The sequence below is a fragment of the Lolium rigidum genome, chromosome 5 (assembly GCF_022539505.1).
Source record: "Lolium rigidum isolate FL_2022 chromosome 5, APGP_CSIRO_Lrig_0.1, whole genome shotgun sequence".
In the NCBI taxonomy this organism is placed as follows: domain Eukaryota; kingdom Viridiplantae; phylum Streptophyta; class Magnoliopsida; order Poales; family Poaceae; genus Lolium; species Lolium rigidum.
In genome coordinates, this window is record NC_061512.1 from 222,850,199 (window position 1) to 222,985,047 (window position 134,849).

Here is a 134,849-nt window from a genome sequence, read left to right on the forward strand (position 1 = left end):
TCCTGTTGTAAGTTTGCTTTATACTTCCTAAACTTTAGTTCTCATACTGTTGTAGGTTTGCTTTACTTCCTAAACTTTAGTTCTCATTCTGTTGTAAGTTTGCTTTACTTCCTGAGTCTTAGTTGACTTCCTTTTCTTTGATCTAATGTGTCAAATTCTTTGATCGGGTAATCAATAAACTTACTTTACTGTTGATAACGTTCCACTTGAACTCATTCCCAATTCCCGATTGTCAACCAATGTCCTTGTTAACTAGGGTAATGCACCTATGGGCAGTTCAATGTACTTGCTATGTCTGACGATTCTTAACAGCATAACATAGAATATTGGTAGAAAATATGTTTTGTAAACTGTACTATGTTTTCTTCTTTGCAGTGGATGGTGAGAAGATGGATCCGATTTCTTGGAAAAGAAGAAGCTCTAAAATTGATGGATTGGAATAACAGTGACCCTTATTTTAGTTTAAGGTTTTAACTTATGCTCTTCTGCAAACTGCAAACTACCTGCCATGTTCATGCATGTGTTCTTGGTTGACTGATCTTTGTTCCACAGGGTGAACACAACAAATGGCTATACAAGGGATGACCTTATTAACCGATTGGACGATTTGCAGGTACTTCTGTTATGTTTTTAGTACCTTAGTTCAATCCTATTCATTTGTAAGGTTTGAGTATACTGTCTTGGGAACCATGCTCCATGATGTATATTGATGATAAAGACATGCTGGTTGCGATGCATTTGTTTGGGTGTGTTGGTATGGTCTGCAATTACAATCGGTAGAGCCCTTGTGGACTGAGATGACATAAGTATTATATCCATGAATGCCAGAATGAGTAATATAAATCCATGCTATTTAGCTACATAGGAATTATCCATGTTGGGGTCGTACTCTGACTTGAGTATTTGCATTGAGTTCCATCCCTCGATTTTCTTTTGTGTAGGTTCATTACGAAAAGTCAATTATGGATGAATTTGTCCGCATTCGTGAGGGCATGCAGGTGAGGAAACTGAATAGCTCCGCGTTCACTGCTTAACTGGTGTTTGCCAGACCAATGTGCTCTATTCATATCCTCTTAATTTCTCTTGAAACACCTTGTTTAGTATGCTTACAAAAGGGCACTGTTTTGAAGCCTACTAAACTGAACATGGACAACAAGATACCAAGCTTACTTTCAAGGAAGTGAGACACTAATAGCTAGTAAAAAATGGATGTTTAAGAAACAAACCTGAAATACTGCAGTTTGATGTTATTACTGTAGTAAGCAAGGAAAAGATAACTCTGCATTTCTCATATCTTTAGATATTAATTTGATGCTATTACTATGGAGCACTATTACCCACCATGCATTTCATTTTAGACAATTTAGCTGTATATCATACAAGTTCGTTTATAATCAAGAAGTACCCTGTGCAGCACTTGTGGGTCTGCTGATTTCCCATTTTGCCTTCTAGCCATAAGAAACTCTGACTTTTTTAATTGCATTAAGTGTACACTTCTTTTAATGCTTCTCGAGATACTGGCTGGTATCTTGATATCTTAATTTCTTCCATGCAGGCGGTCTTACAAGCGGGATTACTGAAAGAAGGCATGTGTGCTGTGCAGGATGAGAGCGCAGGCAAGTTACGAACGTTATTGCCACCAAACATATACTTTTATTTGTTATAAATGGGATCATGACACCGAAATAGTTTTCACTGCAACTGCATGCTGTTGGCTCTCTTATGCTTTACACTCCATAAAGTTAAATATTAACCCTTTCCTTATATGGTTCCAAGTCTTGGTAACAAGGGAAGTTTCATTGAAGAAAGTTTTTGCCAGCTCTTACTAAGATTCACAGAACTTAGTGCAGGTCTTGTTGTGTCTGTGGTCGATCCACAACCTGGCGAAACAATCATGGATTGTTGTGCTGCACCTGGCGGGAAAACTTTGTTCATGGCATCCCGACTGGCAGGACAAGGTGAGCGAATGAGGGGGTTTGATTTTCTTTTGATATTGCAACTGGAGAACTGTAGGAGCTTCTTGTGCTAGTGTCTTATCTTTTCCTTTCTGGCCATGCATCTATCTTCTATAATGTGTTTTGTTAGCATGTTATGATTCTTATAAAAACATGTGAGCAAATGCTAATGAATCACCTTTCACATGTTATTCTTAACAGCCTTATTGGGGTGCTGGGCTGCTGGCAAACATTGTTTGTTATGACCTAGTACCAGTGGCTCTCATGGTCATCACTAACTTTATTTGTCAGATATAGATCAGCCAATGTAGTATATCCATGTCCTTCAAATGTAGTATCTGATGGCTATTTAACAGTTATTTGGTTAGAAGAAATTCTTCATTCTTTCATCCCCATTTGAAGCTAGCATTTGTGAAGGCATATATTCAACACTGACAAGCAAATAATGCTCACATGTCCAAAATAGTTAAGTTTTACCAGATCTGATATTATTAACACTATTAGACTTGACATTATGATATACTCCGATACAGGGAAGATATGGGCTCTTGACATAAACAAAGGTCGCTTGAGAATTCTCATGGAGGCAGCAAAGTGCCACAACCTTGATGATATAATCACTGATGTCCACGGTGATCTTCGACTATATGCTGTAAGATTTTAAGAAAGTTCATAGTTCCTAATCGCTAAAAAGGTTGGAGAAGTAAGAGAAAGTCCCATATATCCAAGAATAATGCACCTCCAGTGGAAATATTTGATAGAAATACGGCTATGGGCTGTTATGGACTCATGTGTAATGATTTATCTACACATGATAAGGATGCTTACGCGCATATAGAATTATATTTCAGAAGGAAAGCACTGCCAAATATGACAAGGTATTATTGGATGCTCCATGCTCTGGGCTGGGCGTCCTTTCCAAGGTAGCTCTCTTTATTAAGTTCACTTTTTCCGAAAATTTCAATGCCACTGAGCAATGTACTAATCCGAATCTGGAATTACAAGTCGACACATTTTGTGATGAACTAAAGTCACCCTTTTCTGCTCCCAGAGGGCAGACTTGCGTTGGAATCGACAATTTGAAGATCTGGAGGAGTTGATATGTTTGCAAGATGAGCTCCTTGATTCAGCATCACTGTGAGATTCGTTCTGTTACAAGTTTAAAACTTTACGAAATCAAATTCATCTTGACGGCATCTAAGATTACTTTCTATGACTTCACTTACAGGTTGGTAAAGCCTGGTGGTGTACTAATCTACAGTACATGTTCCATTGATCATGAAGAAAACGAGAACCGGATTACTGCTTTTGTTCAGAGACATCCGGTACTAGTTCATCTTTAAACTAAGAATTGATCCTCATGAGATACAAACGCAATGTTCAGTTCATCTAGGCAATATGTCTGCCCTTACAATTCGAGGCCCTGTTGGCACTTTACTGTTAAGCATATACATTTTACCCCCAAATATTATTATCACCAAACTTCCCGTCTTCTTTTAGTCTTATGATGAACTGAATATCAGTCCTCTTTATCCAGCAATTGCAAGTGAGATGTCATTCCCTCTATATGTTAGCCTACTAGTGCAGGTTTAACAAATTGTATAGCTTTTCATGCACATCGAACTCTCCAAAAACTTTACACATTTCACTCTCACATTGACCTCTCTAAAAAGTTCACATTTCAATCTCTGTAGCACTCATTTTATCTTTGACTGAACAGCATGTATCATTTCTGCAACCTTGCCAGTTGGTTATGTTCACTGATCTTCAGATCAGTTATACAAATGTACAATCAGAAGAATCACAATGAAACGTTTTTGTTTATATTCTGTTGTTACTAAGCGATTATTGCATTTTAGACAACATTCGCAGACAGCTAATCATGTTGTATATTCATTCTACTGTGATATGCTACAGGAGTTTACCCCGCAGAGTGTACATGGATATGTTCCTGCAGAATTTATCACAGATGAAGGTTTCTATTCCTCAAGTCCAACTAAACACTCTCTGGATGGGGCATTTGCTGCTCGTCTTGTCCGGTCATTGCACTAGGACTCCCAGAACTAGGTGAGCATGTGATAAGCAGAACTAAAAGAACAAATACGTTCCTAACTTTTATATGAACTGAATTGCCCCTTCAAGATGTTTACCTGACTCATGCTTTATAATTTCTCTTGCCTCCTACAGTCTCTTAGAGGAGGATAGCTTTATGCGCTCTGCGGTGCATATTGCTTCTTGGACTGCATTCAGTAAGTTGTATCGTAGACAGTATAATGCTGAGGCCGTCCTTATAGGCACACTGTCATTTTGAAGTTGGGTGCCACAGTAATATGTGTTGCGAGCTAGATGTACCTGGAGTTGAGCCTGCCGGATACCTGAGCTTGTCTATTAGTTAGGCCCTGTAAAATTATCTGATAAAGTACGTTTGTTATGCATTATGTCTCTTCTTGTGCAGTAACAAGCAATAATCTCAAGGTAGATGATCATACATAGACGTACGTCTAGAAATTTATCAGATGAAGTGTATTTCAAGAGAAACACAATTTTATAAATATACTGCTTCGTTAGACACCGATGCCTCTTGTGGGACCTTAAACTATTGGTATCAGGAGGACCAACGCCGCAAAGCCAATAGAAGCTAATGTAATTGAGAATGGTATTCTGCCTTTGTCCTTCCTCATGAACATTGCTTCATAGAATGGAATATTGGTGATCACTAGCATTCCACAGAGAATAAGCTGGGGGAAGAAGACATTCAAGAGTATATTCCAGCCACCTGTGATGATTTGACTAAGCCCTCCGACCAGACAAATGAGGTTGAGTAATGCGGCAGTTGCAATGATCACATATTCTTGACTTGCTGACCCAAATTCCATGATTTCTTGCTCGTACTTTTTAGATTCATCTTCTTCACTTACCTTTGACGTAACTGCAAATGCCATCTTCGACAGTCCTAGTAACTTCCGGGCAGTGTCAATGAGGCCATAGAGATATGAGGTTATTCTCCTAACCATCCACATTCTTTGTTCATTCCACCATCCCTTTAATGTGTCTCCACATGATAATGCCTCATATAGGCTGTACATGTTCTTCACACAGAAGACATACATGAAGGGCGTGATCCATGGACTCGTAATCTGAATGACACAGGATCATCATGTTAGCTTTAATACAAAGCATATTAAACTAAAATGAGGCTTTTCTTACTAGTATGAATCATTTTACCTCTGGGAACAAGGAGGTGCCTTTGAGGAGAGCTAGTGAAGGGATGATAACATAATATAGTGTAGGGAGCGAATTGGGTGCCCATAATCCATAGATTGAGTAGCCCATTTGATGTAGTAACTTGATTTTTCCATGCCCAAACAAGAAGGGGCAGTAATTTGAAAGAAAAATCGAGAAAGCACCATCACTCCATCGTTTGTGTTGTAGTAGAGTTTGAGCAAGTGTTGTTGGAGCTACACCCAGAAATGCTGGCCTTGGAGGATTGTTATGGACTGACATCCATCCTCTGCAATGTATTGCCAATCCGGTGATTATATCCTCTGCTGGGTAACCATATTTTAACCCAATCTCATCTCCCCACAGCGTTCCATGTTCATACATGCAGGCTGCTAAAGACTTCGCTTTCTCTTCAATCTCATCTGTGCTCTCTTGTGTTTTGTCCATTATTCCTCTCTTCCAGTCTTCTTGGTAGTCTTCGGTGAACCTCCTTCCACAAAGGATCTCCCTTCTGTGGAAACATCCAGTGCCAACATACATAGGGCCACCCACACTATCCATACCACCCATCAACACCTTAAGATTGAGTAGTTATGTTAGTGTCAGAACATGCACAATGAACAAGCTGGATAATGGTTACTTATATCATGGAGAACAGAACTCGGAGCTACAATTTAATACCACTGACCTGATTGGTGACTTGGTGGGAATTCCCGTATATGTTATTCTTGGTCAAATTGTTATAGTTCTGAGGGTATTGCACAAATCCAACCTTGTGACCCATTTCTTCGTCAAGGAAGAAGCACAGTGCATCTCTGATCGTATTGCAATTGTTGGAATACATATCACAGTCCACATTCATGATGATAGGGCTGTTGCTTATCATCGATGATACTCTTATCTCGCATTTCAATAATTTTTTTGTACACATTTTAGAAATATTCATTGAAGATTTTTAATTTAACCTTTCATGGAAGATTTTTAATTTAACTGGTGTGATGTTGATAATGTTAGGAGTACCATAAAGACAGACGTGGTAGTTGGTACTAGACTACTAGTGTCTAGCTGTGGTGAATAAATATTTATATGCAAAACCAACATTTTTAAGCGTACATTCATTGCATCTGTTCACAACATGCTGGAGAAGGGGGATTTTGTATTTCCTCTACTCTGTTAACTGATAATCCAATGACATGAAATGAATTATAAGGGAGTCAACTCTATGCTACGATTTTCTCAAAGGACAAGAAAGCACATTACATCATTTGTGTAGTTTGGTAACTCTTGTCTAACATAGCTCTTTACTAGAAATAAATTATGACTTCGAATATGGTGCAACCAGTACATTGCTAAGAATCAGTATAAGAAAATAGGCATTTACTAATCAAAACTACGAGGTTAACAGTAAATTGTATACTTAGTATGAAGGGGCAAGGTTAGTGAGTGCACCAAAGCATTCATTGCCCCAGCTTTGAAGTTATGGGGGTACTGAGGTCGCTTCTCGCGGGACATGTACACAAGTGTTGGTAGCACATCTCCTTCACTATCAACTGCATTTCCGTTTTTTCCATCTATCAGAAGCTAGCAAGAGAAAGAAGTTTAGAACTTAAAACTCCCAAACAGCATCTAAGTTATTTACTCCAATATCATGAAACCTTTACTCAGATTTAGAGGGCAGGAAAGGTACCTGAACAATTGGCTGGTGATTTTTGGAGGTAGTTTCTTGATTCCATTCGTGAAATCCTTTATGATTTGCTTTGATTTCTTCAGGAATTTTACCTGACATGGCAGCTGTATTTATTCGCTCAGTCATTTCTTCATACATGTTCTGTCCAAAATATGAAAAAAGTATTTAATCTAGTTACATGTTTGCACCATGCCAAAAGTTGAAAACTATGGATAGGCTGTATACCCTCCATAATATCAATACCTAATCTAGTTACCTGTGTGCGTCATGTTATTCCCTGTTAAATAGGCATTCGATTGCACATGTTTGAAATAAGAGGATGTTTGGGAAATCTGCTTACCCTGATAAATGACCATTCTTTTGGGGTGCACAAATCTTGATGCCTATCTCGACTCGAAAAGTAAGCAGCTGGTGACCTTGGCTCAATGTTATATCTCTTGCAGAATGGTAGCCAATGCTTTGCAAACAAGGATGCCTCCCAGAGGGCATAGAAAGTGAGAACCGAACCTCCGTCGTCGGAAAGATACACACTTATTTTCTCGGCTGGGTAATTATATGCCATGACCGATAGGATGGTGGAGATGACAAGACTCGGTGGCTCTGATTCTGGGTCTGCGGTGCATACAAAGATATCCACACAAGGTAGCCTTTCTCTGTACCTTCCTCAAATGACATAGTAAGTGTGTTAATGCTCAGCTAGGGGGAATGCATGCTTGAATGCATGCGTATATGTCCGGAAACAGTAGAACCATACACTTGACAACACCCTTCAACTATCAAAGCAGACCCCTACTCTCTGTTTTCCGGCAGGTAGGACTGTGAACTGCCTGGTTTATCAGTTGAAGATTTATTCCAGAAGAGTTGAGGTGTTAAAATGGACCTTTTCTTACAAGAAACCACCTCGCGATCTAGTCCCTACTTCTATCATCCATATACCTTCTTTTGTTAGATATAAAAGGCCTCTTGGACCGGCTTATTTAGTTATGTTCTAGGTTACTGACCTCCGACCATTTTGAATTTATGACCTTTAGCCTTGATATTGCCTTATATTCTAGGTTAGTGACCTCCCACCATTTTGAATTTTTCCTTTGGCATTAGTATTGCCTTCTATCTTTGACAGTCACTATTCGAACCAAAATCTGACCATTTTATTTTGACGGTTGCACCACATAATAGAAACCCTTGTACAGTTGTACTGGACTCAAAGCTCAAAAGCATCGAACTTTTCGTTTAAACTGTTAACAGGAGATAGTTCTCGTTTTTGGCCCGCGCCACTTCAAAGGTAGCCTAAAATGTAGATTATTGGGGTTCGAAACTCATTGGCTACCATCTTGTTGAAGTACAATATGAATAAAACTGACGGTAATTAGAAGTATATAGTACATCATTCAGAAAATTAGAATAGAAAAACACCTATCTATGCAAATAACTCCTTAGACTGCTTCTTTTGTTGGATCTAACAATTTTTTTTCTTGAATGTGTGGTTCATTATTGTGTCGATGGGCTCATGTACCAAATCCGAGTCACATTCCTGACTTGCTAATTGCATTTGCTCTACTTCAAGATATCTCGTTGAATATATAACAGGACAAATATGCATCACCATCAGCTCCATCTTTTTCACATGACTAACTTTGCATTAAACGAAGATAAATTTAATTAATGCCACTTGTACAAAGTTTCCGGCTTTTAAAACTACGAAGCTCTGCAGTGGCAGCAGCTGCCACGAACGTCACCCAGTAGCAGAGCACCAGGAGTATCCCCCATATATAGTGGCAAGACGTACCGAGACTGGCGTCCAGATCGGCTCGTGTTCAGCACCGTGGAAGGTCAAGAAACCTGGCCTCCCTAGCTATGTAGCATCATGATATATGATACCATCTCTCATGCAGCAGCCGTACGTGGGACGTCGGTAAACTACTAAACTTAAGCATCAGATATGTGGACAAACCTGGCGGCGAGCCTGTCCCTGAAGGGGTGGCGGCGGACGGGGCTCCAGCGCACGGACTGCGTGATGACCCAGTAAGCTGAGTACCAGAGCTCTGCCACGAGCATCCCCAACCACGCCGCCCTCCCCTCACCAGCGGCTGGTACGTGCGTGGCCCTGTAGTAGAGCACCAGGAGTATCCCAACGGCCACCGTGACGGCGTGGAGCCTGTACACCGCCCTGCCGCCCACCCTCTCTGTCGCGAAGAGCTGCCTTCTCTCCATCGTCTCTCTCAAACTTCCCCGGCCTGGAGCCGCTGAACAAAAGCACACACATTTTTCTGGAAGGCTCCCAGCCCTCGCTATGGTGATGCTCTACCAGATTCCCCTTGGAAATAAAAATTCTGCGAAAGCAGGTGGAGCTCTCTCAAACGGCTCAACTCCGAGAGAGTTGACAAAACAATACACATTTCCCTTCCTAAAAGCACGTACTGCTTTGTCTTTGCCAAATTTTTTATTGACGGAAGGCAGCGATGCTTCTTTCATTGCGATTAGAGTACAAAAGAATAGAGTTACAGCAGGATGGACAGAGCGTGTCCCTAGAAAAAGACAGTTAAAAAAAACAAAACGAAAACTACAGGCGTGAGGCTTTGATCACGTCAACAACACATCAGAGGTGGATTCTAGCCGTGAAGCGCCAGGCCAATCTTTTGAAGAAGGCTTGACCAGCCGTGAAGAGGTGGATTCCAGCAAATCTGCTAAGGATGTTGTAGAGGCATCAGGTGCAAACGAGCAGGGCAGTTCAATTCTGTCCAGCACTCGTAGCCAAAGCTACATGTTGGGATGGAGGGAGTAATTTGTAGCAACCGAGGCCGCGTTTGGAACGCATGATAGGAAAAATGTAGGTATAGGAAATATCCAGGAATTGAGATGTCATACCTCTCAAATCCTACAGGAACTCAAAGCAGAAGAAAGATGCAAAGTAGCTGTTTGAATTGCAGGATAGGCATAGGAAAGCTTTTGAATTTCAAACCAATAATTGTTGATTCTTTTTTTGGTGAGGTATTGTACTCAGGCCGAGCAAGTGTAGCATAGGCCATTCTGTTGCTCAGCAGGCAGGGCAGGCATGTAGATCTTTTTAGCGCTGTGTAGAGCGAAATAAGCAGCCCTAGTAGGGGCTCGAAGTTCCAGTCTGTGCAGGAATTTTTCCATTGAGTCGGACTGGATGTTATTTTTCCTACGAAACCGTGAAGTGCAGGAAGTCTATCCCATGGGAATCCTTTTCCTGTTCCTGCGTTCCAAAGGGCTCAAAGGAAAACTTTCTCCAAAGTTTCTATTGTGTGAAATTCCTATAAAATTCCCGTGTTCCAATGAGCCCCGGAGAAGATTGGAGAGAAGAGGAATAGTATGAATGAAAAATATTTCAACCGTAAGGGCTAAGCCACAATCTTCTTCATTGTTCCTTGTTTGAGAGTGGGACACCCAAGTGAGCAAGGAAAGATGTGTGTGTTTTCTCCTGAAGAGGTTGACAGAAACAGTGGACTCGCGCCTATGGGGTCGCGGCCCTAACATTTAATCTATTTCATGTTCGAGAAATTCCCTTTCCTCTATCAGTCTCTTAGAGGAGTTTGGTATTTGCGTTCTGCGATCTCTCGTATTGCTTCTTACACCGCATGCAGTAAGCTGTATCATAGACAATGGTGCTGAGGTCGTCTTTGTGGGTAGACTACACCATAAAGATGCGGAGTAGCACAATATTATATGGCTGCTTGACAACTCAGTGTGTCTGTTCTTAGCTGTATCCTAATGAATAGCTTGATAAAGTGTGATTCTTCTGCACTATGCGCTCTTTTCTCGAACTGCCACATGATCATCTCAAGGTAGATTATACATACATGTACACATGAAATTTATCGGATTAAGTATTTCTCAAGAGAACCATGGATTATACCTAATACTTTATTAGAGATCAATGCCTCTTGCAGGACCCTAAACTATTGGTACCAGAATCTCTACCAGACAGACCAACACCACAAAGCCAATAGAAGCTAATGTTACTGAGAATGGTATTCGGCCCTTGTCCTTCCTTAGGAACATTGCTTCATAGAATGGGATATTGGTGATCACTAGCATCTCACAGAGAAAGATCTGGGCGGGAAGTACATTAAAGAGTACATTCCAGCCACCTGTCATGATGTGACGAAGCCCTCCCACCAGGCAAACGAGGTTGAGTAACGCGATAGTAGCAATGATCACATATTCTGGAGTTGGTGACCCGAATTCCATAATTTCCTGCTCATACCTTTTGGATACATCTTCATCACTTACCTTTGATGATACCGCAAATGTCATCTCGTGACGGACCTAGTAACTTTCGGAGAGTGTCAATGACTCCATAGAGATACGAGCTTATTCTTTTGACTAACCACATTCTTTGTCCATTCCACCATCCTTTCAACGTTTCTCCACATGATAATGCCTCATATAGGCTGTACATGTTCTTCACGAAGAAGACATATAAGAAGGGTGCGATCCATGGACTTGTAATCTGAACGATAAATGAATACTTGTATTAGTTCTAATACAAATCATATTTAACCTGTTCTTGAGCCTCACAAAACATAGTTAACTCAGGTGTGGGTTTTCCACAGTATTATGAATCATTACCTGTGGGAAAAGAGGGGTGCCTTTGAGGAGGGCTAGTGAAGGGATGGTAACATAATATAGCGTAGCGAGTGAATTGGGTGCCCATAGTCCATAGATACAGTAGGCCATTTGATGACGTAACTTGATTTTCCCATGCCCAAACAAGAAGGGGCAGTACTTTGAAAGAAAAATCGAGAAATTACCCTCGCTCCATCTCTTGTGTTGCAGAAGTGTCCGTGCAAGTGTTGATGGACCAACACCCATAAATGCTGGTCTTGTAGGACTGTTCAAGACTGACTCCCATCCTCGGCAATGTATTGCTAGTCCGGTGATTACATCCTCCACTGGGCAGCCATATTTTAGCCCAATCTCATCTCCCCACTGTGTGTCCTGTTCATATGTGCAGGTTGCTAATGACTTCGCTTTCTCCTCAATGTCATATATGTTTTCTTGTATTTTGTCCTTGATTCCTCGGTACCAGTCTTCCTTGTAGTCTTCTGTGAACCTCCTTCCGCAAAGGATCTCCCTTCTGTGGAAACATCCAGTGCCAATATACAGAGGGCCACCTACACTGTCGAAACCACGCAGCTCCACCTTTAGATTGAGTAGCTATGTTAGTTCCAGAACATGCATAATGATTGTCCATATTATAGAAAACATGAGAGTGGTACTGAAGGTACAATTTGATGACGCAGACCTTACTGATGACCAGCATGGAGTTCCCATATGTATCATTCTTGGTCATATTGTTATAGCTCTGAGGGTACTGCACAAATCCGATCTTGTGGCCCATTTCTTCGTCAAGGAAGAAGCACAGTGCATCTCTGATCGTATCTTTGTTGTTGGAATACATGTCACAATCCACATTCATGATGATTGGGCTGTTGCTTATTACTGATGATACTCTTATCTGCATTTCAATAGAAAAATTAACACACTTGGTAGAATTCTATTATGATGAAAGAATTCTAACCTTTCATGGAATAAACTTTATTTGGTTAGCAAGATGCTATTGGGAATTTCCAGACTATGCTGTACAAACAGAGCAAGTAAATGGTACCAGTATCTGACAGTCATGAATAAGTTATTGTCTATATGTAAAACTGATGTATTTTAAATATGATTTTACCACATTTCTTTCACAAAAGACTGGGTAAATGGAAATTCATACATTTTCTTAACTGTCAGAGAATTAGAAATTTCTGATGTGAACTGATGATATAATGACGTGAAATGGATCATTAGGGTGTCAATCTGTATACAATGATTTTCTCAAAAGAAAATAAAGCACATCATAAAATTTTGGTTAGATTTTCCATCAATGTTGTTTATTGGTGGGAAAATTTTGTTTTTAGCACACTAGTTTTTGGCCATTTTGCTTTTTCCACTCTAAATCTTGTCATTTTGCTTTTGCACTGCAGTTCTTTGTAAAAGCAAAATGGCAAGGTTTAGAGTGGCAAGAGCAAAAATGGCAAAAACTACAGTGGCGGAAACAAAAAAATCCTTCATTAGAAACTTCAAAATTATGGATTAGAATATGGTGTAACTAGTATGTCACGAAGAATCAGAATAAGGAAATGAGTATATTGTTAATGGAAACAATGATTATTTATAATAAATTGTCTACTTTGTATTATGGGGCAAGGTTAGTGAGTGCACCAGAGCATTCATCGCCCCAGCTTTAAAGTTGTGGTGGTGCTGAGGCCTCTTCTCACGCGCCATGTACACAAGTGTTGGTAGCACATTTCCTTCATTATCAACTCGCATTCTGATCTTTGCCATCTATCAGAATCTAGCAAAAGAAATAACTTCAGAACTTCAAACTTCCAAATAACATGCAGTGTTTTACTCCAGAATCATGCAAACCTTTACTCCAATTTAGAGGACAAGAAAGATACCTGAACAATTGGCTGGTGATTTCTGGAGGTAATTTCTGGATTCCATTCACAAAATCCTTTATGATTTGCTTTGATTTCCTCAGGAATTTTGTCCGACATGACAGCTGTATCGATTCGCTCAGTCATTTCATCATACATGTCCTGCCCAAAAGATGGAACACCATTTTTTATTGCAATGCTAAATTTTGAGCACTTTGGATAGGTTGCACATTCTTAATATTGAATTATCAATATCTAATCTAGCCACATATGTGCCAATCCATTCCCTGTTCAATAGCCATTTGATTACAGGTGTTCAAAACATATATTTGGACTATCTGCTTACCTTGATAAGTGACCATTCTTTTGGGGTGCACAAATCTTGACGCCCATCTGACTCTGAGAAGTAAGCAGCTGGTGACCTTGGATCAATGTTATATCTCTTGCAGAATGGTATCCAGTGCTTTGCAAATGAGGAGGCCTCCCACATAGCATAGAAAGTGAGAACCGATCCTCCGTCGTCAGAAAGATAAACACTTAATTTTTCAGCTGGGTAATCATATGCCATGAGCGATAGGATGGTGGAGATAACAAGACTTGGTGGCTCTGATTGTGGGTCTGCAGTGCATACGAAGATATCCACGCAAGGTAGCCTTTCCCCGTACCTTGCAAATGACATACTAGCCGTGTTAATGCTCGGTGTGTGAAATATATGTTTGAATATTTGCATATATGTCCAAAAATAAAAGAAACTCTTAAAAAAATAGAAGCTGGCATTATACACTCTTCAGTTCTAAAATTTAGGTCCCTGGTTTCTTATTCAGTTTTGACCGTTACAGTAAAGTTTACCGGTGTAGGGTTGATTCCAGAGTCAGGCAAGGCTTGAGGTGTTAAAATGGAGTTGTTACAACAAACGATCACGTGATTTAGTCTAACTGAACTGGGTCCACTTTTCTTGTTTGTTTACCTTCTAAGTTAGCGACCGCCTATCATTTTGGAATCAATGCCCTTTGGCCTTTCATATTATCTTCAAGGCAATCCTCATTCCTAACAATCTGACTATTTTTCTTTGAGTAGTATTTTAGAGAAGAGGAGCTTTTTTTGCTGTATTCTAAGTTCAAAAGCATCAAAGTTGTGTGAAATGTGCGGAAAGTAAGATAGTTCTTTCTTTGGTCCGCTCCACTCGTGCTGGATCTTGTTGTTTATGTAGATTCTGAGGTCAGTAGCACCAAATATCTCTGTTAAAAGAGAGATAGCTCTCTTAACCTTATGACAGGTCAACAGTATGTGGTTCACTTTTTTGACGATGGGATCAATCAACCTACTGAAATATAAATTCTGCTAGTTGATGTTGATCTGCTGGGTTGGTGTGCGCCATATAGTCATACTCCAGACTTGTTAAATGCATTTCTCTATAATACTACTTGCTCCGATAATTAAATAGGAAGATAGCCAGTGTAGAACATCGGTATCAGCAGACACCAACGCTGTCTTCGATGAGCACATTATGGTGAGATTACTGGTACTGCGTTTTGTGATGCATGATGACACCACTGATCATTATAGTGGACGTTTCTCATGATTGATTATATGTTTGAGGCAACCTTTGTCACCAATGAATACACACACGTGGATCCGAAAAATTGGGAATAACCAGAAGGAAATTGCCGCCGTGTTGATATTGTGTGTTTGTGCAGGATCACACAGCAGAGGGAGTACTTGTGCTGCTAGGCCAGGGGTTATCATTTATTTTTCGTCTATACAGTATATATCTTCCATGTTACTAATTAAGGTTTGTTTCTTCCTTGGCGGCTGGAAGCTATATATCCAGCACAAGCAAGCACTGCTGGTGTTGGTAGCAACAAAGACGAGTGCTTGTTGGCCACCATAGCTGTACGTGATTAATTTTGTTTGGCTGTTGCTGCTGCTGCAGATTTTGAATAGGTCGCTGGACTTACAAGCTGACCGCTGCCATGCACGTGGCTAAGGTTTGTTTCTTTCTTCCTCGGCTGATCTTCTTATACAGTACTAGTACTGTACTATAGAACTCGTTTATGCTAATAAAAGAGTAAAAATAGATCTTGAAAAGAATGAAAGGAAGGATATGAAAAAAGGTTGATCACGGGCAAACGCTGTGGGGACTTGGTGAGACCGAGAGAGGTTTCTTCTTCCTGTGCCGCTGCACAAAAGAAGCAGTACGTACGTGCAACACCGAGCTATATATGTACGGCACGGCGGCGGCAGGCCATGGGAAAGAGGCAAGAAACGTACCTGGCGGCGAGCCTGTCGCGGAAGGGGTGGCGGCGGACGGGGTTCCACCGCACCGACTGCGTGATGACCCAGTACGCCGAGTACCATAGCTCCGCCGCGAGCATGCCCAGCCACGCCGCCCTGCCCTCGCCGGCGGCCGGCACGTGCGTGGCCCGGTAGTAGAGCACCAGGAGTATCCCGGCGGCGACCGTGACGGCGTGGAGCCTGTACACCGCCCTGCCCCCGAGGGTCTCCGTCGCGAACAGCCGCCTCTCCGTCTCGGTCTCCATCTCGCTAGCCTATGCTTCTTCTCGCTTGTGTAGCTACCTCAAACTTTCCTGGAGGCTGGACAGGGCAGTGCTCGCGTATATAGTGGTGAGGCAGGCAAGATGGAGACACTCGAGTCAGCTAGCTACAGTCCAGCTCCAGTGCTGCTAGGCCGGCTGCTACCTCGCGTCGTCTTGCCTTGCCCAGCCCGGAACTCCGGATACTGCCTAGCTACCTCTCGTAGGATTGGCTCGCCGGTCTGCCATCTATCTAGCTAGAGCCTGGAGCCGCATGCAGTGATTCATTTGGTTCGATCGATTCGAGCCAATCATATACAGGTGCACTGTGTGGATGATGCATTATTGACCTGTGCATGTCAGCATGCAGTACGCCGCACACCAAGCACGCGCGCGTGGTCGAAGCGGGAGTACGATTTTCCTGTCGGACATCCATGTAAACGGAGAAAAAACAGGGATATATACGTACGTATCACGTAGCACGGGTGCTACTAATGGTCAAGCGGTTGGGTCCGCCCACGCAAGATGGATGCGTCGATCGTCGCCTATCGGTGGACGAACGGGAGCAAACCATATCGTTTCCTTCGCGTGACGCATGCGCCGCCGTCACGGCCGGGCCGATAATTGAGTGACCACGTAGTCATCTCGCCGGGGCCAACACGACACTCCCTCCCTCTGCGTCAATTTTTGTGAGTTCACTACCGTCTCAGGTCCTGACTTCTGCATCGCGCGCGGCTGGCCGGGCAACGTGATTAAGCAGGTGTTGTTAGCAGCCGTGGGGCCGGCCTGGAGACTTGAGTAGCGTCGTATAATCTAATTGGTCTGAGCATAGTTTCTTTTGAAATGGTATAATAAGCATGCGTATCAAGCTTCTCTGTCGCCTTAAACGATCGAGATAGAGATTAGATGCTTGATTGCCACGATCCCGGAAGCACTAGTCAAAGTAATCAACTGCTCTTGGTAGATAGGATAATATATACTACCAGTACGGTGGAAACGAATATTAGGAAAAAGAACCCCAGCTTGCCCATCTGATACCACCTCTCCAGGTGTTGCTAGCAGCCACGGGGCCGGCATGGAGAGTTGCGTATCCATGAAAGCTGTCTAAGATTTGTTAAAATTTAGATATATTTACACGTAACGGAGAGCGTATAATGTTTTCAAAAAATGGTAAGTAGGAGTATCAAATTGTTTGCCGCATTGATGATCGAGATGTATTAGATGCTCAACGGCTATTGGTAGGCTATATAATTAACTATAGTACGGTGGAAGACGTAGAAAAGAGACCCACACTGCCAATTTGCTTCACTTGTTATTACCAACCTGTTTGAGAAACTCAAACTTGAGAGGAATCAAGTGTTTGTATTGATGGTTGAGTTCGGCATTTATGTCTTCCACCAGATGTATACATAGCTTTGACGCGTTGGGTAACTAATGATAAGGCTCTGTGCGGATGCGGGATGACCAAACGATCATGTACGTTGTTAAGAGACCAATGGATGAGACCGGGAAACAAATAAGGGAGGGGGCGGGGGGGGGGGGGTGGCAAATCGAACAAAGCTATAGGGGAACAAAATTGGGGGAAAGCCTCGATGGTAAAATACATAGTTTTCAAGGCGTTTCAGCTTTAAAAAGCAGGCGTATAAATCAAAAAATTAGTAACACGAACTTCTTTTCAAGCCCAGGTATGACGCTAACCATTCATCTGACACCCCTCCATGTACAACTGTTCCATTTGTTGAATTCATCATCTTGAAGTTTTTCGGGTAATTTTGAGTCCCGGAGAGTGCTTGTATGATCTTGCTAGTCTTTGATCTTGATACCTTGAGAAGCTTGATGTAAAAATAACGAGAAAACCCTCACAAATAAGTTTAGATAAAAAGAAATACGGCACTATAAAATGTCATTAAACGATGTCGCAATAAATGCTGTGGACTCCATCCCCGGGGGGATGGATGATGTTACGTTCACCGCCAAAACATAAATATGTACCTTGAATTGTTCCGCATGGAGAATTGAGCGTTTCTTATTTTTAGGTGTTGTCTGATGAATTGTGCGCCTTTTTTGTGAGTTGCCACATGGTCATCTTAATGTAAACTATGCAACCTTTCTTTGAAAGAAATGTAGATTCTTTTTTGAGAGTACGCCGAAGGCGTACCATATCTTTGTAGAAGGCAGAATTTTGAATACAAGATGACTACAACTTGCTGCAGACAACAAGCGTAGTTCGAACTCCACTCCACACCGGGCTAAGTTTCATACACTCAATCCACGTGTAAGTTTCTCTCAAAGGGGAGAAAAAACCATGAATTGTACATACTACTTATATTAGACATCAACACCTCTTGAAGAGTCCTAAACTATTGGTACCAGAATCTCTACCAGAAAGGCCAACACCACAAAGCCAATAGAAGCTAATGTTACCGAGGATGGTATTCGGCCATTGTCCTTCCTGAAGAACATTGCTTCATAGAATGGGATATTGGTGATCACTAGCATCTCACAGAGAAACATTTGGATGGGAAGTACACTAAAGAGTACATTCCACCCACCTGTGATGATGTGACGAAGCCCTCCCACAAGGCAAACAAGGTTGAGTAACGCGATAGTTGCAATGATCACATATTCTGGAGTCGGCGACCCGAATTCCATAATTTCTTGCTCATACCTCTTGGATGCATCTTCATCGCTTACTTTAGATGAAATTACAAACGTCATTTGTGAGAGTCCTAGCACCTTCCGGAGGGTGTCAATGACTCCAAATAGGTACGAGGTTATTCTTTTGACGAACCACATTCTTTGTCCATTCCACCATCCTTTCAAAGTGTCTCCACATGATAATGCCTCGTATAGGCTGTACATGTTCTTCACACAGAAGACATATATGAAGGGTGCGATCCATGGACTAGTAATCTGAACGACACGTGAATATTTGCATTAGTTTTAATACAGAATATACCTAGCGGAGGCGAGGGTTCGCCATATAGTATTATGTATCATTACCTCTGGGAAAAGTGGGGTGCCTTTGAGGAGGGCTAGTGAAGGGATGGTAACATAATATAGTGTTGCAAGTGAATTGGGCGCCCATAGTCCGTATATACAGTATCCCATTTGATGTCGTAATCCTATTTTTCCATGCCCAAACAAGAAGGTACAGTACTTTGAAAGAAAAATCGAGAAATTACCCTCGCTCCATCTCTTGTGTTGCAGGAGTGTCTGAGCAAGTGTTGTTGGACCTAGGCCCAAAAACGCTGGTCTTGTAGGACTGTTGCACACTGACTCCCATCCTCTACAATGTATTGCCAATCCGGTGATTACATCCTCCACTGGGCAACCATATTTTACCCCAATCTCATCTCCCCACTGTGTGTCATTTTCATATGTGCAGGTTGCTAACGACTTTGCTTTCTCTTCAATTTCATATATGTTTTCTTGTATTTTGTCCTTGATTCCCCCATTCCAGTCTTCCTTGTAGTCTATTGTGAATCTCCTGCCGCAAAGGATCTCCCTTCTGTGAAAACACCCAGTGCCAATATATAGAGGACCACCCACACTATCCAAACCGCGCAGCTCCACCTTTAGATTGAGTAGCTATGTTAGTTCCAGAACATGCATAATGATTGCTTATATTATAGAGAACATGAGAGCAGTACTGACCTTATTAAGGACTTCGAGGGAGTTCCCGTATATATTGTTCTTGGTCATGTTGTTGTAATTCTGAGGGTACTGTACAAATCCGATCTTGTGACCCATTTCTTCGTCAAGGAAGAAGCACAGTGAATCTCTGATCGTATCTTTGTTGTTGGAATACATGTCGCAGTCCACATTCATGATGATAGGGCTGTTGCTTATCACTGATGATACCCTTATCTGCATTTTAATAGAACATTCAACACACATTAGAGAAGTCCATTCTGATGAAAGCATTACAACCTTTAGTGAGATATATTTTTAATTTAGTTTGCAAGATGTTATTGGGAATTTCCAGACTGTTATAGAGACATACCTGATAAACAGTACCAGTATCTAACAGTCGGGAATAGAACAGATATATTTTAAACAAAAGTTTTTGGCATTTCTTTCAGAAGGCTGTACAAATAGAAATTCATACATTTTCTCAACTCTTAAATAATTGAGGAATTCTAATTTGGGCTGATTAAGTAATGACGTGAAATGGATTATTAGGGAATGCTATGATTTACATGAAGGGAAATAAAGCACAGTGTAATGTTTTGGTTACTCTTGGGATGCTATGATTTACATGAAGGAAAAGAAAGCACATAGTAAAATTATGAAAAGAATAGTGTAAATAGTATGTCGCTAAGAATCAGTATGATAAAATATGAATATTTGCTAATGAAAACTATGAAGTTGATAATAACTTGTCTAATTAGTATATATGATGGGGCAAGGTTAGTGAGTGCACCAGAGCATTCATTGCCCCAGCTTTGAAATTATGGTGGTGTTGAGGCCTCTTCTCGCGCGCCATGTACACAAGTGTTGGTAGCACATTTCCTTCATTATCAACTGCATTTTGATCCTTGCCATCTATCAGTATCTAGAAAGAGAAAGAAGTTTAGAACTTCATACACCCAAGTATCATGCAAGCATTTACTCCAGTTTGAATGTTAGGAAAGTTGCCTGAACAATTGGCTGGTGATCTTTTGAGCTAATTTCTAAATTCCATTCATCAAATCCCTTATGATTTTCTTTGATTTCTTCAGGAATTTTGCCTGACATAACAGCTGTATCAATTCGCACAGTCATTTCGTCATACATGTCCTGCCGAAAAAATGGAACCACGTCATCAGTTGCAATGCCACATCTTGAGCACTTTGGATAGGTTGTGCACCCTAAATATTGGATTATTAATATATAATTTAGCCATGTGTTCCCAATCCATGCCTGTTCAGTAGCCATTTGATTACATATGTTAACAAAAAGATGTTTGGAATACATGTTTACCTTGATAAATGACCATTCTTTTGGAGTGCACAAATCCTGAAGGCTGAAGCCCATCCGAATGTGAGAAGTAAGCAGCTGGTGACCTAGGCTCAATGTTATATCTCTTGCAAAATGGTATCCAATGCTTTGCAAATGACGAGGCCTCCCACATAGCATAGAAAGTGAGTATTGAGCCTCCGTCGTCAGAAAGGTACACACTTAATTTTTCAGCTGGGTAATCGTAAGCCATGAGCGATAGGGTGGTGGAGATGACAAGACTTGGTGGCTCTGAGTGTGGATCAGCAGTGCATACGAAGATATCCACGCAAGGTAGCTTTTCTCCGTACCTTCCAAATGACATAATAACTGTGTTAATGTTCAATATATGTTTGAATGTTATGTTAGTGCATATGTATAAACATAAGACAATCTCTTAAAAAAGAATAGAAGTTGGCATTCTACAATTCAAACTCTGCAACTGTAAAAACTTGTTCCCTGTTGTTTTATTCAGTTTTGACAGTTAGATGTAAAGTGCCTGGTTTGTGGGTTGAGGGTTCGTTCCAGTCAGCAAGGGTTGAGGTTGTAAAATGGGCTTACTCTTTAAAAGAGCGATCCTTAGATTTAGACTGGTTCACAAGAAAACATCCATCAGAAACTGCCCTTCTCCAAGTTGGATCTGATAGACTGGTTCATTTATAATCCTATTACAGGTCGACAATGCGTGTTTCACTATTTTGACGATGGGATCATGTGCATCTGTGTAAGTCCCTGAGCTTCTACAAAATCAATCGACATACTGAAATATAAATTCTTCGTCGCGCTCTTCGTTGATGTTGACCTGCTGGGTAGTATGCGCCATATAGTCATACTCCTGACTTGCTAACATTGACATTGCACTCTAACAGGAAGATAATTATGCAGGTTAAATAGGTCATGGCGGAGCCAGGGTAGAACCATCGGTGTCAGCTGACACCAAAGCTTTCTTCCGGTGCTCTTAGAAATGTCCATGGGTGACGACATGATGTCAATTTTTTCTTGTGATGTATGATGACCCCACTCATATTTTTAACTTACTCTAGGCGTCACTATCCACTCCATCGTTTTTACATGATTGATTTTGTGTTTAAGAACATCTTCGTCACCAACAAATACACATAGCGCCCCCTAACCTAGCACACCCTAACCTAGCACACCCTAACCTAGCACCCCCAAGGACCCCCCTCCCCCTCCCCCGCATCGCCGCCGCCGGAGGGGGCGCCGGCGAAGCCGGGCGCGCCTCAAGGATGGTGGCGGCGGGGCGGGTTCTTCCCCGGCTCCAAGATCTTCCCCTCGCGTTTCCCAGCGCGCAGGGCGCTGCAGGCGGCAAGGGCGGGCGGGCGCGCCGCCAAGCCCAAGGCTTGACCCGGCGAAGATGCCTCGGGTGGCCGTGGCGGTGGAGACTGTCAGGGGCGTGGCGGCTGTCGGCGCCGGGGCGGGTCCTGCCCTGCATCGTCTTGGCGTAGGGGCGCACGGGGCTGGCCTTGGTGCTGGATGCCGGCGGTTGGACGACGGTGGCACGGCGAACTGGCGGTGGCACGGGTCCAGTCTGGGTCCGATCTGGGGCTACAGACCTGGTCGCTGCTTTGCCTTCTATGGCCTGCTGCGAGGACGGCCTTGGTCGTGTCGTTCGGGTGACCATGGGTAGCGCCGCCGGATTCCTGGCCGGGGTATGCAACTGTTGCCGAGTCTTCTTCTCTGCGGCCGCCATGGGCTTGGCGGTGACGACTTAGCGAGGCGATGATCGATTTCTGAACCTCCTTCATCATCGTCGGGTGGCAGATGGCGACGTGGGGGCCGTTTCGTCCGCATCGAAGAATAAAGGTGGTGGTTCTAGGATTCTTCTCGCACCAAGTTTGAAGATCTGTTGGATGCTTGTTCCCACCAGTCTGGGTGAATTGTCGGGTTCTGGAAGACCCTGCCGGCGAAATTCATTGAGCGATAAATGCCTGAAGATTGCTCGATTGGGTGGTTTCGGTCGAGCGCACCCATGTTTTTTTATCTGACCGTTTGGTTTCAGAGGGAGCGCTTCGAAGCTCTACTGGCTGTTAATATCATGGAGTTCGTTTTCTTTCCATGGTGCTAGCGGAGAAGGTCATCAAGCCAAGATCGGTGGAATAGCTATGATGGTCGGATCTTGGTGGTGAGGTGGAATTGACTTGGTGCTTCATGACTTGAAACATCAGCTGGTATGTGGGGGCGAGGAGAAGTTCAGAGTCTTATCTTTCAGGGTGAAAGCCCAAGGTCTGGCCTTAATTGGTTGTACCTGGCAATGTTCTTGTTGAAGGCATTGTTTTGAGAGACATGATTTTCTTCAGGGTGAAACCTAAGATATATGATCGGACAACGACAACGTTTGTGCACTGTTTCCTTCTTGGAGGCGTCGCTTATGGCGAAGCTGATCTTCTGGTGTTGTCTTGGTGGTGTTAGTGTTGCTGTTTCAAGTTATGGATCTCTATAGCGGGACCTTTTTTTTAATTATTTTTTCTTTTTTGCTGTGTGCATGCTTTATGCCATTAGGGTATGATGTTGTTGCAGAGCTGGGTGTAATTGGTATCTCCGCGATATTAATATATGCTCTTTATCGAAAAACAAATACACATAGAAATAATCAAAAGGAAATTTGCCGTGTGGAAATTTTCAGTTTGCTTGTACCATATGCGCCAGTGTGTTTCTCTTCTTGTGCTACTAGCCAGGAGTTATAATCTTTTTTTTTGTCTATCTACGTGGAAAGCAAGTCCCCTACGTACCTAGCTATCTCACCAACTGTACCCTCGTGCATGATTTGTAAAATGCTTCTAATCTAAATCCATCCAAATTAGGTCCCCACCAATTAAACCAACTATATTCTTGAATCGTGATCCCACATATACTAGAAAATGGAGGACATGTCATATTCAGGTGGATGTCGTGTCGGTATATATAATTATGTTGGATTTGGATGTGTCCGGCTATACGGGCCGTGCGCAACTGGTGAACTCGCAGTGCCATGGACCATGGTGGCACAACAGCCTGCATATTCCTGGATAGAAAATCACTATAGAGCTCGGGCAAATCGTCCGCTACATGTAACGCTTTATGTTGAACTTTTGAAAAGCTCATCTTGAAGTTTCAAGGGTGTAGCCAATGATCTATATTACAAGCATGTAAAAATCTTTGTATTCTATAGACTACACAAAAATAATAAAATCTAACAAACTTTAGAGTTTTGAAAACATGCACTGCTGAAATCCATATTTTCATTATTTTTGTGTATCCTGCAATACAAAGAAATCCCGCGCTGAGATTTTCGGCGCTTGTAGTTTACTTTGGTGGCTACATCCAGGAGTTTTTCATGATTTTTAGAATTTTCGAAATGTGATTTTTAAAATTTTCAAAATAAAGGGCTTTGCTATGACAGATGTTGAAAAAAATAGGACGAGAGGCAAAGGGAGGGTGCCGTATTGGCAGCTGACCGCTGCCGTGTTGCTAACTATGTTGCCGGTTAAAGACATGGACGACAGGCAAAGGGAGGGTGCAGGTGATCTCTCCAGGCGAAGGATGGGTGAGAAGGGTTCTGAGACGCATGGAAGGTCAAGTAACTCTGGCTCCCTAGCTGGCTAGCAAGGTAGCTGCATGGTACTATCTCATACAGCAGCCGTACGTCGCAATCGCACGTCGGTTAACCTAAGCATGAAGATGGACAAACGTACCTGGCGGCGGGACTGGGATTCAGTAACATTAAGCTAGCAGGGCACGGCGTGCCATCACCCCTTCCATCCACCTTCCAATCTGCATCTAACAGCTCACAGCAGGCACAGGCAAAATGAGAAGGACACGCACAGACTTGTACAATGCTTGTCCAGTCTGAATCAAAATTCAGTACTTGCCCAGTCTGAATCAAAAGTGAACTTATAAACTGTACCTTGCACTATTTTAAGTATGCCCAGACTGCAGTTTAATGAACATATATGGAACAAAATGAAGCCAAGAAAAAAATAGTGCATCTGGACTGATATTATACAAAGGACAATTTATCAATATTTGCGACTGAACACTGGAATTCTACACTTAACAGTGAGCATACTTAGCAATCTGTAGCAATTAGGCCATTTTCACTTGTACACTTTGGCCTATAAAGACTATAGTTAGCCTCCAAAATACAAAAGTTAACACCAAAATCCTATATAACCGATTTCTAGAAACTAGAATATATTTTCATCATAGAGACTATCATCATCACAAGTAGGAGCACTCAAGAGCTGAGTAAAACTGCCAATGACATTATATTCTTCATGCAGTACATGTGCTTCTTTCTTGTTGCCATCATTTTGCACTTCGACTTGAGGTTGTACAACAACATCCTTCTTTGGTTGCTGCCAATGAAACATCAGAATATTAGTAGATGCATGACAAGATCATATAGGAATTTCTATATTGCAATATACCTTTGCTCCTTTTGTCGTTGATGGGGCAGATTTAGTTGGCTTGCGCTTTCCCTTGCGCAATTTCTCCATAAAAGTTCTGGTCCTCTTAATATTTTTGGATTGTACCTCTTTTTTCTTCAATTGTGCGGCATTTAGAAAGTTGGCTGTTTGTTGCACATTTGGATCAATATTTTCTTGTTCCTTGCTTGTTTCCTTGCTTGGTTCATTCGTAGCACTAGCAGATGCATTCAGTTTATCCTCCAACTTTGGACCAATGGATTCAATCGCATCTTCTAACATCAAACAACACTCCTCAGAGTTGGCTATTTTTTTGGCTAAGGTGAGAAATTTATATGACAGATTCTTCACTCGAAGCGAAGCTTCTAGTTGTGGATCAGCTACCACGTTTCTTCCTTGTCTGTCCAATATAATTCCTTTCTGTGCATCTCTAGTCCATCTCTTCAACACATAGTGGGCTGGCAATATCTTTATATTCATCAAGTCAAGAACTTTCAGACCATGTGCACACATTATTCCTACCCGGTTGAAGATTCCACAAGTACATGAAACTGTTTGGGTCAAAGGATCACCGGTCACTATGCGCTCCTCCTCAAAAGTTCCATCCAACCTCCCAATAGAAACAACATATATGTTATTTCCATCCAATGCTTTGGCGCATGCACCCATTGATCTTTCATATTCACCTAGTATCAAATGTCACAACATCACCAAAGTGTGCATAGTCAATGATCATTTTAGCATCAAGCCAGAATATGTTGCTTATATGCTCTTCACAATCATATTGCAATTCATAGTGGAATGATGGGTTCTCAACTATTTTGTCTTGAAAATACTTCAACATACTGCCGGCTTGTCCAAAAGCCAACTCTCTTTGCCGCTTGCTTCGTAGATGATTCTTTTGGTCACGACAAGTGTAGCTAAGATTATGTGTCCCACCAACTCGACGACAAGCCAACTCATGTGCTTGTTTTGGCCTAATTCCAGTATCATCGGCTGTTTCAATGTCAAAAGCTTGAATTTCAGAAATTTTCCTTTGTGACGCCATCAAATGCCGGGTCTGTGGTAGATGAAGCAAGTGATTATGTTGTAGCACAACTTGGATGACTTCATAATTTCCAGTCAACCGATTCAATGAAAGAACCAACCGAGCCTCACAATTAGTCCTCGTTTCAGCTCTAAAAAGCTTCGCCACATGATCAGTTTGCCCTTTCCTTCGAACACCCTCATTGGAACAAACAAATCTGCATGAAGTTGCTTTACGGTCAATTTTGCTGATATTGCTGCCTCTCTTCCTAACATCAAAGCCTGTTCGACCGCCATATGCTAGCCAAAATTGCCAAGCATCATCTAGATTTTTGAAGTTCGGACCAGCTCTAGGTACCCACTTCTCAATTCCTGCCATTGCACCTCATCACCGCCACAACAATTTCAGTCAAATTGGAGAAAACAGAGAACACCCAACTGTACACCTCCTCACTCAAATCTGCGAAATTTCAGATAAACATACTAAGTAATCGTTTATAATACCGAGATTTAAAAAATTGCCCAGCAAACACACACATCCATCAACAACAATTTCAGAAACAGATAGGTTTTTACCAAATCTTCATCCAAGTCAGGTACTGCTCGGTGTGGTCGGCGAAGGACGCAGGGCCAGGCGAGGGCGATGGCGCGCGGTGACGGCGCACGGCGGCGGCGGCGGCGCTCGGCGGCCGCGACGCGGCGCGGGGTGGGTCGGCGGTCGGCGGCTCCGGTGGTGCGGCGGCACGGGACGGGTCGAGGCTTGCCTGGTGCGGCGGCGCGGGGCGGGCGGCGCTCGTCGGCGGCGCGGGACGGTTCGGGGCTTGGGCGTGCGGCGGCGCGGGGTGGGGGCGACGCTCGGCGGCGGCGCTCGGCGGCTGCGGCGCGCGAGCTCGTCTCCGCTCAACGGCGCCGCGCGGAAGCTGTCGCGACCGCCCGCGAAAGCCTCTGGTCGTGCCCGCGTTGGTGAAAAGTCTGTGCGTGTCCTTCTCATTTTGCCTTTGCCTGCTGTGAGCTGTTAGATGCAGATTGGAAGGTGGATGGAAGGGGTGATGGCACGCCGTGCCCTGCTAGTGTAATGTTACTGAATCCCAGTCCCTGGCGGCGAGCCTGTCCCTGAAGGGGCGGCGGCTGACGGGGCTCCAACGCACGGACTGCGTGATGACCCAGTACGCCGAGTACCAGAGCTCGGCCGCGAGCATGCCCAGCCACGCCGCCCTGCCCTCGCCGGCGGCCGGCACGTGGGTGGCCCGGTAGTAGAGCACCAGGAGTATACCGGCGGCCACCGTGACGGCGTGGAGCCGGTACACCGCCCTGCCCCCGATACTCTCCGTCGCGAACAGCCGCCTATCCGTCTCCATCTCGCTGCCGGGCCTCTGTTTCTCCCTTGCGAGTCTCAAATTTCCCTGGAGACACTGACAGGGCAGTGCTCAACCCCGGTGCTCACATATATAGTGGCAACTGGCAAGGCGGAAAATGCAGTTCTAGTGGCGCTCACTAGCTTACCGTTTAAAACATCGGTTTTGCTATGTCTCAGTCAACTGAGATTTTCTTTAGTCTAAGTCACCCGCAAAAAAGTTCTTGAGTTGCACTTTTCTGTTAAAAAAGTGCAATTGCACTTTTCTGCCAGAAATGTACATCTGAACCGAGTTGCACTTTTCTTTAAACTGCAGTCGCACTTTTCTGAGGTGACTGAGACTTAAAAAAATATCAGTCAACTTAGATATAGACACACCCTTAAAACATACATTCTCGAAAAACGATGTGATGCATGCAGTCTATGTAGGCACTAGTTCTCGAAAAACTCTCGGAGTAAGTTACAAAGTTTTTTTTATAAAAGACACAAATATTCATATATTTAAGTTTCATACTTTGTACCCACACGTGGCTGCTGCATCAATTGCATGCATGCACAGAAAAATATATTTTTTAAAATTCTAATTATACAATTTTCATGTGCCGTAAACTAACGCACCTTTTCCTGTGGTGCGAATTACGAAAAAAAATACTCCCTATGTTCATGAAAGGTGATACATCCTTTTAGAAACAAAGGGAGGAGATGATAAGGCTAATTAAGGTCACCGGCTCAGACCCTCCAGCTCCCCGTTGCCCGCTAGGGTGTCAAGGTGGGATTTCATTTATAGTGTATTTTAATTTTTCTAGTTTAAATTCTAGTGTCAAAATTTAAACTATTATAAAAAATAAAATGCATTACAAGTGAGACTTAAGTGGAATCCCACTTAATTAACACCCTAAATGCCCGTCAGCTACTAGACCTAGCTACCTTGTCGTTTGGATTGATCGGTCGAGCCGTGTTGCAAGCCCCGAGCCGGATGTGTGGGCGTTTGGCGATAGAATATGTGCGGCACGTATGTAGTCGCGCTACAGCCACTACACAAGTCCTCTACTACCAGCTCATCCATCCGTGTCCAAATCGAGACAAACAAACAAACAAATAAAATGATACGTATCACGTAGCACAAGACCTGATCGTCAAGCGCTAGCTTGGCTCCGTCCACGTACGGTGCGCGTGCTGTCGTCTGGCGGTGGACGAAGCCAGCATACTATATGGGCCGTCCCTTTTTCTTTTGTTCCTTATAATATCTATGCATGTAGGCATACATTACTTGTTTTCATAAAAATAGCATACAAAGTTGATACCCAGGCAAGTAAAAGAAAATAAGGATGATATAAGCGGAAAACTGTTGCAAACCACTGGTGCCGCAGCTATCAAGTACCCCTGTCCTTTGCGATCGTTGCAGAAGAAGAGTACCAGCAGCTGGTCCAACTTTGGTGTTGGCTATGAAGCGTTAACGGGTCGCCACTAGCTCCGTAAGATCGAAGGTCAGGAGCAGCTTAAATCCTGTTCGGCGAACGTGAGGAATCGGATCTATCCCTGGATGAATCCAGGACGGATGATATTCCTCAGGTGACTCTAGAAGAAAATGTTATTCTAATCGCTTCTTATTCCGAGGAGGAGATTAGGAAGACGGTCTTTTGATGGAGCATAATAAGGCACCAGGATCGGATGGTTTTCCAGCCGAATTCTATTAGTCTTTCTGGGATATTGTGAAGACTGATTTATTGGAATTGTTTACGGAGCTTCATGCGGGACAATTGGATCTATTCCGTATCAATTTTGGTGAAATCATTCTTTTACCGAAAGTTACTATTGCGCAACGGATCCAACAATTCAGACCCATATGCCATTTTAAATATTTGTTTTAAAATTTTCACAGAAGTAGCTACTATTTGACTGAATTCAGTGGAAGATCATGTGGTGCGATCTTCTCAGACGGCTTTCATGCAAGGCAGATACATCCTAGATGGAATTCTCACTTTGCATGAAACAGTTCATGAGATGCACCGCAAAAACTTGAACGGGATCATACTCAAAATCGACTTTGAAAAAGCCTATAATAAAGTTAAATGGTCCTTTCTTCAACAAATACTTCAGATGAAAGGATTTTCTGATGAGTGGTGCGCTCTAATTAATAATGCCATTTTGGTGGTAGTGTTGCCATAAAAGTCAATGATGACATTGGAAAATACTTCCAGACAAAAAAATGTCTCAGGCAAGGCGATCCATTGTCCCCGATGCTCTCTAACATTATGGCGGATATGCTTGCAATTACGCTAAGTTCGATGGCTAAATTGAAGGTGCGGTTCCACATTTGGTTGATGGGGGCCTATCAATTCTTTAGTATGCGGACGATATAATTCTATTTATGGATCATGATTTGGCAAAGGCTCGTAATCTGAAGTTAATTCTTTCAGCATTCGAGCAATTGTCAGGTTTTAAGATCGACTTCCATAAAAGTGAGTTATTTTGTTTTGGCGAAGCCATAGATGATGCCAATCTTTATGCCGAGTTATTCGGTTGTGGGCTTGATTATTTTCCAATTAGCTATCTTGGTATTCCGATTCATCATCGGAAACTAACTCTGGCTGAATGGAAAATCATGAAAAAACGACTTCAGAAACGCCTTACTAGTTGGAAAGGAAAGGTTCTATTCCTTGGGGGGGAGATTAGTCTTCATAAATTCAGTACTTACAAATATGGTACTGTATATGATCTCTTTCTTCCAGCTGCCCAAAGGAGTCTTGCATCGATTAGATTACTTTCGATCAAGATTTTTCTGGCAAGGGGATAGTGAAAAGAAAAAATATCGGTTGACAAAATGAAGTGTTGTATGCCGTTCAAAAGATCAAGGTGGACTTTGTGTTCATGATCTAGAAGTTTAAAACAGGGCCTTGCTAGGAAAATGGTTGGCCATGTTATTAACGGAGAACGGTTTATGGAAACAACTGCTGCGGAAAAAGTATGTAGCCTCAAAGGCGATATCCCAGGTTATTTGAAAACCGGGGGATTCACACTTCTAGGTTGGTATCATGGCACTAAAGAAGTACTTTTTTCCGTTTGGCTCCTTCTCCATTAGAAATGGGGCGGAGATACGTTTTTGGGAAGATCAATGGTTGGGAACAACCACTCTCCACGAACAGTATCCGACCTTGTACAATATTGTTCGTTATAAAGGGGACACCTTGCAGAAGGTGATGGAATCTTCTCCACCCTCGGTAACGTTTAGACGTGATCTTATTGGTCCCCGTCTTGACTCTTGGAACGAACTGCTTCAACGGTTAGATTCAATACAATTATCTACGGGGTCTGATGAATTCCGTTGGAGTCTTACGAAGAATGGTGTTTTCTCAGTAGCCTCAGTGTATAAAGCACTTCGCATTCCTACCCAACCGATTTTAAATAATAAGTCCATCGGAAGATGAAGATACCATTAAAAATGAAGATCTTCGCATGGTATCTTTGTCGAGGTGTGATTCTTACTAAAGATAACCTTGTAAAATGCAACTGGCAGGATAGCAAGAAATGTATGTTCTGTCACGAAGATGAGACAATAAAACACATTTTCTTTAACTGTCGGATTGCTAGATCTATATGGTAAATCATTCAGATAGGTTCTACCATGTACCAATCCCGTAGTATAACCAATATATTTGGTAATTGGTTAAATTGGGTGGATTCAAGGTATAAAACGATTGTCCGAGTGGGAGCAATTGCAGTTGTATGGTCGCTTTGGCTGTGTAGAAACGATAAGGTTTTTAATGACAGAAATTCCTCTATCATGCAGGTTATCTACAGATGTACAACTATGCTTCGTTCATGGTCACCGCTCCAACGCTCCATGGACCGAGACCTATTTGTGGAGGTCTCTACACGTTTGGAGAATACGGCCAAGGACTTTATTACCCAACATGGGTGGCAGCATAGTCGTAGGATAGAAGCCAATGAAGTCGTTGACTAGTTGGTTTTTTTCCTTTATCCTTTATGTAATCATTTCTCTTGGATACTGGATTCATAAACGACGTGTGCATCTTAGCTATGCAGAGGCTGGGTGTAATGCCTGATACTTCGAGTAATAAAGCGCCCTTTATCGAAGAAAAAAATAACACCGTAAGACTAGGTCTAGCCTGATAAAGAACATCGATCGAAGGAGCATCCTGCGCCTCTTATGTTGGATCCACGGCCAGCGACACGCCGACACCCCGCCCTTCATCAGGCGTTGGAATCCCCACCGTCTTCCGCAAACCAGCAAGAGTTAACACCACTGTACTGCAAGTGTAGCCCATCTCCGCCGCCACGCCAAAACATGTTATTGTGATCCAACTTCATATAAACGCTAACTTCTGACAAGAGGAAATAAACCCGTCGCCGAGAGGCGTGGGCCGAGTGTGGATCGTAAAACCTAAGCCGCCACCTGGGATAAGTTGAATCGGTGAAGTTTCCCGACGTTGTGTAAACTCTCTCCACGATAGTAAAGTTTTGTTGGGTGGTGCTTATAATTTTTTCGTCTCACTGTTGGAGGGATTTTCCAAGTTAAAATCCATGTGCTATGTTGGTTTGATTTATCTTCTGTCTCTATTGCTTGTGGTGATTGTAACAAGACGCGACACTAGATAAAAGCACTCCAGCAGTTTAGACTCTACAAGCCTTTCTCCGATTACAGTAACACCTTTGACGCGTAGGAGCATAGGCTGAAAGACCATTATTCCTGGCACCTTTCACATCGGCCCCATCATGACGCCGACTAAGGAAACTCAAAAACTTAGAACATTAGGACTAAAACACACGCACAAACGAGAACTGTAGCTCCCCTCTCTCTTGTGACGCCAAAGCGGTGATCGGAGGAGAAGTGGAGGGGCAGACTCACCGGCGGGCAAACACCATATCATTTCCCTGCCTGACGCACACGCCACCGTCACGGGTGGGCCGATAATTGAGTCATCGCCGCCTCGCCGGGGTCAACACGACTCCCTCTGCATCGATCCAAAGCCGCGAGAAACTTGTATCGGTCGACGTTGAGTGAACACCTGGGGCCATGTTATGTTAGACAATGCGCTGTCCACTGTCAGGGTTCCGACTTTTGCAGCGCGGCTGGCTAGGCACGTGATTAAGCAACGGGAGATCGACTTGATAGCAGCCGTGGGGCTGCCCTGCAGGAGATCGACTTGATTAAGCACCAGAAAGTTTTGAATTGGTAAGCAGGAGTATCGAATTGCTTGTCGCCTTGACGATCGAGATCGGGAGATAGCGATTACTAGATGCTTGTTTGCCACGACCCCGGCCGGACTGCTGTTCGTACTAGGATGATACCACTGCTTTTTAATACTCGTACGGTGGAACATAAACAGGAAAGAGACCTTGTCTTCTCCTTGGCTCGGTCCATGGTTGGAGTAATTAATACCGAGGGAGATCGCTTAGCAGCCTACAGTGTCTGTCTGTTCGTGGGTACCAATAGATTCTCGTGGCACTTCTTTAAAAATCGGGCTACTCTCCTTTTCATTACTTGCATAGCAAAAGAAAACATTATTAGTCACAAAGTTTTAGAAATGCAAACAAGTGTTCAGCATCGAACTCCCACTACGAGTATCGGCATGTACGAGGAAAGTATCATGTTACAAAAACACACAAAAGAAAAGATCCTAGGATATACATGGGACAAATCCAACACGAATACTTGATCACCAAAATACTACAAAGCCATCATCATCCAAAGAGCCGGTCTTTGATCGTGGACCAACAGTTTGGAGAGAAGATGCCACGATGTTCGCAGTCATCAGCATCACTTGCTGCGCTCCATATTCTTGAGCTGCTCGCTATCGTGGCCCTTGTGCAATCTGGTGGCGCTTAGAGAAAAGAAAAAGGGCTCGTACGTCAAGATCTCCTGCCTCATCCTTTCAATCGCCAGTCGTATCCTGCTCCATATATTTGTTTCCAGTCCACGTCCAGCGAATAAGAGGCCAGACAGGGGTGACGGAGATGCAGAAAAACACAGATAGACAGCCAGAGATATCTCGAGAACACGAGACTTGTCTGCTCGACAATAGGACGAGGACAAGGGTGGGAGCAAGACTTGATTGATCGACTGGCTTCTCCGAGTTGGCGACGCAACCGGGGAAGGACACCAATTTGGAGCAAGCAGCCGGGTCAGTCGGTCGTCGTCACGTGAAGCAGGCCGGGTTGGCGAGCAAGATTCACGCTCACGTATCAATGGCAATCACTGGAGCTGGGTGGACTCACCAGTCACCATAGTAGTAGTATCCTTGTTCATGCTGAATTTGGTTTCAACCAAAATATTCTCTTGCAGCAAAGAACTCCCAGCAGTGGAACACAAAAGGCAAAAAAAAAAAAGCATTTCAGATCCACCCTCAGTTAGGCATGTGACAGTTACAATGACCAAGGACTTCCAATTAAGTATCTAGTGGTTACTGCATTTTAAGATGCCAAGACCTCCCAAACGAAGGCATGCCTGGGATTTAGTTGAAACTATAGAGCCCAGTTTAATTGGAATTCACTGAACTGGAGTCATCAAGTTGAACGGTGCAGGCTTCAGTACTTATTACCAGCGAGGTAATGCTATTCTAGCTAACGTAATTCGTCGCAGATTTGCAGGAGTTGGCATTTACAGGGACTCAGGAACTCAGACTTCAAAACAGAACATGAAATGTGGGTTCAAGAGAACCCCCAGGTGATTCGTCCAAACAAAACTTCAAACTGGATGTGAACGTTTCTTCCGAATCACTTCCGCTTAGCGCTCTCTTCCGCTCGAGTAAAGGCATCCGTGAGCACATCAATAGCCCAGTCCTTGGCATCCTCCTACAAGGGAAAGATGTGAGGATAACTCTTAGCGAAAGCGAAGATAGATCAAGCCTTAAAAAGTATGAGGATTCCTGCAGCCTAACCTATCAACACTGAAGCATGAAAAGAGGTGTGGGTAAGGAGAACAAGACAAATTGATCACACATGCATACATATATGGAAAAGTGATAAAATATGCATGCGCCTTGCTTTAACTGAAGGTATGTTTGAGTGACTAATGCCTTGAGAATTACTACATTCAGTGAAAAGATATGCTGAAAACAGCAAGCGTGTTTCCCTATGCCAAACATATTGTTGAATACTCCCTCCGGTCCTAAATATAAGCCATATAATTTCTGGCACGGAAATTAAGAAACGCATATTTAGGAAAAATTACACCATGTTTGGCTAGGGTTAACCGTAAGTAATTGCCGTGAGCTAATAGAGGACTTTGCATAAGATAAGTAAACCTAATCAAATCTCCAAAAATATTGCCCGTACAAGTAGGCCAACGCAATAAACCTTATATTGTGGATTTTTTCTCAAAAAATTATATGGCTTATATATAGGAACGGAGGGAGTATAGAACAGTAAAAGAATCATCAATATAAGGCAGAGATGACGGGATAAGTCTTGCAATAAGCTCTAAATCAAAAGTTAGCATCAGGCCTCAAAAAGGTATGGAGCTAGCAGCTACTGAATTAGCTGAGGATGCAGGTAAGATTCACATATGAGGAAAGAAGTGCCTTCCGGCCTAACCTATCCACAATGAAGCATGAACCGAGGTGCGGGTAAAGGAGAACGAGTCAAATTGATCACATATACATACATATATATATAAGTGATACAATGTGTATAGATTTGCTTTAAACTAATGGCATGTTTGAGTGGCTAATGCCTTGAGAACTACATACATTCGATGAAAAGATATACTGAAAACAGAAAGGATGTTTCCTTGAGATATCTTTTAAGCTACAGATTCTATTATACTACTTTAGAGGAATGCCTATCAATCGAATCATGAAGTATATAACCAAATAACGGACAAGGACACGAGGTATGCCAAATATGTGCACGACATGCAACAAATATAACCGCATAAATATAGTATATTGTTGAATATAGAACAGTAAAAGAATCATCAATATAAGGCAGAGATGACACGACAAGTCTCGGCACAAGCTCTAAAGGAAAAGTTAGTTCCAGACCTTAAAAATATATCGAGATAGCAGCTACTGAATTGGCTGACGATGCAGGTAAGCATATTAGAAAAGAGGTGCATTGCGACTAACATATCAACAATGAAGAATTAAAAGAGGTGTTGGTAAAGGAGAACAAGTAAAATTGATCACACATACATAAATAATATATATGGAAAAGTGATCCAATATGTATAGCCTTGCATTAAACTAACAGCATGTCTAAGTGACCAATGCCTTGAGAATTACATTTAATGAAAAGATATACTGAAAATGGAAACCATGTTTCCTTGAGATATCTTTTAATCTACAGGTTCTATTATACTACTTTAAAGTAATGCCTATCAGGCTATAACTCGAATCATGAAGTATATAACCAAATAACTGACAAGGACAAGAGGTATACCGCACATGAGTAAAACATGTAACAAGCCTGGCCACGGAAATGCACAAGTGACCATGCTAGTTATAAACAACTATAGCAGTAAATTGTTGTAACATAGAAAAGTGCAATCTACGGTGAATCATCAATAAATCTCTTTTCAGCATGGAAGTAAGACAGTGGATCAAGTAAACTAACTCTGCAAAGATATAAAACACCATAAATTATCACATAATTAGTGTATGAAAACGCATTGATGAGCTGATAATGAAGTTCTGTCAAACACTAACCAGACGCATTGGTTCCCCTGTTCTTAAGCGGGCTTGCGGACGGGCTAACTTTGATTCAAAGGGAGTCCTTGGCCTGACTTCTTGGATTTCATCCCATTCTTCACGTGAAAGCATCCGCACTGTTCCCTGCTCAGGGTGACTATTCTTTATCTTGCGCTCTCTCCTTTCTTGATCTGTAGCTTCATGTTCCTACCCAGAAAACATGCAACTAAGATTCAGAACTACCAATTCTGAACACAAACAAGATTTTGCTTGAAATATACAAGCAAATATTGTTGACTAAGTTATTTGATTGGCATACAAAATATGCAGTAGGTACATAATCTGGCCTCAAACAGCAAGTTTGATGATTACAAGACAAGGATGCACATATCTTATGATATCATGAAAGGTGATCATAAGGCTGCTAATGGCCTCGAAACCAAATTGAATCCAGCCCAGATCAATCGAAAGAGAATGGATGACCAACCCTAAGTCCCTAACCAATCCACCAAATTTACCCTGTAAGGCAAACTAAACCAACCTAACTATAACAGTCACAATTTTTCTAGAACAATCCCAAGTACTAGTTCGGACATTCAAGGAAACAGTTCTCTTTGAAGCTCTACAAACTGACGATACGTTCTCTCAAGCACAACACAATTTACCACATGAGTTACCATAACACGGTTTAAGTAGCATTGCTTGCGAGTCAAATCGGGTGGTCGCAGAGTTGACTCAAACCGGCAGCGGAGGAGGCTCAAAACCGGCAGCAGTGGCTACAATTGGGACTTGGCGAGCAGCGATGTCTTTTGCTTGCGGGGTAACGGGCGAGGAGAGACAGTCGGCATAGGGGGCGGAGGAAGCTCTGGCCAGTGGCAGCGGATGAATCTCTGGCCAAAGGTGGTGGTACAGGCCCTAAACCAAGTAGTTGACCCGTAATGATTCGTGACCCTCAAGACCTTTCAGCTCTCGGGTGCCATTTTTTCAGCAATGGGATAGATCTCAGACTGTGGATCCAGTCCATGGTTTGAAACAATCTATGACCGCAGAGCTGCAGGCCAAACCAAACTAATCCAACCCAGACCGAACCACTCCACCAGCTCAATCCATTCTGACCAATCCGAGACAAACTAAATAGAAAACCAAATGGAAAACCTAGTCTCAGCCCAAACCATTTCCAGTCTTACGATTAGTTAGTGAAATAACTAACATTAAACCTTACAGTATATTTTTGAAATAATCCACTAGCGGGGGGATAGTCAGATTGTAATATCAAAGAAAAATAACTGCACCTGCATAACCAAAAACTAGACATGCTCTGTTCACTATTCTACCTAAAATAGAAGAGCATTTCACCGACTGAAATCCTGGAATATCTCTTCGATGAATGTATTTGATGCACCGTTGACAGCACTAGCATGAATGGACACCTCTAATACACTGCTCGTTCCTAGAGGTTACATTTCTACAGGCTCATATCTTGCAATCCAAAATATCTGCTAACGCGCCATGATTCAGCTTAAGGTTTCACGTATACACAGTACTCTGATAAAATTATTAGCTATGTGTTCAATCTTAAACGAAATAAACTTTATGTTCAGTCAAATGCACAGCAGTTGCATCTGTAAAATAACCCTAGGCAACACCGTCATGGGGGTGGGGGATACCATCATGAGGAGCTTGGTGAAGAGGGCCACGGCGGCGGCGGTGAGGATCATGGGCAAGGTAACGGAGTCGAGCCAGGCAAGCGACTCCGGCGTCGGCACGAAAAACTCGTCGCGCGCCGGGTCGCGCCGACGCCGCCGAGAGCGCTCCCGTTCCGCCACGCTCAGCCGGAGAAGATTCCCCGTAGATCCCTCGGCCAACGCGGCCTGCCTCATGGCCGCTCCTCCCCGGCGCAGCACTGTCCGCAGCATCGCCGCCTCCACGCCCGCCGGCGACTCAGACAAGACGACGGGGGCAGTGTTTTTTTTTTGGGGTTGCTCGTTAGAAATGAGCCAATGTGATAGCTGATAAGGCCCAGCTAAATATCAGGCACATTGAGGCCTACAGTTTTAGCCCAGGTTTGAGATTTGGTTTTCTTTCTTATTTTCATTTTCCATTCTTATAAAAACATTTTAAAGTAAACAAGTTCGAATTTATTTTAAATATAGGACAGAGTAAAAAAGAGACAATCATGACCCTTTTTTCAAATAACTCTAGTATCCTAGCCCTTTGATTCAAATGACCTTATGGAGGATTGGAATGCGTACAGATTTTTTGTTTGTGGGATGTTTGAATTGAAGGGTTTTCAACCCGCTATGGGCGTTACCTAAGGATTCCATCATATATATGCTAGATAAAAAGTATCTGTCATCTCAAACATATTGGAATGATTTATATTTTGTCCTATTATGTAATTAAACATCCCTTAAAAAATATCCCTTCAGTCTTGTAAAAGTCAAAGTGGCATGGCGCTATGAGTTTACCACCTATGTTTTCACATATAAATCTCGTTTTCTGGTGGCAAGTGCTAGCAACCAGCCGGTGTAGACGGCTTGAAATTTTTCCATACATGGTTTTTCCTAGGATTCCGTTGATAAAATCATGCCACTGGCAAAAAAAAAAAAAAATGAACGTGGCATACATTTTCAAAAGTGCAACATCTTTTTGCAATTTTTTTTTTTGAGAATCTACATGTAGCAAAAAAATACTTTTGCAATATTTCGACTTTTCGAACATGCCTATGTGATTTTTTTGTGTGTAACCAATCCTCATTTGTTTGGAACTAAATACAGGAATCATATCGCATCTCCAACAATATTTTTGTCTAACTCATCCAACATTACAGAAACATGTATGCCACATTAGAGCAATGTCTTTGTATCATATGCAATATTTCGACTTTTCGAACATGCATGTAGCAAACTGCAACACCGTATGTAACATCAACACATCACTAACCTTGACCATCACGAGCTCGTTATCCCCGAGATAGCCAAAGACAAATTAGGCTCGTCGAACCTCATCACCACCAGATCCGATGACCCTTAGCTCATCCGCTCGGTCACGTACCTTCCCTGAACACGTAGCATGCATACAACTCCGGATTGGAACTTCCTCCACGGCATCCATGGCGTGGGTGCTCAGCCAATCACTAGCAGTGGCATGCGCTAGCGGTATCACGGACAACGAGCAGACCTTAGGAGCTCGTTGATGTCTACTTTGACCGGCGCCGCGGTGGGATATATCGTCCATAGCTATCACGGAAAACTCGCATTCAGGCATCAGGCGTGGGTGACACCCTCGCCGTCGACCTGGTGCAAGGGGGGGCAGGGAAGAAGTTGTGCCCTCACCGCCAGCATGGTTAGGGAGTGAGGTGCAAGAGGGATAGAGATGCAAGCAAAGCGAAATAGTCACGTGACAGATAGACCCGGTTGTAGCTATAAACGGTTGACAACAAAAGTTTTTTCCTTCCCTTACGTGTGAACTAAAAAAAAATACATTGATCGACCTCTCTATCTCAACTACCTCCTCCACCTCGGCATCCTCCATACGTTGGTCCCCCCTCCGTTCGGCCTCGCTGGCAACAGAAAGGTGGGGGACCCGATCTATTGATTTTAAAAAAAGTAGTGGTTTCAATAGATTAGGTTAGGGTTATGGTAGATATCTTTTTTTTTTTTGCCTCTGCACCAATGGAGATGGCCTTGTCTACAATAAATGAGCTTTGACTGTTCATTGATCTCCTTTCCTACTTCAATGGTGATGTTGGAATATTAAAATTCTATATGTATGGGCCATCCACCATATTGATTTTGGATTTTTTTTCATGGTTGTCCCGAGGAGGATTGTCCTCTCAATATTTGTTCGGGGTGCTACGTTCTCGGCAGTGGTGATTAGTACTTTCAACTCCCGAGCAATGTGGGCCAGGTTGTTCGGTTGCTTTACCTGAGATATCGGTGTTTGTACTTCTTTTTTTGATGTTGTTGATTACTTTAATGGATGTGCGCATGCACATAGTGTTGGCACTACAACCCAAATTAAATTTTCATTTGTTGGTATTAATATGTATGTGATTTTTTATCTATGTTATTGTTCTCCGGCTGCCTTCAGAAAATTATGAGATTGTGTAATGGAAGAATAAATAGTTTAAAGAGCTCGAAGATTTGCTCGTTTCTTTTAGACTTTATTTTGCTAACTATAAATAAACCATGGTATTCATTAACAAAAGAAAACCTTGTGAAAAGCTTATGTACTTCTACCATTTACAATAGGAAGAAAACCATTTGTGGGACATCCTTATAGATTACGATCCTAAGGGGTCTGAAATGAATCGATCAAGGGCCATCAAAAGTCGTGAATTTTACTAAGTTGATGACTTACTCGTTGCCTATGTGGCCGTGTGAGTTAGCACAATACATCTAAGCCCTTTCTCTTTCTCTCCGCTCGCTTTCCTCCAGAGCCATGAGAGTCGCCGACCTTTGACCGGGCCATCCGACGGCCTCTCCGCCAGATTAGCTGGTTCTGGAGCGGCGCCGGAGTAGCTAGGTAGTAGATCTTGTAGGTTTTTCTCTGTTTTGGCGTTTTGCCGTGTTTGGGCGACTGCCCTGTAGTTTGGAGCGGTAACATCGATTTCTCCTACCGAATCCATGGTGTAGGGTCTCTCCTTTCTCTGTTGATGCTCCTCTGGTTGGAGAGTAGCTGGGATAGGAGCGACGTCGTCTCCCTCAATAAATCGGTGGATGCAGGTCTTCTCCACGTGCAAGATAGCAGCAAGGTTGTGGTACTCCTGTCCAGCCGTGGAGGTGAGGGGGATTACCATGGCGGCGTTGCGAGAAGTGCTTCATTTCAGCTCCTAGCCGGCCTGGGTGGCGAGGGGGAGCGGCGGCGCAGCATCTGGAGCTGGATTGGAGTTCCTATTTTGTTTGCCGATGTCGACTACAGCGGAGAAGCAAAGTGCTGCAGTCAACTCTGGCCTGACGTGGTGGCGAGGGGAGGGGTTGCGGTGGTGATGTTGCTTTCTGCGGCTGTCTTCATCGGATCTTGCCGAAGTGGTGCTATGAAGCTGTGTTGTTCAGCTTTCCTCGTGCGAAACACATGGCGTCCGAGATTGACGTTGTGACCTTTGGCCGAGACGGCGGCCCGAATTCTACCTCCATGGTGGAGGCCCTGTCTGAATCCAGTTGTTGGAGCTCGACGCTGCATCGCTTCCAAGTGGTTCATCCCCGGTGGTGCTGTGGTAGCTGGCGGCTTCGATTCTTCATCGGCAACGATATCTATTCGAGCTTCTTCTTCTCTGACCTCGGCGGTGGCTACGCCTTGAGGTCACCGACGAGCGGCGGTGGGGTTGGTTCCCAGGCACCTAATTGCTTTGTTATTTTTTGGTGTCAGGGTCCTTTATGTAAAATTGGAGGCCTTTTCTTCAAATTCTAGGTTTTGTTGTGCAATAGACGCCAAAGAGCCTCCTTTTAAAATTCGGTACCCACCGTTTGTATAAGCAGCTTCTAGGCCTCTCGAGGCCGTTCTTTGTTCAAAAAAAAGAGTTAGCACTTAGCACAATACATGATTTGGCAGAATTTAGGTTGAAGAATAAATAAGAATAATTTGTCGTAGGGGAAACAAAAGAAACAGAAGGAACAAGATTCGCTCATAAAACTAACAAAACTAACAAGTTTATCTACTATCATGGGAATACCTTTCGGGTATCCATTATTACCATATCCGGCTCCATCCAATATGGAGAAGGTCCAAGAAAGCAACCCGAAGAAGTAGTCGACTAGGACTCTTGTAAAACCCTAGACTGGTTACATATATAAGCCAGCCAGAACACCCATATGGGGGAGAGCAATAGAGACAACATAGACAACATAGTTCCGTCTATGATGGCCCCCTGTAAACATACGTGTGATCATATACTGGATTGCTAGCAGCACGTAGGGATCCTCTACTGAGGGGACCCGAAGCTGGGTATATCGTGTGCCCAATCTCTCTCCCGAAATCTCCATCGTTGCTCTTCCCCGAAACCAAAGTCTACAATCTGTAGGCATTGATCGAGGTGATCCATCGTCACCTACTGTTCAATAATGGTGGGAACGTATAAATGCGATGAGAAGTATGAGTAACATAAGCAAGGTAGATAAAGAGATTATTACTCAAGACATTTGCATCTTCTAAGGTTTGGTTTTGCGGTTCTTGAACTATGTGATGTTGCATTTTATTTTATAACATGCTCTTGAAAACTTACAAATAAGTAAGCATAACTAATTAAACATAAATTAGAATTAGAAAAATAAAGTAGACAATAAGGATCATCAGAATCCACCGCAATGGCCCTATGTAAGCATATCGTACATAACCAAAAGAAAAATATAGAAACTTGACGAAAATAAATGAAAGACACACAAAGAGAACAATACCGAACAAATTGTCTTTTCTAGGAAATTCTAGTGCGGAGCAACCCTTATGGTTGGGACGAGGCTAGCGGGCGGCTACGTTTTCTCTCTATCTAAAGTCTAAACTAGTCCCATTGTTGTGTGAGTTTCAAAAGAACATTTCCATCTAGTTTTTCACCATGTTGCACAAGGGTGTGGAATCGGAACATATACCAACTTGGTCTCCTTCTTTCCTCCTAGAATTCCTTTACCTTGGATTTCCACCGGCCTTATATCGGTCAATTACAAATTGTATGGACAACGGGAGAAGATTGAAAAACAAAGAGAAGAATGAACGCACACATGGATAAGGATATACAAGTTTTGTGAGGCATTCAACAATTGCATATTTTATCTTTCTGTTTATTCTTATTAGCCAAACCCACAAACAAACCATGAAAAAACACATGAACCATGGTCCAAACATCATGCGCCACATCCCACATATTAAGATCGTAGGAACAAATAATTACGAAGAAAATGGACCAAACTGCTTCAACATAGATTTTGGTTAGATACAGTTTTATATGCATAAAACAAAAATAGTATGTATTTAACTTTTTTTTACTCGAATGCAACGGGGAAGGCTCCCAATCTGTAATTTTTCATTTGTTAATCCACCAAAAATAGGATGAATATTTACAAAGGAGGAGGATAAGATGTAAATAAGGAATTACAATATGTCTAACCAATCTTACATACCCTCCTTAAGGATGGGTTTTATTCTATGCCTAATCTCATGCACTAAAATTATAAAGAAGTCATAACATGACTCAAGATCTCTCTGCCCATTATCGAAGATGATTTTATTCATGTGGTTCCATATACTCCAGCACGCAGCAATCATTGCAATATTGAAGGAAGGACTAAGTGATATATTCTTTGCTTCCACTAGCATATCAATAAACTGCACATATGTATTCCATTCCTCTCCCATTTTCCACCAAATATTTTGGTTGAATTCATACGAGAAGAACATATGTAACATGGTTTCATTGACAAGTTCATCACACATGACAGATTCATTCTATTCCAAATGAAAACTCTTTCTCTCCATTGGATCTCTAGTATTCAGCCTATCTTAGATCATCAACCAAAAACAATTTATACTTTGGGAGACGAGGCGATTTCCAGATCCATTTAAAGAGACCTGGAGCAACATGTGATTTAGTGAGAACCATATATACCTATTTCGTGGAAGTTTTATCAGTGTTTCAAGGTAAAGTACATATTTAACTGACGAAACAAACGTTGTAGCTAGCGATTTGAACAATTACTATTTACAATCAACTTTTATGTTATCAAAAGACCCTTTCTATATAGTTTTCAGTCATACTACAAGATATGGCGCCCAAAAAACTCCAAATCTTCCTCCAACGACTGAGCTCTACGGCACAGTTGCTAGTTGATGAAGGTTGCGCGGAGGCTAGCACTGACCGCACCATTGTCGATTTTTTTTCACTTTTGCATTACCTTCATCTAGTTTACATCAAATAATACCATATTAATTATATAGTAAATATGTTGCAAGCAGGCTTGGTACAAGCTAATTTCTGATTTACACTGTTACAGTAAATATATTTTACAATAAACTTTCTTACTTCTTAATAAGTTATTTTCATCGGATACATTTTACCCAATATCTTCTTAGATAGTTAGCATTAAAAAACAACACCCTCCATTCAATAATACAAGACATTTTGCAAGCTAATTTAGCTAGCCAATAAATTATTATATTATTGAATGGAGGAAGTACATAACATGTTTCGAAGTACTAATTTAGTGTTTTCGTTTTAGTGTTGTCTAATTGGAAAAAAAGATGTGCTTGGTTGTGCTAAACATAAGCTGCGGTTTGGTTAAAGTTACTATTTCAACGTTTGAAGACATTGTGCATTAACCGGACCTTGAAAATAAATCCTTTTCAATGTGAGAAAATAAGATAGGATAAAATTGTATGTATCTTTAAATTAATTGTATGAAATGCAAAATGCGATGAATTACAAAGTTTATGTGTATATATATGTCAGTGTATATGTTTATTTGATTTAAATATCTTGGTAGAGGTCTCTAAACTGGAAGGTCTATCCAATGTCTTAATAGCAGCTTCTAATGTAGTATTAGGCAAGAGGTTTTACAAAAACTTCTAGACGATAAATCAAACTATCAAAATTATTTTAAATGGCTTTTAATGGTTAGATGTGCCGTACAAGTTGCACTAGAGGAAAAGTAAAGGATTCTAAAAGGGAGGTGCGGGTGTATGTTAGATTTCCTAAAAAAAATATAGTGCGAATGACTCCTTAGAAAATAATTACTATGAAAATCAATCCTACAAACCAAACGACCAACATATAAAATTTTCTTATTTAATCCTACAAATTTCCAATGCAAATCCTTCAAATCAAAATGCCCTTATATTTTTGTTCACCAAAACAACGCTTGTAAATTTCTTAGTAGGCAATGCGGTGCGAAACAACCCTTATGACAAGGGCTTGAGTGATGTGGCTAGAGCGCTTCTCTGTGTCTGAAGTCTAAATCAGTCCCGTTGCTGTTCGAGGAACATCAGTAGTTTTTCCCAGGGTTTGCGCTCGGGCGTGGAACCGGAAACAGATACACCAACTTGGTCCTTCTTTCCTCCGCCCACAGCCTGCACCAAATATCTCGCTCGCTTTCCCGAGTGAAAGCGCTTTACAGAACGAGATGGGATTATCCAGCCTTTCGTGACAGCCAGCATTAGCCATGAATGTGCCAAACAAATGGAAGCCCCAAAGCAGCTCGTAATTAGCCTGTCTTTCCAAAAGCAAGCACAACCAGCAAATGCAATGCAAGCCGCCAAGCTTGCCAGCCGCATCCGCATGTGACGCGTATCGGCGAAACCTTGGGGATCGATCGACCGGGAGACATCATCGCCGGCCGGTCGACCGGCCCATGTCGACGGCCGGCAGCGCGCGACAGGGGCGCCGTGTCCGTCGGCCAGCTACACGTCCGTCACCTGATTGTTTTCAGTTTTGGGGTGTCAGCTGATTGCCTTCTGCAACTGCCCAACTCTCCTGCCTCCTTGGATTGGATCCACCTGCACACGGTCGCTGTTCCGTGGAGAATTGGAGATCCATAACCGATTCTGGGCACAGATAACGCGCCTATTTGCCTCCTTGGGCAGATGGTGGAGCGGAGGTAATGTGCGCCACCGTTGAGACTATATGACTGCGATTGAGCTGAGATCGATCTGACTGTGACGTTCTACATCATTGGTGGATCTGTTAAAAAATACTTAGTCAGCTTAATAATCACTCCATTTGTCGTCAGATTAACTCGTACACCGTCTCTCTCATATGCAACCTCACCAAAGTATTGCTTTCAACATATACTCCCTCGGTTCTAAAATAAGTGTTGTTCACTTTGTTTAAATATGGATGTATCTACGCACTGAAATTTACCTTGATACATCCATCTTTAGATAAACTTATTTTCCACGGAAGCGCGAGTCTAGACCTAAGCATACAAGAAAAAGCTACAATCCAAATCAACATCCATCTATAGGTAAAGTAGGAAAACTTATTCTGAAACGAAGGTGTAGACATTTTGGATCGGAGATGCTTCATCCCTCCCGTAATATGTAACATTTTATTACAACATGCTAACTTGGTTGGGCATATTTTCTATCTTATATTATAGGATGAAGGAGTAAGACATATGTGGCAGTTGTTTGTCTTTCCTTTTTTTTTTTAACAGAGGGCATAGCCCCCAACTTTCAGTAAAGAAAGCCACATAGCAGTGGAGTATCACAAATTCAAACATATTAGGGATAGGGGCAAAACTTCCTATCTCAAGGAGAAAGCAAAGTTCAGACGACCAAAACACTAAAGCAAGTCCAGACCTAAGCATAAAAGAAAAACCTACAAACCAAATCAACATATTTCATTTAACTTTTCCAATCTCAGAAGGTAAACCAAAATTTTCTTAACAACCAATGCTCTTGACACAGATTCCAACCATTACCCTTGTTGAAGATCCCCAACGCCACTTTCACCAGCCTATTTGCCTACTCTTTCTTTTTTACTTCAAAGACTTATCTTCTGCAGCTTAGACCAAGAATGGAAAACATTCGAAATGTGAGGAATCAAACCAACAACATTAGAAGGATACGAATTCTTAAAGCATACCCCATTTCTAGAGTTCCAAATTACTCACACAATAGCAAACACCCCAGTAACTAATAGAATATGTTCCATTTTATACTCTTAAAGGACATAACCTAGCTGCAAATACTATCCATACTAGAAAGGATAGTGCCCAGGAAATCCCTTTTGGCTCATAGGTGTAGATACACCCATTATCTAAAAAATATATTTTAAAATGTCAAAAAATCTAAAAATAAAATATAGGTGTACATCAGTACATTTTATGTTTTTGAGACTTGTGTAAAAACGACAATTTTTGGTGCTCCTACTTAGCTTCCGATGAGACATTTTTTTTGTCTTTCTTATACAGCCCACAAAAACCTTTTCTCATAATTTATTATGTGTGAACACATAATATCTAGATGTACAGTCAGAACTTTTTTCATATTTGTTTTTCTATTTAAAATGCATTTTTGGTAATAGGTGCATTTGGGCCTATGAGTCAAAACACCAAAATCCAACGAAAATACACCTACTATCTAAAAAATATATTTCAAAATGTCAAAAAAAAATCTGGTTAAAGCACAATCAAAGAATAGATGATCTATAGTCGCTTTAAGGCAACAAAACCTACAAGTCTCATCTCCTATCCAGCCTCTCTTAGTCAAATTATCTTTAGTCAGAATACTATTCCTAAAAGTCAACCAAAGGAAAATTTTAACACTTAATGGGATTTTAGTTTTCCAGAAATTTTTGTAAGGAACATTCTGATGAGTTTTTTTTTTTTGAGGAATATATATTTCTATATATTAAGGTAGAGTTGCCTCTACCTTTTTTACAACCAGAGGAGTTACAAGGGGGTGGGGGTGAAATTACAAACCAGGGGAAGCCCGGGGGGGGTGATGACCCACAAGTATAGGGGATCGCAACAGTCTTCGAGGGAAGTATTACCCAATTTATTGATTCGACACAAGGGGAGACAAAGAATACTTGAAAGCCTTAACAGCGGAGTTGTCAATTCAGCTGCACCTGGAAACGGACTTGCTCGCAAGAGTTTATCGATAGTAACAGTTTTATAGTAGTAGCAGTAGTGAAATAACGACGAGCAGAGTAACAAAGACAGCAGTAGTGATTTTAGTAAACAACGAGGATTAAAATATCGTAGGCACGGGGACGGATGACGGGCGTTGCATGGATGAGAGAAACTCATGTAACAATCATAGCAGGGCATTTGCAGATAATAATAAAACGGTATCCAAGTACTAATCAATCAATAGGCATGTGTTCCAATTATAGTCGTACGTGCTCGCAATGAGAAACTTGCACAACATCTTTTGTCCTACCAGCCGGTGGCAGCCGGGCCTCAAGGGAAACTACTTGGATATTAAGGTACTCCTTTTAATAGAGTACCGGAGCAAAGCATTAACACTCCGTGAACACATGTGATCCTCACATCACTGCCATCCCCTCCGGTTGTCCCGATTTCGTCACTTCGGGGCCATTGGTTCCGGACGACGACATGTGTATACAACTTGCAGGTAAGATCATAAACAACGAATATCATGATGAAATAATAACATGTTCAGATCCGAGATCATGGCACTCGGGCCCTAGTGACAAGCATTAAGCATAACAAGTTGCAACAATATCATAAAAGTACCATCTACGGACACTAGGCACTATGCCCTAACAATCTTATGCTATTACATGACCAATCTCATCCAATCCCTACCATCCCCTTCGGCCTACAGCGGGGGAATTACTCACACATGGATGGGGGAAACATTGCTGGTTGATGGAGAGGTGTTGGCGGTGATGGCCGTGATGATCTCCTCCAATTCCCCGTCCCGGCGGAGTGCCAGAACGGAGACTTCTAGCTCCCGCGACGGAGTTTCGCGATGTGGCGGCGTTCTGGAGGGTTTCTGGCGACTTCGACTTCTCCCCGTGCGTTTTTAGGTCGAGGCGAATAAGTAGTCCGAAAGGGGGCGTCGGAGGCCAGCCGAGGGGCCACACCACATGGCCGCGCGGCCCCCCGGGCCGCGCCGCCATGTGGTGTGGGGCCCTCGGGACTCCACTTCAATTGTCCTTCCGGCTCCGTCGGTATTCCGGGAAAATAGGCCCTTTCGTCAAAATCCCGAGGTTTTTCCCGAAAGTTGGATTTCTGCACAAAAACGAGACACTGAATCGCTTCTGCTCGAAAACAGCGTTAGTCCGTGTTAGTTGCATCCAAAATACACAAATTAGAGGCAAAACAATAGCAAAAGTGTTCGGGAAAGTAGATACGTTTTGGACGTATCAACTCCCCCCAAGCTTAGCTTATTGCTTGTCCTCAAGCAATTCAGTTAACAACTGAGCGATAAAAGGACTTTCACGAACACATTTGCTCATATGATGTATATATTCTCATGATATGGCTAATACTTGAGCAGTTCATAATAAGGTACATGCAAATAAGATCATCTAACAGCTATGTCAATCATGAAGAGGTACCAACAATTAATAATAAGCATCATGAATCATGTATATAAGCAGGATTGCAATGTTCATAAGAGAGTATGATAAAGTGGTATCTCGCTTGCTCGTATTTGATTGGCAAAACATAAATGCCCGGGCACCTCCGGAGTTCATAGAAAGACTAGAAGTAGTGATTGTCAAAGATAAAAGCATCAAAGTTATACCACAATCAATCATATTTTGAGACAAGCATATTATACTAAGAATGACAGTTGTGCTCTCAAGAAAGTGCTCAAAGAAATAATGGAGACACAACATAAAAGTAAAAGATTGACCCTTCGCAGAGGGAAGCGAGGGATTAACATGCGCTAGAGCTTTTCATTTGTAAAGCAGGAGTAAAATTATTTTGAGAGGTGTTTGTTGTTGTCAACGAATGGTAATGGGTACACCAACTACCTCGCCAACCGGACTTTCAAGAGCGGCTCCCATGAATTATTTGCATTTTTATGTGGCACTCCTTCCAACCTTTCTTACACAAACCATGGCTAACCGAATCCTCGGGTGCCTGCCAACAATCACATACCATGAAGGAGTGCCTTTTTAATTTAGTTTTATTATGACGAGGACACTCCCCCCAACCTTTGCTTACACAAGCCATGGCTAACCGAATCCTTCGGGTGCCGTCCAACAATCACAAACCATGGAGGAGTGTCTATTTAAGTTAATTAATTCGGGACTCGGGAATCCCATTGCCGACTCTTTTTGCAAAATTATTGGATAAGCGGATGTGCCACTATTCCATATGAGAGTCCATCAAAAGTAAATGACAAGGTTGAAAGCTAAACACCACATACTTCCTCATGAGCTATGAAACATTAACACAAATTAAGAAGCATTTTGAAGGTTTTAAAGGTAGCGCATGAGAATTTACTTGGAATGGTTTGAAATGCCATGCATAGGTATTTATGGTGGACACTCTGGAATAACTTGGTTTTCATGTGTTTGGAGGCACGAGCAGCGTTCCCGCTCGAGTACGAGTGAAGGCTAGCAAAAAGACTAGGGAGCGACAAATCAAGAGAGCAAGAATCGTCATAATCATGCTTGCGGCAAAATAAGTTAACTGGGGCATAAAAGTGATACAAGAACTCTGAAGCAATGTAAATCATTGAGGCTTAATTGACTCTTGTTCAGTCATATGCATGCGTGAACATGTGCCAAGTCGATATAAATGAATTATTCAGAGGAGGATACCACCATGCCATACTTACTTATGAATAAAACAATGCAAGCAAACATACATGACATGCTACTCATATTAATAAATTGGAGCTAATCATGAGAGATCATGAACTACTAGACTTTCTTAAATGACATATACCTCCCATGAACCAACTAAGCATGCTCACATGGATGAGTATATGTACAAAAATGAAAACAAATAGAGTTCATACCAGCCTCTCACCACAATCAGATTGTCGTAGATCGTCATTATTGCCTTTTCACTTGTGTAGCTTGGATAATATGAAATGAAAACCACGCTCCAGCCACCGAAGACCATTGAACTCAAGATGAACTTTACAAACCAAAGAAGAACAGCAAATATTTTTGGTGTTTTTCGAATTTGAGAACAAAAACAAAAGGAAACAAGCAAACAAAGCAAAATCTTTTTGGGTTTTCTTATAGCAAACTAGCAATAGCAAATAAAGCGAAACAAATGCAAGAAACCAAGATAAACAAATGATGAAGAGAAACAAAAGAAATATTTTTGGTCTTTTTGTGTTTTGGAAAAGAAACAAAGTGGAAACAAGAAATAGCAAACTAAAAGAAACACAGAAAAGCGAAATGGCAGAAATCTGCCAAAACATGACAGCAGTACAGAAATCGATTTTTACAAAAATCTTACGTTGCTCAGTTCAAAAAGTGTTCAACTAATGAAAGTTAGAAAACAACCTGGGGAACATGCACAAAAATTTGCAACTCAAAATAACGTTCTGACTGTGCGCACGAATTTTTACGGTAACAGCCCAGAATCTGTTTTCAGGCAGCTCTTCCCCAAATATCATCTTCCTCTCATTAGAAAACCACTCAAAGAGACTAAACAAGTATATACAAGTATCCAGCAATCATAATATGCAAAGAATGAGTGATGCCGGTATACCTCCCCAAGCTTAGGCTTTTGGCCTAAGTGGAGTTCAACCCCATCGAGGGCCTGGGTTCCACGCCGGTGGATCATATGTGGAGTAGTCATAATAAGATGCCGATGCAGAAGAAAAGCGTGGGGGCTCCTCATACCCAGCTTGTGGATGCGAAGAGCTTGCTGCATCGGATGACGAGTCGAGGTGTTCCTCGACCTCATTTGTGTTGTCACGTGCACGATGGCTTCCTCCCTCGATGTATGCGTTAACCGCACTTTCCGTGACCGACCAATCCTCCCCGGAATCAAAGTTAAACGAGAGAAGGTGCAGGCAATCCTACTAATTTTTCAACTTTCTTAGTCCTTGTCCAAGATTTCTTGTAAAATGTTATTCTATAAGACAGGTTCCCAAAATTAGACGAATTAGAAAGAAATTCATGCTTAATCATGGAAGCTATGTCAAGTTTCTCCATAGGGAGCGGAATATCAAGACTCGTGAGGTCTCACATTATGCATAGCTAATAAACGAGAGGCGATGAGACCCCCACAAATTCCTCCCTTCTCACGGTTAGTGGCAAGTATGTTGGCTATCAAAGCTCCCAAGTTATAAGTCTTATTACCTTGTAATGCAGCAGCTAGAAAGGCTAGATCCGGGATAGTTATTTTACCTCCATTCTTTCTTGCCGGAACGCACTTGGTAATGAAATAGGCGAAGTAACGAATAGCTGGGAAATGAATACTACTGATTTTACCATCATCCTCTCGAGAAACTCCTTCCATGACAAATCATCTTGAAGAGGTCCAAGAGCTCTTGCGGCGATCCCTTTATCTTCTCGCATGATCCCCATTGCGGCACTTTGATTGCTCGCACAAAAATCACCGAATGGCAAGTTGACGAGTTTTATTATAAATTTTGTACTTGAACCATGGGGTTAGATTGTGACCAATTGAATTTAAAATCTTGCACTACTGACATAGTCAGCTTCACATATTGGCATGGTTCCCCATCAACAAAATCATCCAATCCTGCACGAGAGATTAAATTTTGGACGTCCTGCAAAATCCCCGCACTTCTCATGAAATCCGCACACGGATAGTAAGTGGGATATACTCCTTCTTCCCGGTGAACTCTCATAACCTGTGGCACCTCCAACTCATGTTGGTTGAGTTGGTGCCTACCTCCTTCCATTTTCTGAAATTTTCAACAAACAATATAAAACTTGATTTGGTGACATATAATTGAGGGAAACTACCATAGGAACTTGCTAGAGTACTAATCATGCATCAAAACTAGTTTCTACCACTTAGAACAAGCATGCAAGTTCACTAAACATGTTACCTACAGCAGCAAAATATTCAAGATATACTCAACCAAACAAAATTCTATTTGGATAATCGAAGGAGTCACATACCGGAGAGCAAATGTGCCAAATTTCAGCAGGAAATCTGAGCTGAGCAAAGAGATCGAGAAATCTGGAGTTCTTGAGCAAAAACGCGAGTGAGAGGAACTTGGTACGAGTTTTTTCGGGAGAGAGAAGGTGCTGGGAGAAAGAGATGAGATAGTGGGGCAAGGAGGGGCCCACACCACATGGTGGCGCGGCCACCTCCTTGGCCGCGCCGGCCTGTGGTGTGGCACCCTGTGGTGCCCCACAGGTCATCCTCTGGTGCTCCCAGGTGCCTCGTCGAAAAATAGGACCAACGGTATAATTTTCGCGACTTTTTGAAAACTTTAAAAAATGCACATTTCTGGGTATTAAGTTTATTATTACCGGCCAGGAAAATTTTTGAAATCTCAAATCAACTAAGAAACTTTGCAAATTAAAAATGCTACAGCAACTTAAGCAAGTGGAGGAAGAAAGAGATGTTGTTTACCTCCTCTATGCATATAAAAGGTATTTGTTAACAAGGTTGATCAAGTCTTGCCACCAAATAAATTTTATATAGCATATGAAGAAATAAACCTCAAATCAATCATGTTACCTTGAATTGTATTGATATGGATCCAATCACAAGAGTTTGATATTCTTCTTTAGGCTCATATATAGGACAATCGATGGTTCCCACTTTGATAGTTCTCACATGAGAGATAGTATTAACTCCGCACGCTTTTTCAATCCTCTTGGGGAAATAGACGGTGTGTTCCTTATCATCAACATTGAAAGTAACCTTTCCTTTATTGCAATCGATAACAGCCCCTGCGGTGTTAAGAAAAGGTCTCCCAAGAATAATAGACATATTATCATCTTCAGGCATTTCCAACACAACAAAATCAGTTAATATCAAGCAGTTATTAGTAACTTGAACAGGAACATCCTCACATATACCAACAGGAATAGCAGTAGATTTATCAGCCATTTGCAAAGATATATCAGTAGGTATCAACTTATCTAAGTAAAGTCTCTTATAAAGAGAAAAAGGCATAACACTAACACCGGCTCCCAAGTCACATAGAGCAGTTTTAACATAATTATTCTTAATAGAACAAGGAATAGTAGGTATACCTGGGTCGCCCAACTTCTTTGGAACTTTGCCATTGAAAGAGTAATTAGCAAGCATAGTAGAAATTTCCTCATTGGGGATTTTCCTTTTGTTAGTAACAATATCTTTCATATACTTTGAATAAGGAGGCAATTTAATAGCATCAGTCAAAGGAATTTGCAAGAATAAAGGTTTCATCCAATCACAGAATTTATTATAGTGTTCTTCTTCCTTTGATTTTAGTTTCTTAGCAGGAAAAGGCATTTGCTTTTTCACCCAAGGTTCTCTTTCATTACCATGTTTCTCAGCAATAAAATCTTCTTTAGTATACTTTTTATTTTTAGCATGCTTTTCAGGTTCTTTTTCAACCTCTTCTTTATTAGGAGTATCATTCTTATCATTATCTTTATCATGTTCATTACCACTTTCGGTTTCAGCATCGAAATAGAAATACTATTAGGATCATTAGCGGGTTCGGAGGATTCTACAACATTTTTATGTTTCTTCTTCTTTTTCTTAGATGGAGCTCTAGGTTCAATGCGTTGAGAATCTTGTTCAATTCTTTTGGGATGCCCTTCGGGATATAGAGGATCCTGGGTAGAGACACCACCTCTAGTTGTTACTTCATAAGCATGTTTTTCTTTAGCATTATTTCCTAACAAGTCATTTTGCACTTTAGTGAGTTGATCAATTTGAGTTTGAACCATATGAAAATGTTTAACAAGCATCTTAACATCATTGGAGGTTCTCTCCACAATATCATGCAATTCACTAATAGCTTGAGAATTTTCCATTAGATGATTCTCTACTCTCATATTAAAATTTTCTTGCTTAACAATATAATTATCAAACTCATCTAAGCATTGCGCAAGAGGTTTTGAATACGGAATATCTTCCCTAGTAAAGCGTTGAAGGGAATTTACCTCAATCATGGATGAAGGGGGAATTATCTCACATATATCTTCTATTGGAGGTAGATTCTTCACATCTTCAGATTTAATACCTTTCTCCTTGAGAGACTTCTTGGCTTCCCTCATATCTTCATCATTCAATTTAATTAAACCCCTCTTCTTCACTATTGGCGTTGGAGTTGGTTCGAGCGTATTCCAATCATCATAATTCCGGCCTATTTTAGCCAATAATTCTTCGAGCGTCGTCCGGAGTTCTTTTCCCGAAAACACAACCAAGCACAACTATCCAGGTATGCCCTAGACTCAATGGTTAGTCCACTATAAAATATATCAAGTAAATCATGCTTTTCCAAATCATGGTCGGCAGAGCTCTAATAAGAGAGCAAAATCTCGCCCAAGCCTCAGGCAATTTCTCTTCATCTCCCTGATCAAAATTATAAACTCTCTGCAAAGCAGCATGTTGAGCACTAGCAGGAAAGTATTTCCGAAAGAAAACAGCAAGTAACTCTTTTGGAATTTTAATAGAGCTAGGTGGCAAACTATTATACCAAGTTTTAGCGTCATCCTTTAATGAGAATGGAAAGATTTTAGCAACAAAGTAAGTACGCTTCTTAACATCATCAGAAAACAAGCTACTCAAAGTAGATAACTCAGTCATGTGTTCAACAACACTTTCTTTTTCAGTACCACAAAAGGGTGTTTTCTCAACAATAGCTATATGAGATAGATCAAGAGAAAAATCATAATCTTTATCCTTAATGTTTATGGGAGATGTGGCAAATTTAGGATCAGGAGACAGTTTATATCTAACAGTATGTTCCGCAAGCAACTTTTTAATTTTTCTTGCATCAGTAGTAGCATGGCATTTTTCAATAAAATCATCATCAAGTTCCACATAATCTTCATCAAGATCATCACTAGAGTATTCAAGTTCAGGTGAATTAACGGGTGTAGTAACATCGGGAGTTTCAAGCATTTTCAATTTGTCTAGACCTAGCAATTTTAGCATCTAGAAAAGTTCCCAATGAACCACTATCATCAAGCACAACAGAAATATTATCAATATTATGAGAGTTTTCAGATTCAGCGAAGTACCGAGCATTTGAAGCATGTGGTGGTGAAACAAGTTTATCAATCACAGATGGTGAATCAAGAGCAACGGAGGTACTCAGAGTTGTACCTTTTCTTGTAGTGGATGGTAATATGGCGACCTTAGTATCGCGAGGTTTACCCATGATGGAGAGTTTGCAGCGAACAATATCAATCCAAGTGAACTTCCAAATAAAGCTATGCTCCCCGGCAACGGCGCCAGAAAATAGTCTTGATGACCCACAAGTATAGGGGATCGCAACGAGTCTTCGAGGGAAGTATTACCCAATTTATTGATTCGACACAAGGGGAGACAAAGAATACTTGAAAGCCTTAACAGCGGAGTTGTCAATTCAAGCTGCACTGAAACAGACTTGCTCGCAAGAGTTTATCGGTAGTAACAGTTTTATAGTAGTAGCGATGAGTGAAATAACAGCAGCAGAGTAACAAAGACAGCAGTAGTGATTTTAGTAAACAGCGAGGATTAAAATACCGTAGGCACGGGGACGGATGACGGGCGTTGCATGGATGAGAGAAACTCATGTAACAATCATAGCAGGGCATTTGCGGATAATAATAAAACGGTATCCAAGTACTAATCAATCAATAGGCATGTGTTCCAATTATAGTCGTACGTGCTCGCAATGAGAAACTTGCACAACATCTTTTGTCCTACCAGCCGGTGGCAGCCGGGCCTCAAGGGAAACTACTCGGATATTAAGGTACTCCTTTTAATAGAGTACCGGAGCAAAGCATTAACACTCCGTGAACACATGTGATCCTCACATCATTGCCATCCCCTCCGGTTGTCCCGATTTCGTCACTTCGGGGCCATTGGTTCCGGACAGCGACATGTGTATACAACTTGCAGGTAAGATCATAAACAACGAATATCATGATGAAATAATAACATGTTCAGATCTGAGATCATGGCACTCGGGCCCTAGTGATAAGCATTAAGCATAACAAGTTGCAACAATATCATAAAAGTACCATCTACGGACACTAGGCACTATGCCCTAACAATCTTATGCTATTACATGACCAATCTCATCCAATCCCTACCATCCCCTTCGGCCTACAGCGGGGAATTACTCACACATGGATGGGGGAAACATTGCTGGTTGATGGAGAGGTGTTGGCGGTGATGGCGGTGATGATCTCCTCCAATTCCCCGTCCCGGCGGAGTGCCAGAACGAAGACTTCTGGCTCCCGCGACGGAGTTTCGCGACGTGGCGGCGTTCTGGAGGGTTTCTGGCGACTTCGACTTCTCCCCGTGCGTTTTTAGGTCGAGGCGAATAAGTAGTCCGAAAGGGGGCGTCGGAGGCCAGCCGAGGGGGCCACACCACATGGCCGCGCGGGCCCCCCCTGGGCCGCGCCGCCATGTGGTGTGGGGCCCTCGGGCCTCCACTTCAATTGTCCTTCTGGCTCCGTCAGTATTCAGGGAAAATAGGCCCTTTCGTCAAAATCCCGAGGTTTTTCCTGAAAGTTGGATTTCGCAAAAAAAACGAGACACTGAATCGGTTCTGCCGAAAACAGCGTTAGTCCGTGTTAGTTGCATCCAAAATACACAAATTAGAGGCAAAACAATAGCAAAAGTGTTCGGGAAAGTAGATACGTTTTGGACGTATCAGGGGGGGGGGAAGAAGAAAAAACTACCCGGTAGCCATGATATCAACTGTGGTTGGGTTCTTGGCGATCGGTTACTCCACAGTCTGAGCTCATTTGCAATCTGATTTAGTACAGCATGTCTCCCAATATATTTGCAGTTAAACACCCTATCGTTTCTGGCCTTCCATAGGCCAAGCAGACATGCAGCAACACAAACAGTCCAGGTTTTGGAAGCTACGGTTTCGTCAAAAAAGAACTTCATTTTTCCTCATTTCACATAAAAGAACTTCATTTTTCCTCAACAACCAACTACACCGATCTTGTTCATCATTTAGAACCACAGAATCACATAAGTCCTTCAACTCATACCAAAGCTTAGCAGTTTCTCCAAATAAAGCTCTACGAAAACGAATAACACCCCAACCTTCAGTAAAACTTCTATTACTGTAATATTGACACTAAAGGCTAGCAAATCGCCTGGGGAAAATCTCCCGGAGAGGTTTCTGACCAAACCAAACATCTTCCTAGAACATGGTGTGTTCCTCCATTACCAATAGTTTTCCTACAAAATCTTTTTTTTTTCAAGAACACGCGCGAGCGCCGCATGTCTTCATTCATTAAGGAAGAAAGAGGTTCATTACAAGCAAGGGTAACAGGTCAAATCTGCCACGATTCGACCCCTCCCCAACACCCACACAGCACTAGGTTGTGATTCTCGCTACCCTAGAGTCCACTCCACCGCCGGCATCCCAAAGCCCAGCTCTACCCCATTGTGCAAATTCTCCTTTAATCCGCTTGCAGAGTTCCATCGGCATGGTGGCACTCTTGTCGAAAACACGGGCGTTTCGCTCAAGCCATAGCTCCCTGGATATCAGGACAATGAGGCCATTGAGCTCCTTCCTCTGCTTGCGAGGCACCCCCGCAGAAACCACCGGCCACCACAGCTTAATTTCCGCCGCCGCCGAAGGAGTGAAACGATGCAGCCGTCTTGGCAGGAGCATGTGATACCAAACCTCCCTGGAGTATGAGCATTGCACCGTAATGTGCTCGATCGTTTCTGCTTCTTGGCAGCACAGCGGGCACAGGGGGTTGTGCTGCATCCCTCGCCTCGCCAATCTGTCCGCGGTCCATAGACGATCTCTGAGAACCAGCCACATGTGTAGCTTGTGCTTAAGTGGCGCCCCAGCCGCCCACAGCTCCCGTGCACCGGCTAGAGCAGTCCTGCCGACGAAGAATAGCTCATAAGCCGATTTCGCCGTGTAAGATCCGCTCGGTGTTTGCCTCCAAGTGACCTTGTCCTTCACCAGCTCGTCAAGGGCGAATTCCTGTACCAGATCCCAGAGCGAGTAAAACTCCACGATCGCCTGAACCGAGGGAGTGCCGCGGAAGGCCTGCGCCCACCTGTTTTGAACGAGGTAATCAGCGACACAGTCGGTCAGCCTAGCAGGCTTGACAAAGCGAAGAAGATTGGGTGCGATCTGCTGAACATTGCGTCCCCCGATCCATCTGTCGGTCCAGAATTTGAGCCTTTGTCCGTCCCCAAGCCTGCACTCCACCGCTGTCTGAAAGAGCTCCTGGAAACATTCATCGAACCCAAAAATAAACTGGAAACATTCATCGAACCTTGCCAGAAATGAGACTGATTAGGACAACGAACCATTACTTAAGCATTAAATTCTTTTATCAAATGCTGCCACACTTCTTCAATATTCTCTACTTCCACAGCCACGTTGTCTGTTTGCCAATGTACTTGTCACAATCCGGCCTCTTCTCTTTCCTTTTTTTGCGAAATTGTCAATCCGGCCTTGAATTGCAGTCAATGGCCCGATCTGATCTGTCCCCATCGTTATCTGAATTCCATAGTGATGTTCTGCTACTGCACATGCACGCTGCAGTGACCTTCGGTTTTAAACACTGCTACTGCTAGCATGAGACCAGTCTTAGCTGGGTTGTTAGCTGATACTAGCTTTTGGCCGCGAGGGGCTCCATGTGCCACCGCTCATGGCTCCAAACCTAGGCTTTGTTGTACATTCATATTAAACCTTTCTCGAGAACAGTACTGATATTAAACTAAGCGTCAACATTTGTTTTTGCCGGTGGCTATCTCACCGTTGTCGAGTGACGATGGTGCTGCGCCACTCTTGTACAGTGTACGTATCAGTTCTTGTATCTTTTCACAAATTTCTGTTTCGTACTCGTATTTGACGCTCCCCCCCTTTCGACACATGCAACAACAAAGTTCATTATAATATTTGTGCCAGTAAATTGAGGATTTCGTTTTCTGGAAATACTTTTGTACATCCACGCATGTGTGTGGGTGTTTCGTTCATTTATTTCTCGATATTCGTGTCCATTATGGTAGATGGAAAAATTCATTTCTCCCTCCTCTTTTTATTCGAATCTCAAAGCACAATGTACAGTGATGGAAACGCCCACATTCATGCGTGGGTGTACAAAGTCCACTCTCTTTGCTTTTCGCAAAACAAAAAAGTTTTATTTCTTTGGACATTTTTCAATCCTTGCTGTAAATCTTTTTTGCATTTACAATCTACCCATTAGCTTTAATAAAAAAATATTTGTTCTTCTTGATGTGCAGTGTCAAACAGTGGCATATATCAAAATCATTTGATGGGACAGTCGACAACAAACAAGCTAGTGCATACATCATTTCATTTAGTCTATATGGGACTACCTAGTAAAGGTGAACTATGAATAACAACACAACACCAAAAGAGCTCTCGCAAAATACACGGTCAAAAGGCACAGCCGCAAACAAGATAGATGGTGCAAAAGATTTTTGTAAAATAAATACTATATCCATAGTATCTCCTTGGCTACACAAGTTTTTAGTTGCTTTTCTTCTCAAATGTAGCAACCGAATTGGCGACTTCTCTTGTCACAACTTCAGGCTATTGTTTAGATGCGTTAACAAGCCCAAAAACTACCAATCAGATATGACATCTTTTAAAGTGGTGTTATCCTACGCATGTGTAAGCAATGTCGTGTGAGGCCGATGTACCATGACCAAGGGGAACCAGCTGGTCTCGTCACATGGCTCGAGTACCTATTGAGTTCCACAAATGCTGTTTAGATCTCATGTGCTTCCAGTTTGATGCTACAAAAATATGTGAACACTTGAAGGTGAATAAAATAGACACATGGGGAAATATACCTTGCAGTTAGGCAATACAACTTCATAAGAACTTAGACATCTAATACAGATGATCACATAGGGCGTCAGGGGTATAATTGGTGCTTGCCACATTCATGGCCTAACACAAATAACATCAAATAACGTAATACACAAAAATTATAGCCTGATTGGTCCAACCGTGAATAGAATGATGCATTCATGACAGAAACGTGAAGTCTACAATGCTTGGATACTATTTTGGTGAAGAAATAATGCAACATATATGTCCACTTTAACAAAAAAAATAGAAATCTTCCTTAGCTTTTTTCAATCATGTAGCTTGGTACTTGGTTAGTAATAGTACCAAATCGGAACACATTGTTGTATGTAATGTCAACTTTTCTGCAAATATCCCAATCTCTCAATCAGATATCCTATGAGAATATTGGTAACCGTATACTTTTTACATTCATTTTGGCTATCTATTTTTATAATTTCTGAAGAACAAAGTTTAGCCTTTGAAATTATGTTGTCCTCTATTTTCTATGCAAAAAAATATACATCAACGAGGTAGGTCTTTTAGAATTCTAAAAACTTGAGAAGTTTTTTGTAGTATTAGAGATTAAACGACACCAACAATTGCACAAGAAGGCGCCAACAGTTTCCGACGAGTACAGGCTACCTATCTCGATTTAATTAAAATACATATAATTTATACTAAACTTTTCTATTTTTTGTACTAATATGTTAATGAATATTTCTTCTGTTACTTAGTAGTATATTTAACCATACATTGTTAGAAAAAATAGTGTATTTTTTATGAAGTTGTATTATGTACCATTGATAAGTTTTTATTGTTTTTAATTTAAGTTTTATTTTTTAGAGAAATTTAAGTTGTATTTTTAGAGAAATTTAAGTTGTATTTGACAACAAAAGTTACTAGTGTTCTGCTTTGCAAGAAAATTTTCCTTAATAAGATCTTGAAGCCAAATCCCCTACATGTGAATAGAATACATATACTTTTATGTCTCTTTGAATTAATTATTGGCAATTGGATTGATTACTTAGTGTATATGTATGCATCGTGAACCTACCTTCCCTTAGAGCATGGGTAGTCACAAAGCCTTGCCGATGTGTAAAGCCTTGTATTCTATAACTTTGTAAATCAACTTAATTCCAAAAAAAATAGTGTACATATTTGCTCGGGCTTCCGCCACTTGTGTGTGTGTGTGTGTGTGTGTGTGTGTGTGTGTGTGTGTGTGTGTGTGTGTGTGTGTGTGTGTGTGTGTGTGAGGTCTCTGAATATATGATCTATCAAATATCAAAATAATGATATTCTTGTATCTAAATATCTAAATATATGATCAGTCGAATATCTAAATAGTGATATCTAAATAGGAATAGTTTTTCTCCTCCAATAAAACAATGCCTAGATCTCGCTGCAAAACATAGTTAACCCTATAAACCGAGACTGAGGGAATAGGAGGAATAGATACAATGTGGCATGTTTATTAGGCCATTGACTCATTGCCACGAACGCAATGCCAATCGGCTCGATCACCAAGCACACCGTGGTGACCTTAATTGAATGGTGTCTCTTGACAACAAAACATGCAAGCCTGATTACATTCCGATTTGGTTCGGCAAAATCGTCGCTAGCTAAGATTACTCCACGACTTAACCCTGATTCACTGACCTAACCCTATGTTTTCTTGTAAAACACCTAACCCATCCAAGATTCCACGATACGGTGTCATGTGTGCGTGGATCCATTGTCTAAAACCGTGTGAGTAGAGTAGATCCACGGGCCACACGTAGGTAGGCCAGCCGGAAAGGGACACCAGCGTTCGGTGACATGGGAAAGAAATAATTTAAAGAAGCGGCAGAAAAGAGATTGAGGGGGCGCATTATGCACTCCCTAATTAACAACTAATTTTCATGTCGCGCTAGTGCTCGTCGATCGGCAGTTTTCAGGTTGCTGTCTGCTGCCCAAAAGGTGCCAAATTAAACCGATCATCGGCACTACTCTTTGCTCATTGGCAACGCTCAGGATCGCAACGATCGATCGGTTGATGGAGATCACATCAGCAAAGATAATAATTTTAACCTGCATCTCCATTTGGCAGCGCGGCAGAGGCAAATTTCTCGATGGTGGCAACTGTGGTTTCAAATTAGTTTCCGGTTTCTTGGTTCTAGCTTTGTGCGCCCCAATCAACATCAGCAGCATCCCATCAGATAAGGGTAATCAGTTGGGTCACTGTGCTTGAGGAATTTAGATGCGTCATTCCAAGGCTGCTTTGGGCGTTGGAGATTAACTAGTAAGCGTGCACGTGCAACGCACGTCTTATACAGTGTCATAAATGCGTATACTGTCAATCACATTTCTATCCAAAGTTACTTAAAAGTGTCTCGTTCCAAAGAAAATGAAAACACAAAATGAAATGAAAAAGCGTGGCTTACTCGGTGAAGGGACAACATCAACTATACAGATGTATAAGGAAAGTTCATCTATTAATTCGTCCTCTCTTGGATTGGGATTGGAAGAGGGTGAAAAATGTGAAGACTGCGATCTTTGAGCTCATTTTGTAATGAGTTGTTCGACGTTTTGATGTTTTCAGAGGGTCCTTCCACAATCACAAAATCTATCGGATGTGTCCCTATTATTATTTTCCATGTCTCGATTTCTTATATTACCATCACTTAGTTTCGAGTCTACTAAAATCGATAGCTAGTTTGCTTCTAAATTTTTTCATATGAACCTATCATCAATAAAATAGTAATCAAAGTTAGTTTTCAAATAATGATACAACGTGAAATAAGTATGTGATACATAGCGAAATATACTTATTCAAGAATGTCGGATAAAATATCCCCGTGAAATATTCTATAAAATTTAACATCCACAAAGCACATGATGCACATGATGATGACCTGCAAGATTACAAAAAATGTACCATATAAAATTTACTACGGAAGTATCTATAACTACATTTAGATTATATAACCTCGAATCATTGAATGATCGTGAACCGTAAAAAAGAACCTACAGAAGTATCTATAACTACGAAAGCATTACTCAGCAAGTCAGCCCCATCTCACAGGCTCACACCCGCTTGTCCTCACTGCATCCCTCCTCCCAGCCGCATCTCCTTCCCCTCACTCCTCACCGTTATGAACCTTGTCCTCTCCATGTCCTCCGTCGCCGTGTCGGCCGAGGGCATCGACTTCCGCCGCCTCAACCTCTCGTGTCCACGCTCATCCTTCCCCATCCCCGTCCCTCCTCCCATGCGACACCGGCTCCAGCTCTCCCCCATGTCGCCTCCTCTGTGACCAACGCCTCCACATCGACCTCCAGCGACCACTGACCCATGACCAGGTCGACGATTCCACCAACGACCACCTCAGGCCGGAACCCCTGCGCCACGCCTCCACTCAAGCCTGTTCATCCTCTTTGTTTTTTTTTTCTTTTTTTTTCTTGCATTAGGAGTATTTTATGATTCAGCTTAGGCTAAAGATTCAAGAATCAAGATATGCCATGTGCTTATTCTGTAGACATAATGGTTGTTTTTCTATTTACTGAGATGCATGATCCATGGGACAAAACGGCCTGAAATTTTAAGGTTTTGTTGAACAAATATTGATCCATGCCATGGATGCAATGAACTGGGTAGAAAAATACACGCTGTGATTTTTCTGATTCTAGTGTAGTGAAATTTCTGTGCAGTTTATCTATAAGAAATATTCATAAATTTTCGTGGTTGCATCAAATTCTGAGATGTCATCTTGCTCTTTGGTAATTCAGGCCCTGGGAATATCTAGTAATGTTCCTAGAATATATTCTGCCTAGATTCCTTTACAGTTTGTAATTTCTAGCGATATGATATTATTCAGGTGAGGAATTTGCACCTCTATTTGTGACTTTTCTTCTAGGCTAATAGGGACATCACTAATTAATGGTGAATATAGGATGCAATTGCTCAGGGCTTGAATTTGTCATGTTTTCTTGTCCACATAGTCTTGTGCCGAATATCCTTGCTTCCTCATCAAGATCACCGTCTGCTGGAGTTTCATCATTACCTTCTGTACCCAAGAATTCTAGCATGTAAAATTAAGAGCTTTGAGCCACAATGAAAGGAAATGATAGACACGGAATTTCAGTTGCATATATGAATTACCAGGTGAGTTAGGATGGTGGTCGGATTTATCAAATAATCCTGGATCTGCGACCATTGTGTCAGTTTGAATATCACCCATTGTGTGAGTCTGAATATGTTGATCATTATTCACACTACATGTTCCGCGCCATTGATTGGAGCAATCTCCTTATGTGGAGCAGTAGTAGAGTAGAGATTATTAATAACAAAAAACTGAAACTACAAACTACGATTATTAACATGTACATAATAATTTCAAATATACCATTGTTTGAATGAATAAATTTCTCGCTTGGAGTTGAGCCTACATCAGCAATACCCATTAGTGAGCCACATTTTAAGACTGCCAGCAGCCACAGCTTTTTTTTAGGTAGTAATTTGTCTTATTTTCACGGAGAGTCTCCACTTGTTCGGGTCTCATAGAGCATTATCAAGCCCTATGACTTTTTTTCGGGATCTTTCATCTACATAGAACCTGTTTTTTCAACATTTTCAGGAGAAGGGTGGGTTGACAACATGCAAAAAATATATATAAGAATTATGATCTCATAAAATATTATAGATAGAATAAAATTAACGGAAAACCAGCAGCAGTGTTTACCAGGGTTGCTCATAACATCCAGGAAACTTGTAAGCAAATTTCGTCCATACATAGGATACTGAAACATATGGTTACTATCTTTTTGAGAAAAGTACATAGATGCAAACACATTAAAGATCCAATAGTAAGAATATGTGGATAGGAAATCTATTTCAGAATAATGTTTTCGTCTTTACCTAGTGTTGAATCAGAACGACAAGTACGTTTGTAATGTCCCCTAAATCAGGCTGAACCATTACTCCTGACACAATGTTTTCATGGAAAATGTTACATCATTTGCAGGAGAAGTATACATAAAACTTCTGACAGATATATTTTGGTCTAACTACTACTGTTTATGGTATGCTACAGGCTAGTGTGGACTGGAAATTGGTACTGTTGGTGTAGCGATGATAATTGATAAGAACTGAAAGGTATGGTGGTCCATCTCACAGAAATGCAGTATGACGTATATAATTATGTCTGTTTTCATATATCTTATTGGCAAGATGTTATATATCATGTCTAACTTTTCATGAACTGGGGCATGCAGTTTGATCTGATCGATACCATATCTGTTGTTTATTCTAGAATATACAAAATTGCAAGCCACAGATCCAAGAAAAATAGCCGATCAGTTAAAGTGAAAACTGTGATTACCTATTGGTAATAACATGTCGAAAAGCAGCACGCCCAGGATTGGTATCTCCAGGATCTAAAAACCACAGATTGGACATGTAAATGAGGAAACTGAAGTTGTACATAGGCGTAATGTTTGTTTGGATTAGTAGGAAACCTGAATTTTCGTTTTTCGGCGGTGGCTTTTGGGACATGATGGTTGCCCTCCCCTGGATCTGCTGCTCGTCTTTGCGTGGATTTCCTTGCTGGATGTGCCGTCGCGGTTTGGACCTGGGCGATGCAGGGTTAGAGGCTGACGATCTTCGGCAGGGAAGCTGGGTGTACCGTCACGATCTGGGTGACCTGATGATCTGCAGCACTGAGGCGTCGAGGTATGAAGGCTGGGCGTCCGGCCGGGAGGCTGGGTGTGCCGTCGTGGTCTGGGCGTCCTGAGGATCTGCAGGGAGCCATAGGAGGCGTTGAGGTGTGGAGGCTGGGATGAGGATCTGTGGCAGGTAGGCGTCGAGTTATGGAGGCTGATTTGACGATCTGCTGAAGTTACGGGGTGGGAGGCATCTAGGCGCGGAAATTACTCGTACGGGGTGGGGAGAACAAATCAATTTGGATTGTTAGATAAATTTGGATGGATGGTTGAGATCTAATTTTCCTACGGCACTTCGTGCCTTTATAAGTAGTAGTAGATAAGTAGTAGTAGATTAGGGAACGCTGATATTAGCTAGCACTTCTTTTTTATGCTCCGTTACCGAAGCTGCCGGCCATGCCACCAGAGGCGGCAGACCAATTCTCAGGATCCATGGCAATCACGTGAAAGGGTAGAGTAGAGTTTCTCGTTTTTGTTTTGAGATGAGGTCACTAGTGCTGTTGAGAAATGGAGAATGTTTGGCTTGTCTATAAATAACTCAATCAGTTTTTTTTTTGTCGTGATCAAAATTCTAGATCGTGTTTGAATGACCATAGTCTTTTTTTTTTTTCTTGCCAAACTCACCAAAAATCAGTCGCAATGGTCATTTTGACCAAAATTCTCCTAGAGTACACTTGGACTTGGGTAAACACACATAATACTAACGAAAACTACGGCAAATTCAAATGTTTTCATTCACGCATGTGTGAGGCCTCTAAAGTAGATTCCTTTAGGAGACCTCATTAATGGCTATAAAATTATTTTCTACCTTGTTAGGTTACATGCATTTTGGATCTATGGACCCTTTGTCGACACATCCTTTTTGATCTTGCTAAATTCACAAAAAATCAGTTGCAAGGAACGTTTCCAAAATTTCACTAGAATACACTTGGACTCGGTAAACACACGTAATACTAAAGGGAAGTAGGACAAATTCAAATGTTTGATTCACACATGTGAGGGGACTCCAAAGTAGATTCCTTTACGAGACCTCATGAATGACTATAAAATTCTTTCCCACCTTTAAAAAATCTATGCATTTTGGATCTACGCACTTGCATCCTCTCTCATCGGACCAACATGTCAGTGACACATGCATATTGTATTCTAGCGACGAAAAGTAACTGCAAGTAGGCTGGTTCCTATTGTTAATTTTTTTTATCTAGATGATGTTGTTGTTGCGATGACTACAAATTCAATATTTACAAAGGCATTTTAGGAGTTGCCATTTGTGATCTGATGGAGTGTGGTGGGCGTCTAGTTGACACATGGGTTTACCAAGCCACGCGAGAGCAACTCAAGGGATCGCGAAATCTAAAATATCATGTTGGAGAAACAAGTGGTCATCTCTGTGAAAAATCATAACGGCTTGTTAAAACAAGGACAATTGTTTTGTAAACCTTTAAAGATGTCATTTTCCTCGCAACTTAGAAAGAGGTAGATACCTCTCGCAAGATATATGGGTGCGAGTTTGGTTGGATGACCATCCTATTACTTTGGGAGTGTTAAGATCGATGATGTAGCGTATTATGCTCTAGCTCATGGTTGACTAGACTCTCGAATTCGGGTTGAAGATGATGGCATGCTGTTCTGCAATTTGGCTGATCAAGAGATGGTAAAAGGCCGACGCCTCGCATTCTCTTAATCAAACATGAAATCGAGGTTTTCGGTGGAACGTAATAAACTTGAAATGGAGTTGCCCAGAAAATGTAACCTTGTGCATAAAAATGTGCACCTGGATCACACACGTTCCAAAAGGGAGGTGCTTAGCGGAGGAGCCAGATACACAAGCTTTTGCACGGCTACCTGAAAACCGTAGAACAAAACCTTTGGGCTCTGTTCGGATGTTGATATTGGGGCGTGGCATTGGACATTCGGGCCTTTCAAGGTCCGAATACCTCAAATCAGAGCGTTTGGCTGGTCATGGCATTGGGCCACTGTATTCGGGCTCGATATCAAGGAGGAGGCCGAACGGCAAAAAGGAGAGGCCTCCAAAGTCGAGGTGTTAGCCTGGAGATTGGGTGATATTCGCGAGCGTACCTCTTCGCTCGTCTCTTCCCGAAGCTCGAGCAACCAGGCGTTCGGGCGGAACCCTAGCGACGCTGGCGCCGGCGCAGGTACGTCCCACCCCCGGTCTCCCTCCCTCCATCGCTCAGCACGCACGGCGCCGCCGGCCTCCGCCGCACCTTCTCATCCCCACAGTTTTCCCCCTCCTTTCGTGACTCAGTCCTGCCCCTCTCATCTCTGCCTCCACCTCCATGTGCAGGAATCGAACGGGCATCAGCAGCCGGCGCACGTATCCCCGAGGTCCGGAGACCTTCGTCCGGCGCAGGTGTGTGCCACAGGACCCCGTCCCCCCCTTCCCTGAGCTAGGATTCGACCTCTGCCTTCTCTGTCTATATTTTCTTTAGGTCAATCTGCCCCCTTTTATGATTTGTTGTTACTTGTGTGCTACGATTTGATTGGATTTGATGATGATATGATACTACCATGAATAGATTGATATCGTGTGTTATTTGCTTGCTGTCTAAAAAATTTACTACTACAAATTGCATGCCATGCTAATTAAAACTGATATGTACATTGTAGTTGCAAAATGTCGGACGACTTAGCCATGGTTTCTTACATTACTGAAGAAAACAAAAGAAGAAAGAAGAGAAGGATTGTGTTCATGAAACATTTCTTTGAATCCACTCTTCTTGCCTTGTATTATGTTAGTACACAAAGGGTACCGAGGGATTTAGGGAGCTTTACCGACGATGAGCATAGACACTCGCTTAGAAAGTACTTGCTCAAAGACATGTATGATGGGTCCGAAGTTGCATGCTATGATCAGCTCCGTCTAACAAAAAGAAATTTCCATGACTTGTGCACTATGCTGCGTGAGAAGTGTGGCTTGCGTGAGAGCGTGTATGTAGCTGTGGAAGAAAAGGTTGCAATGTTCTTGCTTGTAGTTGGACATGGTTTGAAAATGAGGTTGTTGCGTGGGCAGTACAAGAGGTCATTGGGGACTATCAGTGCACACTTTTCTGAGGTTTTAACTGCTATACTATCTCTCCATAAGGAGTTCATTAAGCTGCCAGATCCTTCTTCCACACCTCCGGATGATTACAAATGGAAGTGGTTCCCCAATGCACTTGGAGCAATAGATGGATGCCATGTTGATGTTTGTGTTCATGTGTCTGACCAAGGGCGTTATAGAAATAGAAAACAAGACATCACCACTAACATGCTCGGTGTAGTTGACTGGAACATGAAATTTCTGTATGCCATGCCTGGCTGGGAGGGTTCAGCTTCTGACTCACGAGTCCTAAAAGATGCAATGAGAACAAGTCGCCAAGATGCATTTGCTGTACCTAATGGTACTACTCTTTAGCTTGCCTATTTGTTTGTATTTGCTTTGGTTCTTAACTAACTTGTGTGGCTGATTGACCATAGGAAAATATTACTTAGCTGATGCTGGCTACACCAATGGACCTGGCTTCCTTACACCATTCAGATCAACTAGGTACCATTTGAAAGAATGGGCAGCAAGTGCACAACAGCCCAAAACAGCCCACGAGCTGTATAACTTGCGGCACTCTCGTGCTAGAAATGTAGTAGAGAGAACATTTGGGTTGTGGAAGAAAAAGTGGGCTATCTTACGGTGTCCATGTTTCTTTCGCATAGAGGACCAGGTGTGTTGCAAATGCTAACTAATATTTTGCAACTGAAAGATAGGCATATGCTGACTATGAACAAATATTTTGCAGATTCGAATTATTAATGCTTGCTGTGTCTTGCACAACTATACAAGGGATAGGCAGTACATGATGGATGATTTATTACTGGAGGAAGTGGACGCAGAACTAGCGGCTCAGCCAATTGAGGCTGAAGATCATGCTGGTTACATTACAAGTGTTAGAGTTACTACTGCTTGGAAGAACTTTAGGAAGCAACTCGCTAATGACATGTTTGCGGATTACCTTGTTGCCCATGCAGAACTAGAGGTTTAGTAGGATGTATGAGTTAGCTAGTTGATGGTATTTTGGTGGTTGCCTTGGACGTGGTGTTTTGATATAGATAGCTAGCACCTTGGTTGGGTATTATGTATGCTGTGACCAGATTATATATATAATATAACACTGATCTTTCTTTGGTTATTGATACATTCTGCTTGTATACTATTTGCATCTTTTTTGGTTGTGTAGGTCCATGGAGGAAGTACCAGGAAAGAAGTTCAGTAGGAATTACACACAATGGACTCAGGAGATGGACAGCGCCTTGCTAGATGTATTTGTTGAGCATCACAACAATGGTGATCGTGCCCAGAACGGATGGAAGTCACATGTGTACCGTGCTGCTATCAAAGCTGTTCGCGAAAAGTGTGGGGTCGATGTCACAAAGGAGAAAATTGTATCAAGGTTGAAAACTTTTGACAAGCACTATGAGATAGTTAGCAAAATTCTTTCTCAAAGTGGATTTGGTTGGGACTGGGAAAAGAATGTCTTACAACTTGAGAGTGATGAAGTGTGGGAAAGATATGTGGAGGTATGCGACATGTCATAACTAATTCTACTTCTATTTTGCTTGGGATTTGTTTCTAACTTCAGATTGTATGTGTTTACAGGCTAATGAAAAAGCAGCTCCATACAAGAACAAAGTAATCCGCAATTGGAATGAGATATGTACAATTTACTCAAAAGACCATGCGACCGGGCTAGGTGCTCGGACAGGAGCTGAGTCGACGGATCCAGAGGTGATACAACCAGCTGTAGAAGCCAATGATACATCTCCTGAAGCAGTTGGTCCATCACCAAAGAGGCCACGTACTGGTGAAGCAATTATGTGCATGCTTGGAAGTTTGAAGACATCTTTTGATGATGCCATGAAGTCAACCGAGCCACTACAGCAGCCGCAGGTTACTCCTCCTTCCGTCATGCTTGCTACAATTGAAGCCGTACCTGATATGTCCAGAACTGAACAGCTGCGAGCTTATGCGAAGCTAACTGTCAGTGAGCGTTTATTCCATTCACTTCTTGAGCTCCCACTGGATGCTAGAAAGGAATGGCTGCTTATGTTACCTTGAATAACTTGTAACCGTATCGGAATTTCTATGAACCACCGTTTCTAGACTATGTTTGTATGATTTTCGACAGTGATGTATCTCATCTTATGTGCTTGCTTTTGATGGATTATGAATGGAACTATATATTATGTTGTCAAACTTATGTACAAATTTATTGTTATTCATATATTCTTTGCTTGTTAATGAGACAACAAAAATATTGTGCATGTTCTGTACATAATATAGTGTATATGATCGAATTCTCCTAGGACTGAAATACATCACTTTGAGCATCCGAACAACATTTGGCATTCAACTTCAATATCTACTCTAGTTCCGAATATCTAGCACATCCAAACAGAAAATATTGACATTCACTCTCAATATCAATATCCTGGGTATTGGACATTCGGGTCAATACAATGTCTAGCCCCCCAATATCAACATCCGAACAGAGCATTGTTGTTCCACCCTGAAACCCTAGATGAGAAGAGAAAGGGACGGTCAGGATGGCCCCTCCACCATCCAGATCTCGCGCTGGCAGCAAAGCACCATAGGGTGCAGAAAAGTGGACGTTGGGCACGGGAGTCTCGGTCGCTGGGAAAGAGAGAGGAGACCACGCCCTGCACGCTGTACCTGGGTGGTCAGCCACCCTAAGCCAGGACGGGAGGTTAATTAATCGTGGAGAGGCCATGATGAATCAACCGCCCTAGTTTATGCGCCCCGAAAGCCCAGCTTTTCACCACCACCACCATCATCTTTGACCCGTCCCGTCTCCACAAACACTTGTCTCTTTGCTCATCCCTCCATGGATCCCCACACCAATTAGTACTCACCACTCCTACTCCTACTCCTCCCAGCCAGCCCCCACCTCCATCCACTTCCGCTGCCATTGCCCCATGCCCCGGCAGCCGGCTGGACAATATCCCGCCGCCGCAACCGCCATGACGGCCGCCTCCTCCCGGTCCTCCTAGCAACGCAAAGGTACCGCCTTTCCCGGCCCGGCCCTGATTCTTCGACCGATTCTAGCCTAGCGCCGGTGGTGGGCGTCATTTTCCTCAGGTGGGGGGATGGGGGGTGCGCGTTCGATCTGTTGCGTCTGCGGCTTCCACGCCGCCGCCCATCACTCTCTAGATCCAATCCGCCTCCCCCTCCCTCGTCTTCTTCCTTTATTAAATAATCATAAAAACATTTTCTTTCTTTCTTTCTGTTGCTCGCTTGCTTGCATTCAATGGCTACTGGAGTTAGTGCCGCCCCATGCCGCCTTGCCCTTGCGCTTGTGGGTGGTGGTGGGGGGCGGACCGGACGGACACCGCATGTGTACTTGCCGCGCTGTTGCTCATATGATCCATGGCGCGCTCCATCATGCCTGCCGGCCCGCGTCTTCCTTTGAGGTGGGGGCCTGCAGGCAAAGGGGGATGCGCCTTGTGAGCTCGCGGGCAAGGCAGCTAGCTGTGCCAGGTTGCAATGCTCCCCCCTTCCCTTCTTCCTCCCTCTTTCCTCCCCTCCTCTTCCTCCTTTGGGGATATCTTAAAGATTCCCTTTTGTTATTAATCTCCGCGCTTCTGGCCCACCCCGCCCTATTTTTGTGGGTGATGCTGCCGGGTGGGGGGCTTGTGATCTCTAGGCCGGCCCTCTTTCTCCTTCTTCTTCTTCTCTCGGTGGGGGAGCCTTTTGGGGCGGCGGCGTAGCAGGGGCGGCCGGATGGGTGGATCTGCCCACCAGAGCGTAGTTGTAGCTCTTGCTGTGTGAGTCTGCAGCAGCCTGCAGGTGATTTCTTGGTCCCAGGAAGGATTCCTGAAGAGATTTCGCCCCTTTTGATTTGCGCGTGGGGATTTTTCTTGTCTGCGGTGCTTGTTTTCTCCTCGTCTTAGTTCGCTTTGTTGTCGCGGCAGTTGAGCTGTCCATCTTACCTGGTCCGGTCGTTTAGATTTCTTGGAATGTTTCCGATCCTTTTGCGTGTTTTGGTTGGTGAGAGAGACTAGGCTGTTGGGCGATTTGTGTGGGTATATTGTATAGCAGCATGTGACGAACAAACCCTAATTATTATTCTGTTGTTTGGTTTGCAGGTTAGGCCGTTGGGAATTGCTCGGTCAGTCCTACACTGGGTACTGAGTTGTTTGTTCGCTGATCAGCTGTCCAGTTCATGTCTTCTGAATCTGCTCCCAAAAGCATGCACGAGCAAGCGGCAAAGCCCAAGGAGATGGGGGAAGATGGCAGGCAACGGTCTGCTGCTGCTGAGGAGATCTCGGTGGAGTCGCACGAGCAGCTGGAATCTCCAGCTTCTGTGTTGGAGAAGGATACCTCGGGCCTCTCCTCGGATTCCGGGGATGTGCCACTAGCCCCGGACGGAGATTCTGGCGAGCTAAAGGAGAAGAAAGACTCCGATTCTAATGAGAATCCGGAAAAGAAGTCATCGCAAAAGAGTAGCATGAGTGATAGCTTTGCTTCTGCTAAAGTGAGTGATGGGACAAATAGTTTGGGTAAGACCAGTGGTAGTGCCAAGACGAGTGGACGGGATTTCACCGAGAGTGGCAAGAGCAGCATGTGCCGTGTGAGTGCCAGCAGTGACTTGAGTGACGAGAGCTCCTGCAGCAGCATGAGCAGTGCCACCACTAAGCCGCACAAAGGGAATGATTCGAGGTGGGAGGCCATCCAAGTGGTCAAATCCAGGGAAGGTGTTCTTGGTCTGAACCAGTTTAGGCTGCTCAAGAAGCTGGGCTCTGGTGATATTGGCAGTGTGTACCTCTCTGAACTGAGTGGAACAAAGAGCCACTTTGCGATGAAGGTGATGGACAAAACGTCTTTGGCGAGTCGGAAGAAGCTGCTTCGGGCGCAGACTGAGCGGGAGATACTGCAGTCCCTGGATCATCCATTTCTACCAACCCTATATACTCATTTTGAGACGGACAAGTTCTCGTGTCTGGTGATGGAGTTTTGCCCTGGAGGCGACTTGCACACCCTTCGACAAAGGCAGGCTGGAAAACATTTTTCAGAGCAAGCAGCAAAGTATGCACTCCTTCCTGCTATCTATGAGTTCATTGTGAATGATTTGTTGATTACATGGGCCTTTTTTATTAGACGGTTTATTATGTGTCTTGCCTACTGCTTAACATTATTTCACTATCTTTTGTGATTATATTGACTTGTCAGGTTGTACTTGACATATGTAAGTAGTTTTACACTCTAATTAATACTTAACAAGTTTATTGTGCATGTACTAATCAGGAAAGGGCAGTATGTCCTAGATAACTAATATGTTCCATGCCATGATATAGTGTATAGTTTAAATTGCTATGATTAAGAAGTGGATCATTATTAGATTTCACGGGTTATGATAGGCATGTGTTCTTTTGAGCAAATTTTGATTTGCATAACAAAGATGTGCTGACCAGCCTTTGCTAAAGAATTTACCTCAAATCTGCACTTGATGTTTCAGGTTCTATGTTGCAGAGGTGCTCCTTGCATTGGAGTACCTGCATATGCTTGGGATTATTTACCGTGATCTGAAGCCTGAAAATGTCCTGGTTCGGGAGGATGGCCACATCATGCTGACAGATTTTGACCTCTCTCTTCGTTGTTCAACGAGCCCAACCGTGATCAGGGGAGCAAACCCTGCCCTGGATGCTCTGCAGAGGAACAATGCAGCATACTGTGTGCAGCCTGCTTGCATTCAGCCATCGTGTGTTGTTCCAACCACATGCTTTGGTCCTCGATTCTTCTCCAAGTCCAAGTCCAAGTCTAAATCCAAGAAGGAGAAATCAAAGCCTGAAGTCGCAAACCAAGTGAACCTATTCCCTGAGATGATCGCTGAGCCAACTGATGCCCGGTCCATGTCCTTTGTGGGCACCCACGAGTACTTGGCCCCAGAGATAGTGAAAGGAGAAGGCCATGGCAGCGCGGTGGATTGGTGGACCTTTGGCATATTCTTGTATGAGCTACTCTTTGGCAAGACCCCTTTCAAGGGTTCAGGCAACCGGGCTACGCTTTTCAACGTTGTCGGTCAGCCCTTGCGGTTCCCAGAGTCCCCGCTAGTGAGCTTCTCAGCAAGGGACATGATAAGGGGACTACTGGTCAAGGACCCGCAGCACCGGCTCGGGCACAAGCGTGGAGCTACAGAGATAAAGCAACACCCCTTCTTCGAGGGTGTGAACTGGGCTCTCATAAGATGCGCGAGCCCTCCGGACATACCGAAGCCTGTAGAGCTGGACTGCCGCCCGAAGCAAGCCCCATCAGCCAATGGAAAGGTCGCACCGGCTTCTAACCAGAAGGGCTCAGATAACTACCTAGAGTTTGAGTTCTTCTAGGCCTTTTTCGTGGCACATGGAATCGGACGCAGCGCATTTGAGCTGGCTGGCGCGGCGCAGAAAGAGAAGAAAGATGTAGAGCTCCTCTTGGCTGGGAAGGTACACTCGTTTGTTGTAGATTGTAAGAGCTCGTTTCTGGAGCCCCTGCCCTGCCCCAAGTTTCTTTTTTCTTCCATTGAACTTGTTAGCTCTAGTCAAATACTCTCTTATGCATGTTAATTGTGATTTTTCGGAAAACCGCGTATGGTACTCTTTGAAGGATTTGATGAGTACTTGTTCAAGCTGTCAATGTAACCGCTATTTGTACCTTGTAACTGATGTTTCTTCTTCATTGATCGCTCATCGCTGTCTGTTCCTGAGTGTTGCTGAATGATGTACCGTCATAACTGACAATGCAGTTACTTGTTAGTTGTTACCATCTCACCATCGGCCCTGTTGTATGATTGCCGATTGTGACTTGTTGAGAGTAGAAAACGTGCACATCTACGAGTTGCTGATTGTGACATACTGATGCTGATCGATCCGAGAAACTGTCCGTTCTTGCCTGGTTTTATTGTCTCCGGACGTATAATGCCAGTTCTCCCCATACTCCCATGTCGTATGCTCTACGTCCTGCATACTTCAACATTATGTATGTAACTTCCTTGCAGAAGGAGAGATCTGGAAGCGATCTGGATTTGCTTCAACGAGAAGCACGAGTTGGTTGCTGCAATTAGCCAATTACGGCGTATCACCACTGTAGTACTGCCAGTTATTCCCGCACTCCTTAGAGCATCTCCACCAGAGGCCCTAAATAGGCGCCCCAAACGGGGGCGCCTGCACAGCATCCTTCATTTGGGGGAGCTGCTTCCACACCGGAGCCCCCAAACAGACGGCCTCGATAGGTAATTTGAATTTGAAATCTCAAACATAACCATAAAAACTCGAATAAGTCTATGAATAAGAAGTTTGGGCCAACACACGGCCACCAAATTCGAATAAATCTACGAATAAGAAGTTCGGGCCAACACACGGCCATCAGATCGCCGTTTCCGGCGCAAAAAGGGTCACATGATCACACGAAGGAGGTCACGGGCGGCGCAACCTCGACGGCTTCCTCATCGGCGGCCGGCGGCAGCTCCGTCGTCGCAACAGGATCCACGGTCGCCGGTGGGGGCATGAACGTGGAGGGTGCCGGCGTACATGAACGGGGACGGTGCCGGGGGAGACATGAACAGAGACGGTGCTGGGGTAGACATTGACGTGGACGGTGCCGGGGGAGACGCCGACGCAGCTCGCGCCGCCATCACCTCTTGACCGATGCGCTCGCGGTACATCTCGTGCCACGTCCGCGCCAAGGGGTCCATCTTCTCCATGTCGGCCATCAAGATCTTCGATTCTTGAGACATTTTGGCCAACGAGAGCTGCGTCGCTTCGTTGGTGGCCTTCATGGCAGCGGCGGGAGCTTCCATCTTCGCCGCCTCCACCCTCTCCCTCTCCAACTCGATCTTGGCGTCTTGCTTGTCGAGGATGGCCTTCCACACGACGGCGGCTCTATCGGCAGCTTTCCTTGTTCTCCACCGAGAAGGAGGTGATCATCTTCTCGATGGAGGCGTCCATGGCTACCAAAACCGGCGCCGCATTCTCCGTCGGCCTTGGCCTTCTTGTTGCCAATGGGGGCCCGGTGGAGGCGCCGGCTGGATCGACCGGCCCATCTTCCCCGTCCTTCAAGAGAGTGGATAGGAGGTCGTCCCGTTTCTTGCAACCTTGGAGCTTGTTGTAGCAATGCATAAACGGGAAGTCCTTGTCGTCGTTCATGTGCTTGTACATATCGAGGGCATCGCGCATCTAACAACATATGATGCAAAACAATGAAACAACACTGATCATCAATTCATATACATCATCAATTCATATGCAACAACATTGATCAACAATTCATATGCACCAACATTGATCATCAATTCATATACATCATCAATTCATATGCAACAACATTGATCAACAATTCATATGCAAATAAGATAGAGATCATACCCAATCGACCATCGTCTTGCTGCTCTCCTTCCGTGCCTTGATCTTCTCGTAAAAGCCATGGAGCTTGCTACACGCCGCCTTGATCAAGTTCCAACGGTGAGAGAGGGCACCCTTGTTTCGGTTCATCTCCATGGTGGCGTAATCACCATAGTTCTTCTTCTATTTGAAACAATCGAGAATGCGCTTGTAGTACTTGCCTCCGGTTTGGTTTGCGCCGGTGATGGGGCAAAAACTCACTTGCTTCCACGTCTCGATGAGGCATTCATCCTCCAAGGACCTCCACCTGGTACCACGAGTGCCGGTGGACCGTCCACGCGTCCTCCTCACGCTGGCGCCGGTCTCGGCGTCGATCAGCTCCTCCTGGACTTCCTCCTCACCTCCATCCTCGTCGGCCTCTTCTTCGTAGTCGTCGACCGGGGGTTCGTAGGCATGGCCGCATATGATGCCATTCATGATCTCCTCCTCGCCGGCAAACTACACATAAAGTTAAACTTTCAGTCGCCGCTGATACGCCCAAACGTATCTATAATTTTTTATGTTCCATGCTACTTTTATGATGATACTCACATGTTTTATACACATTATATGTCATATTTATGCATTTTCCGGCACTAACCTATTGACGAGATGCCGAAGAGCCGCTTGTTGTTTTCTGCTGTTTTTGGTTTCAGAAATCCTAGTAAGGAAATATTCTCGGAATTGGACGAAATCAACGCCCGTGGTCCTATTTTTCCACGAAGCTTCCGGAAGACCGAAGAGGATACGAAGTGGGGCCACGAGGTGGCCACACACTAGGGCGGCGCGGCCTGGGCCTTGGCCGCGCCGGCCTGTTGTGTGGGGCCCTCGTGTGTCCCCCTGACCTGCCCTTCCGCCTACTTAAAGCCTTCGTCGCGAAACCCCCGCACCGAGAGCCACGATACGGAAAACCTTCCGCAGACGCCGCCGCCGCCAATCCCATCTCGGGGGATTCGGAGATCGCCTTCGGCACCCCGCCGGGAGAGGGGAATCATCTCCGGAGGTCTCTCGCATCGCCATGATCGCCTCCGGATTGATGTGTGAGTAGTCCACCCCTGGACTATGGGTCCATAGCAGTAGCTAGATGGTTGTCTTCTCCTCATTGTGCTATCATGTTAGATCTTGTGAGCTGCCTATCATGATCAAGATCATCTATTTGTAATGCTACATGTTGTGTTTGTTGGGATCCGATGAATATTGAATACTATGTCAAGTTGATTATCAATCTATCATATATGTTATTTATGTTCTTGCATGCTCTCCGTTTCTAGTAGAGGCTCGGCCAAGTTGATACTTGTGACTCCAAGAGGGAGTATTTATGCTCGATAGTGGGTTCATGCCTCCATTAAATCCGGGACAAGTGACGTAAAGTTCTAAGGTTGTGGATGTGTCTGTTGCCACTAGGGATAAAACATCGATGCTTTGTCTAAGGATATTTGTGTTGATTACATTACGCACCATACTTAATGCAATTGTCTCGTTGTTTACAACTTAATACTTGAGGGGGTTCGGATGATAACTCGAAGGTGGACTTTTTAGGCATAGATGCATGTCGGATAGCGGTCTATGTACTTTGTCGTAATGCCCCGATTGAATCTCATAGTACTCATCATGATATATGTATGTGCATTGTTATGCCTTCTTTATTTGTCAATTGCCCAACTGTAATTTGTTCATCCAACATCTGTTTATCTTATGGGAGAGACACCACTAGTGATCTGTGGACCCCAGTCCTATTCTTTACATCTGAAATACAATCTACTGCAATTGTTCTTTACTGTTTTTCGCAAACAATCTTCCACACAATACGTTTAATCCTTTGTTTACAGCAAGCCGGTGAGATTGACAACCTCACTGTTACATTGAGGCAAAGTTCTGTGATTGTGTTGTGCAGGTTCCACGTTGGCGCCGGAATCTCTGGTGTTGCGCCGCACTACACTCCGCCACCAACAACCTTCAACGTGCTTCTTGGCTCCTACTGGTTCGATAAACCTTGGTTTCTTTCTGAGGAAAAACTTGCTACTGTACGCATCACACCTTCCTCTTGGGGTTCCCAACGGACGTGTGTTAACTGCACGCATCAAGCACTTTTTCTGGCGCCGTTGCCGGGGAGATCAAGACACGCTGCAAGGGGAGTCTCCCACTTCCAATCTCTTTACTTTTTTTTTGTCTTGCTTTGTTTTACTTCATTTACTACTTTGTTTGCTGCACTTAAACAAAACACACAAAAAAATTAGTTGCTAGTTTTACTTTATTTACTGTCTTGCTCTCTATATCAAAAACACAAAAAATTAGTTACTTGCATTTACTTTATCTAGTTTGCTTTATTTACTACTGCTAAAATGGGTACTGTTGAGAATACTAAGTTGTGTGACTTCACTAGCACAAATAATAATGATTTCCTATGCACACCTATTGCTCCACCTGCTACTACAGCAGAATTCTTTGAAATTAAACCTGCTTTACTAAATCTTGTTATGAGAGAGCAATTTTCCGGTGTTAGTTCTGATGATGTTGCTGCCCATCTTAATAATTTTGTTGAACTATGTGAAATGCAAAAGTATAAGGATGTAGATGGTGACATTATAAAATTGAAATTGTTTCCTTTCTCCTTAAGAGGAAGAGCTAAAGATTGGTTGCTATCTCTGGCCTAGAAATAGTATTGATTCATGGACTAAATGTAAGGATGCTTTTATTGGTAGATATTATCCTCCCGCTAAAATTATATCTTTGAGAAGTAGCATAATGAATTTTAAGCAATTAGATAATGAACATGTTGCTCAAGCATGGGAGAGAATCAAATCCTTGGTAAAGAATTGCCCAACCCATGGACTAACTACTTGGATGATCATCCAAACCTTTTATGCAGGATTGAATTTTTCTTCGCGGAACCTATTGGATTCTGCTGCTGGAGGTACCTTTATGTCCATTACTTTGGGGCGGCAACAAAGCTTCTTGATGATATGATGATAAATTACTCTGAATGGCACACGGAAAGAGCTCCACAAGGTAAGAAGGTAAATTCTGTTGAAGAAACCTCCTCCTTGAGTGATAAGATTGATGCTATTATGTCTATACTTGTGAATGGAAGATCTAATGTTGATCCTAATAATGTTCCTTTAGCTTCATTGGTTGCCCAAGAAGAACATGTTGATGTGAATTTCATTAAAAATAATAATTTCAACAACAATGCTTATAGGAATAATTCTGGTAACAACTATAGGCCATATCCTTATGCTAATGGTAATAGTTATGGGAATTCTTACAACAATAATAGGAGTGTACCCCTGGTCTTGAAGCCATGCTTAAAGAATTTATCAGTACACAAACTGCTTTTAACAAATCTGTTGAGGAAAAGCTTGATAAAATTGATATTCTTGCTTCTAAGGTTGATAGACTTGCATCTGATGTTGATCTTTTAAAATTGAAAGTTATGCCTAATAAGGATGTTGATAATAAAATTGTTACTACAGCAAATTCCATCCAAGTTAGAATTAATGAGAGTATAAGATTGATGGCTGAATTGCATGCTAGGTGGGAAAGAGAAGAAAATGAAAAACTTGTTAAAGATAATGTAGCTAAAGTATGGACTATTACCACCACTAGTAATGTTAATGATTCACATGTTGCTACACCTCCTACTATCAATGGTAAAATAATTGGTGTTGGCAATGTTTCTACTCCTAATGCAAAGCGTGCGAAATTACCTGAAACTGCTAAAACTGCTGAAATTGACAAAACTGCTGAAATTTTTCAAAATATTGGGGACAATGATCCCATTGCTGTAGATAATAATGGTTTAGACTTTGATGATTGTCACATCTTTGAAGTTATAAAGTTCTTACAAAAGCTTGCTAAAAGTCCCAATGCTAGTGCTATTAATTTGGCCTTTACAAAACATATTACAAATGCTCTCATAAAAGCTAGAGAAGAGAAACTAAAACTTGAAACCTCTATTCCTAGGAAGTTGGAAGATGGTTGGGATCCCATCATTAAGATGAGGGTCAATGCATGATTTTGATTGTAATGCTTTATGTGATCTTGGTGCAAGTATTTCTGTTATGCCTAAGAAAATTTATGATATGCTTGACTTGCCACCATTGAAAAATTGTTATTTGGATGTTAATCTCGTTCATAATGCTATAAAGAAACCTTTGGGGAGGATTGATAATGTTCGCATTATGGTTAACAATAACCTTGTCCCCGTTGATTTTGTTGTCTTGGATATTGAATGCAATGCATCTTGTCCCATTATATTGGGAAGATCTTTTCTTCGAACTGGTTGGTGCTACCATTGATATGAAGGAAGGTAATATTAAATATCAATTTCCTCTCAAGAAAGGTATGGAACACTTCCCTAGAAAGAGAATGAAGTTACCTTATGATTCTATTATTAGAAAAAATTATGATGTTGATGCTTCGTCTCTTGACAATACTTGATTCACACTTTCACGCCTAGCTGAAAGGCGTTAAAGAAAAGCGCTTATGGGAGACAACCCATTATTTTACTTCTGCACTTTTGTTTTATATTTGAGTCTTGGAAGTTGTTACTACTGTAGTAACCTCTCCTTATCTTTATTTATTGCATTTTTGTGCCAAGTAAAGTCTTTGATAGTAAAGCCAATACTAGATTTGGATTGCTGCGCAGAAACAGATTTCTTGCTCTCACGAATTTCGATATGCCTCTCTGTAGGTAACTCAGAAAAATCTGCCAATTTACGTGCGTGATCCTAAGATATGTACGAAACTTTCATTCAATTTGGGCATTTTCATCTGAGCAAGTCTGGTGCCACTTTAAAATTCGTCTTTACGAACTGTTCTGTTTTGACAGATTCTGCCTTTTATTTCGCATTGCCTGTTTTGCTATGTTTGATGGATTTCTTTGTTCCATTAACTTTCAGTAGCTTTGTGCAATGTCCAGAAGTGTTAAGAATGATTATGTCACATCTGAATATATGAATTATGCACTGACCCACTAATGAGTTTGTTTCGAGTTTGGTGTGGAGGAAGTTTTCAAGGGTCAAGAGAGGAGGATGATACAATATGATCAAGAAGAGTGAAAAGTCAAAGCCTGGGGATGCCCCCGTGGTTCATCCTCTGCATATTTTAAGAAGACTCAAGCGTCTAAGCTTGGGGATGCCCAAGGCATCCCTTCTTCATCGACAACTTATCAGGTTCCTCTAGTGAAACTATATTTTTATTCCGTCACATCTTATGTGCTTTACTTGGAGCGTCTGTTTGCTTTTATTTTTGTTTTTGTTTGAATAAGATCGGATCCTAGCATTCTTTGTGTGGGAGAGAGACACGCTCCGCTGTTTCGTATGAACAAATATGTTCTTAGCTTTATCTTTAATGTTCATTGCGAAAGTTGGACTATTTCATTCATTGTTATATGGTTGGAAACGGAAAATGCCGCATGTGGTAAATGGTTTAATGTCTTGAATAATGTGATAATTGGCAATTGTTGTGCTCATATAGATCATGTTTAAGCTCTTGCATCATGTACCTTGTACTCATTAATGAATAACTACATAGAGCTTGTTAAAATTTGGTTTGCATGATTGATCTCTAGAGTCTAGATATTTTCTGGTTGAGGTGTTTGAACAACAAGGAGACAATGTAAAGTCTTATAATAGTTACAATATGTTCATATGTGAGCTTTGCTGCACCTTTTATACTTGAGTTTGCTTCAAACAACCTTGCTAGTCTAGCCTTGTATTGAGAGGAATTCTTCTCGTGCATCCAAATCCTTGAGCCAAATACTATGCCATTTGTGTCCACCATACCTACCTACTACATGGTATTTCTCCGCCATTCCAAAGTACATTACTTGAGTGCTACCTTTAAAATTTCTATTCTTTGCCTTTACAATATATAGCTCATGGGACAAAAAGCCTTAAAAACTATCGTGGTGAAGGATATGTACTTATGTGTCTTATTTCTTAATAAGTTGCTTGTTGAGCGGTAACCATATTTCTGGGGACGCCATCAACTTTTACCTTTGTTGAATATCATGTGAGTTGCTATGCATGTTCGTCTTGTCTGAAGTAAGGGCGATTTTCATGATCAAATGGTTTGTGTATGCATACTGTTAGAGAAGAACATTGGGCCGCTAACTAAAGCCATGATTCATGGTGGAATTTCAGTTTGGACAGCTAATCCTCAATCTCTTATGAGAAAATTAACTGTTGTTGAATGCTTATGCATTAAAGAGGAGTCCATTATCTGTTGTCTATGTTGTCCCGGTATGGATGTCTAAGTTGAGAATAATCAAAAGCGAGAAATCCAATGCAAGCTTTCTCCTTAGACCTTTGTACAGGCGGCATAAAGGTACCCCTTTGTGATACTTGGTTGAAACATATGCTATGCAATGATAATCCGTGTTAATCCAAGCTAATTAGGACAAGGTGCGAGCACTATTAGTATACTATGCATGAGGCTTGCAACTTATAAGATATCTTATACATAACACATATGCTTTATTACTACCGTTGACAAAATTGTTTCTTGTTTTCAAAATGAAAAGCTCTAGCACAAATATAGTAATCAATGCTTCCCTCTGCGAAGGGCCAATCTTTTACTTTATTTTTGAGTCAGTTTGCCTATTCTTTCTATCCCAGAAGCAAACACTTGTATCAACTGTGTGCATTGATTCTTACATGTTTACCTATTGCACTTGTTATATTGCTTTGTGTTGACAATTATCCATGAGATATATATGTTGAAGTTGAAAGCAACCGCTGAAACTTATATCTTCCTTTGTGTTGCTTCAATGCCTTTACTTTGAATTTATTGCCTTATGGGTAACTCTTATGCAAGTCTTATTGATGCTTGTCTTGAAAGTATTATTCATGAAAAGTCTTTGCTATATGATTCATTTGTTTACTCATTATCTTCATCATTGCTTCGAATCGCTGCATTCATCTCATATGCTTACAATAGTATGATCAAGATTATGATAGCATGTCACTTCAGAAATTATCTTTGTTATCGTTTACCTACTCGAGGGCGAGTAGGAACTAAGCTTGGGGATGCTTGATACGTCCCAAACGTATCTATAATTTCTTATGTTCCATGCTACTTTTATGATGATACTCACATGTTTTATACACATTATATGTCATATTATGCATTTTCCGGCACTAACCTATTGACGAGATGCCGAAGAGCCGCTTGTTGTTTTCTGCTGTTTTTGGTTTCAGTAAATCCTAGTAAGGAAATATTCTCGGAATTGGACGAAATCAACGCCCGTGGTCCTATTTTTCCACGAAGCTTCCGGAAGACCGAAGAGGATACGAAGTGGGGCCACGAGGTGGCCACACACTAGGGCGGCGCGGCCCGGGCCTTGGCCGCGCCGGCCTGTTGTGTGGGGCCCTCGTGTGGCCCCCCGACCTGCCCTTCCGCCTACTTAAAGCCTTCGTCGCGAAACCCCCAGCACCGAGAGCCACGATACGGAAAACCTTCCGCAGACGCCGCCGCCGCCAATCCCATCTCGGGGATTCGGGAGATCGCCTCCGGCACCCTGCCGAGAGGGGAATCATCTCCCGGAGGTCTCTTCATCGCCATGATCGCCTACGGATTGATGTGTGAGTAGTCCACCCCCGGACTATGGGTCCATAGCAGTAGCTAGATGGTTGTCTTCTCCTCATTGTGCTATCATGTTAGATCTTGTGAGCTGCCTATCATGATCAAGATCATCTATTTGTAATGCTACATGTTGTGTTTGTTGGGATCCGATGAATATTGAATACTATGTCAAGTTGATTATCAATCTATCATATATGTTATTTATGTTCTTGCATGCTCTCCGTTGCTAGTAGAGGCTCTGGCCAAGTTGATACTTGTGACTTCAAGAGGGAGTATTTATGCTCGATAGTGGGTTCATGCCTCCATTAAATCGGGACAATGACGGAAAGTTCTAAGGTTGTGGATGTGCTCGTTGCCACTAGGGATAAAACATCGATGCTTTGTCTAAGGATATTTGTGTTGATTACATTACGCACCATACTTAATGCAATTGTCCTGTTGTTTACAACTTAATACCGGAGGGGGTTCGGATGATAACCCGAAGGTGGACGTTTTAGGCATAGATGCATGTCGGATAGCGGTCTATGTACTTTGTCGTAATGCCCTGATTGAATCTTATAGTACTCATCATGATATATGTATGTGCATTGTTATGCCTTCTTTATTTGTCAATTGCCCAACTGTAATTTGTTCACCCAACATCTGTTTATCTTATGGGAGAGACACCACTAGTGATCTGTGGACCCCGGTCCTATTCTTTACATCTGAAATACAATCTACTGCAATTGTTCTTTACTGTTTTTCGCAAACAATCTTCCACACAATACGTTTAATCCTTTGTTTACAGCAAGCCGGTGAGATTGACAACCTCACTGTTACGTTGGGGCAAAGTTCTGTGATTGTGTTGTGCAGGTTCCACGTTGGCGCCGGAATCCCTGGTGTTGCGCCGCACTACACTCCGCCACCAATAACCTTCAACGTGCTTCTTGGCTCCTACTGGTTCGATAAACCTTGGTTTCTTTCTGAGGGAAAACTTGCTACTGTACGCATCACACCTTCCTCTTGGCGTTCCCAACGGACGTGTGTTAATTGCACGCATCAGCCGCCGGTGTCTACGATGCACACAACACATAAAAAGTAAGGAAATACACCTTGTCCTAGACCATGGACACGCCGGACGCGCTGCCGAACACCTGGTGGGTGTGCCTGTCGTCGACGGGGAAGAGGTGGCGGGGAAGGCCGGTGCCGTCCGTCACGTGGCCCTGGACCTCGGTGCGGCGCAGGTCAGGCGAATCATTCAGGTCAGGGAAGCAGAAGGCGCCGCTGCCCCGAGCCGTTGAATCCGGCGAGACGGCGCGTTGTTGTCGACGGTCATGTCGCTGTCGCCGAACTCGGGGGAGTAGCGGGCGCGACCGTCCATCTGCGACAGCCACATCTGCGAGATCGACGGCGCGTCCGCGGTGTACCTCGCGTAGTAACCCGGCGACGACGGGGAGCTCGAGATGCTGTTCAGGCCGCCGCCCAAGCTCAGGCACGCTTCCGCAGAGGCCGCCGCTTTCTTTGCTTCGAGGGCGGCGATGCGGCGCCTCCTGCGGTCGGCCGTGATGAAGGCGCGGCGGTCCATCTCCGTCTCCCACTCCTCATGCGGCATGGTCGCCGGCTTCTCCTTCGGCGCTACGGTGCGCGTCTTCGGCGGCACCTTCGTTGGCGGCTTCGCTGCCTTCACCGGAGGCTTTCTCTTCGGTGCCATGGCGCGGCGACGAGGGTTTTTTCGGGTTGGAGGCTGGATGGGAGATGGAGCGGCTGGCGGGAGAAATGAGCGGCGGAGGGAACGGGGTTTTGGGGGAGAAGATGTTTTTTTGTTGTGCGGCTGACAAGCGGCTCCCACGCCCAAAATTTTCAGCCCCGCGAGGCGCCGGCGCGCCCGATTCGCGCCCTTGGCGAAGGGGCCGGCACGGGGTTGCCGGCGCTTCTATTTGGCTCCAAAAATCGCCGGCGCCGTTTGGGGCGCGCCGGTGCGAGCCCATTTTGGCTCCCGGCCCCCAAATTGCTATCGGGGCCGCTATCGGGGGCGCCGGTGGAGATGCTCTTACGTGTCCTCAACATTGAAAATGGGCTAAACCTGGTTATTCTTCAAATATCACCAAGGTGTATGCGCAGGGTAGATGATTTGCTAGTGATGAAATTAAGTTCAGGTTATGGGGAGGCCATTTTACGATTGATCATCATTGTAAATTTTGGTTTTTCTTTCATTGATTATTTCTAGGGGTTTCAGTAACAGATCCAAAAAATAGTCAAAGATTAGTGATGTGAATTGTTTTCAATTTTCACGTTGGACAGGCTTGTTTTCATATGACTGGGTTCTATATCGAAAAAAAGAGTCTGATGATGTTTTTTTGGATTTCTCCAACATTAAATTATGTTTGTTGTAGTGCAATGGGGCAAATTAGGGTTTATTAAAATGTATTTTTTTAATAGCGGCCAAGTTTAGTCAAGAAATATATGGGGTGAAAGGTTGATGTCCAAATTAATTGTGTCGTTTATTTTTTTTGAAAAGATAAAAAAGGAGAATATCCAGAGAAATGTAAAATCTTAAAAGTGAAAAACGAACAGCATAATTATTCCCTGGAAAGCCAAAAATGACCAAAAAAAGGGGATGGTTCGTCCACAACGACTTACCATTCCGCTATCAAGAGTATGAACCTATATTTACAAAGATCTCTTGCCCATAAAAGTTATATCTATTGGCTCGAGGTGAACATTTTTTTTTGGTTGGATTCAACCAGGTGTCTATGATAATAATACACCATTTATACTAAACTTTTTTATTTTGTATAGTTCACTTTATCGACCTATGAACATAACTAGTATATCCTTTTATCTATTCAGAATAATTACAAATCAATGTTACTAAAAATACACTATCATCAAACTATATTCTTGTAGTCAGAGCTGCATTATTTTTCTTTGAGATATATTGCCACTTATAGAGATATCGGTCAATTGTTTCCCCCTGAATATGAAAAGATAAAATGAACAATTACTTGCTTTTGTGCCTCCACTGTTTAATTTCCGACTTGCATGAATTATAGTGCATATCAATTATGTGTGTTTTAATATCCTTAAATCTCTTGGCAGATCCGCCAGAGTGCAAGATATAATAAGTATCTTGGTAGAGGTTTCTTGTGTAAGGAAATAGATAATTCTAGAGTATATAGCTAATTTTGAGAAGATTGTCATCAAATTATAGGTGATGTTGCTTCAGTAATTTTATCATGGCTATTGTTTGAGCTCTTCAAGCCTTTTTCCTGGTTCATGAACTCCGGGACAGCGCATTTGATGTAGAGGTCCTCTTGGTTGGTTGGTAAGATATCCTCGTTGTTGTAGATTGTAAAAGATCTCGTTTCTGGAGCCCACCCCGCCCCAAATTTTTATTCTTTTTCCTCCATTGAACTTGTGCCCTAGTCAAATACTCACTATGCGTGCTAATTACGATTTTCCGGATACTGCATGTGGTACTCTTTGAACGGATTTGATGAGTACTTGTTCAAGTTGTCAATGTAAGCGCTACTTATACCTTGTAAGAGCATCTTCAACAGCTTTTGTATATTTGAGCAGAATTGGTAAAAGCTTAGAATATAGCAATTTGCTCCAAAAACATTGCTCCGGTAGTTTTTGTATAAGTGATTGCCCATCAATTTTTTTTGCCAAGCTTGCTATCCTTGCACCTCCACTTCGTGTATATTTACAAAGTCTAGCGTCCCCTCGTAAAACTTCAAGGGACGACACACGAGTGGCCAACCACCCGCAACTGATATTTCTGCACATGCATGACCCGTGACCTCGCTGCCCGCCCCGCCGCCCACCCAGCCGTCATTTGACCCTGGCGCCGCCTCCCTCGCGTGCTACGAGGTTCCCCGACCCCTGCTCATGCCCCCTCGCACATCATCGAGCCTCCATCGCCGCCCCTGAGCTCCAACGACGCCCATCGATTCCGACGAACATCGCTCGATTCAGGCAGGCGCGGTCGATTTCAGCCAGCTCTAGCGTTGGCGGGGTCCTATCTGCCGTCCATGTGGATGTCCACCGTCTGCCACAGCCTCCAGCACCGTCTCCTGCCCGACAACGCTCGATTTAGGCTGGCAGCTAGGCTAGGTACTGGCTGTGTGTGCGTGGGCGCAGGTGAGCGTGCGCAGTTGTGAGCGGCCTTGCTAGGTGTGACGAGCGGCGGTGAGCGTGGGTAAAAGGAAGAGAGTGGGGAAAGAAGAAGAGATGAAAACAATGAAAGAAATAGACCAACTGCAGATGTGGGGTCAAGCCAAGGAAAAAAATAGCGTGCTATAATAAAATAGTGTGGGTCTAAAAATACGCTATTAGCATGCTATAGCGTGCTACTACCTCCGTCCGGATTTAATTGACGCAGGCACTGTGCATCGTATAGGCTAGCGCTGTGTAGCCTCCGCGTCAATCTAATCAGACCGGAGGGAGTATTTAATAGCACGCTATAGCATCGAAATAGCGTAGCGTCGGCTCTCCAGATATGCTATAGCGTGCTATTAGCGTTAGAATAGCGCGCTATTTTTTTCCATGGGTCAAGCTAGCCAAAACTGGGCATTCTAGTGTTAGATTACTATTATACGAAGGCTAGCAAAGTAAAAAAATTGTTGGATTGCTAAGCCCTCCCTCTCCTCTTATTATATCCACATTTTACCAATCCATTATATAAAGGCTGTTGGAGATGCTCTAACCGATGTTTCTTCATTGATCACACATCGCTTATTCTGTTATGAGTGTGTTGCGGATGCTTTTATAACTGGCAGATAATGTTGTTGTGGCTTGTTACTATCTCACCAATCATTATATAAAGGCTATTGGACATGCTCTAATTTATATGCCTTGTTTTTTCATAGAGCCGGTTGGGATGATTCCGTGACCAACATCCCCCAGATCCATCAGATTTCGCTAAAATGTGGGCCGCCTGTCATCCCAACATTCTCCCATCCGACACAACATTAATTTTGTGCTATTGCAACATGGTCACATTATTTTAATTTCTAGACCGAGGGAATACACGTCCATTGTTTTTTGAATTTTGAAGTCACTGATTGATAGGAATAACCGATCCGTTCTGGAAGATGAAGTTGGTGCATGTAAACATTTATGTAACGTAGTCCCATGTGGCAGTGTGATACTCTGATCATATGTAAATAGGAGTGTGTGTAGTAGGGTTTATGACATGTCATCAGCTTGGAAGGAACAGAGGGACACGTCACAGGACTGCATGCAATTCAGCGCTGCAAGTGCGTCGTGACTCGTGAGGACTACAGCTAGCGGTCAAAGCGCGTCACACCTGTGCAACAAAAGCTCTGCTGCCAAGGCCGGATGCAGTAGCCAAACTAGTCTCGTTTGTGTTGATTGCAATGCGTGTGACTTTCAGCCTTCCAAATATGGTGTCTGTGGCATCGTCGTCTCCCAGGGCACGTCTGGGAGTAACCTCCGTATCTTGCAATCGAGAACAGAGCAGAAGAACAAATGATGCTGAAGATTGTGCACACAAAAAGAACAAGAACATGTTCGAGCACCAGATTGCCAACAACCACTTTCGGAGAACAAATGTAACCACAATTTTTTTGCAAAACTAAGAAAGCCCGTTAATTACTAATGCAACATATATTACCTGCCATTTGATCTGACGCAATAGCATGCGCGAGATAACTACAACAGTCCAAGTTAGCATCGAATTTCTGCTTGCTAGCTCTAAACCTCTCACTAAGAAGCAACTAAACACCTACGTACTTAACTGGCCAGTGCATGCATAGATCGTTCTCGGCCATGAACTAGCTGTGGCGCTGATCAGCTCACAAAGCTCTTCCCTAAAACCTAGCTAAGCTAGAACTAGAAGCCACATTAACCTAGACATGAAGCTCCTAGCACGACGCCAGGAGCATCATGCAAGCTCCGCAGCAGCCGCCGATGCAGTCCACGCAGACGCCGCAGTCCACGCCGCTGCAATCCACGCCGCCGCAGTCGCAGCAGCAACAGCAGGAGCTGAAATCCTCGGCGCTGCAATCCACGCCGCCGCAGTCGCAGCCGCAACCGCCGTCGCAGCAGCAGCAGGAGCTGAAATCGCCGCCTTCGGCGCCGAACCCGCTGTAAAAACACGGGCCACCGCTTGGCCCGCAGTCCGGCCATCCAGCACAGACGCAGTAGCCGCGGCGGCCTCGTTCGAGATCACCGCCGCCGCTCGTCGACGCCGACGACGCCGTGGCGGCGCCCCTGGACGCGGTCACCGGCACCGGGGCCACCTCGCAGCCCTGCCTCGTCGTGGACGGTGCGGCCGCGCTCCTGTCCGCCATCTCCTGCGCCGGCGCCTTGCCGTCGCCTCCCTTCGTGCTCGAGGATCCGCAGAGGAACACCGCGACGCAGACGGAGAGCAGGGCCGCGCCGAGCAGCGCGAGCCACTGGGCTGGCCTGAAACCGCCGCCGGCCGCGACGTCGACGACGACGACGAGGACTCTCGGCATTGCAGCAACGCGCGCGATCGACGGCCGGGAACCGGACGGGTGTAGTGCGAGTGATGAACTGGTGATCGCGTTCGGCCGGATTTGCGGAGAAGTGGTCTCGCTCCCCTCTCTCTGTGCTGTGCTCGAGCGGTGCTCGAGCCGTGAGCTGTGGCACACTGGTTTATTACCTTCCTTTGGGAATTCCGCTTAAATCACGACATTCCGGATTGGTCATGGCCTTTTGGTAAGGTGAATTAATGGAGACTTTAAGCCTGCACCGTCCGTCGGGGAGCTATTTCCGGCATGGTGACGCGCGAATCGCTAAAGCTTGCAGTGGCCGAAGAAGGCAAGCCGAGCTCCGACGTCCAAGCCCAGATTCGTGACTGATCGAGCACGATGCTTTTTTCGACTACAGATACAAAGTGTTGTGCCTACGGCTGTGACCTGTGATCAGCATGGGAGGGGCAGGAGAACACGACTCCGTCTCAGCGTTGCATCATGTTCATCGTGACCACTGCAGCTAGCGGTCCAAATTAAAGGGCGGTCAAGTCTCTGCTAGCGCCATTGCACGCGGAAGTGCAAGAAAAGCTTTGCTGCACAGGCCGGATGCATTACCCGAACGGCCTTTCTGGTGTTGAATCTGAATGCAATCTTGGGAACGTCTGGGTGCAACCTTGAATGCAATCCTAAATGTGTGTGTGCGAGCCATTCAGCCTTCAAAATATGGCGCCTGTAGACCTCGTGTCACAGACCCAGGAACATCAGGGACTCTGGGTGCAACCGTGCAAACATGCACATGGAGATGTACGCGCGAAGTGACACTTTACTTCCTTAGACATCTCTAACCAGTCCCTTATAATCTATTAGAGGAGTAAAATTTGGCCGAAACCAAACCAACGGATCCCTTAAAAATTTAGAGAAATACAAATTATAATAGTTAGTCCTCAAAACCAGCCCAACGGCCAGCTCTGCTCTCCCACCCGCGGTGGTACCTTCCCGCTGTTTCCCCCATCCCGCCTCCGCAACCCCGTTGAGCCTTTCTATTGGGTTTACACCATCGAAATCGTCTATCGTGCCCAAGGTTTTGGCAAGGAAGAGATTGGGGATCAAAACCGGTGTGAATCGCACAAAATTGGTGGTGAATACCAGCGACAAGGGTGTGGCGAAGGTCACCTCGGCGGCTAGGCATGGCCACGCGTCCTCCACTTGTTCTGGCCGGCACTCGGCGGCAAAGGAAGCCCACGGAGGCCATGAAGATGCTCATCGAGGCGGCAGAAAATAAGGAGAAGAAGAAGAAGGCGGCAGCCGCAACACCCAAGGCTACTCTGACTCCAGCATCCACTACAACTTCTCCAGCCTCCTCTGCGCCTTGTTGGCATGGGCGTCTGGTCGCTCGAGCTGCCGACAAGGTCGACGCCCGCCAAGTGCTCGGGGTAACATTGCCGCGGTAAAGTTCTTCTCTTTTCTAGTCGGCGTTCACGATATCTTTGGCCACTGGTGTAGTGGTAGTTCTTGGTCACCGATGTTGATGTTTGCTTCCGACGGTTATGATTGCCGCCGGTAATCGTTGGACGCCAGTTCTAATGTTTGCCGCCAGCGGTTTTTGCTTTTTTTTTGGTTTATAGGGCGGATGAGTTGGAGGTGACCGACTTCATGAGTCATGACACAATTTTAATCAGGAAACACGCCTATCCTTGATGATCTTTGGTTTGATCAATTTCAGGATGTGGCCGATGAGCAAGTGGCGGCCGAGGAAGATGAAGAAGTGGAGCCAGCCTATGAAGAGGTGGCCAAGGAAGATACACAGGGGGCGAAGAGGCCGAGGACGCAAAACTATGGCATGGCCGAAGATATTGCTCTTTGTCATGCTTGGATGAATGTGTCTCCTGATGCAACCTCGGTGGACGCGGATCAATCAAAGGACACGTTTTGGAGCCGAATTGAGGACTAATACAACAACATCGTCACTGTTCCATCTAACTGCACTCAAGGCTCACTCGGCCACCTCTCGGGCACCATTAAAAAGCATTGCAACCGATGGTCCAGAAGTGTAGATTAAGTAAATCTATAGCACCATCAGTGGGGTGCCGATCACCGAGTATCGGCCTATCATTCAAGATCTATAGAAGCATCGCAACAAAAAGGGTGGTCATAAGGGCTTCGGTTTGCACCATTCCTACACGGTTCTAGTTAGAAATGAGAAGTAGGCCCACAGGAATTACGAGTCCACACGAACGAGGTCAAGGATGAGCATAGGCCAGAAGGGGCAAAGATTGCGAAGGCGAGGAATAAGAATGGGGGAGTCGGCGCCTACAAGGATGAAATTCCTGCTATGATAGAGACGGAGAACCCATTGGCGTACGAACACAAAGAAGGCATGTTGGCAAGGTGGAATGAGCTCAAGGCATTGGAGGATGAGAAGTGGAGAGTCAAGACAAGGACCGATGAGCATTGGCATGCACTTGAGGAGGAAAGACTAGCAAACGCGATGGATGCCACGCTAAGGATCTACTAGGAGCGCACTCGTCAAGTGATCCTTGCCTGTGATGATGTACATGGTGGCAGTGGTTGTGGCCTCGGTGACTATGATGATGATTTCCTCGGTGGCAATGATCGCTGATGTGTTTGATTTCATTCGTATACGATTGTAGTGGTAGATGTGGTCGTAGATCATTGATTTTGGAGGTGCTACATGGTGCCTTGACCAATGTCGTTCATTTTGGAAGAACTTGATCGATGTGATGTTTTTTTGTTTGGATGAATTTGATCGATATGGTATCTTTTAGGGTGAATTTGATCAATGTGATGACTTTTGAATGAACTCTATGCGTGTTTTAATTTGAATTATTCTATTTCGTAAACTATATGTATGTGAGAAAGGCTAAAAGATTCGGCCTAAAAAGATATAAGGAGTTAAATATAAGCTATAGGTTAGGTGCGGCTACCATTTAACCCCTCAAGTTAAACTCCTCTAAGTTTACTTGGTTGGGTGTTCCTCTAAATTATAAGGATCGTCAAAAGACAAATAACTTTTTTAGAAGTACTTTAGTTTCAGAAAGCAGTGTGAAAGGACTCGCGAAACGAGTATACATACGCTCTAGCCAAAGAGCGCAATGTGAGGAGGATGGGAAAGCCATGCCTGATATGATTGCATATTACCGTAATCCTTTGTACTAACCGACGTCCATACCTCTCATTTTCTTTTTGTCGTGGTGTCCTACTTTTTACATGTATACATACTCCTAATTTTTTATACATTTAGAAACGGTGGCAGAGAGAGATCAGAGGAGCTCCACGATCGCCGCTGCCATGCGACAGCATGGTTTCGCAAGGAGCGGTATATAGAGGATCATCGTTGTTTGTGGATGCCCACCTAGCGCAGGTGGGTACTGCAGTGCATCTGTTTTTTTTCTACTACTGCAGTACAAAATACCTTTCGTTCTCTTTCTCAAAGAGTGTAAACAGTCGGTTTGCCTAATACTCTTTCGTTTGAGGAATGCAGTTTTGCTCCGTAATTTGCGTGTCTGTAACCTCTAATGATGATCTGCCTTCCAAAATCGTCTGCTGCAAAGGAAACAAGTGCAAGGAATATAGAGAACGATGGATGAATCTAGATCCCATATAAACGTTTGTTATCAAGTCACAAGGTGCGTCATAAAAGCATAATAGCACAAAATGCACTATGGAGTTTTCTACATCTCAAGTTCAAACTAATTAAAATCTGTTCAGAAAATTACACGATTGTTTCTGCTTGAGGAAGGTCGTTGTTCCTATTGGATCTCTCGGGCCAAGCAGCATTGTGCGCTAGACAGTTCAAGAACTAGAAACCTCAAAGTGCAATTTACTTAATAAATAAACTGATGGAACAAGAGAGTGAATCGGCGCACAGGCAATGGTTGCACACATCCAAGCCATGGGAACATGAGTCCCAAGAAAGCTAGGTGTTACACGGAAGGTTCTCTTTTTTGTTCTTATCGTGAGTGGAAGAAACACCAGAAGTTGAAACACCCTGCCAAAAGTGAATATGAAGATAAGTGTTCGAATGGATCTAGGAACGTCCTGATAAAATATGAAACTGATCAGGTATCCTCATTGTTCTTCTTTAACAGGAAATAAGCTGCTCAATGTTGTTAAATTTTCAAGAAGATAACTCAAACCAGCACAATAAAGATGAAATATGAAAATTTCCAACCTATAAAACAATAACCTTCTTTGCCACTCACAATATTCACTGATTTAGAACTCCATGCTCGTTACTTAATCTTAGAATTAATTATGCTAAAATAAACCCCCAAAAAACTCAGCATTTACCAACTGTATAACATATTCCAGCAAACATGATAATGAAAATGCATTCGCAATGCTTTAACTTAATTTTTAGGAATCTGAATATAATAGTTAAAATTTAGAGTACGACATAGATGTACTCAAACCGTAATGAATAGATTAAATTTTGTATGTTGTAAAATATGTGGACTGCTAGATTAAAAGCACCGCCAGTTCTGTTAGATAACTCAATTTTTTTCGAGGAATGACGGCCACCGCTTGTTATTTTTATTACCCAAAAACGACTTAGCAGTCAATCCATCTTACATGGAGGTGATAGATAACTCAATTAAACAAGGCTGTACAACCAACTAGCAAAAAGTAACAGAATACAAGCAGTTGCATAAGATTACGTTGTCAAGGCAAATAATAACATTTTTTGGGAAGTCATTTGTTTATATGAATAGGGAGAACACAGCTAAGTTGCTTATTTCTCAAGATAAATTAATTGCCTTAGTTATTATTATGGTAAACATGAGAAGTCAGAAAAAAGAACCGAGTAAAAAGCAACTAGGACAAAACATGAATAACGTAGAAGTTAGAAGCCCTGCAAAAGTTTACCTGCTCGGATGTATAACTTCTTACAATACTAGAGATGTTATCTTGTGCCTGCGAAATGGCCTATAGGAAAGCCAACATTTGTCAAATTTTCCATATTTCAACAAGAGTCATTGGCTAGTATACAAGCACACTGTACCTGAATTCTGCGATTCATCTTATATGAACGCAACCGTAACTCCTGCTTGTCCCGTTTCTGTTCCACCCAATTAAGCCGTCGGAGGAACCTTGGCTATTGGACATATGTTAACACACTAGTTACAACACACTCTAAAAATTATTATACCTTTGGGCTCAAATAATTATTAATGTCTAAAATGCAAAAAGTATGGTAGCATCCAGTCTATCATTAAGTAGATAATTACCTGATTAGGTTTTTCTGGCTTGTGGTGCAACACCTGATTGAGCTCCGTGCGTACACGTTCAGATATAGCAAGTGGCTTATCCACCAACACCTGATACATTTTAACCACTCTTTCTGCGAGTTCCTACAAAATGGCAAATTCATTGTTTGTTAAATTTTCAAAAAATGAAAGAATATTCATCAAGGCAAATAAAGTTTGGCCAACATACAGATAAGTCATGCTCCTCTTTGTGGACGTTGGTCCGCAACTTCTCTACTTCGCGACGCTCATTCTCCCATGCCTCCCACTTCTTTGATTGCCAGCCTAATTGCTGTTTTGGTTTACGCACAATGCCAACCTTCTTGTATGCATCTAAACATACGAGGGACTTAACACAGATGTAGGATTGCATGTTGTACAACCTCCGGGGGCTGACGTCTAACAGCTGTGCTGTCTTACTGAAGCTATAGTCAAAGTTCTCACCAATCAACTCGTACGAACTTGCCCTGAAGTTGCTCTGTGTGAGGATCCTACCCCTATGACCAAAATGTGGACCCGGAATGTAAACTGGTGGGTTCTTAATATTGTACTTCCGGCTCCACCTTTGCTCTACTGGGTTGTCAAGTGTCCAGATGTGCAGCTCAGCAAGAAGAATTTTTAAATCGTAGCGATCAGTTTGAGCAGTTACTATACATAATTTCCCATCTATATCTCTGATCAACAACCTACGAGGACCCAAATAATCTGCTGGCAGTTGTATCGTTGTAAAACTTTCATCACTGAGATCAAAGGACATGACTGCATGCCGCCAGCTAGCTGTCTTGTCTCGAGTCAACCAATACACTGTGCCATCAACACTGACAACCCCTGAGGTTCTCGCACTGTCCAAGCTAAGAGGTTCTGGTGTTGGGATATCTCTCCATTTCTCACCACCAAGCGTGTAAACTTGAATGACACTGAAGTGTTTATAACTGGGGCGGCCCTCAACGGAATCAGCAAGGAAGTGTGTAATCTTGTATTCTTTTGTCACGGGATGGAATCCAAAGCTGTAGAAAGAGTAGTGGTGGCCTCTCGCATTCTTGGCAGGTTTCTCAAGATACAGACACTCACGGGTTGCAAGGTTAGCTATCTTGATTGTTGATGTGTTTGTGTATAAGGCAAGAAGTCCATTGCACGAGCCAAAAAGGTAATCATCAGGCCCAATCACCGGCAACACGTATACAGACGGTGACCAGGTTTCATCGATGAGGATACCCTCGCTGGGGTAGGGCTCGCCCGAAACCAAACCTTGCGGGAAGAATAGAAGGGCATACCGGTGCGCATGCCGGAGTTGTGTTGCGACAAACTCGGGATCCCGGATGAAGTTGAGCCAGCGCTTGCAGACGCCGACGCACCTCAGCAGAGTGCTCACCGGAAGGCTCAGAAATATCTTCTCAATGAGATCTTCGGGAGGCGGTTTATGATGCATTCCTCGCTGATTCGCCTCTTTGGATCGGGTTCTTCAGTGGCCATAGCGAGCCCGCAACGTTGAGGCAGTTGGGCTCTAGCAAATCCGTCTGCAAACGCACATTTAAATAAATGAGATAGGGCATCGTATTGTACTGCTTGAAGTTTGGCTCAAAGAATACTATAGTAGGTAGTAGCAAGAAACAGATAATTGAATAATTTTGTGGGCAAAGAAAGAAGACAGAAATGCACACATGTTTGTCTGGCTTCCAAGATTTATTTACCAAACCGAAACCGACCACGTCTCGAAATCTCTGCCGCATTACCAACGAAATAAACTCCTGCTCGCCAAGCAATAAGTTTAACAAGTTGTCATTACCAAACTATTAATCCCGCAGGAAACAAAATCAAAGTAGCGTCCTCTCTGATGTATACCCAAAATTCAGTTTTATAGCTGCAGTGTGAAATCCAACGAACATACGTGCGCCCTCCATACGGGGCCTCTATCCCGCAACGGACGGCAGGTAACTAGGAAGTATAAACCCTAGGCTAGCCGCCATTAATTACAGACGGAGCACGCACAAGAAGGGCATCGGGGGGATGAAGCATCAGCAAGCAAAAGATGAAATCGATGGGAGGGGGATTCACACTCACGAGCAGGATTAGGATCAGGCGATCTCCACGGCGGCCGCCATGCGATGCGAGCGCTCTCCGCTCGACGGTGGATGGATTTCCAGCCGCCCCTCAGGTGATGAAATGATTTGCGCCGCTTCCCCCGTCTTCGGGCTGCAGTTGCGGTTCCGGAGATTCGCGAAGGTAGTTCAGTATTGTGTAGAGGCCCAGGTTCGGCCCAGTCAACGGAATAGTACGTCACTGCCTTTCTCCATTCCACTCACAGGCAAATACGTATGTACTGAGGACAATACAGAGAATATGAAGTCCGTAACCATGTTTGGTTACTTAGGGGCATGAGCAATGGTGGTATACACAACTAGCTGCTCCATGTAAAAAAGGTGTCAGAAGCAACATGGTCAATTTTATCTCTCCAATGGAAGCTATAACTTTAGCCAGAAAAAAGAGAGAAGGGACCCCACAAATATGACACTATGTATCTCTTTCTCTCTCCAAAAAAACATGCTTTTTAGGTTTAAGATCTCACTTCTTGAAAAGGAAGCTGCCTCCTCATCCGAACCTACTTTGGACCATCCGAACCTAGTTAAAGGTGTGAGGCAGTACCTCTAGGGCAGTGCATGCCCTTAGATCTCAACCAAAAAGATGTCAGTTCTACCATTGACGAGGCATTTATTTTTATTTTTTTCATGAAAAGGACAAAACTTACCAATTTTCCTTGATATTACTATATCAAGAGTAGCATGAGTTCTGAAGTTACATATTTATATTCACAATGTTTTAGATTTAAATATAAATTTTCTTTTGAATAGGACTATTCGTATGTCTCCCACTGTTTCTACTGCAAAATAGATTTCGTTCTCCTTCGAAGAAAACACATTTCGTCCGATATTTTTGCAACATAATCTGCGCATTTGTAGACTCAGTCTCCGCTTCAAAGGACAGTAATGCACAAAAAATTGTTTCCAGGAGTACGGATAAACGTCTGTGGATATTAGTTTACAACAGCAAGTGCATAGAAAAACAATAACAGAATATAAAGCCAGTCTAGCGTTTGTTGAATCTCAAGTTTTTAAACATGGCAAACTGCTTAAAATGTGTTGAGTTAATTAGATGACTGTTTCGTTTCTGTTTCAGGCAAGACCACTAGTATCTCTCAGGAAAAGCACCATTCGGCAATGTGATGACAAGCAAACTAATGGAACAAGAAGCCGAATCAGTGCATGGACAAAGGTTGCGCACATCCATTCCGAGAGTCTCCTTGTAGAAAAAGTTTAACATGGACGGTTCTCTTCTTAGTTCTTCTTATCATCAGTGGAAGAAACGTCAGGAATTGAAATACCCTGCCAAAGGTGAATATGGATCAGATATCAAATACAGGAAGTCCAGAAATGTCCGCGACTTCCATCCCCTTTGTGTAGGAACATCTCGATCAAATAAGACAATCATATATCCTCATGTTCTTCTCTAACAGGAGATAACTGGCTCAAATTCAAGAACATAACTCAAACCATAACAATACATATAAAATATGAAAATGTATAACCAATATGACAAACAATATTCTTTGCTACTCACAATATTCTTTGATTTAGAAGTCTGTGCTTGCTACTTAATTTCAGAATTACTTAAGTTTAAAAAAAGTTGCATTGCTCAATTAGCACAACTATGTCAGCATGTACAATAGTACAACGTATTCCAGCACATGTGAAAACAGAAGTGCATGCACCTCTATATACATGTTGGGTCTGCAATATTAGAATATAGCATAATTTTTTGGGAAAGTACAGACATTAATCTTTAAATCACAACATAAAGTACTGTTGAGTATATGAACCCAAACCATAATGAATAAATTGAATTTCTGTATTATGTAAAATATGTGACAGCTAGATTAAGAGCACATTGAGTTCAATATGTAGATAACTTTAGCTTCAATTAAACAAAACTACGCAACTAGCAAAAGGTAGCAAAATAAAAACAGGCGCACAAGATTGTGTTTGCCATGGAAAATAATCACATTTTAGTTGGGAAGTCATCCATTTTTAGGAATAGAAAAAACACAGCTAAGTTGCTTATTTCTCAAGATATGTTAATTGCCATAGTTATCACAGCAAATGAGACCAATAAGTAACAAAAAAGAACCATGTAACAAGAATTAGCAGAAAACATGGATAACACAGAAGTTAGATGGCTCGCAAAAGATTACCTGATCCAAAAGATGACTTCTTGAAATACTACAGATGTTATGATGTGCTTTCTTAATGGCCTATAGGAAGGTCAACTTTTATCAAATTTAGCATATTTCAACAACATTCCAAAATAATGTTTACTAGCAAATCAATAAATACAAGCACATTGTACCTCAAATCTGCCAATCATCTCCTTTGAACGTGATATTAACTCCTCCGCGTCCCGTATAAGTTCTACCCAATTAAGCCGCTGGAGGAATCTTGGCTATATGACACTTGTTAAGACACTAGTTGCAACACACTTAAAATACTATTATGCCTTTGGCCTCAAATAACAGTGAGTGTTTTGAACAAAAAAGCGAGAAGTGTGGTACCATCCATTCTTTCAGTATAGAATTACCTGGTTTGTATTTTCTAGCTTGTCTTGCAACACCTGATTCAGTTCCATGCGTACACGTTCTGCTATTTCATGTTGCTTATCCTCCCAAAACTGATACATTTCAACCATTTGGTCCACGACTTCCTACAAAATGGCAAGTTAGCAGTTCGTCACATCTTCAAAAACAATCAGTATTCATCAAGGCTAATAAAGCTTTGGCCAACATACAAGGAACTTCTGCTCAAGTTTGTGGATTCTGCTCCGCATCTTCTCGATCTTTTTTCGCGAAAACGCAAAAGACTTGCGTTTCGATGCATTGATAGAAAGAGAAAGGTTATATGTACATGTCCACGAAGGGACCAACACCCCGCGTTACAACTCGACCCAGGAAAGGAGACCTAGTCTAAGGCAGGAGGTGCCGGACACCCCGGGCTCCCGCTCTCGCCCACTGTTGCGCCTCGGTCTTGATGTCGTTGAGCAAGGAAGCCACCGAAGGTTGTGCGTTATCAAAGATCGCAGCATTCCGGTGTTTCCAGATCCACCACGCCGTGAGCATGATTATCGACGAAGTACCTTTGCGCAACTGGCGGGGAGCGGTCCGCACCGCCTGTGACCACCACTCCGCGAAGTCCCCCTCCGAAGCCGGAGGCCCCGAGGTGGATCGGATCCACGAAAGGACCTCGAACCAGATTGTCCTGGAGAATGAGCATCCAAGTGAGCAGGTGCGTCATAGTCTCCTCGGATTGGTCACACAGCGGGCATCGGGGCGCATGCGGTAATCCCCGACGCCCCAGCCTTTCACCCGTCCAACACCTGTCCGCACAGGCCAGCCAAAGGAAGAATTTCACCCTAGGAGGCGCCCATGATCTCCAGTTCAACTCCCAAGATGCTGAGGTAATTCCCCCCTGGAAGAGGGCCTCATAGCAAGAGTGGGATGTGTACTGGCCATCCGTCGTCCACAACCAGGTCAACGTGTCCTGTTCTTCCGAGAGCTGGATTTCCCTCAATCTGACCCATAGTTGCACGTATTGCCATAGTGCAAGGGGAGATGGTGCTCCAGCTATGTCGGGGATCCAGGTGCGGTCCACCGGCGCTCGCCGCACCGTACGCACCTTCCTCGCGCCGCTTAGGAACCAGCCGCAAACACCTCCGGCGCCATCTCCTTGATGGACCTCGCCATCCGCCCGCCGGTCCTCCCAAAAAGGGCGGACTCTCCGTTCCCGGTGTCATCGAGGTAGAAGCCGCAAAAATGTCTAGCTCCGCCTTCGAGAACCGCATATCCAGCCCGCGCCATGGTCGCCGGGGGTCCGTGTGCATCCTCCATAACCAGCCGCACCCTAAGACTTATGGCCATCCGTGCCGGTCGGGAATTCCCAACCCCCTAGGTGGAGTGGCCGGCACACCCTTGCCCAGCTCACGTGACGCGTGACCTCCGTTGGCCTCTGCACGGCCCACCCAGAGGAACCCTCGCAGGATCTTGTTGATCTGTCTGAGGGTCTTTTTGTTCAGGGCAAGAACCATCAGCTGGTGCAGCGGGATTGCCGCGAGCACAGCTCGGATCAGCGTCAAACGTCCGGCTTGCGGCATCATGGATGCCCGCCAAGTGGGCAGTTTGTCAGCTATCCTGTCCAAGAGCGGCTGGAAGGTCTCGGCCGGCAGACGCCTAGTGGACAGGGGGATACCCAAGTATTTCACCGGAAAAGGCGCTAGCTGGCACCCCATGTGCCCTGCAGCAGCCACAGCCTCCGCGTCCGAGCAGGCGATCGGAGACACCGAGCACTTAGCAAAGTTGGTGCGTAGGCCAGACGCCTGTCCAAAAATCTCCAGGACTTCACGGACCACACCCAACTCTACCTCGTCCGGGTGACAGAAGATCACCACAACATGCATCTTCTCGATCTCACAAAGCTCATTCTCCCATGCCCTCCACTTCTTCAATTGCCAGCCTACTTGCTGTTTTGGTCTACGCACAATGCCAGCCTTCTTGTATACATCTAAACATACAAGCGACTTCACACATATGTAGGATTGCATGCTGTACATCTTGTGGGGTCTGAAATCAAACAGCTCTGCCATCTTACTGAAGCTAATCTCAATGTTCTCACCAATCAACTCGTACGAACCCACGCTGCTGAAGCTCTGTGCGAGGATTCTATCCCTGTGAACAAATTGTGGACCTGGAATGTAATTTGGTGGGTTCTTAATATTGTACTTCTGGCTCCACCTTTGCTCTACTAGGTTGTCAAGTGTCCAGATCTGCAGCTCACCAAGAAGAATGCTCGCATCATGACGAGCGGTTTGAGCAGTTACTATACATAATTTCCCATCTATATCTCTCATCCAGAACTTACGAGGACCAAAATAATCATGATCTTCACGTTCTACTGGCAGTTGTATCGTTGCAAAACTTTCGACCCTGAGATCAAAGGACATAAGTGTGTGCTGCCAGCTAGCTATCTTATCTTCATTTAACCAATACATTGTGCCATCGACATTGACAATCCCAGAGTTTCTCACACTGTTCAAGCTAAGAGCTTCTGGTGTTGGGACATCTTTCCATTTCTCATCACCAAATGTGTAAACTTGAATAACACAGAACTGGTCTTTATTACGGGGCGGCCCTCAACACAATCACCAAGGAAGTGTGTAATCTTGTATTCTTTTGTCACTGGATGAAATCCAAAGCTGTAGAGAGAGAAGTGATCACCTCTCATATTCTTGGCAGGTTTCTCAAGATGCATACATTCACCAGTTGTGAAGTTAGCTATTTTGATCGTTGATGTCTTTGTGTATAAGCCAAGAAGGCCATTGCACGAACCAAAAAGGAAATCATCAGGCCCAATCACCGGCACTGCATATGTTGATAGTGACCAGGTTTTGTCAATTAGGATAGCATCGCTGGGGTAAAGCTGGCCTGAAACCAAACCTTGCGGGAAGAACAGAAGGGCATAATGGTGTGCACGCTGAAGGTGTGATGTAACAAACTGGGGATCCCGGATGAAGTCGTGCCAGTGCTTGCAGACACCGACACACCTCAATAGAGTGCTCACTGGAAGCCTCAAAAATATCCGCTCAATGAGGTCTCCTGGGAGGCTGTTTATGATGCATTCCTTATTGATTTGCCTCTTTGCATTGGTTTCTCCAGTAACCATAGTGAAGGCGCAATGCCGAGGCAGCCGAGCTTCCTGATCCTTCTGCACAAACACATTTCAACAAATGAGATAAGGGCATACTTGTTAGAGTTTGGCTCAAACAATTTTAGATAGAAACAGACAATGTATGCATGTTTGTCTCGCTTCCAAGATCTATCCTCTATTACTAAATAGGAGCACCCCACTACGGTTTTGGCACCCGAAACTGGTGTCCTGTTGTGTTCCGGGTTTTTTTTTTTTGCTGGGAGTTCTCAATCCGCAGTTCAGATTTGCTTCATTTTCAGTTCCTACGAAATCCCTTGGTTTGCTCACGTAAGTGATTGATCAGTTCGTTCTGAGCCTTCCTTGTGTGTGGTAGTTTCAGTACATACAAAGGACCGCGATAGGGATGACGTTCGCTGTTTGAAGTCGATGACACAGGTCAAATCTACATGTCCTTGTCACTTTCTGTGTCTTACCCGCTTTGCTAAACAGATTCTTGATAATTTTTTGCTGTCTTCTTTCACTTCAACTACGAGGGACCATCTTACTCTGCACTGTGCAAGTTTTTTATGTTCAAATGAATATTCATCTAGGCTGAGAAACCAAATTCCAGCCTGTTATAACAGGTGGTCCTTCCCTTTTTTTTTTCTGATTTCAGGTGATCAATCTAATAGTATTGCTGTGATCCTTCTCCCTGGTTTCATGACGTGGTCTTTGTTGGGCATACTAAAAGCTAAGATCAAATTCCGAGTACTCTGGTTTTATTTTTGTATTCGGCTATGTATACCTTTTTCAAGTAAACCATCTGATGACAGTGGAATTATAAATTTGTAGGCACAAAAGAACTGTAGCAAATGGAGCAAGGCAAGTGCATTCTAGTGTCCATTTTGCATTCTCACTTCCCATACATTTATTTTATTGTTGTGGCTGCATTGTACAGATCGCAGAAATTGAAAAGTAACAGCAGGTTGATGAAGTTGAGTTGGGACTGCACCGTTTACGAGTGCGCGCCCACCCTCCAAGCTCCGGCACCTCATGCCCTCAACTATAACGTCAAGTAACAAAAAACCCTAGCCGCCATTACAAACGGACGAGTGCGGACAAGAAGGGCATCCCACAAAGGGGAGGAGGACTCACAAGCGCGATTAGGATCAGGCGAGGTCCTCGGTCGCCGTCAAGCAGGGGCTCTCCGCTCGACGGTGGATGGATATCCCCCCATCCCCACAGGCAGTGAGGACGCCGCTTGCCCCATCCTCGGCTCCGGTCGGCGGACGGCGGTTCCGGGGTTTGGCGGAGGACGAACAGATCTTATCATGTGGAGGCCCAGGTTCGGCCCAGTTAACTGAATACATTGCACTCACGTGAAATACGTTTTGGCGCTGGGCTTGCAGCTTGTGTACTTGGGTTCGTCCAGGCAATGCCGCCCTGTGCTGGACCATGTATTCTGGAATGATTTCATTTCTTTGTGCACAAATTTGTAAAAACTTTTGTATTCACTGTCATGCACTAGCCATTTGAACCAAAAGTCCAAACTGATGGAAAAGAAAAATCCAAACTGATGGAAAGGGCTAGGCAATCTACTTATACACTTCAACACCTCTCTCACGTGTGACGGGAAGACGAGAAGACAAGTCAGCACGTGTAGAGAGGCAAAGAGGCAGCGGAAGACTGGGCGCGGCAGGAGGCTGCGGGGAATTTAGAATAAATTGTGAAAGACAGGACTGGAACTAGAGACCCTGGGCTCTGATACCATATTAAGCTTCATGCACTTGCCACTTGAACCAAAAGTCTGAACTGATGAAAAGGGCTAGACAATCTACTTATACACTTCAACATTCACAACTATTTTATGAATTTTTTCTTAGATGTAGAGTATGTACTCATAAAAGAGAAAAGCTGAAGTCCGTACTCCGTAGCTAAGGTTGATAAGATACAAACTCCATTCCACGAGTGAATTAACAAAACCATCATCAACATAAAAACAGTTCTGAATATGTACAGCTAGTTACTTAGAATTCCACCAATATTTATAACATAATTCATGTTTCAGGCATGACCCTCTTCTAAAGATATCTTTCTGCCTACCTATATTGGACCATGACCGCAAATGCAGAACTGTAATCATGAACTCAGAATACAAGGCTGGCAGAAACTTTAAACTAGAGGATCTTGCTGCAACCTAATACGATCAGTAAAACCAGGTGGGGCGAGAGGCCAGTGCGGCGCGCGAACAATGGCCGCCCCGGCGTACACATCCAACGGGACAAGGGTCTCCTTGTACAGGTAGGACTGCGTCTCGTAGTACCTGTGAGGCCTGAAGTTTAGCAGTTTCACCTCACTGCACTCCTCGATCTGCATGCCGTCGCCCTGCGAGTGAATAGCATAAAACCACCACTTTGATGGTGAAATTTACCGTATACCACCACTTTCCGTTTGTGGGATAGAAAACCACCAGATTTTGCTCAGTTTTTTACGGAATGCCCTAAACGCGAATTGAACGCGAATTGACACAGTTTCTGACCGGTGGGGTCCGCTGTAAGTGATGACATGGCACAAAACTGAGCAATATCTGAGATGGAGAGGAACCCACCTATCAGCGCAATTAAAAAATATCCAAATATATACTCAGTATAAAAAAGTCTCTGCAACCGCCCCGTCCCACCGTGTGGCCGCGCGCCCCTCGCCGAGTCGGCCGCCGCCGCCGTGTGCCTCGCCGAGCCGGCCGCCGCCGACGTGCGCCTCGCCGAGCCGGCCGCCGCCGCCGTGCGCCTCGCCGAGCCGGCCGCCGCCGCCGTGCGCCTCGCCTCCGTGCCCACCGGCAGCCCACGCGCGCCTCGCCGAGCCCATCCGTCGCCGTCGCGCGCGCCTCGCCGAGCCCGCCGCCGCTCGCCTCGCCGCCGTGCCCACCCGCAGCCACGCGCGCCTCGCCGAGCCCACTCGCTGCCGCCTGCCGTGACCGCCCTCCGCCGCGAGCCTCGCCCGTGCCCGCCCGTGCCCACCCACCCGTGCGCGAATGGAGCAGAGGAGGCGGAGATGTAGGGGCCAGCGTGCTCCGGGACGGGTTGGCCATGGCGCGGTGGTGACAGGAAGGCAAGCAGCCATGCCTCGGCCGGCGCGAGATTGGCCGGACGCGGAGAAGATGACCGGAGCCAGTGGTGGTTCACGGGAGGAGATGACCCCCCAATTTTATGTTTTTTGGACTTTTTTATTTTTTATTGCAGGGTGGTTCACGGGAGGATAATAAACATCCAGCCTCACTCCCACTTTTGTTTTTTTCTAGAATTTTAGATTTTTTAATGTGGACTGACACGTGGGCCCTCTGTCCACATCAGCAAGCTACTGTGCAGTGTTGCCACCTCAGCGCTGAGTAGTAGGCCCTACTTGTCAGATTTCCTGTCAATTCGCGTTCAATTCGCGTTTAGGGCATTCCGCAAAAAACTGAGCAAAATCTGGTGGTTTTCTGTCCCGCAAACGAAAAGTGGTGGTATACGGTAAATTTCACCATCAAAGTGGTGGTTTTATGCTATTCACTCTCGCCCTGCAGATCTTGGCAGAATGCATCACCCTCGCGATCGTGCAGCAAGATCTTCTCCCCGCGGATGAAGCATGGCTGAGGGACGAACCGCGGAGCGGAGGACGGCAGATCGATGTTGTACTTCAGAAACCACCTATCTTCAGTGGGACTCTCGAGCATCCAAACGTCCATCCTTCCTGAAACCTCCGCATTGTAGCGGCGCCACCGGGGAGCGCTGCAGTTAAACGGGACAGTCACCAGGCACACCTTCTTGTCCACCTCGGTTACGTAGTAAGAGCGGTCGGGGGCCTCGCAAGGCGCGTCTATCGCCTCGCAAGCCTTGAGCGGCGGAGGCCTTAAGGTTGTGAAGGTCTCGTCCTTGAGATCGAACCTCATGACTGCCACGCCGCAGCACGTCCCTTCCTCTTCTGTGATCCAGTACATCGCGCCATCCACGTTGACGACTCCAAGGTTCACCAGGCAGCTCTCTTTTGGTGCTCTGATCTCCCTCCACCTGTCTTCTCCGAGGGTGTACACCTGGATGCTGTCGAAGCAGAACGGCTGCCCTGACGACCTGCCTTGTCGGGGCTCATGGTGGAAGTATATGAGCTTGTACTCCCCTGTCGCTGGGTGGAAGCCGAAGCTGTACAGGTAGTACAGGTCACGGAACAGTTTCCCATCCGGTTTCGAGAGATGCAGGGATTGGCCGGTCGTGGGGTTGACGATCTTCAGCGTGTACTTCCTGTAGAAGCAGAGCAGGCCGTTGCAAGATGCGAAGAGGTGGTCGTCATGTTCCATGGATGACGCTGCCCATGTTGACACGGACCATTTCTCGTCGAAGAGCTTTACACGGCCAGGCATGCCAATCTTGTGGCTGGCTGAAGCATCCACTCTAGGCAGGAAGAGGAGAAGGTGCTCAGGTGCACGACTAGCGTGTCCCATGACGAAGCAAGGGTCGAGGATTACGTCGCGCCATTGGTGGCATGTTCTGAGGAATCTAAGGAGAGAGCTGATCGGAAGCCTGAGAAGGATCTCGTGTAGGACATCTGATGTGATGCGGCTGATGCTTGCTGCATGATTTTCCATCGGCTGCTCTACCTCGACCATTTCTCCTTAGAAAGTTGTGCCTGTCAAATCCTGTAAAACACAAAAGTAAGGATCAAAGTGTGGTGGAGCACAAAAGTAGAAGCTTATAAATATATGGTGTGTTCCTTTTAGAAATTGATGAAGAGTGATTCAGTTATATAATCATGCAATCGCTTTGAAATTTTTGACAGAAGCAACACATTTCTCTATGGGGACGGATTAAGCTTACATACTCATGGACGATCGATGTTTAGTTGCAATTGCAGTTAACACACCATCCTGACCTACGTAGAACTAGTAAACTGCACATGTGCTTTGCATGTCAGGGAATTCAGGTAAGACAACAGAACAAAAATGCAGAACAATTTTAGAACTCAAATGGACATTGTTACGACATACAAATTAAATAGGTCAATCACATTTAGCGCCAAATGTGCCACCACGGTTCCAAGATAGTGCCTTAGAAACGCACTGGACAGTAATGTTCGCTGTGAGCTGATACCCATATTGATTCAGAACAACTATTTCATAGGTTTCATAATCTCTAAACTAAATTAGGCTGTGTGCAAATAAGAAGCAGTCTGAAGCATGGACACACAGAGCCAGGCATAGGACATCATTTCAAGTTCTTCGTGTTAAAGAGTTAAAGACAGCCACATGGTTCCACACTGATTTACTAATTTTAACTCTTTTCTTATACGAGAAGAGGTATGCAATGGAATCCTCGCTGCTACAAACCAGACCACATCATTCGGCATAGTTCTATACAGCTAGCACACCCCTATCAGTATCTAAAATTAGAGCAGAGTTAATTAGGCCCACTCGTGATTAGTACATCAAATAATTCAGTCTAAATTAGACTGTCTAAACATAACAAAACAAGGATCGTGTTTTGAGATTTACACGTTATAGTTACAAATATATTAGAAAAAATAAAGTGGACAGAAAAAAAATCAAAACACCTTTGTGGACATAAACACAAACACCTGGTGGTCACAATAGGCTATTAACTTGCTCATTTCAGAATACCATATTACCTATTCAAATTCTGAATGTGTAGTGTGGAGGGTAATGTGCTCAATGCGTTGCTGGGCTGCAATGGTATGGCACGGCTGATAGCACTGGCAACCCACGCGCCGAGAGGCGAAGGAACTGGAATTTCAGGCTAGCAGCAGCGCTAGCACCAGAGGGAAGAGGCGACCACCGGGCAGGGACGGCCTGACTTCAGAGTTCAGACGACAAGGGATTGGAAGCATGAGGAGGCAAGCGGTGCCAGGGAGCGGTGGTGGCCGGTGACTCGGTAAGAATCTGTAGCGGCAGCAACAGATGGTGAGGGAGGAGCGACTGGTGAAGGCCTGGCTTTGGCCGACTTGGACAGTGGCGAGGGCATCTCCAACATGGGGACCTATTTGCTAGCCAGACCTAAATCTGGCCCTGTTTTGCATCCACTCGTAGTAAAAAGCGATCTGTCGTTCAAATATAATTTTGGTTTACACACCAAGTGAAGAACCTTACTTTCAGGGCATCTGGCCCTATGAATAGGATTCAAGAATTGCTTCTCTTAAACCGATTTGGTTCAATATTGGCTATTTGAAGTGAGTCTCCAAGTGATGCCATCCTCGAAGTCTTGGTGAAGTTAAACATTCACGATAAGGGACCAAAGCTCAACAAACTGGGAGAGGTGGTCAGTGGTAAAAGGACGTGTCAAGTCAATTTTCGCAACCCAACACAAGCGTCTTCATACATTGCTTGCAAGACCTTCAAATCATATTCTTGGAAGAGGCATAGAGGAGAGGGACAATCTCAATGGGCTTCCTCCCGTCAAGCCACGGAGCTTGCTACCAAGGGTGATTGTAGTGGCGGCATAAAATATCTCCATACCCTCCTTAGAACAAGGGTGGCCGGACCCCGCCCATACTTTGCTTGCTTCTTTCCACGCAAGCCAAGGCCTTGTTGGTATATCAATTTTAGGGTGCCACGATGATAGAGAAAGAAATGTAGATTCAATGTTCAAAATTGGTACACTATAGAGGATTACAGATACACATATAAAACAACTTAGGGCATTGGATTTCCATTCTGCTAGCAAGTACACTATTTCTATTTGGTTATGCTAGATAAGTATTTGGTGTGTTTGGTGGTGCTGTTCAACATATGTGCGCTTCCAGAATTCCTTCCAAGAGAACCAGATTTGGTCGTACACGGGAGAAAAGCACTAGTTTCAGGAGAGCAGATTTGGTGCACCCAGCACCAGTGATCCTGGTTTTTCAAAAAAATGAAAATTATAGTTTTGTGATTTAAAAAATCATAAAATTTATTTCATGAATACATACATATGTCCTAAATACTCGTGTGAAGTTTTTATAGAAATTGTGTTGTATTTTGAGCTATAGAAAATTCACAAATTTGTGGCTGTGGATAGTGATAGAAAACTCAGATTTATGTCATAAATTTATTCATATTGTATAGCTCAAAATATAACATATGTATGTGTGTATTTAATTTCATATTTTTGGAATCTCGAAAATATGTTATTCAAAAACCGCGAACACTAGTTTAGTTAATAGTTATACACCTCTGGTTTCAACCTACTTGACATCTGAATTAGTTAGAATAACTCTACAAGGCTCAAGAGAAATTTAAAGTATTCTGCACAGTCTGCAGTTGAAACGAATGCATGGCTACCATTTTTCTATTAGATGCAGCTGCAACAATGGACCACAAACTGGAACAGCAAGAAGCTGATGAGCTCTACTGCCACGATGTTGGCTTATATATGCTGCCACATCCTTACTAACAATTTGAGCATATAACTGTTCCAAATATGTCTGAGAAATGAGTTATCTTTTTTTTTTAACATAAGGCCTACGGCCCGGCTTCATATATAAAGTCCCAACAGCAAACACACCAATATCCAGATTACAAGACCCAACTCCACACCACAACATAAATGAGTTAACTTTACTAGGTTCAGTTTACTGCCCCTTGAAATTGCTACAGATGAACTAAGGAAACATAGTGTGGACATAAATGTTTGGGCGCTTTCTATTGACATGTCCCTAGTTCTAAACAAAAAAAATCTTTATTCTGAAGCCTGCACGACACATGTAACATAGCACTAAAAAGCTTGTGGATACGGACCAAGGGTTCATCCTTTCGTTAGGGTTCTAGTCCAAATTGATCCAAAGTTGCAGTACACAAAACGGGGAGATGTGCAACTCCACAAAATGGGGAGGGGGGAGATTGCAGGAGTCTGAAGAGAACTTACAGAGGATTGCCTGGTATTGCTTATTTGCTTTCATCCGACTAAGCTCGCCGCCGGCCGGTCACTGACTGAATACACCAACTGGCTCGACCAGTAGGTTCCCTGGTCAAGCTGCTGTTCAGCTCCAGTGGTGTTTATTTTCTTTCTAGAAACTGCGAACTACTCTTGCGCAGGTAACACCCTAATGCTGCTTCTTCGGTTATGCTTTTAATGGAGCAGGGCTACAACCCCTTTTTATCTAAAACAGATGAGATGCTTACAAAGGAATATTGCACAGGTAAGAGGCCGCCGTGTCCACAAGATTCGCGCTGTGATACTCTCTCACACGCAAGAGCTTCTTCACTCAGTTGTCAGTACTGACCAAATTAGCCACTGTAGCCACTAGCTTGGCACCGTGATTCTCTCTTACACGCAAGTGATTCGTGTTCACTCCAGTGCATCCCAAATAAGCAGCCGTGGCCGCATGATTCGCACGCTTATCCCGAAAAGTTCTTTTGGATCATGGGCACCAGTGATCTCAGTGTATTAAAAAATTTGAAAATTATATTTATATATTTCAAAAAATTATGTTGCAAAATTCTAAAAGTAGCCAATGATGTATTCCACTAACATATAAAATCTCAATTACAAATATTTTGTTTTCTGAGCTACACAAAAATGACAAATTCTAAATTTTTTTGGAGATTTGAATCACTATACTCAGATCCACAAATTTGTTATTTTTGTGCAGTCCAAAATACAAATTATTTCCAGTTGAAAATTTACACGTTTGTGGGATATAATACTGACTACATCATGATTTATTTTCAGATTTTTATAAAATTAAAAAATATAATTTTTAATTACTTTTTTGAAAAGGGATCACTGGAGCTCAGGTGCACCAAATCTCTGTCCCGCTTATCCTCTCTATCTTACACGCAAGTGCCTCTTCACCACTAGCTTTTTCGTGTATACACTTGTTCGCCACCAGTAGAAAATGAAGTTCAGCAAATGTCAACGTCTCAACAAAAAGTTCAGCAGATATAAGGACATAGGCCCAACAAAGGCCCAATTACTCAGATGGTACTATAGATTCCGGGGATTTCCATCCTTTTCCAAAAAAAAAAAGTGGTAGTGAAAAAATAAGAAGACAAAACGAATAGGCTTGTTTTTTTTCGTGAAAAGGACCTTCGCTCTATCAATCATCATCAATAGAGAACGTCAACGATAATAAAAGTTATAGATAGATCTTTGGACCACCTAGCGAAGACTACGAACACTGAACCGAGTCGAAGGCGCACCGCTGTCTTAGCCCCTCCATCACCAGAGTCAGATAAACTTTGTCGAAGTAGAGCTCATTGTAGAAGTCGGACGGGAATTCGTCATGCTAAGGCTCCAAATAACCAAATCGGAAGAGCCGAACTGTAACCACACATACCCACACATGCGAACACGAAAATAGATCAAATCCCAAGAGATCCTAGAATCGCGCTTCTCATGCTAGCCCCGCTGCCGGGCAGGGATGGCAATGGGTACTCACGACCCGCGTACACGCTGGGTAAAAATTCCAATAGGCGTACGGATATGGGACAAAAAAAATACCCATAGATTTGTAAATGAAAATATCTTACACATCAGGTAGAGCGGGTACAGGTATGGGACCATATAAGTCATAACTCATACGGGCATGCCCACTTACCCGTGAAAATTTGGCAAGTGGGTTGCCATAATATTCTAAAGTACTTAATTTTCCTCCTAATCACCTTCTTCACGTTGCTACGATGAACCTCACGCCTCCCGATCTCACAACCGTTGCTTGGTTAGTGAGGATGAGGATTATACTCCTATTTAAAATCGCTTCACCTCGTGTCATATGATTGTTGTGGTCCATATCATCTTTACGTGATCACATTCCGATGTGTTGTTGTTTATGATCAAGTGTGTGTGTGTGTTTATGAGAATGTGTGTTATTTATAATATGCTCTTGTTTGTAAATGTATGTTGATGTTAAAAATACGATGTTTTCACAAATTTTGGTTATGCGTTGTTATTTACATTTTTTGGTCAATTTTATGTGTTGTAAGCGCGGGTATTTTTACCTGTGGATATCCGTTTACTCTGTTCGGAGACGTGTCTAGAAAAAAAACCTACCCGTTAACAGTTATGGATACAAGTGACGGGCAAGATCAAAAAGTGATGGGTATCGATGTAGGATGACTCTACCCTACCCATATCCATACCCTGGTGTGCCGTCCCTAGCCGGACTCCGGCAAGGGCCGTTCCCTTCAGACGCGATACGGGTCTCGCTCACTCGCGGATACTTGTCAGCCGGGCGGCGAACACATGTCACAGCAATTCAAGGTAGGTGACGGGACAGGCAGTCAAGGCCACGCACGCACGCCCCACCTGCGCTGGAGCGTGACGGGGCGCTCGTCGACAGGCGACAGCTCGGACAGGCACACCACGGGCACGCGGCGGCCCTGGTCCACCCAGCCAGCAGCATCGGCGTCAAGCGGCGTGGCCGGCCCCGCCATGCTTGGCGCGATCGAGCGGGCGGTGCATGCTCCGCTTCGGGACAGCGCCACGTTGCTCTCGCGCGCCTCGCTCTCGCCCAGAAAGGCAAGCCACGTGACCCCCCGTGGCGCCGCGCTGTGTGCACCGCAGCGCTCGGACGGCCGCCGGAAAGCAGCGACGGCGACGGCCGTGCGTGCGTCAGCGGCGACCGTCTCTCTATCCTCTCGTCGGTGCGGCGAAGAAGAACGCGGTTGCTTTGCGCGCACGGCCGCCGGCCTCGCGACGGACGGGGCCTACCGGTTTAACCATGCGGTGCCGGTCACCATCTTGAATTCTTGATCCAGGCCACGGGAGTTATCTGAAGCTGCGCGCTATACTGTCTGAAACCAAGTATCACCACGGAAGTTGTACAAACATAAAACTGTCGCCATGGAATCTTGTAAGCTACTACGTACATATATAACCGAGTGTGGAACCGTCAGCATGGAGTGTTCGAGACGCGCGTATAATTTTCAAAGAACCAAATACTACCGAGATATATTTTACTTAAAGATATATCTATGTTTAAAAAAAGGTGAGACAAAGTACAACCTGAAGTTTTGTGTTAACGATGGTTGGACTCCCATCGGTTGCCTATTGCCTGTGTATATACTAAGGATATGTCAGCATCAGCTAAGTACATGGAGTAGGTTACAACTTACAACGACAAAGAGGAACTCGGGGATCAAGCTAATATTTATAAATCAGATTAATTAGCTCGTTTGCATTGATGCCTATCTAGACAAACAACCTCTGGTTCTATCTCTAACATCAACGTGACAAGTGACAACATAATTGGCCGGTATACTAACACCTCTCCTCAATAGCAACCTCTTTTTAGATTGAGATTGTGCTTAAACTCTTCAAGTTTTCGTGTTAGTAGAGCCTTGGTGAATCCATCTGCCACTGATCGTTATAAGGAATGAATCAATTGAGTCTTCAGTTGTTTAGTTGCTACTCTTTCTCTTTTAAAATAAAAATCAATTTCAATGTGTTTTGGTTATGGCATGGAAGTTTGATCTCTTTGGACTCCAAGTTTTATAAAAAATAAAACTACTATTACCATGAAATCTCGCAAGCGGCTCATACATATATATAATTGAGCGTGCAAGCGTCAGCATAATGCATTCGAGACCAACGTAATTTTCAAACAAACAAAACATATGAGGGAAGGGCATCTTCATCTACCCGATGCATGCAAAGTGACAATTTCCGCCGGTCCGAATAGAAAATGGATAAAATTCCAACACAACGGTCGGACGCTAGAATGATCGATTTGTCCACACCGACGCATTTGTGCCCTAAATTTGCGTTCGAAATGTGTCGGCGTGGACACCAAGAGGCCATCGCACGCGTCCGCGGCGATTGTGCTTCATCTTCTGCGTGTGGCGGTGTCGCTTCGATTTCTACGCCTTGTTAATGGACCTCGTTGACGCCGACGAGGACAAGTAGGCGTCCATGCTGGCCCCCAAGTTAGGGTTCTAAATTTTTGTTAGACATTGTGTAAAGTACTTTCTACTAATAAAAACTATTATTGAAAAATTGCACCGGGCAGCTCCCGATCAAACGGACCACTGATCATTTTCATGTCATCGGTCATATCCAAACGAGTATGTAAATCATGTATGAAATACGTCGGATCGTTAAAGGTTGCCCTAATAATACCAGCAAATCAGCGGAAGTGCAGGGTTGACCGTATCTTCTACCTAATATACATGAGGTCCAGAAGAAAGCTCCGGCTGCACATCTGCACTGGCTCTCTGCAACCACAACCACAACCACACACACACAATGAGGCCTTGTTTACTTCTCTCGTATTTTTTTCCCCAATGAGTATGGGGATGGGAGGGGATTTGGTGTCACCCAATCCCCTCAAATACTCTTCCCCAAAAATACACTAGTATGATGGAGAGTTTTTGATTTAGGCAAAAAATGTAGGGATAGGAGGGGATGGGAGGGTATATCTCGGGATTATTTGGTTTAAAACCGGAGAAGTAAACGAACTAGTGGGGATTTTCCGGGATACAAAATAATCCCCTCCCATCCCCATAGATACCTTAGAAGTAAACAAGGCCTGAAGAGAGAATGAAAGGTGAGTACATCATATTAGCTCGTTTACGTTGATGTTTATCTAACAACCTCTAGTAGCATCTCTAACATCAACGTGACAAGTTGAAAGGATCGTATGCCGCACCTAGAGGGGGGGTGAATAGGTGCTAACCAATTTTTAGTTCTTTTTCAATTTAGGCTTGACACAAAGGTAAATTCTCTAGATATGCAACTAAGTGAATTTACCTATATGACAAGGTTATCAACTAAGCAAGATATTACAAATTCAGGGGGTGCAAACGTAGTGCACGATACAGAAACACAAGAGGAGGACCCACATGGATATATTGCTTTGGAAAATTTGGTTGTTGACATGGCCTTTCAATTTTGGGAGTGTTCACGTTGTCTATCTATGGGTCATGTGGCTAAGGACTGCACAAGGAAAATTCGATGTCGTTTCTGTTTTCGATATGGTCATTTTAGGAAACATTGTTTTGATTGGAAACAGAGCAAATCGGTCAGATGGGTGCCTAAACAGAATAATACTGCTATTAATGAACCCTCTGTCGGTGCAGACATTGATTCCCACCTGGAGGAGGCTGTCCTGGAGGAGCACGCCGGTTCGACTTCAATTAATATTGCTAAACGTACCCCAGCGCCTGGTCTAGACAGCTCTTCCCCTGTTTCCCTGCCCTCGTCGTCTCCGCTTCCACCACCTCCGTCTAAACATCCTCCAATGGCGAACTTTGAGGTTGATCCTACTCCTTGGCTGCCGCATGGCCACCAGGTCATCGACGGTGGCCCTACTCGTCTGCCTCGGACTTTCTATAGTCCATCTGTTGACCCGCCTCGCCGCCATGACACCATCTGTGTTGCCGAGCTTCTGCCGCCGCCGCCGGGCCCTCTTATTCCGCATTGGCGGCAGCAGGTACGGAATTTCATTGAAGATCATCTGCAACGTACGGTGGAAGAGGTTCAACCATGCTTGCTTGGGTTAGGGTTTTATCGTCTGCGCAGTCCCGCGGCTAGAGCTGCTCTAGTGAATCATATCCCTTATCAGATGCAGCAAGGGGTTTTTGTGCGTTTTATTAATCATGATGATAGGGAGAATCACAGGGCTGTGCAAGGCTTTCGTCATGGTTGGCTCATGTTCCTAAGTATTCCTCTGGATTTTAGAAACGACTATGATTTAGCCAATGCCATCAGTACCTTTGGGAAACTTCTGCATTGGCATCAGGATGATGTGTTGCTTGAAAGAACTATATGCTATGTGGCGTTTCCTTCTGAAGCTAAGGTTCCCAGGGATGTGGTTTTTAGTAAATTTGCCTCTGTTGGAGGAGTTAAGGAATCCTGGACTGCAGCTTGCTTTATCCTTACTGCAGAATATGCTGATGCTCTGCCTCATGATGAAGATCAAATGCCTCTCAATGGCAACCCACATCCTCTACCAGGACAGCTGATGCCTAATTTGAACAACTTTGTGAACCCACAGTTTCCTGAGATAGGTTGGGATGAGCAGGAGCAGGTGCAGCCTCATGACAATGTACAGGGGATGCAGCATCCACTTTTTGTTCTTGAGCAAGTGCATGATCAAATCATGGAGGTAGAGGATGAGATAGAGGAGCAACAACAGGAGATGGTGCAGCCAGTGGTTCAGGAAAGCCATCAGTTTAATGACTCTGCTATTATCAATTCTTCAAGTTCTGAAGGTTCAGTCAACATGAGTTCTGTCCCACAGCAGCTGGTCATCAACAGAATTGAAGTGCAGTTTGAGGTGTTGGGCAAGGATCTCACATCCCTTCTGGATAGGGTTTTTCCTGCTTATACAAATTTTCCGCATAGATGTGATGTTGGTCCTGTCTTGCCTAAGGATATGGTCTTGGATAAAGTCTACAAGGGATTAGTGCCTGTTCTCTTCATGAATGCAATTCCTTCTGTTTTGCCAGCATATAAGTTTGATTGGATCACCAGGTGTATGCCTTTGATCCCAGAATTAGAACATAGTAATTGTGATATTACTGATGCTATGGGAAAGGCTGTTGCTAGAAGAGGGAAAAGAGTTATTCCTCGAACTACCAGAGTTACAAGAAGTGCACTCAAAGCATAGGCTCAGATTCAGAAGCAGGCTTGGAAGAAGGGTTCCAGGAAGAATTCTTTTGCTGTTGGTACCTCTCTCTTTACTGAAAAAAGTGATAGTTCTTCTTGGACTGATAGCTCTGTTAGAAGGTGCACCAGACATATGGCTAAAACTGATGGGTACAAGTTTGAGAGTATACAAGACAAAAGTTCAGTCAAGAGAAAACCAAAGGCATCCAAACCAGATAGAGCTGAAGGAGAGGAGGTCACTCCTTTTATTCCTGTGCCAGTTCTGCAGCGCATTGGAAGACAACTGGAGATCTCAGATGAAGAACTGACAAGGGAAAAGCTTATGGCTGCCCCTCAGGACCCCAAGAAGAAGAAGTCATCCAATGAAGATTAAGCTTTTCTGTCAGGCAATCAGTATTGCTTTTGTGTCAGTCAGGGGATTATATTTTGGAAGTATAAGAACTTTTGTGCTAGTGGTGCCTGTAATGACAATATTAATATCTCTATGGTTATGGTACTTTGTATATGTGGCCTGTTATGCATGGTTCACTATTACTCCTCTGTTTTCTGGTTTCAATGAATAGTTCCTCAAAAATGAAAGTTGATTGGAATGTGCTTTGTTGGAATGTCAGGGGCTTGAATGATAAAGATAAAAGATTACTGGTGTACAACAAAATTGATGAAAGTAACTGTACCATTATATGTTTGCAAGAAACAAAATGTGAAACCTTTGAGCACTCCTTTATCAGGACTTTCTGTCCCAAAAGATTTGACAGATTTGTGTATGTGCCTTCTATTGGTGCTTCTGGAGGAATCATTGTTCTTTGGAACAGCAAAGTTTTCATGGGTACACTTTTAGAAACAACTCACTCTGCTATCAAAATAAAGTTTGCATCTGCTCATACTGCTGAAAATTGGACTTTGGTCACTGTGTATGGTCCTTGTAGAGGAATTATGAGGGATGAATTTGTTCAATGGTTGCATGATTTGGATATTCCTTTACATGAGAATTGGCTACTTCTTGGGGATTTTAATTTCATGAGATCAATTGATAATAGGAATAAACCAGGGGCTGACATGGCAGATATCTTCCTTTTTAATAGCATCATTAGTCATCTGGGCCTATTGGAATTACCCCTGAAAGGCAGACGTTTTACCTGGTCTAACATGCAAGCCACACCCTTGATGGAACAATTAGATTGGTTTTTCACCTCTTGTGAGTGGACTCTTAAGTTCCCCAATACTATGGTCTTTCCTTTATCAAAATCTACCTCTAATCATACCCCTTGTGTGGTGTCTATCTCTACCTCCATTCCAAAGGCTAAATTTTTTAGATTTGAGAATATTTGGCTGGAGCAACCAGGATTTATGGAAGTGGTGAGGAAGGCTTGGGAGTTACCTACACACAAGAACAATGTAACCTCAGTTTTGGCTGCCAAATTTAAAAATCTCAGATATGCTCTCAAGAAATGGGGAAAGAATCTGTCTCATCCGAAATTGCTTATTGAGCAAAGCAGAGAAAGTCATTTTGTTTTTTGATAATTTGGAGGATTCCAGGGACTTAAGCAGGGAGGAATTTAATTTCAGAAATATTGTAAAGGTACATCTCAAGAAACTGTTGGGTATACAGTCTGATTACTGGAAGAATAGATGCACCATCAGATGGATAAAATTAGGAGGAGAAAATACAAAGTTCTTCCATGCGAAAGCAACTGAAAGATATAGATATAATGTTATATCAGTAATAAAGGATGAGCAAGGTAATTCTATGGTGGAGCACAATCAGAAGGCAAATGCTTTTTGGACATGTTATAAGAACAGAATGGGAGTTACAAATGAATCTGCCACACAAACAGATATATCACATCTGATCACTCCAGTGGAAGGTTTGGATATTTTGTCTCAAGAGTTTACTACAGAAGAAGTTGAGGGAGTGGTAAAGCACATGAAAACTGATAGAGCTCCAGGGCCAGATGGTTTTAATGGTCTGTTTGTTAAAAAATGTTGGCCTATCATCAAGGAAGATTTCTTTAATTTGTGCAAAGATTTTCATAAGGGTCAAGCTCCTTTGGAAAGTATCAACAGCTCATATATAACTTTGATTCCCAAAAATCTATCTCCAGAAACAGTCAATGATTTTAGGCCAATTTCTCTAACAAATACATGTTTGAAATTTCTCACAAAGCTTGCTGCTAACAGACTCCAAATACAGATTACAAGATGTATACATGAAAACCAATATGGGTTTATAAAGGGCAGAACTATTCAGGATTGTTTGGCATGGACTTTTGAATACCTACATCAATGTCACAAATCCAAGAGGAAAGTTATTGTGCTAAAACTAGATTTTGAAAAGGCTTTTGATACAATTGAGCACAAAGCTATCATAAAGATTATGGAATTAAAAGGTTTTGATCCAACCTTCATTCTTTGGGTATCAGAGATTCTGGCTTCTGGTTCTTCTGCTATTCTATTGAATGGAGTACCTGGTAAAACATTTTTATGCAGAAGAGGAGTCAGACAGGGGGACCCACTATCTCCCCTTTTGTATGTTCTAGGTGGATATTTATTGCAAAGTTATGTCAATAATGCATACAGAGCAGGGAGATTGCAAGCACCAATTCCAAATAGAGGTAGTAATGATTATCCTATTGTGCAATATGCTGATGATACTATTATCATGTTACCAGCTGAGGCGGATCGCTTACAAGTTTTGAAAGATGTTCTTGAGGAATACACAGCTTTTATCGGACTCAAGGTCAATTATCACAAATCATCCCTTGTACCGATTAATATTTCTCAGAGGAAGCCGAGATTCTTTCAACACAAATACAATGCAACATTGCCTCCATGCCATTCCCATACCTTGGTATTCCCATGGGTACAACTAGGCCGACAATAAGAGATCTTTCCCCACTCACTGATAGAGTTGAAAGGACGCTTACTGCATCTGCTTCCTTCTTATCTTATGGTGATAGATTAATTTTGGTTAATTCAGTTCTGTCCTCAATGCCTATTCATTATCTTAGCACATTGGACATACCAGATGGAGTGGTTGATGTAATTGATAAAGCTAGAAGGAATTGTTTGTGGAGGAAAAGGAAAGATGATGAGAAAGTGCACTCTTTAGCTTCTTGGGATATGATATGTAAGCCAAAGAATAAGGGAGGATTGGGTATCATAAATCTGAAGATCCAAAATAAGTGTCTTATGATGAAGCAGTTACATAAATTCTATAATAATGTGGATCTTCCTTGGGTCAAATTAATTAGGAATACATATTATTACAAGGAGGTGCCGCATGCAGTCACTGTTTGTGGATCTTTTTGGTGGAGAAACATTATGAAATTGTTTGATATATACAGACAAGTGGCACATTGCAAGCTTGGAAATGGGGAAACAATTCTATTCTGGTCTGATAATTGGAATGACTGGGTTATTCATGAAAGATTTCCAAAACTCTTTTCGTTTGCCAAGGACAAACTCATCTCAGTCAAAGAGGCTTTACAAATTACTGATCCAGCACAAGCTTTTCATCTTCCTATTTCAAATGAAGCCGCCGCTGAACTAAGAACACTTCAAGATCTCGTTAACGAGGAGTTGTAATTCGAATAATAATGATCAGTGGCTTATCACAAGTAATAAATCTGGAGCTTTTGTCCCCAGTCAGGTCTATAGAATGAGTTTTCAACATATAATGTCTCATTTTCCTTCACAATGGATCTGGAAGAGTAAATGTACTTCCAAGCATAAATTTTTTGCATGGCTCATCTTGCATGATAGAATCAACACGAAGGATATGCTCAGGAGAAGGCACTGGCAAGTTACCTCGGATCATACTTGTGTTCTTTGCTCTACTGATGCTTTGGAAGATTGGTCTCACTTATTCTTTGAGTGTACTTTTAGTGTCAGAGTGTGGATATACTTACAAATAAACTGGGCACAAGGATCAGGACCAGAGATGCTGAAGAATACAAAAAAAACGATTCAAGGGCCCCTGTTTTGTGGAGATTATAATTTTGGCTTGCTGGAATATATGGAAGCAGAGAAATAACAAGATCTTTAAGAATATAAGGCCAACATTCAGGAATTGGAAGGAGGGTTTTGTTTCTGATGTTACCCTGCTTAAGCATAGGGTAAAAGAAAGTTCTGTGCCCATTTTGTCATCATGGCTTGACAACTTGTTGTAAATCCTTGTACATAGCTGTAGGTAGTTTTTCTATCCTTCTTTGTACTTTTTGTATATACTTTTTGTTTCACAATTAATAAAAGGCTGTGGGGGGCTCCCCTGCAGTAGTTAGTTTCAAAAAAAAACTAAGCAAGATATAGCTACGCAATATATAGGAGATAGAATAGGATAGAGGTAACCGAGAGTGGAGCACGCGATGACACGGAGATGATTCCCGTAGTTCCCTTCCTTTGCAAGAAGGTACGTCTACGTTTGGAGGAGTGTGGTTGCTACGAAAGCCAAACCAACAGACCACGAAGGCTTCACTCGCATCTCCTGTGAGCAACGCCACGAAGGCCTAGCCCACTTCCACTAAGGGATTTCCTCGAGGCGGAAACCGGGCCTTTACAAGGTTCTTGGGGCACACATCCACAACCGAATTGGAGGCTCCCAAATCGGTAACAATACAACAATCAACAACAACACATCAACACAAATCAACTAGGGAACCAAATAGGAACACTAGCATGAGATCCCTCAAACAAATGAGGGGGAAATGAAAATCGCTTCGGTGAGGATGTAGATCGGTGGCTTCTCCTTCGAATCTCCAAAGATCAAGAGCTTTGGTTGGGGGAGGAAGGAGATCTTGCAAATCTTGTGTTCTTGAGGTGGCTCTAATGGTGGTGAAGCTTGGCAGATATTTCTTGCAATGATTGAGCAAAGGGGGAAGGAAGAAGAAGAGGGGTATAAATACCCCTCCTCAAAATCCAGCCGTTGAGCCTTCCGGGGGACCGGATAATCCGGCCTAAGTAAGGGCCGGATAATCCGGCCCCCCCGGATAATCCGGCCACAAGCACAAAACCGGGACAATGTCCGGCCAAATATCCGGCCTCTATACTGAGCCGCAATTCCTCAGGTCCTTAGCCATTTTTCGAGGGGCCGGATATTTCCGAAATGTCCGGCCCGGATAATCCGGCCCTGGGACAAAACCAGGACAATATCCGGGCAAATGTCCGGCCCCTATACTGAGCCGCAATTCCTCGAGTCCTTAGTCGAAAAACCGGGGGCCGAATATTTTGAAATATCCGGCCCGGATTATCCGGCCTCGATGAACTTTTTGTCGAATCTTTTTGACAAAGACCGACCACATCCAACACACATACAAATGTATCTATATAATCCCTGTACCACTTAAACAACCATTAGTGTATCACAAACATTGACATCAAACACTCAAAATCATAATATGAGAGATGTTCTTTCAATCTCCCCCTTTTTGGTGTTTGATGACAATATACGGATTTGCAAGAGAATTACTATAGAGGCAAGCATGATGGCAAAAACATAGAGGCACTCCCCCTACATGTGTGCATATAAGTAATTTGTATTTGAATACAAATACACAACACATAGGAGCGAGGTGCCTCAACACAAGAGGTATCCATCATGAGTTCTAACAAGAGACATATACAAATATGAAGTTGAGATAGGATGCAAGAAATCATACCCATGTGTAGATATAAGATACGGAGATATAGCATCACACATAATATAATAGCCTTGATCTCAACATATAGAAATCCGAAAACCATAACAATGTCTCACACCACATAGCACATAGTTTTAAACGGAACACAACCAAAGCAAATAGTTCAAATAAGAGGGAACACAAGCAATAAAGGAATGATAAACGCATATGCTTGTGCCCAAACCATGCAAATCCCCGAGAGAGAGTTCCTAATAGAACGCTTCTCCCCCTTTGGCATCGAGACGCCAAAAAGGGGACAAGCGTGATGCTACTCGCCCCATGGGGATCACTCGGAGGCATCTTCATCATCGGACTCGTGTGCCTCTTCTTCTTCTTCTGCTTCTTCTTCTTCATCAGTGTCAGGTGCATCCGGAGAGCGGCGAGTGAGGCTGGACCTTTGAATGCAACTATCAAGATCACTCCACGGAACCTGTGCAGAATGCCACCCACTGTAACCTGGGTGAACTGGAGGCTGAGGAGGGGGTTGATGCGTGCAATTAACACACGTCCGTTGGGAACCCCAAGGGGAAGGTGTGATGCAAACAGTAGCAAGTTTTCCCTCAGAAAGAAACCAAGGTTTATCGAACCAGGAGGAGCCAAGAAGCACGTTGAAGGTTGATGGCGGCGAAGTATAGTGCAGCGCAACACCAGGGATTCCAGCGCCAACGTGGAACCTGCACAACACAACCAAAGTACTTTGCCCCAACGTAACAGTGAGGTTGTCAATCTCACCGGCTTGCTCGTGAACAAAGGATTAACCGTATTGTGTGGAAGATGATTGTTTGCGAAGAACAAGAAAGAACAAGTATTGCAGTAGATTGTATTTCGGATGTAAAGAATAGACCGGGGTCCACAGTTCACTAGCGGTGTCTCTCCCATAAGATAAATAGCATGTTGGGTGAACAAATTACAGCTTGGGCAATTGACAAATAAAGAAGGCATAACAATGCACATACATATATCATGATGAGTATTATGAGATTTAATCAGGGCATTACGACAAAGTACATAGACCGCCATCCAGCATGCATCTATGCCTAAAAAGTCCACTTTCAGGTTATCATCCGAACCCCTCCCGGTATTAAGTTGCAAGCAACAGACAATTGCATTAAGTATGGTGCGTAATGTAATCAACACAAATATCCTTAGACAAAGCATCGATGTTTTATCCCTAGTGGCAACAAGACATCCACAACCTTAGAACTTTTTGTCACCGTCCCGCATTTAATGGAGGCATGAACCCACTATCGAGCATAAATACTCCCTCTTGGAGTCACAAGTATCAACTTGGCCGAGCCTCTACTAGCAACGGAGAGCATGCAAGAACATAAACAACATATATGATAGATTGATAATCAACTTGACATAGTATTCAATATCCATCGGATCCCAACAAACACAACATGTAGGATTACAAAGAAACGATCTTGATCATGATAGGCAGCTCACAAGATCGAGCATGATAGCACAATTAGGAGAAGACGACCATCTAGCTACTGCTATGGACCCATGGTCCAGGGGTGAACTACTCACACATCAATCCGGAGGCGATCATGGCGATGAAGAGACCTCCGGGAGATGATTCCCCTCTCCGGCAGGGTGCCGGAGGCGATCTCCTGAATCCCCCGAGATGGGATTGGCGGCGGCTGCGTCTCTGGAAGGTTTTCCGTATCGTGGCATGGAACATAAGAAATTATCGATACGTCGGAGACGTATCAGCATCCCCAAGCTTAGTTCCTGCTCGTCCCGAGCAGGTAAATGATAACAAAGATAATTTCTGAAATGACATGCCATCATAACCTTGATCATATTATCGTAAGCATATGTAATGAATGCAGCGATCAAAACAATGGTAATGACATGAGTAAACAAATGAATCACAAAGCAAAGAATTTTCATGAATAGTACTTTCAAGACAAGCATCAATAAGTCTTGCATAAGAGTTAACTCATAAAGCAATAAATCAAAGTAAAGGTATTGAAGCAACACAAAGGAAGATTGAGTTTCAGCGGTTGCTTTCAACTTATAACATGTATATCTCATGAATATTGTCAATGTAAAGTAATATAACAAGTGCAATATGCAAGTATGTAGGAATCAATGCACAGTTCACACAAGTGTTTGCTTCTTGAGGTGGAAAGAGATAGGTGAACTGACTCAACACAAAAGTAAAAGAAATGCCCTTCGCAGAGGGAAGCATTGATTGCTATATTTGTGCTAGAGCTTTGGTTTTGAAAACAAGAAACAATTTTGTCAACGGTAGTAATAAAGCATATGTGTTATGTAAATTATATCTTACAAGTTGCAAGCCTCATGCATAGTGTACTAATAGTGCCCGCACCTTGTCCTAATTAGCTTGGTTTACCGGGATTATCATCGCAATACACATGTTTTAACCAAGTGTCACAAAGGGGTACCTCTATGCCGCTCGTACAAAGGTCTAAGGAGAAAACTCGCATTTGGATTTCTCGCTTTTGATTATTCTCAACTTAGACATCCATACCGGGACAACATAGACAACAGATAATGGAATCCTCTTTAATGCATAAGCATGTAGCAACAATTAATGTTCTCATATGAGATTGAGGATATATGTCCAAAACTCGAAACTTCCACCATGATTCATGGCTTTAGTTAGCGGCCCAATGTTCTTCTCTAACAGTATGCATGCTCTAACCATTAAATGAGTGGTAAATCTCCCTTACTTCAGACAAGACGGACATGCATAGCAACTCACATGATATTCAACAAAGGTAAAAGAGTTGATGGCGTCCCCAGAAAACATGGTTACCGCTCAACAAGCAACTTACTAAGAAATAAGACACATAAGTACATATTCTTCACCACGATAGTTTTTAAGCTATTTTGTCCCATGAGCTATGTATTGCAAAGGTAAAGAATGGAAATTTTAAAGGTAGCACTCAAGCAATTTACTTTGGAATGGCGGAGAAATACCATGTAGTAGGTAGGTATGGTGGACACAAATGGCATAGTGGTTGGCTCAAGGATTTTGGATGCATGAGAAGTATTCCCTCTCGATACAAGGTTTAGGCTAGCAAAGTTATTTGAAACAAACACAAGGATGAACCGGTGCAGCAAAACTTACATAAAAGACATATTGTAAACATTATAAGACTCTACACTGTCTTCCTTGTTGTTCAAAACTCAATACTAGAAATTATCTAGACTTTAGAGAGACCAATTATGCAAACCAAATTTTAGCAAGCTCTATGTATTTCTTCATTAATAGGTGCAAAGTATATGATGCAAGAGCTTAAACATGAGCACAACAATTGCCAAGTATCAAATTATTCAAGACATTTTAGAATTACTACATGTAGAATTTCCCGATTCCAACCATATAACAATTTAACGAAGAAGATTCAACCTTCGCCATGAATACTATGAGTAAGCCTAAGGACATATTTGTCCATATGCAACAGCGGAGCGTGTCTCTCTCCCACACAATGAATGCTAGGATCCATTTTATTCAAACAAAAACAAAAACAAAAACAAAAACAAACCGACGCTCCAAGCAAAGCACATAAGATGTGATGGAATAAAAATATAGTTTCGGGGAGGAACCCGATAATGTTGTCGATGAAGAAGGGGATGCCTTGGGCATCCCCAAGCTTAGACGCTTGAGTCTTCTTAAAATATGCAGGGGTGAACCACCGGGGCATCCCCAAGCTTAGAGCTTTCACTCTCCTTGATCATATTGTATCATCTCCCTCTCTTGATCCTTGAAAACTTCCTCCACACCAAACTCGAAACAACTCATTAGAGGGTTAGTGCATAATAAAAATTTACATGTTTAGAGGTGACATAATCATTCTTAACACTTCTGGACATTGCACAAAGCTACTGGACATTAATGGAACAAATAAATTCATCCAACATAGCAAAAGAGGCAATGCGAAATAAAAGGCAGAATCTGTCAAAACAGAACAGTTCGTAAAGACGAATTTTAAAGTGGCAACAGACTTGCTCAAATGAAAATGCCCAAATTGAATGAAAGTTGCGTACATATCTGAGGATCACTCACGTAAATTGGCATAATTTTCTGAGTTACCTACAGAGATTTAGGCCCAGATTCGTGACAGCAAAGAAATCTGTTTCTGCGCAGTAATCCAAATCTAGTATGAACCTTACTATCAACGACTTTACTTGGCACAACAATGCACAAAACTAAGATAAGGAGAGGTTGCTACAGTAGTAACAACTTCCAAGACTCAAATATAAAATAAAATACTGTAGTAAAAAAATGGGTTGTCTCCCATAAGCGCTTTTCTTTAACGCCTTTCAGCTAGGCGCAGAAAGTGTGTATCAAGTAACATCAAGAGACGAAGCATCAACATCATAAGTTGTTCTAATAATATAATCATAAGGTAACTTCATTCTCTTTCTAGGGAAGTGTTCCATACCTTTCTTGAGAGGAAATTGATATTTAATATTACCTTCCTTCATATCAATGATAGCTCCAACAGCTCGAAGAAAAGGTCTTCCCAATATAATGGGACAAGATGCATTGCATTCAATATCCAAGACAACAAAATCAACGGGGATAAGGTTATTGTTAACGGTAATGCGAACATTATCAACTCTCCCCAAAGGTTTCTTTGTAGAACGATCAGCAAGATTAACATCCAAATAACAATTTTTTAATGGTGGCAAGTCAAGTATATTATAGATTTTCTCAGGCATAACGGAAATACTTGCACCAAGATCACATAAAGCATTACAATCAAAGTCATTGACCTTCATCTTAATGATGGGCTCCCAACCATCCTCTAGCTTTCTAGGAATAGAAGCTTCACGTTCTAGTTTCTCCTCTCTAGCTTTTATGAGAGCATTCGTAATATGTTTTGTAAAGGCTAAATTTATAGCACTAGCATTTGAACTTTTAGCAAGCTTTTGTAAAAACTTTATGACTTCAGAGATGTGGCAATCATCAAAGTCTAAACCATTATGATCTACGGCAATGGGATCATCCTCCCCAATGTTGGAAAAAATTTCAGCAGTTTTATCATAGGCAGTTTCAGCAGTTTTAGCAGTTTCTGGCAGTTTTGCAGGCTTTGCATTAGAAGTGGAAACATTGCCAACACCAATCCTTTTACCATTATTAGTAGGAGGTGCAGCAACATGTGGAGCATTAGCATTGCTAGTGGTGGTAATAGTCCAAACTTTAGCTACATTATTCTCTTTAGCTAGTTTTTCATTTTCTTCTCTTTCCCACCTAGCATGCAATTCAGCCATCAATCTTATATTCTCATTAATTCTAACTTGGATGGCATTTGCTGTAGTAACAATTTTATTTTCAATATCCTTATTAGGCATAACTTTCGATTTTAAAAGATCAACATCAGAGGCAAGTCTATCAACCTTAGAAGCGAGAATATCAATTTTATCAAGCTTTTCCTCAACAGATTTGTTAAAAGTAGTTTGTGTACTAATAAATTCTTTAAGCATAGCTTCAAGTCCAGGGGGTGTGTTCCTATTATTTTTGTAAGAATTCCCATAAGAATTACCATAACTATTACCATTAGCAGAAGGATATGGCCTATAGTTATTACTAGAATTGTTCCGATAAGCATTGTTGTTGAAATTATTATTTTTAATGAAGTTTACATCAACATGTTCTTCTTGAGCAACCAATGAAGCTAACGGAACATTATTAGGATCAACATTAGTCCTATAATTCACAAGCATAGACATAATAGCATCAATCTTATCACTCAAGGAAGAGGTTTCTTCGACAGAATTTACCTTCTTACCTTGTGGAGCTCTTTCCGTGTGCCATTCAGAGTAATTAATCATCATATTATCAAGAAGCTTTGTTGCTTCACTAAGAGTGATGGATATAAAGGTACCTCCAGCAGCTGAATCCAATAGGTTCCGCGAAGAAAAATTCAATCCTGCATAAAAGGTTTGGATGATCATCCAAGTAGTCAGTCCATGGGTAGGGCAATTTTTAACCAAAGATTTCATTCTTTCCCAAGCTTGTGCAACATGCTCATTATCCAATTGTTTAAAATTCATTATGCTACTCCTCAAAGATATAATTTTAGCAGGGGGATAATATCTACCAATAAAAGCATCCTTGCATTTAGTCCATGAATCAATAATATTCTTAGGCAGAGATAGCAACCAATCTTTAGCTCTTCCTCTTAATGAGAAAGGAAACAATTTTAATTTTATAATGTCACCATCTACATCCTTATATTTTTGCATTTCACATAGCTCAACAAAATTATTGAGATGGGCAGCAGCATCATCGTAACTAACACTCAGAAAATTGCTCTCGCATAACAAGATTCAGTAAAGCAGGTTTAATTTCAAAGAATTCTGCTGTAGTAGCAGGTGGAGCAATAGGTGTGCATAAGAAATCATTATTATTTGTGCTAGTGAAGTCACACAACTTAGTATTTCCAGGAGTATTCATTTTAACAGTAGTAAATAAAGCAAACTAGATAAAGTAAATGCAAGTAACTAATTTTTTTGTGTTTTTGATATGGAGAACAAGACAGTAAATAAAGTAAAGCTAGCAACTAATTTTTGTGTGTGTTTTGTTTAAGTGCAGCAAACAAAGTAGTAAATAAAATAAAGCAAGACAAAAACAAAGTAAAGAGATTGGATTGTGGAGACTCCCCTTGCAGCGTGTCTTGATCTCCCCGGCAACGGCGCCAGAAAAAGAGCTTGATGCGTGCAATTAACACACGTCCGTTGGGAACCCCAAGAGGAAGGTGTGATGCGTACAGTAGCAAGTTTTCCCTCAGAAAGAAACCAAGGTTTATCGAACCAGGAGGAGCCAAGAAGCACGTTGAAGGTTGATGGCGGCGAAGTGTAGTGCGGCGCAACACCAGGGATTCCGGCGCCAACGTGGAACCTGCACAACACAACCAAAGTACTTTGCCCCAACGTAACGAAGTGAGGTTCAATCTCACCGGCTTGCTCGTGAACAAAGGATTAACCGTATTGTGTGGAAGATGATTGTTTGCGAAGAACAGTAAAGAACAAGTATTGCAAGAGATTGTATTTCAGATGTAAAGAATAGACCGGGGTCCACAGCTCACTAGCGGTGTCTCTCCCATAAGATAAATAGCATGTTGGGTGAACAAATTACGCTTGGGCAATTGACAAATAAAGAAGGCATAACAATGCACATACATATATCATGATGAGTACTATGAGATTTAATCAGGGCATTACGACAAAGTACATAGACCGCCATCCAAGCATGCATCTATGCCTAAAAAGTCCACTTTCAGAGTTATCATCCGAACCCCTCCGCATTAAGTTGCAAGCAACAGTACAATTGCATTAAGTATGGTGCGTAATGTAATCAACACAAATATCCTTAGACAAAGCATCGATGTTTTATCCCTAGTGGCAACAAGACATCCACAACCTTAGAACTTTCGTCACCGTCCCGCATTTAATGGAGGCATGAACCCACTATCGAGCATAAATACTCCCTCTTGGAGTCACAAGTATCAACTTGGCCAGAGCCTCTACTAGCAACGGAGAGCATGCAAGAACATAAACAACATATATGATAGATTGATAATCAACTTGACATAGTATTCAATATCCATCGGATCCCAACAAACACAACATGTAGGATTACAAAGAAACGATCTTGATCATGATAGGCAGCTCACAAGATCGAGCATGATAGCACAATTAGGAGAAGACGACCATCTAGCTACTCGCTATGGACCCATGGTCCAGGGGTGAACTACTCACACATCAATCCGGAGGCGATCATGGCGATGAAGAGACCTCCGGGAGATGATTCCCCTCTCCGGCAGGGTGCCGGAGGCGATCTCCTGAATCCCCCGAGATGGGATTGGCGGCGGCTGCGTCTCTGGAAGGTTTTCCGTATCGTGGCTCTCGCATCGGGGGTTTCGCGACGAAGACTATATGTAGGCGGAAGGGCAGGTCGTGGGGCCACACGAGGGCCCCACACACCAGGGCCGCGCGGCCAAGGCCCGGGCCGCGCCGCCCTGTTGTGGCGGCGCCTCGTGGCCCCACTTCGTAAGTCCTCCGGTCTTCCGGAAGCTTCGTGGAAAAATAGGCCCCTGGGCGTTGATTTCGTCCGATTCCGAGAATATTTCCTTACTAGGATTTCTGAAACCAAAAACAGCAGAAAACAACAACTGGCTCTTCGGCATCTCGTTAATAGGTTAGTGCCGGAAAATGCATAAAGTATGCATAAAACATGTAGATATCATCAATAATGTGGCATGGAACATAAGAAATTATCGATACGTCGGAGACGTATCAGGGGTCCTTGCTCACCACTGAGCTTGTGCAGAATAACCGCCTGAGTATGCTTAATCTCAGCACGCTCCCGGCTGGCCGCAAAGTTCTCCTTATGGATCTCAATGTTCATGCAAAGGATGTAACGCTGAAACCAACCGAGCCTCGTTCACTTGTTTCTTCATAGCAGGGAGGTCAGGATGGCGAGCAGGAGCAAATCCACTAGAACGAGCATCACCCATGAAGGAGTCAGGTGGAGGTACAACAGAAGAGACAGGCTTAAGCTTGTAGGCCTTCTTGATAGAGTGCTTCATCAAAGGGTACCCGCTCAAGTCTTCACCACTCATGCCCGCAGTGTTGTTGATGAGGAGCTGGATGTAAGGCGCATAAGGTATAGTGGTGCGAGAGACCATGGCATCATGAATCTCATGGAAGATGAAGTCCATGACATCAATAGTGTAGTTACGTTCCTCATTCTCATCACGAGCACACCGAAAGCTGAGGTACATGAGATCCACAAGAGTTCCCTGGATTGCATCATTGTTACCACCACTAGGAGCGATGGTGGACCGAAAGAACCTGAGTAACTGACCATAGATGGTAAGCAGCCCCTTGGTCTCTCCCACTTTTCCAGCAGATGTATAGAGATCAAACAAGGCATTCTTATCCGCCCTCTCGAGGTCCATGGAGACGACGGCCTCCTTCCGCGAGAACTCCAAGAATAGCAACAGAAACGGCGCAAGGTGGCACTACAGTGAGTGGAGCCGTACATCCATTCCATAGTACGGTCCTCATCTTTCTTGATGGCCAACGTAGCAAAGAACTCGCTTCACCAACTCGGACTATAGTCACATTGAATCTTCATCAAATCCTTCAAGCCCATCCTACCAGCCACCCGCATGGCATCCTCAAAGTGATTGTTGACCGCCGTAACGTCCACATCGATAGCTTGCATGGGACGTACTTTCTTCATGGGCTCATAGATATCCTTATAGATGAACTCCTGTTCCATGCACCCGCATTTTCTCGCCCTCTCGTCTCTTCATCCCTTGGGAGGTCTTCATACCAGTTCTTCATGCGGATAGCAGAATAAGAAACAGGGTCCATGGTCTTGTAGTTTTCCCTTGACGCCTTGTTCTTGTGCCTAGATGAGGTTGACTTGCGAGGAGCGTTGGACGCGAACTCATCACTTGACCGGTCAGCCCTTGGGCGTCTCCGAGCACCCCGAGAAGTACGACATGTGAATAGCAAAGATGGATAGCAAAGAGAAGATAATGCTCATAAGTCATGTATGATACAAGTAATGCACTCTAGAAACATACTATAAGTCGGTACAAGTCTAAAACAAGATAGATTGAATCAAAACTGCAAGTGGCGATGAAGCTCCGAGCCGGATAATCCTAGGTGCCCCAAGGGGGCGGATAATCCGGCCAGACCGGATAATCCGGTCCTCGCGGGGGCCGGATAATCCGGCCCTGCGAATCTAGCAGATTTTGCAATCAACAACTTGTCTAGGAACAGATCGGTGATGACCCACAAGTAT

At 43.3% G+C, this 134,849-nt stretch overlaps 7 protein-coding genes, 1 long non-coding RNA gene and 3 pseudogenes across 8 annotated transcripts in view; 4 read left to right on the top strand and 7 right to left on the bottom strand.

The window, feature by feature from the left end:
• The window catches only part of LOC124658334 (probable ribosomal RNA small subunit methyltransferase B), a 7,280-nt gene extending 2,752 nt beyond the window's left edge, over positions 1-4,528 (top strand). The window contains exons 11-21 of the mRNA XM_047196688.1: positions 376-467; positions 553-613; positions 942-998; positions 1,556-1,616; positions 1,851-1,958; positions 2,489-2,607; positions 2,807-2,878; positions 3,007-3,092; positions 3,184-3,280; positions 3,873-4,022; positions 4,143-4,528. Of these exons, the coding sequence (XP_047052644.1) occupies positions 376-467; positions 553-613; positions 942-998; positions 1,556-1,616; positions 1,851-1,958; positions 2,489-2,607; positions 2,807-2,878; positions 3,007-3,092; positions 3,184-3,280; positions 3,873-4,007 (888 nt within the window). The 3' untranslated portion in view covers positions 4,008-4,022; positions 4,143-4,528. The remainder of the gene's footprint in view (positions 1-375; positions 468-552; positions 614-941; positions 999-1,555; positions 1,617-1,850; positions 1,959-2,488; positions 2,608-2,806; positions 2,879-3,006; positions 3,093-3,183; positions 3,281-3,872; positions 4,023-4,142) is intronic.
• Positions 4,521-7,525, bottom strand: LOC124658335 (cellulose synthase-like protein E6). The gene is made up of 6 exons (XM_047196690.1): positions 7,205-7,525; positions 6,865-7,005; positions 6,627-6,758; positions 5,866-6,078; positions 5,181-5,753; positions 4,521-5,092 (listed from the first exon to the last, which is right to left on the bottom strand). Exons 1-6 carry the CDS (start codon positions 7,424-7,426, stop codon positions 4,547-4,549), a joined length of 1,827 nt encoding a protein of 608 aa, XP_047052646.1. The 5' UTR covers positions 7,427-7,525; the 3' UTR covers positions 4,521-4,546.
• LOC124658336 lies at positions 7,411-14,005 on the top strand. The gene is made up of 3 exons (XR_006989129.1): positions 7,411-7,506; positions 13,291-13,362; positions 13,626-14,005. It is a non-coding gene; the product is annotated as an uncharacterized LOC124658336 (long non-coding RNA).
• LOC124658333 lies at positions 10,647-15,853 on the bottom strand (annotated as a pseudogene).
• A 2,202-nt stretch (positions 15,854-18,055) lies between these two features.
• LOC124658332 lies at positions 18,056-27,720 on the bottom strand (annotated as a pseudogene).
• Positions 27,721-34,161: 6,441 nt separating this feature from the next.
• On the bottom strand, positions 34,162-38,215 carry LOC124655465. The gene is made up of 3 exons (XM_047194354.1): positions 37,950-38,215; positions 36,301-36,489; positions 34,162-34,447 (listed from the first exon to the last, which is right to left on the bottom strand). Exons 1-3 carry the CDS (start codon positions 38,196-38,198, stop codon positions 34,370-34,372), a joined length of 516 nt encoding a protein of 171 aa, XP_047050310.1. The 5' UTR covers positions 38,199-38,215; the 3' UTR covers positions 34,162-34,369.
• A 28,255-nt stretch (positions 38,216-66,470) lies between these two features.
• On the top strand, positions 66,471-71,550 carry LOC124657136. The gene is made up of 4 exons (XM_047195739.1): positions 66,471-66,487; positions 68,302-68,510; positions 68,660-68,725; positions 71,097-71,550. The coding sequence occupies exons 1-4, from the start codon at positions 66,471-66,473 to the stop codon at positions 71,459-71,461; spliced, it is 657 nt and encodes a 218-aa protein (XP_047051695.1). The 3' UTR covers positions 71,462-71,550.
• A 1,966-nt stretch (positions 71,551-73,516) lies between these two features.
• LOC124652609 (serine/threonine-protein kinase D6PK-like) lies at positions 73,517-76,097 on the top strand. Its single transcript, XM_047191645.1, has 2 exons — positions 73,517-74,449; positions 74,880-76,097. The coding sequence occupies exons 1-2, from the start codon at positions 73,587-73,589 to the stop codon at positions 75,745-75,747; spliced, it is 1,731 nt and encodes a 576-aa protein (XP_047047601.1). The 5' UTR covers positions 73,517-73,586; the 3' UTR covers positions 75,748-76,097.
• A 19,612-nt stretch (positions 76,098-95,709) lies between these two features.
• LOC124655340 (putative F-box/LRR-repeat/kelch-repeat protein At1g11620) lies at positions 95,710-99,215 on the bottom strand. The gene is given in 7 exon segments (XM_047194253.1): positions 95,710-95,817; positions 96,696-96,755; positions 96,832-96,924; positions 97,058-97,180; positions 97,266-98,482; positions 98,485-98,592; positions 99,137-99,215. Coding segments are annotated over 6 exon segments (1,629 nt in total). The 5' UTR covers positions 98,549-98,592; positions 99,137-99,215; the 3' UTR covers positions 95,710-95,745.
• Positions 99,216-99,991: 776 nt separating this feature from the next.
• On the bottom strand, positions 99,992-105,145 carry LOC124655462 (annotated as a pseudogene).
• Positions 105,146-106,971: 1,826 nt separating this feature from the next.
• Positions 106,972-113,143, bottom strand: LOC124657137 (F-box protein At1g11270-like). The gene is made up of 5 exons (XM_047195740.1): positions 112,686-113,143; positions 110,455-111,676; positions 109,647-109,719; positions 108,356-109,468; positions 106,972-107,184 (listed from the first exon to the last, which is right to left on the bottom strand). Exons 4-5 carry the CDS (start codon positions 109,436-109,438, stop codon positions 106,972-106,974), a joined length of 1,296 nt encoding a protein of 431 aa, XP_047051696.1. The 5' UTR covers positions 109,439-109,468; positions 109,647-109,719; positions 110,455-111,676; positions 112,686-113,143.
• Between the last annotated feature and the right edge of the window lie 21,706 nt (positions 113,144-134,849).

Excerpts from the sequence above, each read along its gene's own strand:
- LOC124658335 (XM_047196690.1), bottom strand. The coding sequence starts at position 7,426 with ATGGCATATAATTACCCAGCCGAGAAAATAAGTGTGTATCTTTCCGAC. Across the intron at positions 6,759-6,864 it reads ATCACCAGCCAATTGTTCAG|CTTCTGATAGATGGAAAAAA; the intron begins GTACCTTTCCTG and ends TTCTCTTGCTAG. Across the intron at positions 6,079-6,626 it reads CTGGGGCAATGAATGCTTTG|ATAAGAGTATCATCGATGAT; the intron begins GTGCACTCACTA and ends TTGAAATGCGAG.
- LOC124655465 (XM_047194354.1), bottom strand. The coding sequence starts at position 38,198 with ATGCTGCGGACAGTGCTGCGCCGGGGAGGAGCGGCCATGAGGCAGGCC. Across the intron at positions 36,490-37,949 it reads TCACCAAGCTCCTCATGATG|GAACATGAAGCTACAGATCA; the intron begins GTATCCCCCACC and ends TTTTCTGGGTAG. Across the intron at positions 34,448-36,300 it reads CAGGGGAACCAATGCGTCTG|GAGGATGCCAAGGACTGGGC; the intron begins GTTAGTGTTTGA and ends TTTCCCTTGTAG.
- LOC124657136 (XM_047195739.1), top strand. Across the intron at positions 68,511-68,659 it reads CGACGCTGGCGCCGGCGCAG|GAATCGAACGGGCATCAGCA; the intron begins GTACGTCCCACC and ends CTCCATGTGCAG. Across the intron at positions 68,726-71,096 it reads GAGACCTTCGTCCGGCGCAG|GTGCTCGGACAGGAGCTGAG; the intron begins GTGTGTGCCACA and ends CGACCGGGCTAG.
- LOC124652609 (XM_047191645.1), top strand. The coding sequence starts at position 73,587 with ATGTCTTCTGAATCTGCTCCCAAAAGCATGCACGAGCAAGCGGCAAAG. Across the intron at positions 74,450-74,879 it reads TTTTCAGAGCAAGCAGCAAA|GTTCTATGTTGCAGAGGTGC; the intron begins GTATGCACTCCT and ends TTGATGTTTCAG.
- LOC124657137 (XM_047195740.1), bottom strand. The coding sequence starts at position 109,438 with ATGGTCGAGGTAGAGCAGCCGATGGAAAATCATGCAGCAAGCATCAGC. Across the intron at positions 107,185-108,355 it reads CATTCTGCCAAGATCTGCAG|GGCGACGGCATGCAGATCGA; the intron begins GGCGAGAGTGAA and ends ATTCACTCGCAG.